A 135,424-nucleotide genomic window follows, 5' to 3' on the forward strand; every position below is an offset into this window, starting at 1 on the left:
TATTTCCAGTATTCCCTACTATACCACAGGACAGCCATGATTTTGTAATTAAATAATGCAGCCACATATATACCTGGGGTTTTTTAATTATCAAAACAAATTGTTATCTGAAGCCTCATGATGGCATTCAAAGGGTTCATCGATCTCCTCTTGAAACATTATTTTCTAAGCACTCCACAACCACAGCAGAAACTGGTGAGAGGCTTGAGCTGCCAGGCTGAATGGGAAGAGAGGTGGGAATTACGATGGGCCTTTAAGATTAAAAAAAAAAAAAAAGAGACCCTCAAAATTAGGGTAAGAACCTCAAAGGCATCAAAGACCCGGGAGCAAAGAAACACAGGGACAGAAAATAGTACAAGCCCTATAATGATCTCTTCAAGTCAGATTCTGAAATTGAAGGAAGGTGGATTGGGAGGTAACTGTATTGCAGCTGCCCACACTTACCCTTTCCAGAAGTAAAAGACTGCAAAACTGACAAGTGAAACTTAAAAATAAATTCACCACTACTTAGCCTTTGGTTTGACCAACCAGCTTTCACATTTAAAAACAACAAACCATTCTAACAAGCTAGGCTAGCTAACAGAAGCTTTCCTTTCAAGGAATTAAAAAAAGCTCTGCCAGCAGGCTACCAGCTCAAAATCATTATATTAGGCAACTATTTTTGCTATATTAATAGCTGTAAATTTAACCTTGGAAGATTAGCTCATGTTCATTATGAGAAAGTTGAACATTTAATATATTTTGGTTTTGTCATCTCTTTGGTGTTTGGATTAGTGTTACTATCACACAGGAAGCTTTTCAAGGACCAATATTCAAGAAGAGCATTTTATTCCAGAAGAACCTGAAATTTCTCTAAAAGCCCTCGATTTATGATTGGGAATATCTTCTCTAGGAATCTGAAGTATTTTTTTGCAGGTCTGCACTTTATTCCCACTAGAAGAGCTCCAATGAAATCACAATCTTTCAAAACTCAACTGAAAGCACACTATCATCCCCTTAAAATTAGTCATGCATTGATATATCCAGTGCCTTTAAATTATTTAATTATAATTCAGAATTTAAATACTGACAACGGATTTGCAAACTGATGCAACGCTAATAAGAGAAAACAGACTCTAACATTCACCAGTATGTTAAATTAACCTTTTCTTACTGATCCAACATACACATAACAGCTGACAGAACAAGCCATGGATACTTCTAAAAACAACAGTCCATTAAAATAATCTAAACCTTACACAGTTCAGTGACAGACAAGTCTAAAAATACCATCATTAAAATCCCAAACACTCATGAGGTTTGTGTGTGTTTCTCACTTTTAAATGTCATTTCTATGGGATACTATCTACGAGGATCTGGTTTCACTTCAGGAGAAAAGGTTGCATAAAAATTTTGGAACCTTAAATATTTATGTATTCAAGGTCAGAAGTTAATCAAAACAATGCCAGCACATACACACAGACTGCTTTTTTCTCCAGTTTCTTCAGAGACAATCCGATTAAAAAAAAAAAAAGGTATTTCAAGTGTCAGAAGATTAGAAAAAGTCCTAATTAAGTTGTTAGAACAGTCAAATGTGAGAACACATTTTCTTGCTTTTACCTGCTGCCATCAAAAGCCACATGAACCAAAAAAACAGCAGCTGTCTAGTTAGCTCCTGCTATTTTCGGTTCAGTCAGCCACTTCCACCTGACAGTGGGAAGGACTGTGGGTTTTTTGCTCATACATTTGCTCATTTTTGGCTTCTATATCCATAAAACAAGTCCTTCTAATGAGTAAATTAGATCAGTCATCATCTGTGCCTTTATTTTCTTTACACCTCCCCTTGCTTTGACAACAAAGACTCCAGAACTTGTGCAGGGCCCCTCTTATGTCAAGAGGACGTAACTGAGGTTTCAGTGTTGTTCCTGTGTCCTACCAAAACCAGTATATGCTCGTCTACTTACAGCAACTGGCTTACTAGCTGTATCAGAGCTTTACAGCATTTAATTCTGAAGAACAAATTTCCTCTCCTGTCCCCATGACATGACAAGATGGAACCGACATTTTAACCACTTGGATATTAGGACAATTTATTTGCAAGTATGAATTGAAATTACTCTGATTTAAACAACACAGCCATATTCCTTATCCCTACATATGAGCTCTGAACCATCTGATTTCTCACAAATTATACCGAAGGCTTTTAGAGCAATTAGTATTCAATCTTCTTTAATTCAGTTTCCCTCTTCTATTGGAATGGGACTTCAATTTTTTATGTCGTATGAATAGTGGGTATATTAAAAATTGTTATACGGCTAATCTTGAAACACTTGAGTTGCTGTATCTTCTTCCCCCCCTCCATAACTTATATCTGCCCCAGCATCCATCATCTTCTAACCCACTATGTGCAAAGATTAATCCAAAAGATACACTCCTAGTATTTTGACTAGAACATCTTGGGTAAGAATGCTATGAGAAGTATATTTCATAATTATTTCAGTAAATATTTTCCCACCCTGAGAGCATTTCATTGAATATTATTAATAACACAGAATATACTCTTCAGAAATACAACAGTATCAAGACTGGTAGGAGCCATATGGCATTCTTTAATGTTTTGATCACTTGTTTGTTTAGGAGTCAGGTTTTTAAAAGTGATTTTATTTAGGGATTTTTTAAATTCTAAAAATAAATGACTGAAAGTGAGAAAACCAACAAAGTGGTATTGTTACTGAAAAATCTACAAAAATCCTTAATAATCTATGGGGCTTTACTTCCACTGACAAAAAAGCCACGCCAGTCAGGGATTGAGTGTGCATCAAATCAAACAGATGGAAAAACAACGTACTTTTAAGTGAGAAGAGACTAGTTATCTCATGGTTATTTTAACCATAGCCTTCAAATACTGTATCCTCACTTCGCAAAAACTTTTTCTGATCCAGAAAGACAGCAGGAGGATAGAAGACAGCACTACTGGCAAGTTTAAAATGAACAACAGCGAATAGGAGGAAGAAAGGTTCAGAGAGTAAACAGAATGGATTTCAGTGTGAATACAAATTTTAACTCGTTTGAGGCAGAACAGAGCACTAAGTTTTGGTAGAGGCCTGTTGAATGTCATTAATCCAGCCAGGACAAGTGAGAACAGAGAGGCTGCAGAGCGGTAACATCACTCAGAAAACCACGAGTAACAGTTCTGAAGCAGTCTTCCCTAAACTCAGGTAAGTAAGTGCACAAACAGACAACAAAGCCCCAACACGCAAATTGGAAGAAACTTCCGCAAAGATACTGAGAAAGCCACGCAAAGGGAAAGGGAAGAGGCGTAGCAAGCGGACAGCACAGCAGACTACGTCACAAGAAAGCACCTGGGTCCTCTGCCATACAAACAAGCTTTTGTCTTCCCACAGGTTTATGTTTCCAAACCACTACAGAACTCAGAACAGGGAACCGAGTCTTTGTTCCCTTATCCCATCACCCCTGACACGGCTACCACTGAAAAAAGACTTCATTAAAATCTGAACTGCCCACTTCCCCCCAGGTCCATGATGCTATTGTACAGGCCCAGGAGTGTAAGTCCCTAGCTCACAGCTGCACAGGAAGCTTGCGGCCGACAAGGCTTTCTCAGACTGGGGATTATTCTGCAAGATCACTTGTGCTCTCAGCCTGTTTATGCACAAGTGCGTGCACTTCTTTTCAGATATAAAGAATATACTTGTTAACCACAAGACTATTCTTCCTTCAAACTTTGCACAGATAGGATTTTTTTTTTTTTTTTACGTAAGTACTAGAGCCTATTATTTTTCCTAAGTTTCCTGATACAATTGGTGCCGCCTGGTTTATATCTATTCCTCCAGTAAGTCAAAATCCACTTTCAAATCCTTACATCTATGACACATCTCTCATCCAGTCATCTTCTGCAAACAGCTACAGCAACTTTCCTCCAAACTTGTACCTTTGAGCAACTATCTGAGGAACAGAGGAAAAAAACCTTTGTCCCAAGGAATTTAGTGATGACAATGCAATGGTCATTTTAATGACTGTAACAAGACTCTTTGGCAGGTAGCTGGAAAGAGGCAAATATGGGTATTCTACATTTAGTTAAGTATCTTCTTGGCATTCTTGCCTTTTTTATTTCTTAAATCGATCCTCATTTACTCTAGCTCTCCTAATAATTAAGAGGATTTCAGGATCAGAAAGGATAAAAAGCTAATCTATTCAAGACAACCTGACATTGCAAGAAGTTCCCTATAGAACAAAGAAAAATTGTAATAAGGAAAATAATAATATAGTATACTAAAAACTCAGCTCTCCGCATGGAGTCACTCTTCCCAAAACCTTGGGAAAAAAACCCCAAAACACCTCAAAACACCTGCTTTGCACTGTATCTCAGAGGGAAAAAAAAAAGGGGGTAGCAAATCCCTAAACCTCTCAGGGAAAATACCACGACACTTACAGCCCAAGGCATTAAAAATTCACTTGCAGACCAACAGAAAGTTAGATTTGGGGTGAAGGAGTACTGCTGTTTCAAATAAAATTTAATTCAGCATATATATTCCATTCACTAGGCTTTGAGAATTAAATTATAATTAAGATTCACAAAGCAGACTCTCAAAAATCAGGGTTTGGATGTATACCGAATGTAAAAAAAAAAAAACACACCCCACAAAAAAAACCCCTATAGGACAGTTCATCAGAAGACAGTGCAAATGATCAAGAGTAGCTTAACCCGTTAAATACCTAGCAAAATCACTGTAGAAGATTTATATTTATACAGTCTCAGAAAACACACTTTAAGAGTAGAATTTCAAAACAGGAATCATTAATTAATCTCTCAACCAACATGCAGCTGTAAGAACGGAGCAGACTAGCTTGCTGTTTGCATTGTGTGGATAACTCAAAGCCAGCCAACACGGCATCACATCTTATTTTACCCCTTTTCAGACTTTCACTGACCAGCAAACTGACTTTGTAGCAAACACATGAAATTTCACATGCAGCTTTCATACAAGCATTTTTAAATCTGGTAATAGAATGAATAAACCTTTAAGTCACTAATTATTGTTTGACTCAGAAGAGGTCTGTGCTAGACAAGTAGACTTAAAAACTATCCATCTTCCAAGGAAAGCTCACCTCACTCATCCCCCAGCTGGTGAAACTGCCAGGAGTGCATCCGTCCTATCGCTCACGCACACTGGCTCCTCCTCAGCCCCCCTTGTCCCATTGATCTAAGCTACAAAACCTTTGGATCAAAGGCTTTCTGCTACAGTATCTGTGCAGCGTCTCTCAGAACTAAGCCCTGCATCCAGCAGGCCTACAAGGCATCACTGTAATAAAACATGAATAATTAGACCATGTTTTCCATTTCCAAGCAAGTCTCACCCCCAAGGAACAGCCTGGTGCTGTTGCCTGTGTCCACGCCAAAAAGACGGAGAATGTTATGCAAACAACTTACATCACGAGAAAGGAGTGCATAGACTTCATTTACTCTTGCATCACATTCCCAAATCTCTCCCAGGTAGGCCAACCTCCAGGCAGAGCCCTTGGGGGGGGGCTGTCCCCTGCCAAGCCATACAGACCAAATCAGGGCAGACTGACCAACCTGCCCCACATCACCGTTCCTTACTCTCTAAAGCTAAGCAGCCCTCCTGTGAGGCCCCAGCATGGACACTTTACTCAAAATTTATAAAATCAGGAATAAATCCCATTCAGTGAATTAACTAGGTGCTGGGAAATATATTTGTTTCAAGTCTGAAGCGAGACATTAGTGTTGTAACATTAACCACCATAATTAGGGTTTTCATGAAGTCAAACCACCTTGTTCTAAAACACTGAACTCTCAAAATTGCTTTATTTTGTGTTGCTTGGCATGCACTTACTTAATGTATTGGTCTATAGGTTTTCTACTTCATTCAATATGCATATAAAACCCCACGTACTTTGACACATTTAGTCAATTAGATTGAAAGACTACAGTACGTCTGAAGTATGTCAAGATCAGGTTTATAATAGGTTTAATGCACTTCATAATAGGTCTGAAGTTGCTAAGCTGATACAATAGCGCTGATATTAACACTAAAGAAGAACACTATCAGATCCTCATCTGTTAAAGAAAAACCATTAAACTCACAACTTAGGACTCCTGCTTTCCAATCATGTTTTCCATCTAATATGTATAAATTAAGATGTCCTAGCAGACCCTGTTTTTTTTAAACACTTTATTTTTAGTCAGTATTAGACACCAATTTTTTAGCCAGTTTTTAATTTACCAACTACATATCTACACCGCCAAGGTTTACGCTTTATTAATGATGGTAAATAACAAATCTGCCTTCAACTACGGACCAGGCCAGTGCCCGAGTCAGAGCCGAAGTACTCCACAAGCACAGCTGCTTCCAGCGCTGGGGAGGGACGCAGGCACCCAGCTGCACCACCAAGTCCAGCAGCAGTAGGAGCAGTGGTCTGTTTCAAAACAGAGAGGCCTGCAGGGACCAGCCACCGCTACTGCAGCCGGATCATGTCACCGGTTCACACTCTCCCACGCTGCTATATAAACTCAGGCCCATTGTGCTGGAGCTGAAGATGAATTTTAGGTTGCGTTTACGTTGCACCCTTGCACCAGCTACATTAGTGATCAACCACAGCTTCTTCGCCTCATCAGCTTTTGCTCACTCCACCTGTTTGAATTTTTTTTTTTTTTTTTGAACTTGCTTAGGATTTTTACTGGGTTTATGACTGCTATTACAAACACCATTCTTAAGAGGAGGATTGCTTTCTTTTCCCTTATTCCCCAGTAGGTTTTCAGAAGATACAAACAACAAAATAAACGTCGCCTTTGTCCACTATTTATATCCAAAGAAACAAATACAAAAAAATAACCAAGCTAGAAACCTAGCATTTTACGATCTTTTTCCTTGGACGCTACTAAATGCAGTGGACAACTAGACCCTATATATCTTAGTAACGTAATAATGTTTTGGGCCAGTTTTTACTGAAATACTTCAGTGTTATGCTCAGACAGCCACTCTCCTCTCCCCTGAACTCCAAGCTTATCAGTCTTCCACACTGCATTTTTCATTAACACAACATTTAAAAAGAGCCTGCTTTTAAAACTTTAGAGCTGCTGACCAAACATGGGTTTTAAACTTCATCTAACTTAGGATCTAACAGGCATCCGTAACACCTATGGTACCTCCAGCACTGATTTCTTAGACAAGCATCGAGTCGTCTTCTTGTTTTAATAAACAGATAAGCAGCTGACAACCTACTTACTAAAAATCATTGTATTTTCAGGATTTAAGGGTTCAGAAACCGAGTGACAGCTCCAGATAACACCACGCCTGGGCGCTGGCAGCAGGGACAACCACGGCGATGCCTGTGCACGGGAGTTCCCGTGGGACACAGCCCAGCCAGCGGCCACCTCAGGGGACCCCGACACTGTCGCCGGTGGTCACGCGGGAGGGCACGGGGCATTTGGCGTTGGATGGCTCAGTCGCACGTACGGTGGTTACGCTTCAAGCACAATGCTGAGCTTCTGGAGTTGAGGGCCGGCATCCTCAGGAGGTCACCGCTTAGCCACAATTAAGGTCAGGGGACGCCAAGAAGAGCGAGGCCAGCGCACACGCGGCCACCCGGCTCAGCTGAGGAGCAGCTGACCGGCTCCAGCGCAGCGCAGCGCAGGCAGGAGACACCTCCGAGAAGGAAAAGCTGAGGAGAGCAGCCGTTGGGAGGGAAGGAGAAGGCTGAGGCAAGGGCCCAACGGCAGCGCCCTGCGCGGCTGCGGGGACAAGGCCCGTCGCCCCCAGCGGGGAGGGAGCTGGAGCCGGTGCCGGGCCGGAGATCGGGGCGGGGGACGGCCTCACCGGCCCGGCGGATGCCCGGCTGCCACCGGCAGCGGCGAGGTGCGCCACAGCCGGCCCGCCGGCCGCCTCGCCCGCCGGCAGCGCCGCGGCGCGGCCCGCAGCGACCCGCAGGTCGGTACCCGCTGGCCCGCGGCCGGGCCCGCCCGCTGCCGGCGCCCCGCGGAGCGCGGCCAGGGGAGGCAGCGGCACCCAGCCGGGGCGGCCTGCCGCGGGCCCGGCCCCCCGCGCAACCGCGGGGCCGCGCTGACTCACCTCGCCCGGGGGCGGCTCCGGGGGGGCGCTCAGCCGGGAGCATCGCAGCCCCCTCCCGCCGCCGCCTCCTGCCGCCGCGGCTGCTGCGGGCGGCGGCTCCGCGCACCCTCCCCCGCCCCCCCCGGCCGGGCCGTGCCGCGCCGCGCCGCGCCGCCGCCGCGCAGGGGCGCTGCGGGGAGGGACGGAGCCGCCCCCCGCCGCGGGGGGGCCGCGCACCCGCCCGCCCGGCGCTGCCTCCGCGCCCCCGGGGGGCCGGCCCGTCCCAGTCCGGCCGGCGACGGCGGCGGGGGTCGTCTCACCTGCGTGCTGCGTTGGGGCTGCGGATGGCGGGTCTGTGGCCACCCTGGGCCGCGGGCTGGACGCCTGGCTTGAAAACAGCGTTTGGGGAGCGTTCGCGGGCCCTAAACAACCAAGTAACATTCGTGGTGCTTCCGGCTCCTCAGAAGTTTCAAACAGGTACTGCAGCATGAAGAATTAAATTATTACCTGTAGTGCCTTCCGCAGCCACTGGCATCGTCCCTTCAGTAACATTCTTTCTAGAATTATATACGAATAAAATTACGTAAACGCTTAACAACAACATAAACGTCCCCCTCCCCGCTGCAGCGATTACTGAGGCAGAAAAGCACGTGCAGGGAGGGTAACTTGCCGAGCAACAGCTGAGCAGTGTTGCACTATCAAAAGGTCAGCCAAAGAAGGGGAATAATCAAGACAGAAAGTGAAAGGCCAGCCTGAGATTTGGGGTGGTTATCAGCCCTGAACTGGGCAGGAGGTAATGAAGTTGTTTGAGGATTAAGCTCAAGCGCTCAATGATCGTGTTCTGTACGCAAGAGCTCAGACTGGGCCATAGTCCAAGCAGAGTCAATAAAGCGAGCAGACGCCACTGGCCATCCCTCTCAGCGGAACAGCACAGGCAGTTCCTGCCCAGGACAGCGATCAGACTGCAGACAACGTTAACTGGGATACCACAGGGCAAATGCGTTACTACCGGTATCTTCTTATTTGTACCTCCCTTTTCTGGGGGAGGATCCCCCTTTCCTCAAGGAAACAAACAAAAAAAATATTGCATTATTTTGCCCAAGGGAAGAAGTTGAGAGAAAACTGCAAGTTTGCATAATTGAGGCAGATGGAGAAGAACGGGGGCACCATGGGCATTTAACCCATTTAATTTGAGTCCTCACTGAAGTGAAAGGGATACCAGTCCCCGCGGAAGGCAATGCTCTCTCAAGGTCGTTCCCCTGCCGCACTAACCGATGGGGTGCGATCTTTGTATACGGATACGAAGGCCATTGAGGACACCATCCGATTAAAAGCTTGCCTACTCCTACAGTAAAGGCCTTTCCTGAAGGAGGCAGGAGACAAAAGCTGAATTTCATAGGAAGACGACCTGAGGCAGGAGAAGGCTTGTTTATCATCTGTCTCTGGAAGGATTTTTAAAGACTCTTCATCTCTGAGAATCTCCCCTACGGCTAATTAACCACAGAGAGAAACCACGTCTGAGGAGACCAGGAGCACAGGCCCCTGTAATCTTGCAGAACTCAGAGAAAGAGAGAGAGAGATAGAGAGAGAACTATTGGCTTACAGAGTGGGCTTTTTATTACAAAATATTACTGTAATAAACCAGATGTCGGCTCCAACCAAAATTACTTAATCTCAATGGAGACTTTTTGGCAAGTTACTACAAATGCTTTTAGGGAGAAAATGTATTTCAAATAGTTTCCAGTCATTGTGAAATGAAAAGGGAAAGCTGATTGTTGTAGTCACAGACTACATTTACTGGAGCCATAAAAGCCATTTTCCCCTCAACTCCGATAACTCAACACTGCAAACACAGGGACCCACCTCCACACGCTAAGAACGTGACCATCTTCTGCAGCTTTGCTTGTATTACCTTTTCTTGGAGCTGCATCTTTGAGGAGTTACACCCTGATCATCCCCCTTCCTTCTACTTGGTTTCTGAAGTGGCAGGGATATTTCCTAAAAAAAAAAAAAAATAAAAAAATTGCTCTCTGAATGGAGGAAATAAGACAAAATCTGTAAGGTTTCTTTGCAGGCTGTTGCATCTCCTGGTACGTGAACAAGAAGTTACAGCTGATGACCAGAATATAGAATATGACCAATACAGAGTAATTTACAATGTTTTCTTCATATATTTATTTATTTATTTTAAATATATAAAACATATAAACGGTTTCTTATTTAACTTAAAAGCCCAGTCTGGTACCTACTGAGTTTGGTCACGTAGCTCAGACTGGGGTCCACTGCCTCCATTCCATAAGGTGAGCATTGTGAAAAACCTTGGCACGGAACAGCATTATTCCAATCTGACAAGCTACTCCACTCTGAGCAGAACGGAACATAATAGGTCTCTGCATGGTTATTTCTTTCAGTGAGGCTCTGTGTAAAGATCTGGATTACAGCCTGTTAGAAATTATTACACTTGCTCAGAGAATTCTTTCTCTGTTCTTTCAGCTATGAAAATGAGGATTAGCAAAAATGGAGAGACTGCTGAACTGCACACAAACTGTCCTAATGTATTTTTATCACAAAAGGCTATATATTTCTAGCCAAAGCAGTGTTCAGAGAAAAGGCAATGTAGTTGTAAGCTACTTAAAGTACCATTTTTTCTATTAAAACAGTTGCTAGTATAAAACATTACAGAAAATAAAAAGCTGAGTCAGGTGTAAAATCCATTGAAATTAATTGAAAGATCTCTTTTCTTGGAGACCTCTGGATCAAGCTCTGAATCACAGTAAAATGTGATATACAGAGAAACTACCAAACAACAATCTTTTTCTCTCAGCTAATGGAGTGACACTAATAAAGATGTACCTGACCACTGGATATTAGAATATTCAGAAATAATGCTTTATAAAATAAATATAATTCATACATATACATGCCATATAATAAACTCTGTACTATAAACCCACACCTGGGTTAAACTTACCCATGAAATGGAAAGAATGCCTGTGGATTTCTGTGGGCTTTTGGTTAAATACATATATTACTTTATAAAAAGATTTCAATTTATGTGTCCTATACCACTTTACCATAGATTATGGTGAGAATACTTGCCAAAAATAGTTACAAATGCCTCACCGCTTAAAAAACAAACAAAGACTTCCATGTCTAAAAGAAAGCCCCAAATAAACCGAAAAATTAAAGCAAAGTAGTTATTTTTAAAAGTAAAATAAAGAAAATTACATACAAATACCTGCTGGAACTGCACATAGCTAACTGTAGTAGATTTTGCTTGAAAAGGACTCAGGGGTGTCAGCTGATTTCAGTGACTTGTTCCTTAGGTTAGAGGAAAAATAAAGCAAATACAGTATAACACACAAAACTTTCATGGAAAAACATCTGGTATGTTATGTTATACGTATGATATATGCACCTTGTGCTTCTGATGTTTTCCCGTAATGGCAAAGGTAAAGTATCTGAGTCCCATCTTATGGAAACAGTTTCTAGGAGCTTAGATTTTAATGTCTAGAAAAACTTCTTGGTTTCTGTCATAAGGTAGAGCTGTACTTTGAAATCAAGAATTTCTGGTTGACAGAAAATATTCTGCTGTCTTTTAGCAGCTTTTAACTCTGAGCCAAAAAAAAGAAAAAGAAAAAATCATTTACATCAGTCAAATTAGAAAGATAAGTTGAAGGTGAGATTTGTGCTGCTAGGACTTGTTCCAGAGTACAATGAAGACAACAGAAAACCTTTCATTTCCATCAGACCTTTAATATACTTTGCGTAACATGAACAAATGACATTTTAGTCAGTCCTTTACTAGGAGAGGCACTGCATTAAGGCAACTACGGCATTCGTTTCTTCCTCTTTAGGAAGCTCTTGATAACACACCAGTTTGTACATATCCCAGTGTAAATCTGGGAAGAAGTTAAGTCATTATGAGGAACAAAGTGGCTTCTCCCTACTGTTTCAAAGACTAAAAGCAACTATATTACCAGTAAGAGAAAAATCCTGACAGAGGAACTGTGAAATAGTCATCCAGTGAATCAGCAAATCACCCACAGCTGCAAGCAATGTTAATGGTAACCGAGGACAAAATATCCACAGCTGGTAAGACAACAGCTACCGTTGCAGTGGCCTGTCTGGTTTGGCAGGGAAATAAAGGATTCTCTTCCTCTGATTTTTAATCTAACACTTTTAGAAGTATTACATTCATTAGCAAAGAGAAGGCAAAGCAATGCACAAAAGCAAATACTAGTTACAGAAACTGTGCTTACTGTGACTATGTTTAATCTGTGTGTATGTATGTACTTTTTCCTACTGGGTAGGCCTCCTCCCCCCCCCCCCCCCCCAAAAGATTTGTGTTTGCATGGTATCTGCTTATACAATAGTCAACTTTCCTCATCCCAAGAACCTTTGAACCCCCTGGCAGGTATCAAATTTGATGTGCGGTGACAGTCTCACAAATACTAAACTCCTACAAGGTTGTGTGACCATCAGTGGCTGGCGAAGGAAAGAAAGACAAGAAAGTGCCCTCCGCTGGAGGAAAGCCCATGGCATGAACTCCATAGTGGGTTCCCATTTGGCCCATGAATCATTGTTCGTGCCCGAGCAGCAGTTAAGTCACCCTGTGAAGAACTGGGGGTCAGGTAATGGAATAGAGGAGGGAACTAGAGGGAACGCAGAAGGGACAGCTGAGTCTTTTAAAGTGGGGGAGACAAGGGAGCGAATTGTAAAAGTGTAATATGCAAACCCATAGGAAATCAAGCTTCGTTAGTTTTGCTGTCCACAGAGCAAATTGTTTACGTTGGGCTGCTGCTAACATTGATGCCATTGAATATGTGCAAAAACATGATGACTTTGATCCTGTCATAAGCTCCACTGCTACAGATTGGAGAGTGGGCAAAGCCCCGCTGACTCTGTAGTCCAGGCAGGAACTGGAGACCATTTATGCAATTTAGCCACTGAACCAGGAATGAATTCTGCATTGGCCTGTCTTCACGGAGGGGGGGAAGCTTAACTGGCTAGAGCTTTGAGATGGACCTTCTCTTGTAGTGGGGTCCCCAGTAAAGACCAAACTTCTAAAACTTAAACAAACAGCCCCCACGTGCATATGCATTTTAATCTAAATAAAAACTAAAAATGTTAAAATAAAAATGCAAAATGACTAGGGCAGACAGAAGAGTTAAAAATATGACATATACACCCACCTCCTCTGCCTACCATGTCCTGGCAGGATAGAATCATAGAATCTTTTAGTTTGGAAAAGACCTTTAAGATCATCAAGTCCAACTGTCAACCTAGCACTGCCAAGTCCACCACTAAACTATGTCCCTAAGGACTACATCTACACGTCTTTTAAATACCTTCAGGGATGGTGACTCAACCACCTTCCTGGGCAGCTTGCTCCAGTGCTTGATAACCCTTTCAGTGAAGAAATTTTTCCTAATATCCAATCTAAACCTCCTCTGGAACAACTTGAGGCCATTTCCTCTTGTCCTATCGCTTGGGAGAAGAGACCAACACCCACCTTGCAACAACCTCCTTTCAGGATCGGTCCTTGCTTCCACACTTAGCTTCAATAACACAAATGTATGCCTTCTACGCTGTATTCTGAGCATACTAAATAACTATTGAGCCTAACATGTTTTAAATAACTGCAGGTATATGACCGAGGGACACCAAACTGACCAGTTCTTTCTGATCCCTGGGAAGTTCCTTCTATCCCTTCTGAGAGCAAGGGGTTGAGCAAATACTGGCATTCAAGCAGGAAATTCTTTTCTATCCTTGTCCTTTACATATGCAAAAAAACGCCTATAGGGTCAGATATCCCTGCTTTCCCAATTACTAGTCAACGACTTGAGGTCAATGGGAATTTGAATTCTCAGCTTTTGGCTAAATTAAGTTTCTGAAAATAGCTTTTAAAGGAAATAAAATAGCACTGCACAGCAAAATATTCCCTGACCAAAACAAATTTTAATTTAGGTTCAGTATTATACATATTGAAAGATTATTCAAGAAAATTACTTCTGATTTTACACAGCATTATATGTCCTCCTCCTTTAATCCAAGGACTAGCTCTCACCATTTATATAGCTAAAAAAAAAATGGTGATAGGTCAAAGCAGTTTTTAACTGAACTGGGTTTTTTTGAATCAGATATAAGTACAGTCTTATCATCTTATCTCCCTGTTTAAATTCAGGTCTTCTACAATGTAGCTTTGTAAACCTAAACCAAGACCAAGGTAGGCATTTTTACTTCGTACATGCAAATGTGATTTTTGATGAAAACTACTTGAGTGACAAAAGCAGTGAAACAATCTTTTGTACTGAGGGACACATTGCACCAAATTCAGGCTAAGGCTAACTGCTGACTTCAGAGGTCTCACATCTAACTCTCTCTAGGGCTGAATTTGCCTCATTATAAATAGGAGCGGTAAATGTCACTTTTCATGTAGAAGGGAGTCACAGTGTTAGTCAAGCCATCTAACCTCTTTCTCCAGAAAGCTGATTGACAGTTTCTATTTTGTATTTCATCTCAGGACCTCCAGTGTAACTGACTGGTTAATCTGTTTTAACTTCTTGGTTAATATGACAACATCCAAGTGATACTAGTGGTTGCATTCAGTTGCAAGGTGAATTTCAAACAGCCCCCCCCCCTCCCTAAAGTGTGAAAACAATGAGCAATTTACTGATGCCCTTCTCAAATTCTTGAGGTGATATTCCTCACTATGAAGACCAAAGGACATTAGTATTTAAGTGTCAGTAGGAGGATTGCCACAGACTTCAGTTACACTGAGATTCAAAGCAGTATCGCTGATCAAAAATGATCATGAAATAAATGGAATATTTTTAGATAAAGAGAAGCACTCATCTATTTAAAATATAAAAAATATATAAAACCTGTTTAGGACAGGTGGTGAACTATGTTGTCAGTCATGCCATGGAATAGTAGTAACAGCTTTAATGTTCTCTGATAATATTAGAGAATAAAGTAATGTTTCCATTTTTGTATTCAGATTTCTTGCTGGAAATAAAAATCATTAGTAACATATAAGAATGTTTTAGATGTTTTCTTTTTAGGGCAATCAGTGCAATGGGAGATGAAGACTTCATGTAATGGTACAAATTGTTTCAGAAATACTGTACACAGCTATTCACCTGTTCCCTACAATATCTCGATAATCACAATGTATTTAAGATAGGACTTAACATACTGTAGTACTCTCAGTGGAAAGCTTCAGAACATCTGTTTATTTCAGAGTCTGAAGTTGAAGATAAAAATAAGACAAACAAAATCTCAGAAGATATTAATAGTTCCATACTTACCGAGCTCATTAATAAATTCATTGGATTCCTCCCCAGCAATGTTTCTTTTCCAAACCTGGAAACTAAATTGTTGACAGTGAAAAAAAACAACATATGTTTAGTTTTCAACAGAATGTTAATTTAGGTTTGAAGAACCTGATTCTGCAGTGTGTATTGGCCTAAACGTCTATTAAAATCAACGGCAGTTGGAGACACACACCAAGCAAAGACCAGGTCCTACATTAGTGGTATGACATTGTATTTGGCAAAGATTGAGAATATATAGCTTATGTCAAGCGTTGCCATGATATAGCTGCTGTGAAACCCAGCCTGGTTTCAAAACAGAAACACAACGCAGAGAAAGTTTTTCCCTTCCATTTAATGCCGTATTTTACCCACAGTTACCAAATCATCTTTCTCATAGTCACTCTAACAGAAACAGTTGGAAGATAAGAAAATGGATCTCAGCTATATATATATGGCTGGAGGAATAACACCACTCCCAGCTATCAGGTTGCAGTGCAGGACGACTACTTGTTCTCCCAAAGTCTGTTTGGAAGTGTCAGCAGGATCTAGATGACCTTACAAAGGGAGTACTCAAACAGAAACAAAGGGATATTAGACTGTTTCCCAGTTTTGATTCTTTTCACTGCCTTGTTGGACAAGGACAGGGTTTCAACCATATGCTAAGACACTTCACTGAAGTTAAGGTGTTCTAGAGGCAAAGTAGAAAAAGGGAGCAAACTTGTTGAATGCTACCAATTCAGAGTACACAAGTACTGCCAGAAAAATTATGCTGTAGAAGTTATACATTCTGATTTAGTGGCTCTACAGTGTATAAAAGATGAATCACCTCTTGTGTTTTAGCCTCACAGTAAGGAATGGCAAGGTGCCGCCTTCTCATGTCATTGAACTGTGAGCTCCCAGAGACGGGGCTGGACATCGCTCTCTGCTTGGCACTGTGAGCACTAGTGCCACCTGATTCCACCTGGCAGTTCCCCACTGCTGCACAAGGAGTAGGGGTTCCTCTGCTGCAGTTAATAAAGCATTTCAAACTGAATACTTCCACCCTCGGAGACATCTGAAATCTCAATCCACCTCTAAATTTTTCAGCTAACCTTTTGCAATATTTCCATTCTCTTTGTCTCTTGCAGATTGTGATCTATTTATAACAGCTCAGCTATTTCTAAACCTCAAGCAGACAGAAAACTGATGCGTCATTGTAAGGATATGCCTTTGAAATGGTTGGGTGGGAAAGGAAAAAAAAAAAAACACAGGAAGGTGAGGAAAGCAGAAAAAATAGTCTTTGTCTATGTAACAGTATTAACATTTCTTACCTTTTTTTCTATGCCATCTCTCATGATTTCCTAAATCAGCACATCAGTTATGAATTCTAAGTACCTATGCTTTTTAAAGTAATTTACTAATTCCTTTTCTTCTTTCCCCTGTTCTATTAATAGTTGAGAAAAGGTCTGTTGCCTGCAGGGTTGGACAATTTTATCTGCTTTTAGGATGTACAACCTAGCTCCCTGAGGATTTCTTATATTGCTACAGTGTGCTCGTAACTGTTTATTGCCAGCAGGTTCAAAACTGTCAAAATACTTATGAGGGGGGGAAAAAAAAAAGAAAGATTTTAAGTGCAAAACCAATTGCAAAGTAAGAAAGAATTCTATTTTAGCATAATATATGGATTTTTTTTCACATGGAGAGAAATTCAGACGTGGATCTCATATGAATTATAGGAAAAAATGCAGTATGGTCTCCTCATTTCAAAAAGAATATATTAGAGTTGGAAAAGGTTCAGAGAAGGATGCTCAAAAGTTTGGAATGACTTCTCTGCCTGGAACAGCTGAGTAGCCTAGTATTCACCAGTTAGGGAAAGAGTCAACTTAGCAGGGATACAGCAGATTTACAAAGTCATGAATTGGAGAAAGCAGGTTAATTTACTCTTTCTTCTCACACATGGATTAGGACACATCAAGTGAAGCTAGCAGGAGACATGTTCAAAGCTTGCAAAGATACTGTGAATGCTAAAAGCTTGCCAAGTTCTAGGGGAGGCTGGACAAACATGGAAGGCATGGAAGAGAAACCTCCAGGTTACTAGGGAAAAAAAAAAAACAAAAACAAAAAAGCCACCACATCCAACTCAGGAGTCCCCTGAGCTGAAAACAGAGCATGAGCCATATTTGCCCTGTTCTTACTTTTCCCCATGCAGCCCCTCAGGACTGTTTTTGGGATGGGAGATGGTGTCCTGGGCTAGACAGTCCTTCAGTCTGACTCAGCATGGTTGTTTTTATGTCTTTTTGTTTCTAAGAGCTGTAATCTTTTGGGGAACAATTAAAAGAGATTAGAATAACAATAAAACAATAGGTCTCAAACATTTTGTACAACAGTATTTTCTCTTCAGTTTTTCAAAATATCATGCATTCTTATAATAAAATGTTTCAAGTAAACACTAGATCTGTTTTTGCAAATCACCTTTGGGCCACTGATGGCTTCATGGACCCTCGAGTTCCCTAGGCCACCATGTAATAAGTGCTACTAACCCTCATGCTTTGCCTTAAACAAGAGCTTATAGATGTACTGCATTAGGAAGGCATTTTTCCTATTCCACAGAGCCACTCTAATGTACTTAAACCAGTAGCATTTCCTACTAGTGCAGGTCCATCAGTATACGAGTGACAGAAGGAAAAGCCAGAGCAAGCTATCAGCAGCTGGCTCCTTCTTGACATCAGTCATATCCAAGTCAGAAAAGCAGTAGTCAAATGTTGCTTGTGTCTGCCATAGCCTTGGCCACTGATAGCAGCAACAGCGGGGAATGTTAAGGAAAGCCTAAGGTCTCAGTTCCTTCTTTCTTTGTAGCATGCGTGCTGAATAATATCACTACAAAGAGTGCAAATGCCATCAGCTCCAAATTGTAGGGGTTTTTTTATTATTCAGGTTGTAGTGGAATAAAAAAGTTAAAACAATTATGCTAAACACTATGGAGGACAATTGTGAATCAGCCCTCCTGATGCCTAAAACCCCTTCAGACAGCACTCTCTGAAGTAAGACTTCTCATCTTGAAAATTCTCCAGTAAGCTGGGTTATTTATAATTTCCTTTGGCAAGAATGAAAACGTGTATGGACATAAATGTACATGACACATAGGCTGCCTGTCTAGCTTCTATGTCTCTCTACTTTCTAAATTAATAATTTAAACATCAACTACCATTCCAAATAGTAATACTGGAGAAGAATTGTAAAGACCCTCAAACTGCAATATATTTTACATTTTGACCCAACAGCACCAAATTTGAAGTAAATGCAGTATCACTAAAATAGAACGCAGTAATTGGTTTACAAAACCTGTCTTATCTTACCCACTTTTAGATTTATTAGCTAAACAAAACTGGTAAACCTTTGGACTTTGAGCTGGGTGAGGGTGATCTCCTTGCAACAACAGTGGCTGAACAAATATACATAGTTTATACACAAAAGGCTCAAAAGGAGGAAACGGGCATTGGAAGGTTGGCTACTAATTAACTCAGGCCTATCTGGGAAACCGAGGCAGAAGGTGAACTAAACTACAGTTTCAGCTCTATAGACTTGAACTTTCATTTAGCTATTTACTGAGCTGAAGCGCTTTAAAAATATGGCTGAGCTATAGTTTTTTATGAGATATATAAATACTGCCCACATTCTACATGTTAGAGAGGTGTGACAGATTAACAGTTCCCCTTCCTGGACAAGAAAGGTGAAGGTTACACAGCATGGGTCACCGAAATCTTTGGCAAAAGGTTTCCAGCTATTTAAGATGAAGTGACATCTTCTAGGGAGGATGTTTTCCTTCACCTTCTAGAAATAACTCCACATATTCCTGAGAGATCTGCTTCTGGTTGCTATTATGCAGTGACAAAGTCACAATCCCTTGTTGTAGTGAGTAATTATGTTACCTACAAGCATTAAGATTGCTTTTTGTGAATAACTAACAACAGCAGACAAGTTACTGTGAAACAAAGAGCTGACTGCTTGAGCAAATACTCTACAAACCTCCTGAAAATGCACACTGGAGTGCCTGATAGAATTTTAGGCTTTTTATTTCTGTAAATACTAGGCTTTTTTTTACTTAAAAAGTGAAGAATGTGGGAAATTCTCAGATAGGTGGGAAATTTCCTCAGAAGAAAAGATAACTGAAATACTCCTGAGAAAAGGAGTGTAGCTGAGTGAGTGCATTTTAATGCAGCATAGATTTGTTTGTCCTGTGGTAAAAAAAAAAATATCCTTGTTTCCTTCTGTAGAGCTGGCTAACAGCTGATAGATGGCAGCATTACCAGCTTGCATGTGAAGCAATGGTCAGATTATATGTTTAGAAAGAAAAAGTATGCATCCTTTCTAACATACATACAAGATCCTGGTTGGATATCTTAACAGTTTACAGAACAGCTTTTCTTTTTTAAAGAAGCGGAAAATATATTCCATGTGTTGATTTGTAAAGCAACACAGAAATTCAAAGCACGTGGTATTTGAATCCTCTTCCTCTGGATTCCATAATCCTGGGTCATTGTGCTATGTGGCATTTTCTGGTATACGCACTGCAAACATATAGATAAACTATACTTACGTTCTAGCTCAATAATAGGAGCTATCATTTGTGCAATGACAAGATGCCATTTGTTATCACTAGTGTATAGCATCTTACTGTTTCAACTGTAAAGTTAATGTTGATACTACAATGAGACAGTAAAGGTTACTTTCTTCACTTTACAGAAGTGAAAACTAAAGCAGAATAGTGAAAAAGCTACAAACTTATTTCTCAATGTCTGTTTCTTCTGACTATTTAAAGACCGTTGCAAATTGTATGTTGCTATTGTAATTAAGATGATGGACAGCTGTACCTGCAAAATTCATCTGTCTCTTACTAGGAAGAAACTAGTTGATGGTGAATGTTCCAAAAGGCTACAGGGATGCTAGTGGTGGCACAGGAAAAGGCATGCACAGTCCAAATGTGTTTCATGATTCTCCTGCTCAGTCGTGGGGAAAAAAATTTCCATTAACATTTCAGATTGAAAATGGATTTTTCTTTTTTTTTTAACATAAAGTCTCTGCTTTCTTGGAAAATTGTTTAACTTTAGCATAAAACAAACAAACGATGTTTCTTCTTGGTGCTGGCCAGAACCTTCTCTTCTTTAATTCTTTTTAGGCTACAAATATCAATAAAATCACTTTTCAAAGTGTCTTAAATTTACAAAATAATGTCCCAGCCTAATTCTACATGGTGCTACGTCTCTAGGCAGAAGCGCAGCCTTTAATTCAAGCAACAGATTTGTGTGCTTTAATATCTTGGCAGGTCCCAGATTGAAACCCTGCTGTTAACTCCTGCCGTTAACCATACAATAAAGCATCTTCTCACTCCTAGAGCCTGAAGAAGTGCTCTTAGCAACAGTTCTGTAAGGTAGTGCCTGCATTTTTCTTGGCAGACAGAGGTGTGTCAAAGTATGACTAAATCACAGTGTTGCATGTTATTTCTGAAATAATTATATATTCCCATACACTGCTCCTAGCAGCATGAACCTCCGTTCCAGCCTGCTATCGCAGAGACAGAGAGAGAGCAAGAGAGAAGGAGGGACTGTCCAGGTCTGGACAGGAGAACCAGTAGCATCATGAAATCCACGGGGCAGATGGAAGATTGAGATTACAGAGAGGAACTAACAATACTAGAGACTATATATTTCCTTGTGAAAAGCTTAGCTCTATATTGTCCCCTGCCATGGCTGCCGCTGCCTTTCTTCACCAAGCAGTATATCCCTGGGGAAGTATATCCACTGAATGAAGGCTCCAGGAACCAAGAACTCTGTCCCTGTCACTTCCATTGCAAGTTTGTTTATGATCCAGGGTGAACATATTTCTTTTTAAAAAAACCCAAACACTTTCCCTTCTGACTTGCTACACATCCTTTCTACCAGGTTAATCATTATACACAGAGCTCGTAGATTGAGTTACACTGAAGCTAGTATTTGCTCACAATTACCCCATATTGGAGGCTGGTAATTTATACTTACAAACAGAATATATCTGCAGCAATGACTGATAAATGCTTATTTTTTTAATAGCTTAAAGGCCTCTATTTATTCTGCTGACCTATTTTTTTCCTCATTTTTTAAGTTCTCCTACCCGCTTTGCTGTCCTTTGCATCATTTATGGCATTAAATGAGCTATCTTTCCCTCGGCAATGTTCTTCAAAGCCATTATTTTATGAACAGTTTTGGTTGCAGTCGAGAATTAAATAAACAAAGAAATTTTGAAAAATATTCTTAATATTGACTTTTAAAATAAAATTTAGGTATTTTCAAGTGAAAATTAATACCTGTGCGAGGTGTCAGATGAGTAACGTGGAAAGATTTGAATACACACACATCCATTTAATAAGATACTGACTGTCACACTGTCAGGCAAACTGCCCTGCTGAAAAGCCTCACTTTAATTTAGAGCAACAAATTCTTAAAACAAACTTCTGAGATGCTCTCTGTACTCATCAAATCTCTGGACTGTCAGAAAGCTACCAATTAGCATCAAAGGCTTTTGTGCTTAATTCACTATGATTTTAACTGAAACAAAATGAGGTAACTAGGTGTTCACTACGATCCATCAGAAGGAACGGTTTGGTACCAGATGGTTGAAGACCAAAGCATGTGACATTCCAGCTGAACAACAGACAAAATAGGCCAACAGGAGTGTTACATACAGGACTGAGCTCCTAAAATAGATTTTTAATGATTCTAAATGTTCGTTTTTTTTTTTTTTTTTACTGCTTCTTGAGCAATATCATTCCACCACAATATATCAGACAAGGAAAATTTCAGGCTAACAGTAGTAGGCAAGATAAGCATACAATCTGCACTTAAAATCTGATGTACGTTCATTGATATAAAAGGTATGAAAAGCACTATCTTTAAAGTTACCTGAACCAATGCTAAGTGCGAGATAGAATTACAAGCAGGCCTATAGTTCTTCAAAATGCTACTGACAAACGAATTACCGCAATGTTTTAAAGTAAATCAGTCAAGTACTATTTGGAGTAAGTACTATCTGAGTTCCTCCTCAGGGTGGGTATGTAATTCCAGTAGATAATAATTATGAGTTATATAAGATTCAGTGGAAGGTTATAAAGATATATTTAAAATATTAATCATCATTCAAAAATAAGACTTTTAACACATCAGGATAATTAGCTCCATTAAGGTTACACCTCCATTGATACTGCTCTAGCTCTTCCTAACATAAGTCCATCAGCTGATCTTTATGTTTTGTCACATGCAAATGTGTTAATTAGGCTTATTCATAACTTCCTTTGTTTCTGAGCTGATCAGCATAAGGAATTATGCCTGCATTTTTGATTCTTACTCTAGGGTAGAATCTTCAGAGCTACAGGAAATAGGCTGGCGGGGGGGAGGCACTGAAGTCAGTGAGCCCAGTTCCTTCCTGCATTGTATCTGTGCAGCCTGGTCTGTGAAATGGGTCTGGCAAAAGTGCTGTGTCTTGACCGGAAGCCTTGTGACAGGATTTCGCACTCCAGTATGCACCCCTTTTCCATGAGGAAAGTTACTTCACAGGGCTGAAACTATTCAAATACCAGGTTTGAGGTTTCTACTCACTAGGAGAAAAATCGCATGCCCTATGCAATATTTAAAAAAAATCTCCTATACTTTGAGATTAAAATTTCATTAATTGCCTGTTATTGCATCTCCTTGAATCGCTACAGACCACATCCTGATATAAGATTCTGCATCAGTAATATATATAGAAAGTCTGATGCTGGTGAGAAATCTAGTCAAAATAAATTTATGGGTAGGGTTTTGAATTGAGAAGAATGCATGTAACTAACTCAAGTTAGGACAAATTTGATTAGGATTACATATTGCAAAACCTGTATTCCAGATAGCTAAGTCAAACCAAGTCAGAACCTGAAAGCTGTTCTGTACCCTTGGTTCTTGGAGCCTATCATAGGTTATTTCTTAGGAAACAGCAGTACCACTTTGCACTCTATACCACTAGTCTTACAAGTCCTGTTTTCCTATACTAGTTTCACTGCTATTTTCATGTAATACAAGCAAAGCACCTCAAATAACATCCTGTTAACATAAATAAGCTTGCATTTAATTCCTTATAGAAGCACAAATTTAGAGGAAATCTTGAATTAACTGATATTCTGGGACAGTGCTATTTCAAGAGGTCCAACAGGGATGGTATTTTGAAATAGAGACCCACACTGTGTGAAAACCACATGCCTTTTTCTCTTCCTACATACAGGCAGCTCAGACTCTCACAGAATCAAGCACATACACCGTAAGCAAAACAAGAGACATGATGACGAAATGGGATGCGATACAAATATTATTTGCTAAGCAGACTACTGAAGTCTTGTAGGCAAGCTTCCCCGAGTGAGGAGTGCTGGCTGCCACTGTACCATTACTTGCACTACCAGGGAAAAAGAAACTCAGTTTCATTCTTTCCAGACCTGGGAAATTCAACCTTAAGAACTAATTGTACACCCAAAGACACCCTCAGCAGTAAGATACCCTTGGGGGATTTTTTTGGTCCAGTAGAAGTAACCGTCCTACCAACAGAAAACCCACTTTCCTCTGGCCCCATTCCCACACACACTCCCTACAGCTATTTCCACCCACGCTACAGCTCTTTTTAACTGTGTTTAAAAAGCTGAGGGAGAGAGAAATGTGCTGCTGCTGCTAGTGCTCCTCCTCCTCAGGTGGGCGGGTTGGTAGCTGGTCAGTTTTCTGCAGCATTTCTCATTGCTGGAAGCGTGGGAGGCCGAGAGCAGGAAGGGAAGGAAACGGTCCTCTTAGGAAGAGGGGCATATCAAAGCAAGTGGGAAGCAAATAGCCCCTTCCCACCTGCACATGTGCAATTATATGCGAATGAAAAACTAACATAATAGATCTGCAAGCAGAGCTTTCCAAGCAGTGGTCCTAAAAGGTATCAAAGAGCTTGGGTCTCAAAGCCAAATTCAGGGGTGACCAGATCTCTAGGTAGACAGCATTTTTCACCCACGAAGAACAGACCCGTGGGGAGGGAAGGGGGAAGGCAAGAGGGCGTTCCTTACAGTTATGGTTTTGTACGTAGGTGGAGGGTGGTTCGAGGGGAGGAATGACAGATTGCTTGTGGCAGCAGGGAAGAAAGATGTAGGAGGGTGTTTGCCCAGGGTCCTGTCTAACCTAGGGGTACTGGCAGGGTGGATGCAGCATGAGTGGTATGTCTAAGCTGGGGTGGTGGGAGGGGAGGAACCCACTGGTGGATGGACCTTGCTTGGGGCCTCTCTGCCAGCCTCCTCAACACGGCGGCGTCTGCAGCAGCACCCAGCCACCCCCACACTTTCCCCGGTGTCCTCTGAGGCCAAAAGAAAATGGAAACTACTTCATTCACACAGTTTCATTATCGATTTGCTTTCAACCTTTTCCAAATGCTTTAGTTCCCCACTGATAAGATGCAAATTAACTGGTAAAAAAAAGGAAAAGGAAAAAAAAAGGTTGTTCCCCCCCCCCCATTTTCTTGTTACAGGAGACATTCACTACTGCATGCTATTAGCTGTGCCCTCATCCCAAATCTATGACTTCAGATGTTATATGGATGCATTATCCGAAAAGTCTCTGACTAAAAGCCCTGGGGAAGGCACTCTGTTCCCATAGGATTAGTCACTTTACAGACAAAAGCAAAAATTTTCTTCTCCATATTACATATGTTTCCTGTGTTTCAGTCCTTCCCGGGGCTGGCCTATTGTTAGAGAGTGAAGAAACAGATCCATTTTCCACTTAATTTTAGTCTACTTCTACTCTCACTGACGTCAGTGGAAGACTCTCCACTGCAGTACTAAGTGTCCATGTTGGAGCAAGGAAATTTGAACCTATGTCATCTCTGGAGGTGTTTTAGAATCTTGTCAACTGAGGCTGGACAAAGAAAAAACAATTTGATGATTGCTTGTCAGTACAGTAATAACCAGTTAGCAGGGATGAACTGGAAATTTTCCCATTCTATTCCTCAAGCCTTCACAGACTCATTTTTCCTTACCTTCATACACTGTAAGGATGTACTTACTACCCACTCTTAGAGAAATTGGGTGCTAGCTGTTAGACCAGCAGAGGAAAAGATTAAATTTACAGCAAGCCTGGACACAGGAGCACGTGACGTGATGAAGTACTTTGTACCATTTATTATCTGGTCTTGGTGAACTACACAGGGAGCTCTCAGAGACAAGTAAGTGAGAGGTACAAATTAATGATTAATTAGGGGTATATAGGTGGCATACAGAACACAGCTGAGCTGTTCTTGGAATCCTTCTTCGGAGCAAGAGCTCCCACATCCTGAAGTTTTATGTTTTGCTGGAAAAGAAACAAAAAAACCCCAGAAACAAAACCCAAAAACATCTGCTCAACTCTAAAGTCCTCCTACAGCATGCAATTTGTTTTCTCTTTCCAAACCTGCTGAAGACACTGCCAGGAAATTTCTCCAAGGGGAGGAATTACAACCTGCCTATCCTTCTGGCTATTGCACTTACAGTCCCCAAGTTCCTGGCTTGGTTACTAGGGGTGCTGCTCACCCCTAGTATATCCAGTCTCCTGCAGCCCTCTTTGCTAATAGTAATATAATCCATAAACTCCCAGGTTAAAGGTAATTTCATTCCACTTATTCTCATGAGACTCCATTATTTTCACTCTTTTTCCTATTTCTACTTATAGAAGTCTTTTATTTACTTTTTAGAAAACATTTTCACTTCAATATTCCACTCTGCAGAAAACGGGGTGTGCAGGAGGACTATTAAAAACCAGGATAATATCTGAGTTATCTTTTGGACTGGCTTTCAGTCACTAAACGGCTGTCTGTGAGGAAATTGCAATTTTCTAACACCTACCATCCGCCCACCCCCCCAAAAACTATAGGTAAATTCAAGCCATCACCAGCATGTTTTAAAATGAAGTAGAATGCTAGGCTCAAAGAAGATGGGTATTCTGTGGCCACCCCTTATTCTTGAAACCAGTTTGGAAAAAAAAACAAAACAGGGGAAAAGAATTTAAACATTCAGCATAAATTCAGTGTCAGCACTGTGGAAAGAAATCAGTAGCTGTTGCAAGACAATGCTTGCTGTTACTTCATTGTTTACAAATAAGCAGGCCCCACTCTCGTTCTAAATCAGACATACAGCTAGAAGACAACAAAGAAAGGGTCTACACCATTATTTATACTGAAGCTGGGGGGAACAGATTAAAATCAGCTTAAGTAAAAGATTAATCAGACCACTAACTTCTATTTTGGAGTCTGGAAACAGACATCCTATGTAATCATGTCACGATCACAGCCTTGCCCATGTGCACCACGTGCAGGTGGACTTTATCAAGAGATTTCCAGGGGTTTCAAACAGCCTCCATCTGCTTTTATCCAAGGTTAGCTTCCACGCACTGATTTCTTCATTTCTACACCACCACTAACAGAAAGATTACCCTACAGAAAGGTTCTGTTCATATTTGCCTGTGAAATGTATAGATTTTCACATAGCATATGAAGTACAAAAACATAATCTGCTTATCAAAATCCCCATAATTTGGTTATGCCTGGATGAGAGATGAAGAGTTATCTCATCTTCAAAAATAATTTAAAAAAAATATCTAAGTAAGGGTTCAGATTTGGCAACTGTGATAAATTGGTGTCATTTAGACTGGTTTAGATTTAATTGCATGGTACTTGCTGTAAAACAGCATATAGGGCTGTATATACTCAAGATGACACTAACAGGCTGCATCTTTGATGATCATATAAACTGTAGGTAAAAGTTCAGATAGTCTGGATTGCCTAATGAATTCTGCAATTAGTTAGTTAGCAGTAGGCAGTTTCCCAATGCCTGCAAAAGTACCTCATGTCCTGTTCTGTTATTTTTTGTTGACAGTGTAGAAGACTGAAAACTGCGACTGCATAATACAGAAGTGTCCTGTGTCTTTTTTTGTGCCCATTTGTTTGATTAAATTTGATTAAAGATTTTTACAGCCAAATTTAATATACCCTGAGAGTTCCTGCAACGGAAACATCAATACAGATGATGCTGTTATAAGCAGGGGCTGAATCATTTCTTGAAATGAAGAGCAAGGTTGCCCTCTGGGGACTTCTCCGGTAGTGCCTCCGAGAGCTGGGATTTTTTGTTCCAGCAAAATAACTTTGCTACAAGGTTTTAAGATTTTTTTTTAAATACAAATGTGAATCAAGACAGCCAGTGCTAAGAACTTGCTACATTTAGAGATGATGAAGCTACATTTCTACTTAATGCACTGTATTGTCACTTAGTCTGTGGTTCATCACACTTTTCAGTATCAGTCTCATGCTGGTATGTATCAGCCTAAAAAAATCTGGTCTGACATAGTCACTGAAACAAAGGTGAATTTAGTATTACAGACTCCTACTATGATGTCCATAAATTCTTAAATGCCTTAATCTTCTATTAAAAAAAAAGCTTTTCCTCACTGCCATTTCCAAGTCTATTTATGCTGAACACATGCTGTGTTGGAGCTCACAGTTCTATCCCTAGCTACTGTCGGGGCAGTAACCATGTTAGCTGCTTAATTCTTGTATTTACCTTCTAGGATAACCAGGTTTTGGTGGGATGTTACATTAGAGCAGCTCCTTAATCCCAGCTCACTAATCTGTGTGTCGGTAGCTAAGAGGGCAGAACAGGTGTGGCAGCAGGTGTAAAGGATGATGAGAAACAGGGAGGTCAGAAATTAAGAAACCAGTTTTACTGCCAAAACCACCACATTGTCAAAATGCAGTTTCAGTCCACAAAGTTCAGCTCTGAAGGTAATCTGCCAATACAGCTTTCTCCACCTTGAGCAGCAACCACCATGGTTTATGTTATTGCTACATACGGTGTCACTTGCTTCACCGAGGAAGGAACAGCCTCACCTCATGTCCTCACACCTCCTGGCCTAATCCAGGCCGTGGAGCAGCACCCCTTCAGCCCAGATTCTGTCAAGGTAAGAAAAACCCTTCATACAGCTACCGAGCAAGGGGCCTACAGCCTTGCTTACAAACCCCATGCCGTCGCCCGGCTGACCTTCTGCCTTTGTTAGTCGCTATGTTGACTGGAAAAGGGCTGTTCAGCGGGGAGCGGGCAGCCGCCTGCCTCTGCCCTCCCGCCCTCAGAGCCGCCCGGGAGCAAAGGGCCCGGCGGAGGCGGCCGCCCCTCAGAGCCGCCCGGGAGCCAGGGGCCCGGCGGAGGCGGCCGCCCCTCAGAGCCGCCCGGGAGCCAGGGGCCCGGCGGAGGCGGCCGCCCCTCAGAGCCGCCCGGGAGCCAGGGGCCCGGCGGAGGCGGCCGCCCCTCAGAGCCGCCCGGGAGCCAGGGGCCCGGCGGAGGCGGCCGCCCCTCAGAGCCGCCCGGGAGCCAGGGGCCCGGCGGAGGCGGCCGCCCCTCAGAGCCGCCCGGGAGCCAGGGGCCCGGCGGAGGCGGCCGCCCCTCAGAGCCGCCCGGGAGCCAGGGGCCCGGCGGAGGCGGCCGCCCCTCAGAGCCGCCCGGGAGCCAGGGGCCCGGCGGAGGCGGCCGCCCCTCAGAGCCGCCCGGGAGCCAGGGGCCCGGCGGAGGCGGCCGCCCCTCAGAGCCGCCCGGGAGCCAGGGGCCCGGCGGAGGCGGCCGCCCCTCAGAGCCGCCCGGGAGCCAGGGGCCCGGCGGAGGCGGCCGCCCCTCAGAGCCGCCCGGGAGCCAGGGGCCCGGCGGAGGCGGCCGCCCCTCAGAGCCGCCCGTTTCGCGGGGCAAGGTGAGGGTGGTTGAAGGGAACGGAGCTCGGCCCACCGACCGCTCCTCCGCGCATGCGCCCTACCCCACCCGCGCCGCCTCACGCCCTGGCGTACCGGTTACCCGATGACGGCGATTGACCGCGCCGGCTGCCGCCATGGCGGCCCGGGTGCTGAGGCCGCTGGCCAGGTAACGGGGAAACGGCGTCGGCCATCCTGAGGCGCGGCGAAGCGTCTCCCGCGCACCCCCCCGAGGGGCTTTAAATGGCGCCGGGCCGGCCGCACCCGCCGCTTTGCGGCTGCCTTGCGGCAGGGAGCGATGAGTCTGGGAAGGCCTCTAATGGAGGGGATTGTAACCCCCTGAACTGGTGTAAAATACAACTTAGGCCTAGATTTGCCAGACCTAGATTAGCTTTCACCACTCTAAAACGAGCATGTACTTAAAAATTATCTTAGGATGCCGGGATGTTAGCATGTTTTGTGCTCTTAAGTAGCTGAAAGATAAAGTTGCTTGTTAATGTTGATGCAAGCCAGGTGTTTGAAGTCCAGCAAGTGCCGCTGTTAACTGGCTTCCTCAACAGAGTACAGTAACAATTAATGAGTAACAGCCTAATTACTTAAATTGAGTGACGTACACAAAACGTCGCAGCATGGGTATCTCCTTTGAGCCTTGTTCGAAGTGTTGCACAAACCCTACATAAACGTACATACACACAAGGACATCAGTGCAGTTTTGGTGTAATGGAAGCTTTGGAAATGTGCAAGTTTTTGACAAAACCATTTTTTAAAAATGCTAGTATTTAAATGTCCAGAAAAAGACTGTAAATCTTTAAAAGACAACACGCTGCTAAGTATCAAACATATCCCCCTAACTCTGTCTTGTTATTTCCAGGTTCTCCTTCTAACTTGAAATTGAACAGATAGACAACATTAGTAGTTGGCACTGGTATCTGCTCTCTGTTTACTAGTAAGCAAAGAGGTTTCCAACTGTTTTGATATTAAAATTGTCCTCTAATTTTACTTGATTTTGAAAAGGAGAATGTAAAACAATTGTGTTCAGAAATTTTTCTGACAAAGCTTTGCTTAATGCAGCAGTCGTATATTTGGGGATTATGTAGCTGGTTTGTGGTTTTAGCTATATTTTTAATACTTCTTTTTCAGGCTGAAGCCATTCAACAGACTGCAAGTAATATTACAACATTTGGTAAGAACAGCATCTTGTTTGACTGAGTTGGAAGCTTTTAGGACTCTTAACTCCCCTGAGGCAGACAGTACATGGAGCTTCTAATGTGTCTGTTCACAGGGGTTCTGAATGCCATCATTTATTGCTCAGGCATAACGTTGCCCACATCTTTGAGCACTTTATTACAAGTTTCTATTATACTGTAAGTTAAAGTTTAAATATTTTGGTCTTGCCTACTTTTACAGTTAGTTTCTGTGTTAGCTTCCATATATTCCTTAAATATCATTCAACTGTGAGTTTGAAATCAGTTGTGAAAATAGTTAAGTGATTTGTTCGGTACTGTTGAAAGTTACTTAAAGTAATGTGTACATTTGGTTTTGCAATGGGAAACTGCTAGTAGGGACACAGGGAACTGTCATTGTTATAATTGTTGCAGGTATTTTCAGAATGTCAAGTTTTAAAGAACCATGGGGTTGTGTTTTGTTGTTTGTCTTTTTTTAAATGAACTCAAATGTCTTTGTCAAAGAGTTTGTGGCTCAAAAGCTTGTCTGAGTGTTTTTACTCTGAAGGACTCAAACATAAAGTGGTTTCAAAAGAACTGTTTAGGAAATGCAAATAAATCTTGAAGTACAGTGTGAAAGCCTTAGCATGCAATTCCAAAATGCATGGTTTTGTGATCTTAAATAGTGCGTTTTGAGAATATATTTCCATAAATACTCTTGTAAGTATTTTACTCAAGGTATCTAACTGATGACATTTACTTTATTTATTTGTTTTTGCATGTACAGAAAATGTCCAAGCATACAGATTCGACAGCTGAAGTGTTGTTGGAAAAGAGAGGAGGTGCAGGAATAATAACTTTGAATAGACCCAAGGCTCTTAATGCACTAAATCTTTCTATGATCCAAAAAATTTATCCACAAATAAAGGTTAGTAGCTCTGCTTCTACCCATCCACTGTACATGTTATCCAAAACCAATTTTAAAATTCAGTCTGACACTTCTTAGTGTACTTATTTAAAGAATGAAAGTCTGTGTGAGTGCATTGGCCAATGAGCTCAGATTTATAGGATGGGAAAGAACAGACACTTTCAAGCAAGTTTGACATGTCTTATCCTCTTTCTAAGAAACAAGCTGTCAAAGTTAAATTTAGCATCTGGATAGATAAGAGATACCCATATTAAAACCAGGACTGAATTAAAAGCAAGCAGCGCTCAGAGTTTATGTTCCTTTTGGCAACACCCAGCTGGTCAGTCGGCATGCATGAATTCAAGCTATACCATGGTGTTGCCTCTTGATGGGCTGCATGTTTTGTGGGGAAGCTGCATGGCTGAAATAAAAGATACAAGTCATTAGGAAGCAAGGTACTGCCTGTGTCATTCCTTAAAGAAGAACTTTATGGATTTATAGGCACTGTCTCTACAAGCTAGTGAAGTAATGTGAAATTTTAAGCATGCAATAGTCCTTTTTAATTTAATGATATTATTTATCATATGCACAAAGTCAAACTTACTAGATACCAGTATTTGTTGAATAGTTGCTCACCTTTTGGTATTTTGGTAGACAGTTGTGTTGCAAATATATACATTCTTTGAAAAACATTCAAAGAAAAAAAATACTTAATCTGTAGTGCTGAGTATCAGGCTTTATTTGAAGCACAACCTTAAAAGGTGGTATAATTTTAAGTACAGTGTCTGATATACAGAAATGTCTTGTCTCTTTTATCTAGGTATGCTTAATTGAATAAGGGATATATAAGCATAGTTTAAGAGGGGGGGGAGAAGGCTTGTAAAAGGCATCTTTTTCTCTTCAGCATCACTGCTGAAGTCTTGTACCAGTGTATTTAATTCAGAAACCCCCCATAGTCTTTGTACCGAGCAAAACATTTATGCACAAATTGATTTGATCCAGTCCTTGATTAGCATTGATTGCAGTAATTTTGACAAAATCTATCAGCAATTTAAATGCTGTTTTCCTTGCCATGCAGCTAAGATTTACACAACTTTCATGATTTGGCCTGAAACATTGTTACTGTATCTTCCATATTCCCAGCTTTCTGCCCTAGCATTGTGTTCCCATTGAGATTTATGTCAGGCCCTGTTTTAGGGAGTGCTGCCTTTCTTCAGAAAATGGGAGCTCTGCATATGTGTTTTTCTGAAATACGTGAGGCAGCTCTGCTGATCTCTGATGTCAAGATTGAAGAGGACACAGGAGTGGCAGAAAGACATTTAGCTCTCAACTTCAGTTTAAGACAAACTATTTTAAGTATGGTTTGATTTGCTTTTTGAAAAAATAAAGCAAGAATTGCAGACAGTATACAGAGGAAGCATTTTTTGCACAGACTTTAATCTTACGTGGAAACATATACTTGTTTTTAGACTTGGGAGCAAGATCCTGAAACTTTTCTCATAATTATAAAGGGAACTGGAGGAAAAGCTTTTTGTGCTGGGGGCGACATCAGAGGTAAGGATTGTAGTCGTTTAAACATTTGGCATACCTTTGCCAGTGACTACTTTGCATTGATTTCCTTTATTTACTGTGACTTAGGTAAATGGAGGCTTGCTACACGACAGTAAGAGAGATTAGTTGTGTTGACTTCTTATAACACCTTGATGTGCAGATGCTATTTAAGTTATTTGTCAGGAGTCAGCTGTCAGAACATTGTATAAAAGAATAAAAAGTAGGGTTTTTTATAAATAGCTGGTAATAGCAGCCAGTCATTCCTGGGAAGAGAGGGTTCTTGCCTCTATCTTTTTTGCAGATTTTCGTTACTGGCAGCTTCTTTACAAGAAATTTGAAGGGTCCTAATAGGTAGCTCTGTTACTACTGGATAATTTGTGTCTGATGATTGAGATGGCTAGATACAGAGCTGACAATGGTGATCAATGTATCTGTGATTATTTTGTAACTGTGAGCTGTAGGAAGTCTCCAAACTGTGCAAATTAACAGTTTTTTTAAATTTTAAGTAAATAAGCAGCACAGGTTATTATTAAATTAAGCCCTGCTCTAATTGGCTTCTCATTTTTAGTATTCAGATTCTTCAGTATAATTAGTTTTAAGTGGCTGTTCTATATGTCGATATGAAATATCACAAACAAGGCTACCAGACATTAGGAGGGGTTCCATAGCATAGAAAATGGACTGCACTCTCACCAGAAGTATGTGACAAAGTCTCCAGCATAATAGAATTGACTCAAATTTGAAACTTTGCATTCATGTTTAAGTTTGAGCAAATTTTCTCAAATAAAATGAAGCAGTTGCTGTTTGATTGCTGAAGGGAAAAAACCTGTTATCATGTGATATTAATTTTTTTATTTGTTACTGTATTTTCTATTAAGCTTATAGTTATCTTTAGAATTTTTATTTCTCTTAAGCTATCACAGATGCAGGAAAAGTTGGAGATAGACTGGCACAAGATTTCTTCAGAGAAGAATATATACTGAACAATGCCATTGGTATGTTTAATAGCAAATTCTGAAGCAGTACATTTTTCGTAATTGTGGCTTTGAATGTAAATTCACTTTCTCTCTTTGCTAATCTATAAAAGACTGCAGTAACATAATAGAAGTAGTATTTTTTTTACCAAGTTCAATACAAGTAGTGTAACATATCTCTTTTTTATACCTTGCATGCAGAATTTGTTTCTTTTGTTTAAGCTATTACGATAGCTACCTTATCCCATCCCATTGTTCTGGGTAGTTATATTTGCGCTATGGATGAATTAAATCTTGGATGCAGACAGTGCAGTTCTGCACTAAGTATCATTGATCTACTTCAAAGAAGACCTGAGATAAAAATAGATGCAAGGAAAATCATTAATATTCAGTCAGAAGGCAGAAGATCAAATTATGTTAAAGCTTTCCATTTAAATAAACTGCATAAAATGAATACTCAAGCTAGGAGTTAACTGCCTTAGTTTACTGCGAAGAACCTAGGAGTATGTGGTCTTAAAATAACTAACAGCAAAGACACTGGGTAAAGTTTACTAGAGTAAAGGATGTTAAGAAAGGATATTAATTCTTTAGGGTGAAAGTCAAGAGTTGAACGTTTTGGTGAGAAGAAATTTCTCCAAACATACTTTAATTTAATAGAGTTTGAGTTTTCAAACATTTTGTCTTCATCAAGAAAAAGAGTTTAAGGTTTCATGTACTGGGGAAAAGCTAGTATTACCATAGCAGTTGGACTAGCTGATTGTTGTAGGTCCCTTCCAACTAACTATTCTAGTCTATTCAAATATTGCAAGGTTACATACTTCAAAAGTTTTTGGTCTTTTAAAAATTATTAGGTTGTTCTATGTCTATAATGCATGTAATTACAAAACCTAGATTTTTTTTTTTTATAACTTTGGTATGATTGTATTCATTTAAGAGTGATATTTCTGCCAAAAAGATTTATTTATATCTTGTATCTTATCTTACAACTTAAAAATACACAGGGGAGCTGCTTTCACAGCACTTCCTATTGGAAAGGCATGCTTCTATAGAAATTTAGTTCAAAGACTAGCATCTGGAGCCTGTGCATTGGGTTATATGTTCATGTAAGAACAAAGTTAAAAAGGCAATTCTGTTATATTTTCTAACTACTAATTTGAAGGATTGAACTGCCTTTTAAAATAGTTCTTTTTTTTAAACAAGGATCTATAGTTGCTGCAGAAAAGCTGGCAGCATGGTTGCAGTGGATACCTGTATCAGCAATCTGAATGAACTTTAAGTCTGATCTGAAAACACTGAATATGAGGTAGCAGTTTCATTCACAGTGAACTTTGGAATCTTTCCATGAATGGTAATTGAAAGCATCAGGTCTTTAGTTTCATGCCTCCTAAAGGCCCCAGCAGATTGATAGATAAAACTGTGGTACTTTAGGATGTTACCATCTCGACCTGCCTGTGCCACATTCAGCATTGTAACGTGCGACAGAGTTGGCAAGACAGAACATGTTTGCATTGCAGTAGTTTGTAGTCACATTTTGGCTGAAACATACCAATGCATCTGGCTTTATAGTAAAGTACTGGAGTGCTGGTACACGTCTGTGCTGTTAATCCAGGCTGTGAGATGGAATGAAAGGGAAACTGTTGTGTTCCAATGTCCTACAAAGCTATTTATAAAAGCCAGATGTGGCTAAATTGTCAGGTACGGACATAGCAAACAACCTGATGTTTGATGCTTGTATAATGTTCTCTTACAACACTCAGAATGCAGTAAGTCAGTAACTGGTGTTTCTTTTCATTGCTTCAGAATTACATTGAAGTACCTTCATTATAAGTTGATACTTTACTGTTTAATTTACCATTTGTTTTCTGTTGCTTTTGCTGAAGTAAGACATGGAGAAATGTGTCATGTATACAGTTACGTCACAAGTCAACTTTTTAGAAAAAAATGTACAGGTTTTTTTTGCATTTCTTACAGGCACTTGCAAGAAGCCATATGTGGCACTTATCGATGGCATTACAATGGGAGGGGTAAGTTAAGTACCTTGGTGTGTTATCTGATATAATTTGTTTTAAGGTAATGTAATTCTCTGTACTTGAGTTGAATGAGGTGCACATATAGCATTTCAAACATTTCAAGTCAAGAACAAACATTGTAATCTGAACCTTTGTCTCTTGCTTGCTGCTCTTCTAGTGCTTCTGCTGTTCTTTGATAGCTAGGTGCAGCTTCTTTCTCTGAGGATCTGGCAATTGAGTTGAGAAAAAGAGCAGAATCCTGTCACTGTAGGAAACAGCCCTCACAAAGGTTTTCAGAATACTGAAGTGTGAGTTTGTAGATCATGCAAGAGCTGAGAAGAATTTTCCACTCAAAGTGTATTAAAAAATAGAACTATATAAAAATACAATTAAAGGACAACTCTTTGAAAAACTGGAAAAATATCATTCTAAGCTATACTTAGAATTATCTCTATTATAATATATTTTTAATATATAATTATATACTATATATAATTTTATATATATATTATATAAATACCAGATATTCATGAGTTCTGTATTTTTCCAACAAATAATCTGGAAATGCATCTACTTTCTCACCTCTGCAGTACTCCTAAAACATGAATTATAAGATCCTGATTTTCCCCCCTCCCCCCAAGGCCGCACCTTATTACTAAAGCAACATGGAGAATACTCCATCACATTGCTAGTTATACTCAGTGCTAATAATTGTTTCAGCAATTGTTGGCTCTAAACACCGTGAGCAGGTAGTTAAAAGGGCAATACCATGCTTTTCTACATGCTAAAATGCTATTCTCTTCAGTTTGATATCTGTTGGTTGTATTTGCATCACAGCAGGGAGTAGAATACAATAATCTTAAGTTATTTTGAACAGTGAGTTTGACAGTGAAGTCCGTCTGCCATATTGTCGCTTAGATTTATGTTGTTTTCATGCATGTCAGTATGATATGGGTGTACAGTCTATTTAAATCAAGTTTGTCAAAGGCAGGATGCAAGAAGTGGAAAACTACATGATCCATCACCTCTCATGACTCTTCCCTTACCATCTTTCTTTGCACACTTCATTTTGTCTATTTTGGTTGTGTTTTTTTCAGCTTGTGATCAAAACATGTGATAGCTCTCTTCTCCTTTGCTTCTCTGCTACCAAGCCCCAAAGATCTCAGCTAGATAACCATTTCCTTCCCTCCCGCCCCCAATCTAGTATACATAAATTGCTTCCAGCATAAAGGAGACTAGTTTTGTAGCTCTACTTGCAAAAAAATGCTTTCATGAAACATAAGGGACCTGAAGATTTGTAGATAAGAGATAGGGAGTCCATTTATTTTATGAAGTTTTGACTAATAGCATGGATAACTATGAAAGAGCAAAACTGCCCAGCAGCTGATGTCTTTTTAGAGGTCCTATAGATTGCTCATTATGATTGTGGCCTAAGCAGGAATAGAATTTTGTCCTTTGAAAGGAAGGTATTTTTTTGGACTGAAAAGAGCATAATGGAGTCAGATGATCCTGCGTTACTAAGATTCTTTATTAGTTCCCTTTCTTTTAAAGAGCTTTTAAAAGACAGTGGTTAGTCTGAAACTTCAGTTGGATAACCAAATTTTAGTATAGGATACCCAGATTTCAGCGGGACCTTGACAGAGTTTAACTGCCATTAGAGTTTGAATGACAGCTTACTTGCTTGTCCTCAGTTTGATGATACTAATAGCAGTTATCTTCATTTGGGGGTAGGGGACTAGATTTTGCTTGAGCAAGTATGCAACCTAACTTAAGGGAACAAGCAGGTAGGTCTCAAGTTCCAGAGTACTTTTAAAAACTTCTTTTTTAACCTTGAGTGCTATTTAATTTGTACTTGTTAATACAGCTGCAGTTTACTCTGAGATAATCTCCTTCCTACAGGAGCACGTGTTTTCATCAACACACTTTTTTTTCTCTTCCCCTCTCTCATTGGCAGTACATGGAAGTATCTACAGATAATTTAACAAAGGAGATCAGTAGTAGTATTTATCAACACTGATATATTTTTTGTATGTGTTTTGTGTTAGTTTTGAGTTGTCTTCTATGCTTTTCCCTTCAACCACCTCCTCTGTCTGTAGGATTTGTTTTGATTCCTCTAAATGGACCAATGCTTATATAGGAAAAGTGCGTTAGCCCCATCTTTCTCCCACCCTATTCTCTCATCATTTTCAGCACTGGAAGCCCTATCACAACTGACCTTAACCATACTTAAGGCTTGCAGCAGCTGTTTTCTATTGTGGTACAAATAGGTTCACTGCAGTGGGATTTTATAGATCAAAACCACTAGAAGAGCGCTTGAACTTGTCATGGTCATATTATTATCTTGTTCTGCTTGCTGTATGGAAGTACTCTGCCCTACTGTAATTACTCACTAAACCTGAATTCATACGAAGGAGTTATTCTATTTGTGGTATAATTACATGCTTTGTTTTAAATCACTCAGATGCTAGGATCTATGTTTTTGACACAATCAGGTCATATTTGATATGCTCAAGATCTGGCTATCTTAGTCCCTACAAGTCAGTGTGAGCTAGAAACATTTGTCACTTAGAAACTACAGTAAATGCCTTTATAAAAAATTTACATTCAAGCCCTTGGCTTTAGAAGCAAGTGGTTTTAGCTTGGGCTTAAAAATCAAGGGACACATCCTAAACACTGCACTTTCACTATAGACCATTTATCGGAGAATGAAAATGCAAGCAATCTCGTCTCAACCTTGCTCAAAAAAGCGGCACTATGCGTATGGAGTGCTCTGTTTTTCTAATTTAAAATAAATTAAAAATCAGACAGCGTATTAGACAGTTATTATGTGCTTAGGTAGTAAAAGTTGCTACTGATGCACAGATACCAGATTTGTGATGGTAAAACTTGGAATTGTATCAAACAAATGAAGTGATTCCACTTCAGCATTGTTGGCTAGAGGCTGGTAGATGGCTTTCTTCAGTGCTTAATTAGCCAACAGATGGGGCTGTGGAGCTTGTTTTCTGTACCTTCTTGTCTATACTACTGTAGTTCATCAAAAATTGATATTCAATATAAATGTATCTTTTCATCATTTTGTAATTATTCAGAGCAGGAGGTTCAAGTGACAGTATGTTTGATGAAGCAAAGATGACTGCATTTTACTAAAAATAGTGAAACAAATTATAAATACCACATTTACAGCTAAAGGGCGTATGCTATTGAAGGGCACACTGGGCGCATACTCTCATATTGCTGAAAACTAGTGTTCAAATTATTTTAGTTGACTCCTATCCATAGATTTTTCTTTCCTTTAAATTAAATACCTGAACCGTAGTCAAGAAATGCAGAGTATTTAAACATATTTTTTTTTTAAATATTATTGTCTGTAAATGCAGTTCTAAACTTGGGCTTCTTGGTTCTAGAAAAGTCCCAATCTTTTCCTGAGTTCTTTGGAGATGAATAGAAGTGTGCTTTATAAGCTCAGTCTAAATGTATGGTTTTAAATAGGGTTTTGGCACAAAATATATTACAGTGTCAGATACACTCTCTAACAGACTAAAAGGATTAATAGAAATGTATTTTAAACATGTTTCAGAGCCAAATAAAGTACACTAGACAGATTTGAGTGGTGGCTTTCAGATGATTGTGCTTAGAATCCAAGGTGAATATTTGACAGCAAAAGAAGAAGAAATACAGGGCATAGATTTTGGAAGTTAATGAATGTGGTCCAGGTCACTGGACTAACTTTATGTAAAGCATACTTAAAACTTCAGTGGCATACTGCCAGAGCAGAAGTATTCATTTTCAGGAGCCAAAAGCCATTGCTTTTAGTTTAGGGAGGAACCTGCAACAGCATGTACAAAGTACCCACTTCCTTAGTATCATGTTCTAGAGCATGCATGATTTAGAAACTTCCTGAACTAGGCTTTATTTCAGAACCACAGTGCTAAATAACCATCAGTAATCATACTCCCCTCTCTATTCATCTAGTATTTTTTGACATTAAGTAGGCTTGATCTTCAGAAACGCCTGTGGCAATTGGTTTCACAGTTGCATTTTGTGCCTTGTGAAAAGCAATTTGCTGCTGTTTCAGGCCTATCATCTAATATTATTGAATGCTTATGTGTTTAATTGTTAATAAGGCAAAAACAGGCCCTAAAATATTTTTTTTTTTTTTTTACTGATGAGTAAAAACTGCTGCTCAAACATAGGAATTCTGGGCTTTGGACACTTAAATACAGGATTTAATCCTTTAGTCTGACCTCTTACACGGTATATTTGCTGAGTTTATTTTAGCAAGTTACAGATTTCTAAAGGTTATGCCATTATGTTACACTTCTTGCTTTAACAATTAATGCTTTGAGTTTTAGGAGGAGAAAACATCTTCCTGTGGGGCAAGTAGATTTTAACTTATATGGTAATATGCAACTTTTTCAGTACAGAAATGGAGTTTGGTAGAGTTGCCAGCTCCCTTAAATCCTTTGCAAAGCCCTATGCTTTGAGTTATTCCGAGAATCTTAGTTTCTAATCTTCATGTTTAGGGATAGTAATAGGAAGATGGAACTTTAATATAGTTGTTCACAATTTAAAGAGATAAAGGTCACCCAACCTTATTTCCATCCCTGAACTCCCTTGGATTCTAGGGCCCAGTTTGTGAGAGCGATAACAGTACACAGTACTGACTGCTTTATTCTCTCCCCAGTAGAGAAGGACCTTGGGTATACGGACTGCGAATACGAGAAGGCAACCTGTTAATTGGGTTTTTGGGTTCATGAGGGGCTTTCCATTAGTTTTGTCAACACACCTAGCAGTACAGTTTTTTTAGGCAAGGGCTTTTACTTAAACTGAGAGTCTACATCCAAGTTACTTCTATAGAGTATCTTTGAGGTGACTATTAGAGAACAGAATTTTTTAAAGTACTGTTTGAGCCTGTGTTAGTCACTCAGGTAGTAACGTCAAATATGTTAAGCTTTAGACTGTACAGAAGTACAGAGCTGAGAGGAGCCTCAGGGTTATTCTTTTGCACTTGAAGTAGGGTTAAATATAGCTAGATGATTACTGAGCAGATTTTCACCTAATGCATTCAGAACTCTCCAACAGTAGGAATTCTGTTTTTTCTATATATTTCACCTGAGTGCTTAGTTATTCTTTCAAGTTAAGATTCCCTAGTGTCCAATTTAAGTCTTTAGTATGTGTAATCAAAATATTCCTGTCTTAGTCACAGCTCTCTAAGACCATTTTGAGATACTTCCATTCCTTGCTCCCAGCCATCTCTCTTTAATAGGGATAAGGATAGTTATTCAGCCTTTACTGTAGATTAAGTCTCTTGGTCTTCCTGCAATCCTTTGGAATCTTTCCAATTTGTGTACTTCAAAGTTCATTGCCAGAGACCAGACAATATTTCAGCTGGAGGACTTACCATCACCAAGTAGAGCAGAATAATTATCCCCCATATATTACACAGATACTCTGTCACAAATAGCTCATAAATAGTAGCCTCTCAAAGCATCAGATGCTAGGAGGCCACCACTTCTAGTTATTCTTGAAGCTATTACTCTTGCCTCTTTTCTCCTTGCATAACATAAATTTCCATCACAGTACATTTCTTTTATTGCTTACCTTTTACCAATTTTTAAATCTTTTTCCTTGAACAGAACTTGTTTGTCAAAGAGTCAATCTTGTAGAGCTACTCTTTTCCTCAAAGACTACAAAGAAAAAAAAAAAAGTACTTATTTTCTCCTTCTCTGCGAAAAAGCAGTGCTCTATCAACTGGTGTTGCCTTTTATAGCTCCACCACATCAATCTCCCTAGGCTTCCCAGGTGCTTTGAGTCTAGGCTGAATAGGTACGCTTCAGCCCTTTGGTGCCTGCTGGTAGAGACTCTGCGCATTGCGTTATTATTTGTATTAAAGTCATGGTTGCTATAAACCCCTGAAAAATGTCTAGGCATTTTTTCCATAGAAAACATGCTTGTAATCTCTGCATTTGATTTTGCTGTCTTAAGTGTAGTTCTTCTCATTTCGTTAGTTTCTATCTGATCTCCAAAGTGAGATGGTTTTGAATTCTGATCTTGCCCTTCAAAGTGTTTGCCTTCCCAAAAAGTAATCTGTAAATTATAGAAGTCCTTGTTATTTCATCATCCAAGCAGATAATGAAAATATCAAATAAAACTTCATTAATGATTGGCTTCTGTATGACTTCGGCTAGGGTGCCCTCTCAGTTTGATTGCAAACTGCTGGTAACTATTCATATAGTTTCAGATGATTGTGCCCTGCATGTCACAGTGATATCATCTAGGCTATTTTCCCTAGTTTGTTTATGAGAGGAAACTATGCTGTGTATGGGGAAGCATCAGAAACATCACTGTTCAAAACATGAAGCTTCTTCAGAATGCTGCTTACTGAGTGACAGCATCATTTTAATCGGGGGTTATGTAGGGGTTCCAGAGAAACGGATGCAGCCCAATTCCTGAACTCCTTCTATTTGTGCATCTGACCGTGCTTTCCTTCTGGACTACAGATTCAGACTTACTGCGTCTTTTTATGTTGCAGTAGAAGACTGAACTGAATAATAAGCTATATGTCTTTTTTGTGTTAGTGCCACTTAATTTTCAGCAAAAGATTCCAGAGGCTGACATTGTTAGAGGAATCTGACTTCCCTTGTAAATCAGGTCTCAGGATCTGATATGTAGGTCTTTTAAGGCAGAAATTTGCTTAGTTGAAGTTTGCATCTTTCCTCTGCAATTATTCTCTGTTGCATCACGTAAAGTCCATTTGTCTTAGTAAAGGTTTAAGAAGAATTTGACTTTTGAGGAAGGATGACATTTTAACCCTCTTCAGGAAGAAGTAGAACACCTCTCTGTTTTAAGCTTTTATTCTGCATTAATCAATAAAGTCTTGTCAAAATTTTAATTAGTAATTTTCTGGAGGGAGTTTGCAGTGTTTTATTTCCATTTTAGTGTGGCATATTTGTGAAAATATTTTATAATTATAAAAGTTTGTTCAGTAAAGCTTTGTATATTTCCAATGTTAACTCTTCATAATAATTTCCCTATGGGGAAAGGCTTGATAGAGATTTAGGACAGATGTGTAATTTTTCTTGGTAGCAAAGTTCTTCAGTAGTTGAAAGTAAATACCTGACATGCAAAATATTAGATTAACTGCAAGTGCTAGTGAAATCAATCAGCAGTTTTTGAAAATAGTTTTAAAAAAAATAAATAGTCCCTTGTGCTTTTGTGTGTGTTTAGGGATGTTTGCTGCCAAAAAATGCATGTTGGCATGTCTCAATAGGAATTGGCCTACTTCGCACGGTTGCTCTGTATGGAAAAAAACATATTCGCTTATTTCTTAGCTGTTTGAGGTTCTTGCATGGAATAAATAGCCGAAAGCTGTGAAGGAGTTTGCTCCAAAGGTATTATATGAAGTTGTCATCTTTTTTCAGGAGTCAGTATTTCTAACAGAAATCATTCGCCATCACAGAAATAAGAAGAATTATGTGAAAAGGCCAGTTCCTAAAATAAAGGAATTTCTTATGAGGAGAGGTGAAGTAAATTTTCAGGAGTATTTTTAGGAGTATTTTTACACATCGCACTGCATGCATGTAATTTAAGCTGTAACACTTTTTTCTAATGCTTATTTTAATAGAAAAAACTTAGAAAAAATCTAAAAAGTTTTCCAATTCAATATAAAAACATCAGCTGCATCTTGCATTTTTCTGAACTACTTAAATTGAAATGTTACTGAGGGGAAGAAGTATTTTGTTTACTTAATATATTAGTTAGTAGCATGTCTGTATATTACCTTATATAACATATTGCCTATATATGAGTGCTCTGACAAATCTGGACCACATTCATCAAAGAAAATGAGGGCTTAGATATACAGTACAAGTTTAAGAGAATTTGCTGAGGCTAGAAATGTAATTTACACTGAATGCTTTCCAACAGCTAAATTAATACGATGTTTTCTTGAACAATGTTAGAGGCTTGCCACAGGTACCTTGAGGATTCTACCAGTATAGTTACAAACGTCTAAACTTACACGATAGGGGGATTTGGTCAACAGTTCTTACTACATTAATATTTCTTATCAAGTAAATTGGTAGTGATGTCATAAGCAGCTTCTGTTATACATTTTAGTTAATAGAATTCCAGTACAGAAAGGAGCTGGAGTTAGCAATAGCTGTCCTTATCCTGTCCCATTTTTATACATATTTGCGTGGCTGTAACTCTTGAGGAATGTTCCTTTCACTACCAACATATATGTAAAATTTCTGGCATACGTCTGCAAACAACATTTTTTTCCTTGTTTCTTCCAAAATATATTTTTAAAAGTGAACATCAATGTTGAATTTAAACTGCATATTTGTAAAATGGAATTATTTGGTTTTTTGGTTGCCTGATGTTCTGTAGTCAGGACCAAAGCAGCATAAGGAAAAACACATCTTTCTTACTGCTGCAGATAAAAACCACAAAATTCTTTATTCCCAGGCTTCATGAGTTAGCCTCTGAGTTACAACTAGCTGGACTGCTGCAGTAGGCGGCAGGAGGAGGAAAGGGGGGGAACGTCTCAAAGATTCAGTGGTCCACAGCCTGAATCTGTGCACTGCCAAAACCAGTTCCCAGTGATGTAAAAGTAGAAGAGAAGGGTCTGCTCTTGCTCGCTGTGCCATTTGTGGGTGTGGACATCTATGCAGACAGAGTCTTTCCTTCTGAGCAACTTGCCTGGCATTGCCAACTTCTCTTGCAGACTAGTGAAACAAAATAATTGCGAACATAACACCTGATGTTTGCTGTTCTTTTCCATAAAAAATATTTAAATAAAAGTTGTGAGCTTGTATCTAAAACCAAAGTTAAAATTTTGTAAACCATTGAATATTGGCATTTCAATATGTTTAGCTCAAGTGACTGAAACCTGAAAGAAGAAGGTGGGAAGTGTAAAGGCAACCAACTGCTTTACTTTATCATGATCTCATTTGAACTATGAGCTGTTAATAGAGAATTCTGCAGAAAAGGAAGCCAGACAAATATTATAGGCAGTAATAATTGCAGCTGCTATGTAAATGTTTGTTAGGTGTCTTCTGATACTCCTCAGGCATATAAAATACAATGGGAGGGGGAGGCTTCCCATTTTCCTCCACATTGTAATATGTCTTCCTGTCTCTTCTTTTTATTTATTTGCTTTTAGGATGTATTCCCAGAAGTTGTGTGCATATAGCCTTTATACTGGGGTGTAGATAGCAGCATTTGAGGCTAACATTCAAAAACTAGGAAACATTAGAATTAACCATATCAGTAAAATCTCACTTTTTTTGCCCACTTGTGATACAATTTTTAATTAGAGGAATGTGCATTCCTAAAGTGCCCAGGTGGAGACTGCTCACAGAACAAACAGCTATTCATTTATTGTTTAATGTGTGGTGCAAATTTTATTGCAAACAATAGAAATTCTGCTTATTAGTTATTAATATACATATCATTGGGTGACTCTAACTGCATATATAAAAGTTCATGAGAAGTTATTATTTTACGTAGCACAGCTCTTCTATACTGTAATGGACATTATTACCCCTTTAGCCCTTTTTTACAGCTAGGGAACTGGAATTTAGAAGTGTCAGTGCTTCTTGGGATTCCTCCTGATTCTTTTTTTTCTTCCTTGTTATAAGTATGTCATGCCTCCTGTCAGTCATCAAGCTCTGAAACTTGAACATCTTTGGCATAAATTAAATTTATGCTCTAAAATCTACCCTGAAGTAAAAGTAATTGTCATACTAAACCTAGATAAGCTGCTTTCCAAATCTCTCTCTTCCTCTCCCCTTCTCTCCCTCCCTCTGGAAACTCATACATGTGTACCAAATAGAAGCTTGTGGACTGTTTTGTTGCCAATGCTTCAAAGCTGAAGGCAGCTTTTACTGTAAAATAGAATACAGATTTTGCAAGTAGATATTTGTTGTACTTTGAAACAAACCTTTGTGAGATTGACTTGTGTACCACTTCGCTTTTGTAATATAGGATGTTGAAAACAACGCTGAGGCAATACTAAGAAAGGATTCACTCTTTGCTGATATTACAGTGTATTTACCATCTGGCACATTGGTCTGCCTGCTAAGCTCCTGCGTATGATCCTAGGGACAAATGGTGCACTTCATTTTGTAGCTAATCAGACTATAATATCAGCAGCTCTTGACATCAACAAAAAAAATCCACTGAATGTTCAATGATTTGCATGTGATGTTATTCCCCAAAGAGCTTATCGTAAAGCACTGTCTTGAAAACAAGTATTTTAAATTATGGTGCAGTAAGATAAAACGCCTCTCCCCTCCCTCTCACAAATCTACAATGACTGAGTTCTTTAATGTACACTATGAAAAGGAATGGATGCCACTATTTTACACCCAGAAAAGGCAGGCAGACTTCCTGAACGTACATTGTACATATGTTGGTATTATACAGTCATACTGCACTTAGTATTTTAGAATGACAGAATGTGTTTGCCTTCCTGCGCAATGCAATGACATATAGATCACATCATAAGGCAAACATCACTTGTCTACTCTGAGACTAAAGTTGAAGTTTTAAGCTGTACTTTATTATTTTTTTCTGAAACCTGTGTATGTTTAAAGGAGGTTTTATTTGTGAATTCATGGAAAGCTTTCCTACCCCTGCACTGTTGACTGTCATTGCAGAGATTTTTCCAGGCTTCTGCATAGATTTGTTCTTTCCATTTAACAGCAGACTCTTTCTTGCTAAAAGTTCCACTATTTTTCTCTAATTCTAGGCCTCCATGTAGATGCCTAGCTTTATATCGAGAGTTATCTTACTATTTCCCTCTCCTTCCCTTTATTATAGATCAAGGAAAAAAGTTCTGAAGAGAATTATCTTTGCCTGCTTCTCCATCCTTTCATGTTTCTGCTAATTTTTCTCATTTCCAGAAGAATATGAATGCTCATTTTCTCAAGTTAGTTTTAATCTGTCTTATACTTCTATAGCATTTTTTCCTGAGAAGTAAAACATCATTATAAAATCCCCTCAATTCACTTCTCTCATCCCAAATAACTGTGCCCCTGTTTCAGTAAAGTTCTGTTGCATGTGCTGGTCTTTAAGAACAAAAAGTGTTTCTTCAGTTCTAAGAAAAAACCTGAAAGCTTAGTTATGTGTTGATGCAAGTTGCTGAAATGGGTTCCCTGCCACTTGCCTGCTTTCCCTTCAGACATTAAGATGTGGTGAGTCAGACATACAGTAGCTACATTTTTAAGTGATAGAGAGAGACAAAGGACAGAGCTTGTCTTCCAGAATTCTAGAAAAATAAAAACCCCACACTTACTATCTTTTTCTGAACATAGAATCATAAAATTGTTTTGGTTGGAAAAGACCCTTAAGATAATCGAGTCCCACTGTAAACCTAACAGTGCCAAGTCCACCACTAAACCATGTCCCTAAGCACCACATCTACATCTCTTTTAAGTACCTCCAGGGATGGTCACTCAACCACTTCCCTGGGCGGCCTGTTCCAGTGCTTGATAACCCTTTCAGTGAAGAAATTTTTCCTGATATCCAATCTAAACCTCCCCTGGTGCAACCTGAGGCCATTTCCTCTTGTCCTGTCACTAGTCACTTGGGAAAAGAGACCGACACCCACCTCACTACAGCCTCCTTTCAGGTAGTTGTAGAGAGTGATAAGGTCTCCCCTCAGCCTCCTCTTCTCCAGACTGAACAACCCCAGTTCCCTCAGCTGTTCCTTATACGACTTGTGCTCCAGACCCCTCACCAGCTTCATCGCCCTTCTCTGGACATGCTCCAGCACCTCAATGTCCTTCTTGTAGTGAGGAGCCCAAAACCAAACACCGTATTCGAGGTGTAGCCTCACCAGTGCTGAGTACAGGGGGACGACACTTCCCCACTCCTGCTGGCCACACTATTTTGGGTACACACATGGCCAATTATGTGTAGGGAAACACTGGGGAACAACATTGGGGAAAAAAGAATGCTTTCAAATTTAACACTAGAAAAAGTTTCACTGGCTAGTAATGAATTACTTTTGCTATAGGCTTTTCAGATCTAAGTCCTCTTACACCTTCTCTTTTCTTTCTGTTGCAGCAGAAGTCTCTGTGTCCATAAAAAGTTCTGCTTCCTCTGACACGAAAGTATTTTTTAGCAGATGTAGCTGATTCTTGTTGCCAGGAAGTTTTGTAGGCTTACTAAATGTGAGCCTTAGAAGGTAATATACAGTAGTGAAAAAGAAACAAGGAAAACATTCTTAATTCTGGAAATAAGTTATTTCAGAAAATTCTGAGTAATCAGAAGCAATTCTTAGTAGAAGTTTTTAAGTTTGCATCATTGGTTGTTGAGCCACAGTGTCTGTAGGCCAGACTGGACCATGAGACCAAACTGTTCAACCTGCTGCTTTTTGCCTTGGAGGATCCAATGTACATGGAAAGGGAGGACATGAAACTGCAGGCACTCAATCCCTGCTGCGGACGCATGCATTTAACTGCCACCACGGCTTCTGTATGGTCCACCAGGTGGGACTGCAACACTAGTATGGGTGCTCACCATCTGAAGACCGGATCAGTCCCTGCAGATTATGCAGGGGAAAAAAATATGGCTGTTGCAGATAACTACCCTAATAAAACCAGTTTGAAATAATTGATAAGTTTTGGCTGGTAGTAGAAAAATCAAAACAGGTCTTTTAAAAATTCAGTCTAAATTCTTTTGATAAAGGACACACATTGTAGTCACATTGGTGCACAGAATGGCCTATGTATTTTTTTTTCCCAGGTTCCACTGTAAGAAGAACCTGACCTAAATGATTACTATTAATGTACTTGGATCAAATTTGTTCAAATAAGTAGGGGTCAGGAGAATAAGTAATGCTGGTAGTTCATCATATCAGATATTCAGAAATTGGGGTTTTTTATTATGTTTGAATCTGTGGTGAAGATACAAGTATACTTTTAAAAACACATGACTGGAATGGGCTGTGTCACTGGTTTGTGCCACAAAGCATCAGAGTATTCATCAAATATTGGTCATTAATCATAGCACAAGCTTTCTTGCATTTTTGGCACTAGGCTGTAAGGAAAATACTTAAAGAGTGAAACATCAGATATTATTACAGATAATACATCTCCAGTCAGCTCGATGTGCTTCTGTACGTCTGTAGAAATTGGGACTGAGAATCTCTAATACATAATCAGTATGTGGAAATTAATATTTTATATTTAAATTATATTACATTAGTATTTTATGTTTTAAAATACCACACTAAATGATTTAAAAGTTCACAAAAAGCACTGTTTTTTAATGATATTTTTTAAATACTTGTATAAAGTTGATTTATATGTCATCAACCAAAGAAAGTGATATTCTTAGTCCAGATTGATCTGTTATGCTGCATTGCTCTGGTTCACTAAGTCATCTTGTCTATTAGTATCTACAGATAAAAATCTATTATACTCTTTGCAGTGGTCCATAACATTAATGATGAACGAAGATTAATTTTGATTCAGTTTAAGATTTGCTGTGTCTGGATGCAGGGAGTAATGCTCTTACCTCAGCCATTTTTGATCTAACATAGCTATAAGCTTCTGCTGCTTCCTGAATCAATTCCACTCACTCACTTTGCCAGTTAATGCTTTTGAAAACATTCTTGCTGCACCTGGGCTATTTTTACACATCTGTATTCAGATATATTTTCCCTTTGCTATGTTATGCTCAGTTTGCTTGTTGATTGCCACTTTTTTTGGTGGTTCTAGCCCTACCAGGAACTGTTTTCCTATGCAGTTAAAAATTAGTATAACCATTGGATGTGAACTGTTACAACAGGACTTTAACTGCAGACAATATTAATATTGGTATTATCATACTTGAACAACTAAACATTCTTTATCAGCCTAGCAAAGATGATACAAGAAATATTCCTGACAGCCTTTTCTGTTTGTATTTCTTTTATTCTGTTGCTTATGCTTTCCTAGGCAGTGATTCCTTTACAGTCTGAGTTAGGTTATTTAGTAAATAGACAAGTGTGATTTATGGTTTTGCTGTGATGCAGATCTACTTTTCCGTATGTGAAGAGATGTTTATGTATGTCATTCAGGAAGAGCGTATTTATTTTGCTCTGAATGGTTTTCTGTTGTGGTGGCCCTCAAATTTCTTAATAACTTCCCTAGATGTCATGAGTTCTCCGATTTACTAATATGGGTCATTCTCAATTTAAGATAATACAGCCTCCCGGCTACAACTTAACTTTTAAGATTTACAGTAGCTGTATTCCATTTCTCCATCTATTAGTAATTTGCACCTTGTTTTTCATTAGAAAAATAAGGTTCTGTATTCATCATGAGGAAAAAAAATGGAAATCAATGATAGATTTTGTACACACAGTCACATAATGACTTTTGAAATATGGCATTGAGTGGGAAATCATGCGTATGGGAAGTAAAATTCAGATACTCTACTGGCTTCTTCAGAAGCTTGTTGATGAATTCTGACCGAACTGCCTATAAATATTATGTGCCTCCTTGAGGTGCGCTGAGTCTAATAGTAGAGTTGTAACACACTGTTTTTAAGATTAATATCTTAATATCCATGTAGTAATAAATTTGTAACCAAACACCTTCATAGCCCATATATCTCCAGTAATACATTGTCAGACCACCATTTCTGCTCTTATCTATGTTTTTGATTAATTCACATATAAACCCTACAGAAAGATTGTTGAAATTGATTACTTGTTAATTTCTTAACTCCTTAATTTCTAGTCTAATTCTTTAAGTATCCTTTACAAAATTCAAACATTCACCTGTCAGTGGAAAAAAAAGTTTCATGCCAGTATTAAGATAAACTATCTGGATTAAAACCCAAGCCTGATTCACCATGGGAATCTATTATCTTGGAAAAGTCTGAAGGAATCACGGAATCATTAAGGTTGGAAAAGAACTGTAAGATCATCAACCATCAACCCAACACCACCATGCCCGCTAAACCATGTCTGACATTAGCTTTAGTATATATTTGAAGATCATGAAAGGTAGGACTCTGACAGCGCTGGATATAGTGTATTTTAATAAAGACATTATAGCATCAAGACTTGTATGTGTAAATGCTGGGACTATCTGGTGAAGTGAACACAGCCCAACTGCAGCTATTTTAATAGTGTGAAGGGCATCCTGTGTAGGATTCTAGCTATGTAAGATTTCAGTTAAATTAAAAAAAAAAATAAATTCACAAAATCCAGAAATGGAGGAGGAATGCATTTAGACTTCTGACTGGAAAAGTTTGTTCTTTACACAGGATACTGTTAAACTAATAAGCATCTGTCCTCTGTATTAGATGGAGAAGGTTAAACGGATACAGTGAGTGGGTTAAAATAACTATTTGGGAAGTTACAAATAAACATACGAAAGCATATCATCACCAGTTTAATAAATTACTGGGGTTTGTACCCTCAAAGCATTAACTCATTTTTTCTCTCCTAATTTTATCTTAATGTTGGGTTATTTTGAAATGGTCTTCAAAGAAGTAAGGACATACTTGCACCATTTTCTTTATAATGGATAAGAAGAAAATATAGTTTTAGTCCTTTAAATATACATTGGAAATTAAGCTCTTATCTATACTCTAAAACTTGAAGGCTATCTAGAAAACAAATCCAATTATGGCTTAGGCACTTGAGAAGGTGAAATCTGATTTAATAACTTCTTTCAAAAGAAAATTACCTCTTTCAACTTTTTATTATTAAAACTCTATAGTTATTGTTATCACTATAAAAAAAGAACAAGCTTGGAAGAGAAGCTCTGTTCATGGAGTTCACACTCTAGTCTTTGTTACTTATTACTCAAGCTGAAAATTTGGCTCCTTATACAAATTTCTGATTGTCTAGAAAATAAGCCAGGAAGAATGCTTTATGATGGATAGTATTTCTATTCTTAGATATAGGATTAGAAAAAAATAATTTCTGCATTAGAAAGAGCAAAATGGGCATTTTTTTTTTTAATTTTGTTATCTTTATAAAAAGGTCATTATTGCTGAACATTCATAAAAATAACAGCAGAAATACTGTGCTTTCTATTGCTGTAGAAAAGGTTTTACCCAATGCAGTCAAAATATGCTGTTATGATATAAAAAAAAGTTGGAAGTGATGAAGTCACATTTTCATTTCATTTAAGAGTTCTAGAGCTGTTTTAGGAGTGAATGTAGCTTTGCATTTGCAAGAGGACTAAATACAGGGCCATTGCCCTTGCTACTGCTCAGATGAGATCTACAGCCTCTGACCAGTCCTCAAGTCAAAGGGCTGAAGGACAGATAAGGGATGAGACATAAGATTGTACCCTATGCAAATAAGATTCAGATATTTGCTCAAATCCCATTTGCCTCCTTGAAATAGCAGTACTTCATGTGTGTAGACTTGGCTTAGTCTCTGGATATAAAGTCAAGCAAGATAACCAGTTACCTTAAGTGTCCATTTCTCAGGAAATTAGACTGGAATCTTAAAAGCTTCATACATCTATAGTAAAACCAGAGACTGGCAGATACTCATTTTACAGAAAAAACTTGAAGATATTTTCAAATTTAGTCATGTATCACCCTAATGGAATAAGCAGTGACAATTAATTTCTTGAATTGTAAAAGAGGGCAGGGAAGAATGCATGAGAATGATGTGAGGAAATTGATGTAATTTTTATTAAATTGACATAACTTTTTAAAATTTTAATGTAAAACCCACCAAAGATCTCTGTAGATCAATGAAATGAAAAGATGTTCTACTCTGTTCTTAAAAGCTTATCAAATACATAATGCTGGTCCAGGCAAGTATCACCCAATTAATCCCACTGGTTTTGAGGGAACATATGAAATATTGTGAAGACATTTGTGAAGACTAGTAGCCTTAGTTGGGTAAAGTGCCATTTTTTCTAGTATCTAAACAATTAGAAATGTTACTTAAAAATCTATTACATCTTCATTAGACACTGACTTCTTTTGGCCAATGATATTTAAGATATCTTAGTTTTAATAGAAAAATTGGATGGATAGGAGGACTAAGCAAAGGGAAATTTAACAGTGAGGAAAGGAGGTAAGCTGAAAGAGCGGAAAGGAAAAGAGAAAATATTTGTATGAAGAAACTTCTTGTGAAATATTCGGTAGGGGATTATGTCTCCAGGTAGGATCTAACACACATTTCCATTGACATGTATCATGTAGATAAGCTTTGAGAAGTGAGACCCCTTCACCTATGTGCTGTGGTTATGCCCAGTAATCCAAATATTCTTGGATTCCTTCAAATATTATTACTAAGTAATAGTAATTTTGTGAGATAACCATTTCTCTTTAAATTTGTCAGTTTGCCTATTGAACATTTCTCTAAATTAAATCAATTTTGTGTGAACTGAAAATATATATTTTTTTGAGGACCTTGCTGCTGCTCACTGCCTAAATCAGAAAATATGTGATAGACAACACCAGGATCTCTTCTGCTCTTGAGGGAGGTGTCCCATCAGGAAGGACTGTTAAAGAAAAGGGCTAGATATTTAGAAATGTGAATTCTGTTTCTGACTTGGAGAACAAAAGTCCCCAGGTTACATAAGTGAGTTTCTAACCACATACTTTGAATTTTAATCAATAATGCTGAAGGCTTTTTCTGCTTAAATTACTTCTGTACTGATAAAGTAGGTAATTATCACATTATAGGAATAGTTAATTATTATTTCTTTTAAAAGTATTTTAATTACAACTTGTATATGACAGTTCATGCGTATTCCAAAAGTATTGGCATTTTATTTGTTGGTGGCTTGAAGTATGTGCAAAAATTATACATGGGGTAACGTTAGCAAAGGGATGTCAACTCCCTTAGTAGCCTAATGGAGAAAATGGGGTCACTCGTTTCTGTTATTGCTGTCACTCATGGGTTTTGAAGTTAATCTCTGTATGACTCATCAATCTTTTAAAGCATAGAATGCTATTTCAGCCAAATCATAAAGGTAATATGGAGCTTTATTAGTGTGTGAACCGTAAAAGGCCTTTTAATATTTTGTTGAGATGTGCATGATAAATCTAATATTAATTGTAGAACAAAGCAAGAGATGTGTTACATAGGATTATGGTTATGATTATTTTTACCCGTAATTTTATAACTGTGTTCTTTGCTTGTGCTCCATGTGTAGGGAGTTGGCCTCTCAGTCCATGGACATTTCCGAGTTGCTACAGAAAAGACACTTTTCGCAATGCCAGAAACAGCCATAGGTAAGTATTTTAACAGCTTATCACATGTTAACATTTTTAAAATTTCAGTGTGTAATCAGGATTATACGTCTTTGACTGAAAGCAGTGGCAGCAGTGAAAGAATTTTAAAAAGGAATTGGAGATGACCGTATATGGAAAGTATTTTCTATTAAGTTAATAGAAACTTATCCATATTCTGGGAGGTTGATCATTGAGGTTCTTAACCTGAGATTTACTCTCTAGACTTACACAAAGGCTATCAGGATACAATTTTTTAAAAATGGAAGTAGATCAGAGGAACTAAGTCTTTGCTACAGATGTAGGCAGATAAAGTCTGAAGATCCCAGTGCAACTATGTCAACCGACTTTACATTTGGAACTCAGTATGAGTCAAACTGGCTGTACTATAAGCTGATCTGCAATGTTAATGAGACAGATGTTGAAATTCCAGCTTTTCTTGTAGATTATTAATGTAGAGCCATTACAGTTGTGTAAGATTGTGTGCAGGCAAGATCACAGTGTCACTGTCTTTTTTTTTTTTAAATAGCAATATGTACCTTGTGTTTTTTCTAATGTTTCATCCTACACCTTCTTTGTCAACTCTGAGATGTACACAAGAAAATGTTGTGTCTCAGAGTTATATGAAGATGGTGGTATGGCTCAAGAAAAGTCGGTCAGATTAAAGAGAACCCTGCTGTGAAATCATTCATGTTTCTCTTCAAGACAATCCTGGCACCAGCAGGGCATCCACATTGAACCAGTTATTGTCTGGCATATATACTCCATTAATGCTTTGATCAATGTTCAAGTCCCTTCTCCCGGCTTACCAACAATGCTTATGAAGAGTGCTCAAAATCTATAACCTATCCTGCATTTCTCTCATACAAAATTTCTAGTTTCCACATCTTTCCAAGGCAAGGCAGCGGAAGGATGATTGCAATTGTTCTTATCTTTATGTCCTCAAGCAGGAAAATGAGGTTGGTCTGTAATACATGGCCCTGTTGAACGCATTTATTCAGAATGGAGAACCTTATCTGGTGGTTAAATAGCTTAAACGGCACCAGACATGGTGCTATTAGGTTCGATCTTGGTTTCACCTTGAAAGTTGGCCCCTCGCTACAAGAAGGACATTGAGGTGCTGGAGCGTGTCCAGAGAAGGGCGACAAAGCTGGTGAGGGGTCTGGAGCACAAGTCTGATGAGGAGCGGCTGAGGGAGCTGGGGTTGTTCAGTCTGGAGAAGAGGATGCTGAGGGGAGACCTCATCGCTCTCTACAACTACCTGAAAGGGGGTTGCAGAGAGGTTGGTGTTGGTCTCTTCTCCCAAGTGACTAGCGACAGGACAAGAGGAAATGGCTTCAAGTTGTGCCAGGGGAGGTTCAGGCTGGATATTAGGAAAAATGTCTTTACGGAGAGAGTGGTGAAACACTGGAACAGGCTGCCCAGGGAGGTGGTGGAGTCACCATCACTGGAGGCGTTCAAAAAAAACATGTAGATATGGCAATGTGGGACATGGTTTAGGGGGCATGGTGGTGTTGGGTTGATGGTTGGACTTGATGATCTTACAGATCTTATCCAACCTTAATGATTCTGTGAATTAGTTGTAAGGAATAGTGACTATTATTTTCTTAAAAGAATTTCCAGAGAGTTATGTAATGTTAAAACTAAGAAATAATGTAAAAAAAAATCAGGACTCAATTCTGAAAAGAGACTAAAAGGTAGAATATTTTGCTTTTGTTGAGAATATTTTAAGTACAATAATGTCATTACAACTAAAGTTAAAATGCATGCTTGTCTAACGACTGGATTTGTGTAGTGCCCCCTGTTAGTAATGCTTAAAAGGTCTAGCATTTTCCATATTTTTAAAGGGTGTCTTACACATATTATCTATTGTTTATTGCTATCCAGCCTGTATGAAACGTTTCACAAGACTTACTCTGAAATTCTTAGAATATTAAATGAGCTGTGAGTGTCAAGTCAAATAAAACGTAATAAATCCCCCAAATATAAGCAAGCTTATTATCATTTTAACTCCTGAAAAAATTCTTAGGGCAATTCCTGCTAGCTGATAAATGTAATTTTTCTGAACAAGTAAGTTTGGGCCCTCCAAATATTTTTCTCTGCTGAAGGAAAACTTAGTAAACTAAGTAGCTCAAACATTAATACAACATGAATTTGATAAACTCCTGAAGTTCGTAATCAGTTGCTGTACAAGAAAACCATTTGAAGGAAACCATTTTTAAAAAAAAAACTAAACAGAGAGGTTCCTTGGCATATAAGATTATTCTAACAATAAAAATAGTTTCTTTGCTTTCTTCTTCAGAGGTAAAGATACGAGTAGTCTCATATTAACAAAACTAGGTACTTTACATACATTTCTTGTGTTGACAAGGACTTATTTAAACAAAAATAGACTGTGAAGACGTGCAAAGGAAAAGCTTAGCACTTGCTTAGGGAAGAAAGTAATTAAAAACCTTTTAGGATCAATTACCAGTAAAACCACTGAAATCTGTTTGGATTTAAGGGCTTAGCTACTTTGATCTCTGTGGTGTATGTTTAAAATGTCTAGCTGTCTAGATATTGTATTAATTGATTTTTTCATATGTTCACTTATTTCAGTAGGCATTACACCTTTTCTGTGAAATATAAACGAAGCATTCATTCAGCTGCTACATTTTCACACAATTATTCTGCATTTATACACCACCAGAAATAAAAGGAAACAGATAGATATGCCACTTTGCAAATAGAAATAAAAGGCAGTTCTAGATTGTAGGAGTTTGAAACTGACATAGATAGGATAAAGCACTGGAAAGCAGCTTAGGTGTAGGAGGGTGTGGAAAAAACACTGATGGGAAGAACAAAACATGAAAGTATATTGTAGGAAGTGGGCTTTAAGGTGATGTTATAAGAATAGTGGACACATTATTGTATATACCTCTAAGTTTTTAGCTTTCTATAAGTCATTTACTAATAAATCTCCAACCACTTCTGCAAGATAAGGTAGGAATGTAGTAGTGGTACCTTTATCTTGTGCTTGGAAACTGCAGTGAGTTTCACACTCGGGATTACAGTGAAGCGTGTTGTGTCCGTCTCGGAGCACAGACTGCAAGTCAGTATTACAGGCATAGGCTTTTAGCTTGGTCAGCCCAGCAGACGTTCAGTTCTTCTCTTGTTTAAGTAGGGATTTGAGAAAAAAAAAAATCAGTAAACACTGTCAAAAAGAAAAAAAAATAAAATCAAGTATATGGAGTATGTTAAGAGAAAACCAGTAGCAAGCAGAAAGATATAAGCGTTATTGAGAGAATAAAGAGGAATATGTAGAACAAGGACAAGAGGAGTAAAATTATAAGAAGGAAGACAGGGGCCTTGAAAAGGATACAATAGAAACTACAGCGGACTATGCTTATGCAACCAAGTGAGTTTAAAGTGGATTAGTTACACCTTCACTAATTCTGTTTGTAAATTCCTTAATAATTAAAGAAACCTTCATTCAGTTTAGTTTTATTCGCCTCTAAAGCAACTTGAGCTAATAAGCTTCACAGTTTATTTAGAACTAATTTCCCTGTGTGTGGCCATGTGGAAGGGCCCTATAGATCCCAATAGGAAGATGGCTTTTCCTCTGAAAACTTACTGGAGCATGGGGAGAATAGTACTTCAGCATCGATATTTTAATTACAGTAAAGGGGAAAAGATTGTTGCTGTTGCAGTCCTGGTGGATGGGGAGAAAAACATAATTGCCTTTTTGCTTTGGAGAGCATTTGTAAGAGAAGTTTCATTTTGAAATGAGGGATTTTTTTGCAGTGGTAGGATATCCAAGGGGAGACGGATGAATAGAAACATAAAACTAAATGTCAGTCTTAGCATCAACATTATAGACGTGATGGCTCAAACTGACAAGGTAAAATGCAGAGTAGACTATATTCAGAATGTGAGTACAGATGAAAAAGAAGGTAAGTGATGAATAGGGGTTAATATTACTTAGGGCTTTTAAAGGGCACCAACAAGACATTCAGCATTTTAGAAGAGCTGTATGTCTTAGCTTGTGGGATGAGGATTAAATCAGTTAATGACAATACGCCCATCAGTGGGAATGGCAATAGAATACTACAACTATAACTGATAGGAAGTGGCTCCTAAAAACAACTTTGTGATGTATTAGAGGCAGCAGAACTAAGGGAGGACCAAGAGGGAACCAGAGGAGAAGCTGAGAGATGGGTGAACACATAAAGCAGCAATGAACTTTAAAGATTAGTGAGAAGAGGAAAACACTGAAGAGAAGTTGTCTGAAAGAAACCTCCCCTTGATTGTGTCCAAGGGGGAAAAATATTCAGGGACCACTAATTTCCCACATCTTAAAATACTTGTAATAGGGTCTTTCTGTAATACATACATTGACTCTTTTGTGACTGAAAGCAATTACTTGTCAGTGAAAAATTACCACCTTCTATCAGAACCCCATTTAAACTCCTTATGTACATCTCAATCTTCCCAGTTAATATCTCTGCTTTGGCAAGTGTTTTCTGAGTTTCTTATTGCTCATTTGTATTCTTTTTAGTTTATTTTCATGTTTCATTTATTCTCTCAAAGTGAAAAAACCAACACCACACCTTTAATTTCTTCAAAAGACTTTCAGTTTCATGAATGCACCAGTGGTGATTATTTCAAAGTAGTAACTGGACACTGCTTCTTTCTATTTTGATTTCTGAGACTGATACAGTTAAGCTTAAGTTTTCTTAAGTTTAAGTATGTTAAAAGTTACAAAAATTGTTTTAATTTATTTTGTAGGTGATTCATGTATATTAGAATACCTACAGAATAAGATAGATACTGACAAAGTGATGATTTTAAATATGTAAACTTTGATAAAAGTAGTTATATATTTTTCAATTACAACTTTTAAAAGTATTTTAAATTTTATTCACAGCTTTGAATTTTAAAAAATTACCCTACTCTGTAGATTTAAAAAAAATATAAATGTAAGACAGTCACTAAACTGAAAAGTTTTATAATTTTTTTTTAAATTGCAGGTTAGTCATAGTCCTGTCAAAGAGCCAGGTATTAGGTCAGCATCTTGTGCCTCCACCTTCAGGAAGACCCTGGCAACATTGTTGATCTGTTAATGAATTCTCAGCCCCAACATTTGTTTAAACTTAGCTGTGCAAGAGGCACTTAATCATTGTCTGGTATTTTTATCGTAATAAAAGGTTTCAGAGAAAAAAGCAGTATCCAGTTTGAGTTTGCACAAATTATTTCACAGTTCTTTCCATCATTTCTGTTTTTTGCTGAGAGCACGCTTGATTCTTCAGGCATCTAAAAACGTCTCAGGTTGTTGGCAAACAGAATGAACACTATTGTCTGGTATATGTTTGTAAATTATGTGCAAGTGGAAAGGGTACAGTTTGGAAGGTATTCAAAGGTTTGCTTTTCGGAAGCGTTTTGATGACAGAGAAATGTCAAACCAAGTCAAGGAGAAAGTTGGGCAAAAGAGCTGTGCCTAAGTCAGGGAGAAGAAAGTGAGACAAGAAGAAATAGCTACTAAGTTACATGCATTATTAGGACAAGTTCTTCTCCCCTTACATTTTTTTTTTTTGTTTTATTACAGGCCTTTTTCCTGACGTAGGTGGAGGATATTTCTTGCCAAGACTATCAGGAAAGATTGGCTATTACCTTGCACTAACAGGATTTAGGCTGAAAGGAAGAGATGTACTAAAAGCTGGCATTGCTACACATTTTGTAGAATCTGAAAAGGTAAGCTGCTAACCAGTGGTAGCAAGGGCACAGCCTACAACCATAATGACAAGTTTGAGTTGTGTAGCACACCAATATACTTTTACCAACTTGAGTGTAAGCAGAGGCGCGATTATATGAGCTGGCCATGCACTGTGAACGGGGATCATAAGATAGCCTCAAGCTGTCATTGTAACACTTGCCAGCTAGTGACAGCTTTGCTTGGAAGAGGGAGCAAATGTTGCTGTCTTCATGATTCTACTGTTGAAGAGCATGATTTACTGAGCATAATAGAAGTTGCTTGAAAAATTGTACAATTTAGACAACAGTGCCTGAAATTAGAGATTATTTATCCAACTGCAAAGTTTTTAATCTAGGTAACACCCTATTAATGTGTTCTTTATCGGTCTCCTTAACAGATATCCTAAACAGATATCCTATTTGTTTCTTACAGTGGATGTAAGAAAGTGTAAAAATTAATATATTTTGTAAAAGTCAGAGTCATAATGTTCCAGTAACTTGCATGGACAGAAGTGAAGGAGAAACTGTGACTTGCTTTCCTTCTCTGTGTAAAGACCCATGACTGTCATTGTGGAGCTGGTTAGATACTATTTTCAGCATAGCACTGTTGCCAGGCTCCTGCTCTTTCCTCTCAAGACTGTTGTAGGCTGGCTTTACCTGCTGCAGCTGTATCACTGCATTGGGGGTCTGCTTGGGAAGCAGAGTTCTTTGCTGATAACTGCAGACATAATTAAATCCTGATAGTTCAAAACTGAAAGGTGAACCCTGGGTCCTTGTATTGATTACTTGGTACATCTTTAAGATCTGTCTGAAAGTTGGGGGGGTGGTAGTGTTTATATATATATACACACTATATAGTACTATTACCATAGCAGTAATAATCCAAGAAGTACATTTTGTTTTACTTACTTTTAATTAAATCTTATTGTTAATAGCTGCCTGCCTTAGAGAAAGACCTGATAGCACTGAAATCTCCTTCAACAGAAAATATTGCAGACTTACTGAACTCTTACCATGTCAAGGTAATCTGATCAGTTATGAAATAAAGCAGAATTGTTAAATACATGTAAATACAAATTATTTTTTATCCATGCTACTGATCATTTGTTTTATGGTTAAAAAATACTGGGTTTCCAAACTCTTTGCGCTCTATAAAATACTGATTTGTAGCACTAATGCCTACAGTGGTCGAAATGAAAATTTAAAAGTCTTTCTTAACTTTTTATTCATTTTGGATACCCCTCAAATTCCTATTGTAATCAGCTTGCTCTCTTTCTATGTGTGTATGTAAGTTTCCAGCCAGTAGCATGATGATGCAGACAATATATTGCTGCTTAATTTTTCCCCTGTTATTCTTGGATTTCTAGCACGCTTTGCAGAAGGCAAAATAGATCACAGAATGGTTTAGGTTGGAAGGGACCTTAAAGGTCGTCTAGTTCCAACCGCCCCTGCCATGGGCAGGAACACCTTTCACTAGACCTGGTTGCTCAAAGCCCCGTCCAACCTGGCCTTGAACACTTCCAGGGTTGGGGCATCCACAACTTCTCTGGGCAACCTGTTCCAGTGCCTCACCACCCTCATGGTGAAGCATTTCTTCCTAATACCTAATCTAAATCTACCCTCTTTCAGCTTAAAGCCATTACCCCTTCTCCTATCACTACATGCCCTTGTAAAAAGGCCCTCTCCAGCTTTCTTTAGGCCCCCTTCAGGTACTGGAAGGCTGCTATAAGGCCTCCCCGGAGCCTTCTCTCCTCCAGGCTGAACAACCCCAACTCTCTCAGCCAGTCCTCATGGTCAGAGGACTGGAGCACCTATTGTATCTTCATGGCCCTCCTCTGGACTCGCTCTAGCAGGTGCATGTCCTTCGTATGTTGGGAACCCCAGAGCAGGATGCAGTACTCCAGGTAGGACCTCACAAGAGCAGAGTAGAGGGTCAGAATCACCTCCCTCGACCTGCTGGTCACACTTCTTTTGATGCAGCCCAGGATACGGTTGGCTTTCTGGGCTGCAAGCACACACTGCCGGCTCATGTTGAACTTCTCGTCAACCAACACCTCCAAGCCCTTCTCCTCAGGGCTGCTCTCAATCCATTCTCTGCCCAGCCTGCATTTGTGCTTGGGATTGCCCTGACACACATGCAGGACCTTACACTTGGCTGTGTTGAACTTTGTGAGGTTCACACTAGCCACTAGCAGACTGGGAGTTGTACATGAAGGCAAGTGCAGTCTGGGGAGTTAGCCTGAAATTCAGGGACTCTGACAAACGCAAACGACAGGGATAGAACTACTGCCCTAGTCCAGAGGCTGCAGAAGTTATAGTGCCAGTTATTAAATGCTGCACTGTTCACTAGGAAGCAGATGTTACATTTCCATCCCAGAAACTTTATCAACCTGAAGAAATACTTTGCTAGCTTGATGCATTTGATGTAAATTTAGTGTTGTTTTGATGCAGAACATCTGCAGACCAGATTTGCAACCTGAATTTAAAGGCTCAAATTGTTCCTTTAATTTATCAAATATTTAATATGTTTGTTAACCTTGAGATAAGACTGTGAATAAGCACAGCAGTTATCAATAGGATAAGTATTAGCAGAATGCAGATAAGTTGTAGGGAAAGCATCTGAGGTCTCAAAGCAGTATTTTTAGGGGGAGAAAGGTGCTGTTTTCCCAGTGGACAAACCCATAATTCTCTGTTGTGATTTTGGAGGTGAATGTAAATGTATTGATAATACATAATTAGTATTTGTATTAGCCCTGTGTAACAATGGGCATGAAAATAAAAGATGTTGGCTTTACATTCAGTTTATCCAGTGGCTATTTTAGCTGTTTTGATGTGCATTGTAATTTTATTTCAAAAGGAAGGACACTTCTGGAGTCAAATCAGGAATCAGGGTATTCAATCAATCTGAGTATTACTCCCCAGTTGTTTGGCTTTAAAATGAGCAGTGTCTACTCTTGTTATTTCTGTTTTGGAATTACTAAGTTTATATATAAATATAAATTAGAAAAATAAATGGGATAAGCTAATTTACATAGTAGTACTGATTATTTTGACAAAATGGAAAGCTATGAAATAGAATTGATTATATGTGGCAGTATACTGCTTTACAAGATGACATTGAATGGAAGCGGAAGCTGTGTTTATTTAGTTATCAGAGCTGAAATGACAGGGAACTTTCCTCAGTTTCAGCTGCTGTTAATGAAACTTCTGCTTATGTCCTAAACCCCTTAATGCCAGAAGATCTGAAACATTTGACAGCCTTTCCACATAAGGCCAACAGATCTTTCACACTATGATGCATTATGAGGTGACATCTTTAACATTCACAAGATAAAGTGACAAGTTCATTTATACACACTGCAAAATTGTAACTCATTAAAAATGTCATAGTCTTATGAATATTAAATGTTAATTTATGATATTATATTTCTGTAACACAAGTCATTGAAATTTTTTAGTACTGATAAGCTTTTCAGTCTAAAATAACCAAGTAAAACATGTGTTTGCTTTTTAAATAGAGCAAAGTTGACCAAGAAAAGGAGTTTGTACTTGATGAACATATGGAGAAGATTAACAGGTATTCAGCAATCTTTCTTCTTTTTTATTTTTTTGGATAGAGAACATGAAGCTAATCCAGTAACAGTATCAGTGTTCCACAGATAAGGTGATAGAAATGACATTCAAGTTAGTCATTTAAACTTGTTTGTCTTTAGGGAGCTTTATCTGAAGCTCCTTAAATAATTCACTCATCAGTACATTAAATACTTGAGCATATTTGCCCGATTCATACAGCATTCTATTAAGCAACTACCCTATGGCACATTAAAATGAACGTTTTCTATAGAAATTGGATGGAGGATTTGTGAGAGTAATTGTTCAGTTGGACAGGAAATGTTACATAGCGCATTTATACTCATTGGTATAAGGCCATTTCTGTGATTGTTTGGAACTTCTATGTATCAGAAAGAGAAGGAGAAATAAGTGAAAGTGGTAAGAAGCAGCTTAAACTCTTGAAGAAGTCTTGAAGTAACTAAGTTTAGAGATGAAAGATGTTGACACCAAACCAGTAGAATGGAGCTGATAGCTAAAGATTTGATGTGTTATAAAAATACAGATAAGACTGATGGTAGTAATTAAAGTTCCTGGATAAATATCAGAGTTTATAAGTGAGGTTTATTGAAATGCTAGAGATTTGTAAAGGAAGAGGAGATACCTGTCAGAGTTACTTAAAACTGAACAACAGGGAACACATTGCTAAGAAAAGCCAGATCAGCTGGTTAAGCTGTTTCTAAATTCTGTGTTACTAGCACTTCATAGGGAAAAGGAAGGCTGAAGCAGTTCATTAATTTATTGACTTTTTTTTTTGTTTTAGTCTTTTCTCAGCAAGTAGTATGGAAGAAATCGTTAAAAAATTAAAGCAAGATGGTTCTCCTTTTGCCATTAAGCAGCTAGAGGTAATGTCTTCTATGTTATTTTTGTTAGAGATTTTAAGTTTGTTCTGTACTTTCTTATCATGGGGCAGACTTTAATCACCTTATTAACATAACTAATAAAATGTAACACCAGTAGGACATTGGACTGAGATCCTCATATTCTCACATATGGTCCTGTGAGATTGTCAGTAGTTCTATTTAGACAAGAATATTCCTTTGTAAAACCACGCGATGTGAATACCATCATATGTTGCATAAAATTGTAATCTAGTAAAAAAAACCAAACTCCCTTTCCCTTTTGTCCTTCCCCCCCCCCAATCAGGGGGTTGTTGGTGACAAAGGTTCCTTTTATAGCTTCTCATTTTATTGCCAAGGGTTGGAATAAAACAATGCCAGAACAATGTTGTTCATTTTCATCCATTCCAGATATCTCATTTGGATAAAGAGCAAGCAATTTATGATCACAAAGTGTTTTTTGATCTTTTTAATGCATTTCTGAGTGTTGGATGTAGTCACAACTCAAAAAATGTACAGTAGTACCACACACAATACAAACTTCAGCCCCAAAAGCAAGAAGCAACTTACATTAATTTATAAGTAATGTGTGGGTTTTTTTTTTTTTCCTTTGAAGTATCTGCATTCAGGTGCCCTGTAAAAGTTTGTCTTGGAGCTATTCAAATATTACTTACAATTGGATAGAACACAAGCATTTCTCCAACAAAAGCTTTGTTTTAACTTTAGTTACAGCTCACAGAAGAAACACCGGTCTTGTAATAAAACAAAACATCCATCATCTTCAGACTTCCATTTGAGCATAATTTTATAATGTAGTATCATTAATATTAGGCATCCTGTCCCAGATATACAGATAGTTTTTTTAGTTTTTAAGTAAAGATTTAACATTTTGTCACTGGAACTCTCAGTTTTTGAGAAAGGAAGTTTTAAAATTATCTTTGTGTCAATCAGTATGCCTAGTCCCTTGCAAGAAGTTTAGTGTATGTACTCCAAAAGCAAAATGGAATGAAAGGGAAAGCTAATTTTTTCCCCACTTGTATTAAAGTTTCATTGAATAAAGTAGCCAAATGAGCTAGTGCCAGAATAATAATTCTGTGTGTTTGTAGACCTGAATTCTACCATAGGCTACCATTCATGGGGTCCCCCAAACTATATAGGCTGTATGATTCAGTTCTTCACTTTTTCCCTATGTTATAGATGGCAGGGAAAGTACTTCTATTAAGGTCTGCTGAGGCAGTTTGATAGCATGTTAATAGCAGTCACTTTTGGTGGCTCTTACTTCTTTATAGTATTGAGTTACAAGGCAGTATTTTATTTGTAGATTTTATAAAGTTTAATATATTTCTGCAGGGATATTACATTGATTAGTTTCGGTGGAGATTGAAAACAATCAGTAATTATTTGCATATAGCTATTCCTAAGTTAATTTCATACAATTTTATGGCACTTAAACATAATCAGACCTAGTGGAACTTTTTAAAATAGCATATAGCCTTTAAAGGGTGCTTTCTTCACAATACAGTTTCTAGTACAAAAGATGCAAGGAATCTGGAAACACTTTGTTACTGAAAGATGTTAACTAGACAGTTTGTTCTGCCATGTTTGCGGTAGTTACCCAAACCCGCTCGACTTCCTTCCTTCATCTGCAGCCTCATAACTCAGATCTCCCCTATTAAAAAAAACGTTCTTGTTCCTTGTTGTTTAGGCAGGTACATTTGTTTCATATTTTTAATGAGGAACTTAAAAAACTATGTCATCTACTTCAGAGTTATGATTTTGTGTAACTGATTTTTTTTTTTTCATTCCAGAAAAAAGGGTCTTTCATTGCTTCTTCGGTTTTCTTATTTCATGTCTTTAATAGGACTTTTTAGCAGCTTTTTTCTTTCATATGATTCATAAATGAATGACTGTCCTTGGAGTTGACAAAAGTTCCTGAACAATTGTCTGTTGTCTGTTCTGTTCAAGAGATGAGACTGTGTTAATATGAGTTGCTTCTGTCCATACAGAAATTTGTGGGGAAAAAACCCCCAAACACCCCACATTATCTAGCAGGTGCAAGGCTTATTAGTGGGAACAAATACATAAGTTTCAGACAATCTTCTAACAGCACATATTCTGTGCTAAGCAGGAGGATTAAGTAAGCTTGTAGGATCAGATACTTAATTTCTTCTGTGAAAGATCCACAGAACTGAAGAAGAAAATGCATTTGTGGGGGGAAAAAAGTTAAGAAGGGATTCAGGTATAAATCTGGCTTTCTCCAGGAAATGCTTGCCAGTTAAACTGGAGGTTTTGTTTTACTAGGGAAGCAGAATTGTAGTTAAACTTAATTGTTAAGCTGGAGGAGGAATGGTAGCTTGCACCCTGGCAGTTGAGCATTTTACACCACCTACAGACAGAGCACTGGCTTGCTGTCATATTGCTCAGAGGACAAGAGTTCAAAGAACTGGTTAGAGCAGGGAGCACCTAGCAAAACCACGACAGTCTGAGGTTATCAGACATTATCCTTGATAGCAGTTTGCTGACTTGTGTGAAGCAAATAATTTTCCTCACCAGTAGTAAGTACCAAGAGTATGTCCACAGATGATAGTTTCCTGTCAATTTGTGAAACCAAGGTTTCACTTTAGTGTCCAGGTACAGGAACAACAGCACATTCAAATGATAAATACAGACTGTAAAGGATTCAGTAACAGCAACGTGTATGCTTATTTTCTTTGTTTCCCTGTATATTTATTATGATATGTGTTAGTAAGTTTATGGAACAAGCCCTAACTGAAAGTCTAATACAAATGCCCTAATTTGGAGGTACACATTGGTACATCCACACTTTGTATGTACAAGATACTTTTTAGTACTAATCAAATGCAACTACTAGTTTTGCTATAATCCAAGTATGCTGTGAGCCATGCTATCCTAGGTATCCTGTTCTATTCAACCTACAGTACTTCTGCTTTTTACTTTCAAAACATGCCTGCTTGGCAGGCTTTCACATATCTGATACTGAAGTGGTTTGCATGGATAAGAATGAAATTGTTAAAATTCTAGTTGAAAATAGCTTGATTTAAATCACATTTTGAACCCAGTTACAGATAGGTAGAAAGCTAAAGTACTAACACGCTTTCTGGACTCATAGTAAAATATTTTTTAAAACCTTTTATTTTATAGTATTACTTTGTTTTCAGGAATTACACGAGCTAAAAAGCTTTAATCTGGGTGACAGAAATACCACTTCTAATTGGATGAAGTAAGCATGCGGGGTCAAAACTTGAAAAGTATCAGATCATAGAATAGTTTGGGTTGGAAGGGACCTTTAAAGTTCATCTAGTCCAACCCCTCTGCAATAAGCAGGGACGTCTTCAATTAGATCAGGTTGCTCAGAGTCCCATATCCAACCTGACCTTGAATGTTTCCAGGGATGGGGCATCTACCACCTCTCTGGGCAACCTGTTCCAGTGTTTCACCACCCTCATCATAAAAAATGTCTTCCTTATATCTAGTCTAAATCTACCCTCTTTTAGCTTAAAACCATTACCCCTTGTCCTATCACACAACAGGCCCTGCTAAAAAGTTTGTCCCCATCTTTCTTAGAAGCCCCCTATAAGTATCGAAAGGCCTTAGTTTTCACATGATGCTTTCTTAGAGCTTTTTTTGGTAGGACAGTGCACCTTCTGAGCACTGATACTTCATTATTTAATAGCCTTTATTGTTACTGAGTGAATTCCAGTGTAGTGTGCAGGACACTGCAGAGACTAAGAATTACAAGACACCTTGTCCAGATCTACAGGTCAGGCTGGGATGCAGACGCTAGCTCCTGAAACTTTAAATGGGTATGCAGCGAGTGGGTGAGATAGATTACAGGAATGAAGCTGGATGGTATCTTGGTAGTGTTGAATTGAAGTACAGAAGCATTCTGAAACCCTGTTAACAGACCAGTAAGAGAGTAATATATCTGTCCTTAACCAGCTTTCCTGTGATGCTTTGGCTAGATACTCATATTTTGTCAAAGCTCATCCAGAACCATTATTTGGTGTGGACAAACAAATGCTTTGGTATCTCAGAAAGTACGTGATGGTTGTCTTCATCTATTGCAAGGGAGGCGATACACTGGGCCTCTGGGAGGTTTTTTTGTTTGTTTTAACTTAAAGAAAGCCTCCCTCAAGGACCCTCAGCAGATCAGGTCAGAAACTTTAATGGGCCTTGGAGACAAAAGATGCAGCCGCTATTCCAGCTGTTACTCTTGTAAGGGACTCCACTGAGTCAGCACCATTTAATTCGGTCACCTTCTGATAGTATCTTACTGGAATTTGGGTCTATTGCAAATTCAGTTTGTAGCACTTAGGATCATTGTGTTGAAATTAAGATGGTCTCAAAGATACTAGAATAGATGTCAAATACTTCTATGAAGACTTCTCTGCATTTTAGTACTCCCCACTTCACAGCCTATCCTGTCTCCTTTTCAGGCTTGTTCCCTAACACTGATCCCCTCCTCCTCTTTATACAGAGAATTTATTTATAGATGCACTGGTGACTCATTTTTCTGCAATTACACCTACCCATTTTCTTTCCTTGTTCCTCTTCCTTCATCTTGATTTATGGCAGTGCCTCCTCCACTTTCAGCCTCATTGATAGGCCAAGATGAGGCAGCTGCTGGATGCACTAGACTAGTTAAGTGCTGTTTTCAGATCTTCCCCATTTCAGTGCTTTCTTTGACCAGGAAGAACTTGCCATTACTGTTTCACCTAGGGAAACAACTGGTTGCACTATGCATACCGTTTAACCTGGTCTGAGCAAAGAGTTTCTAATCTAGATGACAGAATGTGAAACTCAAAGGAGAAAAGGTCCAGTTCAAAGGTAAAGCCATCAAGAGCACATTACAGGAAATAAGGGGTCCAGTTAGGAGTTGCTATCTATCTGAGACCTACGTAGTGATGTAATTAGAGGTATAGCTGTTTTCTTCATCTGCTGAAAGGCAGCTTGTTGTTAGAGAGCTTTACCAGAACTCGGGAAATGTTGACAGTTTGAGTCAGCATTAGTTCTTTCTAAACCACCTTCTCTCTCAAGCGAAGTGGTCAACATGCAAATAACAGAATGACAGAACCAGTGCTTTTAAGGTACAATTGCACAGCTTGTATAGCAATTGCATGTTTTCCAGCTTAACTAGGCAAAATGGGTCACTGCCGTATCAGCTGGTGTCTGGAGAGGGATGAAGAGTAATTGGGAGCCAGAAAAAAAATGTTAATGTTGACGACCTGCCATTTCAGTCTGTGGGTAAGGAGTCTAATGTCTGCAATGAAAATAATGTAAAGAGGCAAATCTTACCATCTGCTGCTTTTCAGTAGTGGTAAAAATGTCCTAATTAATAGGAAATGCCTATTGTACTGTGAATAATACAGAGCTTTTAGTTGGGTTTACAGGGGAAAAAGAGTCTTGTTTAGAGTAAGAACACAAAGATCAGCAACAATAGGATTTAGCTCCTTTCCCCCACAACCCTGAAAGCTTTAAAGCTCAGCTGTTTTCTTAACTAGGTTTTTGTCTTTCTCCCCACCTCCCCCTACTGTTTACTGGCATGTTGTTAACTGAAGGATAGTCATGAGAGCCAGATTTACAGCATTTGTTTGTGTGCCTTAAACAGATCCTGTCTGTTGCATAATATTTATAGCCTGTAGCTCTGTCAAAAGAAGGAAGGCAAGACCTCCAGGCTTCCTATCACGAAAGCAATGTAGGGCTAAATTACTGCAGTATCTGTTGATCCCAGACAAGAAGCCTGGACAAATATGTTTGTTTTCTTTTAATATTTCTTCTCTTCCACAATTTTCTTCTTAGTATATTGTCTAGTCTTTGCAGGTGATCATAAACCAACTACTTAAAGTTTGTGGCTGATCTCACTACTATTACTTTATTACTCTGACTATTGTACCAAATAAAACTTAATGCTGTACAATACTAGTATCAGCTACAATATCAGTAACATCTAAGAGCAATTTAGACTATATATATGATACTCAAAAATGGAGTATAATTGCTTTTAACACTTGCCTTCACTTCTGAAAAGAATCTGTTTGGAACTGGCTTTCAAGCTGCATTAGATTCTCTGGCTAGTAGTAATTTGATCATAAATGATGCGACCTTAGGAGTTTTAGGCTTTCCACAAGTGATAGCATACATCTCAGATTTTGCTGATTAAAAGTTTATGCAAGTAAGTTCATTGAGCCTGACAGCATGGTGGGAAGGAGCAGGAGGAATAGGTATCACATAAGTGAGCTGAGGGAGCAGGGTGCCATCATTTACTTCAAAGTTTAAAATGCAAAAAAGACAGACTTGCAAATGTGTCTAAATTGAAGAGCCTAAAAATAATTGTTAATGTTTTCCCCAGACTATTAGTAAGATGTCACCTACATCCTTAAAGATGACTTTGAGACAGCTCAGAGAAGGAGCTTCCATGAGCTTACAAGATGTACTCACAATGGAATACAGACTGAGCCAAGCATGCATGGTAAGCAAGCAGCTGAGCCCTTTGCCTTTTTCCAGCCACAGAGGGGTAGCGAGTCTATCAGAGGCTAAGTTTTGTATAGATTACATTAAGGGCTCACAATTCGTATGTTTTCATTTTCAGTGTCTTCTTTGGCTTTGTTAGGCTGTCACTTTCTTTTTTCCAGTTCATGTCTTTATATGCAATTTGAAGGAGACTACATTAATGATGGTCAGATGAGAGTGGTAGAGGGCTTTTGTTAAGAAAACTATGATAAAGTTACAATATAGAAAGTTTTGTATTTGGACCATAATTTTAAAACTCTGGTGTTCTTGAACAGATTTCCTATTTAAATTACTTAGTCCTCAGTGCCTCAGTTCCCATCAGCAGGATGGGAATAGTTGCATATCACTGCCTTTCAGGAGTGCTGTGATAAATTTGTTAAAGAAAACAAAGAGATTTTAGTACTATTTGTAGTAAGGGCTGATTACTTGGATAATGTATGAGGAAGTGATCTGTTGATCACAAGTAGAACAGAGTTTCTAACTGAATTGTCTGAATGAATGCCTCCTAAAGCTTCCCTATGGCATCCTTATTAGTTTTGTCACATTTTAAAATGAGATTTTTATGTATCTGATTAAATGATTTGTGATAGTTAAAGTAAATGCTTTAAAAAAAAAATTAGTGAAAATGTACCTATTCTGAGATGATGTAGTGCCTGACAGTATCCTTGCCATATTTTTCCTGAAACTAGTATTGTTGCTCCATTGCTAGTGAAGCATCCTTAGGGATTTAAATGTTACATTTAACTTTATAAAAAATACCTGGATGTTTCCAGGATTCCATTTAACTGCAAAGTGTTCCGAGTATGCAGAATACATCACAATTCCTGAAGACTGGCCTTTCTCTGAAGATTTTCTGATCCATCACACCTGAGCCTCCATCATGCAAAACTCTTTAGAAAAAAATCTATGAAGTGTAACAGAGAGAGGGCTTGCACTGCATAAAAGTTGGCTGATCAACTAACTACAGTTCAACAGACTTACTTTAAAAGAGTTGTGGCTGCATTTAAGCTGGAGGATATAGAGCTCTTTTATAAGTAAGGAGAAAGTAGGACTAGATGAGAACAGTACAAGTGGGATATAACTGAATCTTGAGAACTTGCATTTCAAGCAGAAATGGAATAGGGAAAGATGGGATAAATAGAATCTGTCATGTTACAGCTTTTTTTTTTTTAATTTTTCAGAGAGGCCATGACTTCTATGAAGGGGTTCGAGCAGGTAAGCATGCATAGCCAAAACGTTTCCTCAAACTTAATATGCAAACTCACTGTTGTGTTCCTTCTCTGGAGGTTAAGAAAAGTGCATGCAGCAGCAGCCCAGAGAACACTTCTCAGCTCGCTACAGTTTTAGCTTATTGGACTCCTGTATGGCCAAAATTTATTATTTGTTCTAAAGTGTAGCAGCCATGTTGTTTCCTTTGTGTAATCTCAGTTTCCTAAAGTTATTTATCCACCTGGTAATGGAGCACCATGAAAAGGTTTCACCAGTTCATTGGGAAAGTTCAAAATATATTTAATGCTGACAGCAATGAGTTGTTATGTGTATCATTTGTGTGTCCAGATTTAGTGTTGCCACATAGCTGGTTCAGCCAGCTATAAGATGGTTTAAGTCTAGAAGTCAAGAACAACTATTTGCGTAGAAAATTGCTGGCACAGAGACTACTTTCACCCATGTCCAAAATATCTCTGTATAGAGGTATCTTACTATTAAAAAACTATATATGTAAACTTAATATTAAATAATTCAGCATTTTAAGGCATTGGTCAAGATAGGTAGTGGTAAAAGTAGAGCAGCAGCTCAGCAAGTTCATCTAGGGGACAGACTTAGATTCTGTCCTTGATTCTACTGCTGATTCACTATGCAGTTTGTCAAACCCAATGTCACATCTGTTAGAAACTGTAGTAATTATTTATGTACTATTCAGCACAAGATGAAACAAAGCACAGGCATTTCCTTTTCCATGGAGCTTACAATACAAGACGTGGATGAATAACACTTTGGGGTTGAGGGAACCTGGCTTTTAATTCCCACAGTTATATACTTGAGTATGTATTATCACCTCCTCCTTATTTTTCATATCTGTCTTTATAAAGTAGTTTAAAATCCACTTGAGTAGTGGATATTAGTATGAGTATTCACTATTAGTAATACTGTATTAAAGATAGCCTGAGGTGAGAGATGCAAAGTTTGTTTGTACAGCATACAAAAGGTTTCAGATTTTAGTTAATTAATCTTTAGCACTTATTAGCAGAGTGTCCTTTAAAGAATTTGCCACACGTGTTGAGAAGGACGTGATTTTCATTGTTTTGGTAAGGGGGACAAAGATACCTTGAAAGGAATATTCCTAGGATATATTCTAAATCACCATATAAGCTGCTGAAATATAGTTATTCAGGAAGTCACAAACTCTCAAAGTCTGAGAGTCAGATTAACACCAAACCAAATTCTCACTTGTAATGCACAAGGTCATTAAACCATCTGGATGGGATGCGGTAGAGAACAAAAGCACATCACTTGTCAGTATGGCCAGTAAATTACATAAACTGCTTGTAAAGAAAGAAGCTGCAAGAACAGCAGTTGGGAAGGTTCTCTTTTACATAGGATGATGTAGCAAAAGCTTAACTATATCAGGGGAAGAAAAAAACCCACCAGATACCCAGCTGCACTGAGGGGATTGCTAAGAATAATAATTTGACCTTGAAGCACTTTCGCTCTCTGCTTACTGCATATATCTTGTTCTCAGATTTGTTGTCTTGAAATTGTTTCTCTTGTTTAAGAGTGGTGCAGAACCTGACTCAAGATCATTTTTGTAGTTGGGTCTAATCTCATAAAAATCATTATCCAACAATGTGTTAAGCATCCTTTTTAATAGGAAGTAAGATTATTAAGTACTTAACAGGATCAACCACAGTGATTAAAAATCAAAGTTATAACAATGTTAATTTAGGTATTAGCTTTTTCTTTATTAAAACATTACATTCCAAGCATTTAAGAGCCAGCTGTTGACCCTGTCTACCACAAAAGGCTCTACCACAAAGTAAAGTTAAGATACAATAATCAGTTTTTAGTTTTTGCAGATTGTTTTTCAGCAGCAATGGCCATAGGTTAGGTTTTAATAATGGCTTTTATCTGCTTCAAACCATAATTTTAATAGCAATGCTAGGGAAGTAGTCTGTTTAAAAGCTTTTTAAGCCTGCTTTGACCTGAGGTCAAAATTTCATTTTTCTTTTAGCCAGTTTTCTTTCAACCAGACTGAAAATCTGCTGGCAAACAGTCTTCCCCATTTATGATTCTTGTGATTGGAGCTGCTAAAGAAAAGCCAAAACCCTTACAGCATAAAATACACAGATCATATTTCATCAGCATTTTCCCATATAGTGGTAAATGTGGTCTTTGAACACTTTAGGTATCCATTTTTCACCTTGATTTATAGACTACATAAGTTAAGAAATGCATAGCTCTGGGTAATTTCCAAGAATTTTGTTTTTTAATTCTTGCTGTATAAGAAAAGTGGTCATTTTTGGAGTCGGTGCTCAAACACATCCAGGTGGACTACAATCTCAACAGCCTAAGGGGACAAAAATCTGTTAAATTAGCCTCCTAACTATTTGTGCAGGAATGTACACTTCAAATGGAATTGTAAAGGCTGTCTACATAGTGCTGATCCTGCAAAGATCTTGTTTTTGTGTGGCTTCTGCCCTCTCTCCTGCAGTGCTAGCAGATGCGAGCCTTACCCTGGGCACACAATCCCCCGGCACTCAGTGAGTACATAGAGAGATTTCATTGCAACTAACAGAATTTCAGGTGCTTAGAAATATCAGGGTTTTGACTGTGCTGAATGAAGCTAAGCAATAGAACACTAATTGAAGTCTGGTCAAGTCACTGCTACTGAACATAGGGGTTTTGGATTTTTGTTTTTTTTAAAAAAAACCATAAACCACAAGAACAAATCCTTAACACAGTGTCTATATTCAGTTACTTTTATCTTAATGAACTTCGCTTAGCCTACCTTAGAAGTCTTCAGAATTTTTGTTCTGTTCTTGTAGTCGTTGATATCTCAAGCTGGAGAAACACAAAGTATACAGAAGTTAATGCAGAAAGGGAATATTTTCACAATACTATTAGAAAACAAGTATTTTAACTCATAGAAGATTAAAGATTTCATTGCAGAGACCATTATGATTATTCAGTTTATGCACCAGAATAAAACTGGCCACAGATCCACACAGAAAGATTAACCATTACACAGTAGTGCCATAGAGGGGCAGATTATCAGCAATTACTACTGCATTTCGGGGTTGAAGCTGTAGTACTATACACATGGACTTCCCCCCTGCCTCTTAATTTAAAGCATCTCTAGTTTGTATTGTCTTTTGCAGGCAACAGTTAAGACTATTTTGGCCAGATTGTGAACTTCAACTAAAGCTGAAGAAAATCATTACATAAGTACTACTCTGATGGAATAAATGTAGTTGATTTGGGACAACAATGTATTTTGACCCAAACCAATCAATGGCTTCACATCACAATATTTAAAATTAACTTGTAGGATCGTAACTTTTCAATAAGTTACCCAGTTGAATAACCTAGTAAAATCACTGTTTTACAGCGCATTTCTTTTAAATGAATTGCCTACATGGATTCTACTCTCTGTGGAATTGCAGCTTCTCTCTATATAATGGGTTTCTTTTCAAAATTAGTGTTTATTTGTATCCAAGGAGTCCTTAGTCTTGTATTTGGAGGTAAATGGATGCAGGGCTCTGATTCGCTTTTCTCTTTGGAGATGCAAGCTAAAGAGTTTTGGTGCCTGGATGTCATCAGCTACAGAAATATTACTTAGTACAGTTGTCATTTGAATAGTATTTATTTTCTAGGCATTTTCCAAGTGTTCATTATATAGTTAAAGTTAAAAAGAAGATTTCAAGTCACATTTTTTTTTACCACAAACTGCCATAATGCCTGTCTTTTGATAAGACACAATCTTTAGACAGGCATCCTTTCCACTGAACTTAAAATCCAACTCCTTTGCACATTTCTCATCCTGAATGGTTCTAGTTTAGTCACCAAGAATGAAGTCTGTTTAGAAAGGTATGACCACTTACCAAAAAAGCCAGCTATTTTTCTTCAAAATCTCTAGTCTCTGTCTGTCTTCTGTTGACATGCCTTTAGAACCATCCTACTCTGAAATCTTTGCCAGAAAAAAAGAAAAAACAAACAAATTCTATTCTCAGCAAAGGAACTTGAGAGGTGCTTTCTGCCCGCCCTCCCTTATATGCTGTGGGTGTGTTGGTCAGGAGGTGTCCCAGGACACAGGTGCATCTCCAAATCAGGTGCTGATATCACACATCTGAAGGGAATGTGTGTTGAGGAGGGATGTTGGCTAGTCAGTGCATCCTAGAGAGCCACAGTTACTATAGCTGTTTTTTAAATTATAAACATTTCACATTTTGAATAGCACCTTCATGGGTTTTCTTGGAGCTAGAAAGGTGCTCGGAAAAACGCTCTGGAATTCCATTCATATTGTTCATTTTTACATACAAATAAACTCTCTTTTGTCTTACTATTGTTCGCTAGTGCAGCTGTTCTTGCTGATATGCCTACAACATTCCTGTGATACAAGGAATGCTTTTTGAGAATCAATATTTTCTTGTTACACTTTTACATATGATTCGTTCACTGATGATTTTATCTTCAGTGACATGTATTTCCCAGGATACAGAATAAAGTAAACATACTAAAATTATACAAATCTTCAGAGTTAAAGCTACATAGGTCTGCGGTATCTGTCAGTATTTACAAATAAATATTCTTGATTTTCCCACAAAGATATTCTGCTTTACTCTTTCCTCATTAGTTATTTCATTATTAGTTTACATGATGTGTTTAAATTAGCTTTGGGCATTTAACACCTACTTTGAGTCATCTCCCATACTCTACAGAGTCAGATTTTGCACAGAGAAGTGAAAGCCCTTGTCCAAAAGGACCATCGTGCATACTGTTCCCAGTTTCACAAGAAAAAGCAGAAGACAGGCAAGAGTAGTAGGTCTAACAGAAAGCACTAATTTCAGGTCTGTTTCTTCAAAGCTTGGGCTACTTCTGAAGTGATCCACTGTTCCTTGTATCATCCAGATAAGTCTCTAGACAGGTCACAACTCAGTAATTTTTATTACAGTAGAAATACATATGTTACAAAAACTCTTGTCTTCTCCAGAACATATTGAAGTTTATTTATTTACTGTATTTGTCTGTCTTGATGCAACCTGAAGTCAACTTAATTAGAGAAAGTTTACAAGTAACTTCTGTGTTTTCATACTCCACCTGACAGTGCTGATTGACAAAGACCAATCCCCCAGATGGAAGCCAGCTGCTTTAGAAGAAGTCAGTGATGAATTTGTGGACAATTGTTTTAAGCCATTGGGAAACAACGATCTCAAGTTGTAAAGATCAAGTCTATTGACATCTTATACCTCTGCTTAATTCTATGATATAAAAAATTATAGTAGTGTGATAAAGTTTGCCAAGACTCTTTTAGCTAACCTGAGATCCGTAAGTCTAATTTTCTGCATTCAGGAACATTCTCTTTTGTTATGCTGCCATAATGACAAAATAATCATATCTCTGGTTAGTAAGGGGGAAAATTACTTCAGGGCAAATCATTATTTTTTACTGCTTTACACAATGATTAACATTTAATTTTTTGCATCAACTCTTGGTTTAGGAGGAACCTTTGGGGGAGACAGGATAGTTAAGGGATGTCCTTATAAGCAAGAAGTCAGGAGACCTTTGTGTTCTTGGCTCTGTCACTGATCTGTTAAATTGGGATTGTGCCTCAGATTCTTCTCTATACAATGAAAATAAAATATACTTAAAGCTTTAAAACAGTCAGAGCTACAAAGGAAAATGCAAGACATGCTAAATCCATGGTGTTAAGTAGTCTTTTAAATAAAAGGTCAGACTGACATGTTATTAGGCTAAGAGCAAGAAATTGTTCTATTGATTTAACATGTGGTCAGTATTCAGTCTTGCTATGTGATGTAGACATTGTTTCAAATGTCATAATATTGACAGAGCCTAGAGCACACTCCTGTTTGCTTGTAAAACCAATTTTTTAAAAATGCCATTCAGTTTGATTGAACTGCATAATTAGTTTTTCATTATTTCAAAAATTGCTAGTTTTTCCTGGTCTTACAGCAGTAAAGAAATAACTGTTTCAGACCTTCCTCTGACCACTAAGCAGCACATTTCCTGTTGATGTTAGTGATTGTCTAATGATTTTAGTGGTAGAGGTCAGCCTGGCCCTAATACTGTAAGTGGCCGGAGTTTATCTGTGCCAACTAGTCTGGGGTCCCGTTTGCTTGTGCCCATGAACATCCTGTCTGCCGGGTGGAAAATCTGTGGTAAGTAGGGGGAACACAGCAATATGTACTGAAGATAACGAATAGTGGAAGACATGAAATATCTGCTACTACATGGATTGTATAGTTTTTTAACACAACATATCCTAACAAATGTATTTGTTGGGATCAAAATCTAAATATACATCAAAACATTCTCATCATATGTGCATTAAAGGTTGCTGGATTCTGATAGTAATACGTGAAGCTACATGACATAACCAGAGCTCCTTGATAAAAGTATAATCTTTTGGGAGGGGTAAAATTAATTTTTCTATTGTGTATGCAACACATAGCTACTAATCTTTCTTCAACATTAAGACTGCATGCTTTTTTATGGTTAATCAAATCATATATCAGTATCTCTTCCTACTTGTTCCTACAGTTATAAGCAGGTCACAAATACTGAGACTAAAGGAAGAAAACTTCCATTCAAGTAACAGTCAGTAATCAGCACTGGGGAATCAAAAAGTCAGAGCTACAGCAGAACTGTTACAGAGTTTTCAATATTGGGTGTTTTTTATTACCGACAGTAATGGTCTACAGTGGCTTAAGGCTCCTTCCTTCCTAGAAGCTGTTGCCTGGAAACAAAGTCCAGGAAATTCAGGCATCAAGGTGAACTACTAGAGTGACTTTCAAAGAATCAGAGGTGAGCAAAATGGAGAACAAAATCAAGAAAAAAAAAAAAGGCACCTTGGTCACTGGAATCTTTAAAATAAAATTTTTAAAATTTCAGCTGCCAGTTAATGTTACCATGTACATATTGTTATGAGACAGTCCTTGAGCTTATTTTCAAAAGAAGTTGAGAGATTTCATTAATACCTTTAGGGTATAGGGTAACTTCTGAAAATATGACTTGAATTTCTACCTCATGCTGGTTCTGTAAGAAATGTAAACCTCCCCCCTTATTTCTTAAGATTTTTTATGTTTAAATTCTTAAACAATGGCTATTTTTAATTTATTTTTAAAAATTGGTTCATTCCATTGTTTTTGTACAAAAGGAACAATCTTCAGCGATTATATTTAATGAGAAACACAGTAATCCCCAGGGAGTAGGGATCATGCCTTCTCTGACTGAAAAGGACTTACACCATTTTAGCAAGAGTATACTTACAAATCAATAAACTTTTGACTTGCATGTTCAGTTGCTTCCAAAATTTATGTGAAGAGGAATTATCCCAAACTCATGGTAACAAGATCCTAGCCAATCTGTGCATTTTTATCAAATAAAAGTCGTACACAAGCAGATGGTAAGTTTAATTTTATTTGGTCCACAAGAAAATATTTTCCACAAAAAATACTGCAAAAATATATTGTAGTGTGTTTTATTTGGGAATACTGATGTGTCTTACTCCAGAAATGTCAATTTTACAAAGTTGTGCTGCAGTTAATGTGTTTTGAACCATTATTAGAATATCAACTCAGTCACATCATACCCACTCAGACTATACTTATGTTTCCTGGAGAAAATATAAAGCAAATGTATTTTTAACTCCTAAATAGAAGTAAATGGCTTTGCAGAATGTGCCAGTCCCATACTGGAGTACCTTTATTACACAAAATCAAGTCAAAGAATCAGTGGCGACTTAGCTAGAAAGCCACTCTTAAGTGGCTTTATAAGACTATAGCACAGTTTAGAGTAATCTAATGATAAGTAAACATGTAATTTTATTTAGGTAAAGAATTCTTTATTTTTATTATTATTATGTGTTAGTATTGTGCCTATTAAAAATACAGCAAAACTCTGGAAAGATATCTCCTTTGAGGTCTCTCTATATTGTAGTGTTGAACAGATTTTTTAAAAAATTTTTTTATTAAGGGTAAGTGCATTATTTAATAAGGACAGCATCTTGTAAAAGAGATTATTTCCCTGGTGAGAAGCTGTCCCCCTGTTGTTTGTAAGCTTGTTTGCTTTCCATTTGCTGCATGCTTTCCCTGAAGTGCCAATGTCATAGAAAGCATCATAAACCAGCTGGAATTGCACTTCAGGCCATATTGAAGCTGCTGTAATCTTCAAGCATTAATGAGGGAAGACAAGCTTTGTGGTTGCAGGTAAGCGACTGTTTGGACATAACAAGCAGCCCGTGATTCAGTCACTATCGCATTATGGGTGGCTCTCTGAGCAAACAGTGCAGCCGTCCCACGCACCAGGTGCTCCAAATGGAAGCTCACTGTGATGCATGTTTAATTATACCTACGTAACTTTCTCCTTTCGGGAAATTTTGAGCGTTTATCAGCACAGATGCTATGACTTAACTTTAGGCTATTTTACCTTATAATTCTGCCTGCTGTTGGACTGTGCAGTGGCAGCCTACCAATGAAGCTCCTTTCAAAAGTGCATCTGATACTCTGACTCCAGAAGAGTTCCAGATGCTAAGGCTACATCCAAAGAAAGGATCTGAGACATTGCAACAGCAAACACTGCAACACCTAACTCCCCGTGGCAGCCACCAAGGTATTTGTACAAGTGTCAAGGCAGATACACCTAAATGCTCTCTTAAAGTGAGTGCAGTTTTCTGTCTGCTATTCACCTATCTGGCAAATAATGTCTATGGAGTTGAGGCTTTTTTTTTTTTTAATTACTGTCTTTGGCAGTGTTAACATTCTTGAGCCGAGACTAATGTTACAGAAAGGTTGGCCCTTTTTTTGTAATAAAGCTTTATTTTAGCTATAATAAGAATAGGAATATTTTTAATACTGTGGGTCAGCAATGTCCAATTAACATGTACTGATCTGATCAGTGGTTTGGTTTTGCTTTTTTAATTCACCCTAGTATATGGCATGGAGTTTTTTTAGATGGAGCAAATGTAGGGTATGATCTAACGTTTTACATGCTTTAGAGCTTCAAGGAATATCACTGTTAGCAGTAGAATTTAAATGGACCATAATACCTTCGTCCCACTTTACATATGGCTTCAAAGAAGACTACATTACAATATAAGCAGACTTTGTTCCTTTTTTCAGCAAAAGCCTGAGAACAGTCTTAGTAGCAGGATCTGGTCTGGTCAGTGTGAATTAATGGCAGTTTTGTGCTGTGTTACAAAGACACATTTTTCACCGTTTACTCTTGATACAACCACTTCCCCATATAGGTGAATTTCAAATAACTAAGTTTGTGTCACAGTTTGCAGAACAGCTCAATTCATAGACTGTCTTATGTCTGAGAATAAGCGAAAAATAACGATTGACATGGTCCTTTTTCTGCTTGCTCACCATGGCTTGAAAATCATGCTTTGTATCATTTACTAGAACTACGTGTACCTTTTAAAAATAGTAGCAGTTTTTGCCAGTATGGAAAGCATTTTTCTATAAAATGAAAACATAAAATGGAAAGCACTTTGATCTAGGAAAAAAACCTGCATCTTTTAAACGGGCCATAACAGAAAAAGGAACAAACAAGTGCTAAAAACCCAAGCTCCTACAAGGCATTCACTTTGTATAAAATGTCACCAAAATTGTAGCTTTAAGATGACTATGATTAATTCATCCCTTTCTTGATACCTCAAATGCTAGTTATGACTACAGTAGGTCAGGCTGCAAGTCCTGGAGAAGCAGGGTGCAGTGTGTAGATGCAAGCTAGATAAAATCGGTAAAGAATGTAGCCCTTTAGCTTTGGGCCTAAGGCTTATTCACTAATTCAGTGCACTGCTCGGGCTTTAGGTTTCTGTAGCTCGTATTTGCATCGCCTTACGGTCTTACCAACGGGTAAGCGATGAGCCTACAGAAGCCGAAGGAAGGCATACTGTCCCAAGGGTGTAACTGTAGAGTGAGATTTTAGTGTAATGCAGCCATAGTTCCCATGAAACAAATAGTCCTAAAACATTGTTACACTTTTGAAGGTTCATTACACTAGTGAGCATCACTAGTTTTTGCACACTTATCTGGGTTACAGTAAAAAAAACAAAACCCCCCAAAACCCAGCACCCTAACACAAAAAACCCAACCAAAATCAAAAACCCCAACAGCTTTGGTCTGAACACAGTGATTAGATGTAATTAAACTCTCTTACTGTAGGATTTTAGAGAATAGCCTTCATGCATTTACAGAAGCCAGAGCATCTGTTAATTGTAATGCACTGTTTATAAATATTGTAACCTTTCTCACTGGTTCACTTAAGAATGGAAGTTGAATAGTATCATAATCCATATGGTTCCCTGAATACTGCTTGGTTTTATACAACGCTTCTCATCACCTTCATTATTTTGTGGTTTACAGATTTAGTCAGGTCAAAGAATCAAAGTACAATTTATGACAGCAGTTATCTTTGCTACATGTAGACCTTGGTTTCACTTTAACAAAACACGGACAAATTTACCAAGCATAGAGAGTTCTCTTTTCACCTACAAACAGGCCACTGATTTTTTTATGCAGTACATCATAAAAATAATCCAGGCTTTGTTCTTAAGCATCTTTGGGGCCCCTCTGGCAGTGCTCATACAGTTGCAGGGCAGCCACATTCTTCTCATCCTTTTTTTTTTACACTGATTTCTGATCACATTCGACACATACAAAGACAGAATATACTCAACATGTGGCTGATAACAAATGACACTTGATTAATCGATTCTACTGTAATCCAATTAGTTTCTTAGCAATATAGATTAAAAGGCGAATTTTTTCAGCCTCTCCTTGCAAACGCATTCATATAGTGGCATTATGCTCAAATCACAGCTGATTTTACTTTATTTGCACTAGTACCACATACAAACCGCTTAACAGACAGGACACTCACTGTGAAGACAGTCCTTGCCAGTCAGGGCTCAGGGCACATCACTTTCAATGTAAGGGATGTCGCTATATTTGCTTTCAGTCACTGCCCACTGTTTCACCGCCTGATCAAGGATCTCACGGGAGAGACGGTGTGCATAGTCTAGCACTATAGTACTTGATGGACCTTTCTCATCCACCTTCACTGCTATCAGTGATGATTTCTCCCCTGTGCATCCTTCATTACCTTCCCTGATCCTTTCATCCTGGATAGCATTTGAACCTGGAAAGGCATCCTTGGATTTGATGCATCCCATGGTACATTTGAAATTGCAGCTGCAAAATTCAGTTCAACAGCATGTTTTGATAACCTGGAAGTGTTTTCCTTGTTCGATGCACAGTGTTGCTGCTTCTTGCCAGTGGTTCCAGTTATTTTCAAAGAACAGAACGTCTCCTTTTGTGCTTCTTTACTTCGGAAGAAATCTGTCAAAATAGTGTTTCGTATAAATGTAATAAATAGTTTGCCATTCTCAGTGAGCTCAAAGGAAAGCCAAATTCACTACGGACACTTGTAGAAGCAACTTTAATAAATCTCTGCATGGTGTGTGTAAGATGTTTTTATTAGTAACATCCATCTACTACAAGTAGGCAAAGCTTGACCTGAATTCAAGCTGCCTTTGAATGCAATTCCCAGTATGTGATGTAAGCCATCTAGGAATGTAAAGGTTTTAGGAAAAAAAATAAATAAATCTGTTTCTTCCAAACTGACAATGCAGTGCTATTTTCCTGAATCTGTAAAAAATGCAGTTTAACTTCAGGGACTGCTGCTGCCAGAGAAAATAAAAAACCAAAACCACCTCACAAAAGCACTACACAACCACCACCTAACAAGAGCCTTGTGTCATGGCTGTTGTACACCCTTTGGGCAGGAGTGACACTAATTCTCAGCGTCACTCTGCTGTTGCTCAAGGAGGCCTGAGCATGCAGGCACTAGAAGGTATTCACGAGGAACAAGAGCTGCTTTTCGTTTTTTCCCTGGAGAGGTTAGGAAAAGCATCAGCAGACTGCTGTGTTCAAGGCAGTTCTGGCAGAGCTAGAGCACCTTTCTTACTAAAGCAGGACAACTCTAGATCTAGATAAAGGTCAGTGAGGAACAAAAAAAAAATTGTTCCCCTCATCCTCCCCAGCAGTGACACAAGAAGGAGGAAGGGGTCTGAAGTTCATCCCAAGTCTCCAGAAGCTAGCATTTTCCATGGGACAAATGCCACTTGAAAATGCAAGATGACTTGTTCAGTTTGCAAGAACAAGTGCTATACAAAGTACATGCTGACATGACCTCCAGATCTGGTTCACAAGAATTTCCTAATAGAATTCCCCCCCCCCCCCGCCCTTTTAAACACCTGACAGGGTCCTTTTGTCAAACTCCTCAAGAATCAGAATTCGCCAGCCCCAAATGCTGGTATTCGGTTTTTTTGTTTCTCAGGCTATTTTCTCCATACAGGCAAAGCAGAATCTCATGATACGCCTGACTTTGCTTGGCATGAGCTTACCCAGTTATCAGAGTTAATATGCCAGCCAAAATAAAGACTGTGCTGCTCAGAAACCCACTGTTCCCTACAGCTTCACCCGATGACGTTGTACTAAGGTCAGCCAAAGTTAAAGATTTTTTTGTAAGAAGCCTTTGAAAACATGATCATGGCAAAGATGTTAAGCCTTATTTATTTGCTTCATATACTGGGGGAAACAGGGGTTCCAATCCAGTAACCTGATCACAGGCAAGTATTTGCAGAGGAAATCAATCCCATTTGCAGGCAAATGGTGCTTCACAGGGAGGACAGGACTTCCCCAGTCCAGCAGCTGACTCATGAGAACCAGGTTCATGGTGACAAGCTTCTCTCCTCTTTCTGCTAGTTCATAAAAACAGCACTACCTGTTTAGAAAACAGTAGGACTGACGTGCCAGCACTCCGAAGTGGTGGTTGCTGTTACTGGCAGAAAGTCAGACCTAAAGGGCTTCTGACACCACGAAGTACGTACAAATGATTTCATACCCTTAGCTTTGTATCAGAACATTTCAGCGTTCTAGAGAAATGTTTGTACATCACTTTTTAATAAAATTCAGTGTTTCTTTTGTGCGTAATGACATGCTGCAGCATCTGCCAGTGTATTTTAAGAGTAGGCAGTACAGTTAACAAGCCTGTAACATAAACCCTGCCGCTAGCATTTGTAGTTTTACCCAACACAGAGGAGAGCTAAGCTATCAGTGAGACTTTTATTGTAGTAACATGTTATTAAATGAGTAAAAGGAAGGATTTCCCTTCACTGTCCAAGAAACCACATTTATGCCTACGGAGGTTTATAAAAAAACCATGAGCTTTATACCCATGTCTATCAACTACATGCATTGATGAAACTTAAAACACTTACAGAACATGCTTACAGACCAAAGTCCAAGGAGATGTCTGAAAGCAATTCAGACATCTGAATAATTCAAAACTTTCTAATAGTAATATCTTATGCATGTCTAATTTCAAAATTTGCCATTAATAAAACATTAATAAAGTAATTTCCACTTGCCCTCCCAGACAAATATGTAGCTTGAAGTACCTAATATGGCAAGGAATCACTCATAGCATCTATAACCCAGCATTGCTGATCCCCAAAAGCTGCAGTCTTTATCCAGTCACGGTAATGCACAAGCTTCACTGGGAGGTACACAGGTGTGCTGTCTAATTCCTTCTCACTACACTACTAGTGACAATTACAAGTTTTAGATACCGTGTCCTCCTTAGGCTTAGCCAGAACTGTAAATATTGTAGATTTAAACCTCAGATTCCCCAACCATACAAATGCTCTACACCACAGTTGGTAAAACAACACATTTTATCAGAGTTTCATCCCTGACACTTTATCTAATGACTATTCAGATCTGGATTTTTTATCTAAGTAAGTTTGGAGCCATATTCTTTTATATGTTATCCTGTTTTTGTGCTTTTTAAAGGAGGTCTAAAGGTGAAATGGTAGCCAGCTTTAGTTAGTATTTTATCATTGTTTTAAGCTGTTTCCATCCTGTAACTGGAGATGTCCTTTCCTCTTCTGTTAGGGGACACCAGCAGATGGGCTAGTGTCGAGCAGAAAGGAGAGAAAGTGAGTAGAAGGAGGACAAACATCTCCTAAAGCAGGTAGGGAAAAATTCCCTTGGTCAGCATCTTCCTCTACAGGATTTACCTCTGTCTTTTTATTTGAGCTAAATCAAATGTTTGTCTGACTATCCTATACAGAGGAAGGAACAGACGATAAAACTTCTAGATAGCAAGGCATGCAAGACAACTAAATTGTTCCAAATTGATTACTAGTTGAGCTTAAAAGCAAAGTTATCGACCCTAGTTTAAATTCTTGACTGTTGCTCATGTCATTATTTATAGAGCGCAGTACTTTCCAAGTCACTGCAGTTAAGTTTTATAGTTTGCCCGCTCTACGTGAGTTAATAATTGTTGGAACATAAATGATCGCAAGTGAAGTTGCCCTCAATCTTCTGACTGCTTTCCTGTTTTTCTGACAACCATTGCTTGCACGTACATGGTAAAGCACCATTTAAATCTTCTCTACCTAACTCATCTCCAGAGCGTTAAGTTCTGACAGGGATTTTAACGTCTCTAGCTTTCCTCACAACGCTCACACCCTCAGAGGGGAGAAAAAAAAAAGTTCATTTTACTCCTGGCATGATGTTTCATTCAGTAACTGCACAAGGCAAATTGTCTGATAGGAGTCTGTTTCCTTCCATATCCAAGCTGTAATCTGTTGCCAGTTGTGTTTCAGAAACCACTGCGTAGATGGGTCAAGGCTCAGGCCAAAACCTCTGCAGATGCAGCTCCCCATGTGACAAGCTGCTGTGCTTAGCTGCAGGCAGAGGTTAGGGAGCTGCAATCTGTTCTGTTACACTGCCAACCAGGAGTTAAAGCAGCACCGTCACAAACCTTAACATATCTTCTTTTTTAAAGACCAATTTTACAGTAAGTGAAGTGTTGATTTAATTAATCTTAAAAATAGTTCCTAGTTGTGCTCAATTTCAGTGGACATATGGTCAATATGCTTTTAAATACCTCATTTAACTTCAATACTATAAACACTGTGCATTGTTTTAAGAAGAGTCCTGAAAATAATCGATTCCCTTCCATATCCCTGGAACTGGAAGCTCCTGAGGACAAGTTCAGGTGTTGTTTCACCTATTACTCTATTTACTACACATGCACCCTGTGGTAACGCAAGGAGAGAGACAATATTGAGGGAGATGCACCACATAGCTGAACTCACCTTGCATGAGAGGGCTAAGCAGTCTCTTTGCCAGCCTTGCTAAGTGTTTCCTGCCAAGGGAAGTTCATGTCTAACCACTGAAGGAAAGAAAACAATGGTACAAAGATGCCTGTGATTCGCTATTATACAATATAAAATACAGGAAAAAAAGCATCAATAGCATAACTGCCATTTTATTTAGATAAATAAGACTTTTTAAGGTATTAAAATCATCAATAAGAAATAATTACAAAAGAATAAATGCGAGCTATCCAAAAATAAGAGTTTTGCCTCCCTCTCTGGAATACGTCTTCGTATGATGAAGATGGGCACAAGAGAAAGAGTTTTGCTGTTATGCAACATCTCTAGCTATCACGGGCAAATAAGTTCCTGCTACCACTTCAATGGTTTCCATCCATAAGACCTTAAAAAAAAAAATCTTTGAAGTTCAATGCTATACTGCAAGGAATCAAGTTCTGTCACACTCTCTGTTGTAACAGTTACCGGATTAAAAATAAGTCTTACTTTTCAAAACAGCTTAGAGCAGCTTTGCCCAATTGAACAGACAGTAATTTCTGCTGTGACAGAGCCAGGCTCCTCACTTTCCAAACTTTTAGGTTCAAATATGACTCCTTGTAACCCTCCTGCAGCCAGGGAGGCTTTTATTTTTTCCCTCCGTATCCACGACAGAAGCTCAGTATGCTACTTACCAATAATGTGTCTGCCTTTAACAAGTTGTCCCACTTGTCCCCAGTACAGCACAGACAACTTTACGACTGGGACTCTGCAAAGCATATCAATAAATAAAACTCAGCACTCGTGAAGATATCAAAGTTACACATTATCACAAAGTTAGATGAATCTGTAGTGCTGTCCTTGCAGAAGTCTGCTTGCCTGGTCACCCACGGCATCTGACTTTGCCAAAGGTAAAAGGATGATACAGCACTTAAGAAATCAGATGGAATGGCGGGCTGCAACAATTTATATACGGCGCCTAATCCCGGGCGTACAGTGGGGCCACTGCTTGGGCAAGTATACTATATCCAGGACGCCAACCTCTTCCTGCAGCAAGTCCAGTTAAGGACTATTTCAGCAAGGATATAGGAAGGGTAATACACCAGCATCTGGAGCACCCCATCTTTTGCCTCAGCTTAAAACTTCTCCTGTTTTCCCTTCTCCCTCTCAGAGCTTCTGTTGAGACCTGGACCTTTATCATCCACGTGCATAGGGGAGAACAGCTGGATAATCACAGTGCTGTCATTACCATGGAAACAATAAACATTACCCTTTGTTACAAAGATATTCAAACTAAAGGCAGGTGACCCAACTTGATGTACCAGCATTTAGGCATCCAGACCTCTGAACTGCACCTAATCACATTAAATATTTACGTCCTCCATTGTAATAATGGAGAGAAACAGAAACCCAGAACATCCTCCGTCTGCCTTTCCTCTCCCTAACAAGGTGTTATGTTATTCAGGAGGATACATGATATTACGCCTTTGGATATTCTGCAGTTTTGAACAGAGCAGCGGCACATGAATGGTAGAGGAATGAATCATTCACTTAGCACACAGCATCGCCTCCCATCGCTGCAGGACTCAGAGGCTCCCCATGCAGAGCAGCCCCAGGCAGGGGCTCTCAAAGCAGTCCAATCCACCAGTTTTAATTCCTGCTTCTCCTTAACATCCAGTTTTCTGCAAATCCTACAGAAGAGACTCACTGTAGTAACGTTTATTATGAAGTCTCCTTCTAATCACAGGAAGTTTTAAAAAGCTAGAGTTATTTTAAGACCAGCACGATTCCCAAGATCCAGCTACCTCAGGCAATCACTGAAATACCTAAATACCCTGAAGCAACTCGGGCAACGAAGAGCAAAATCGGAGCCCTCATTCCTCGCAGGGTCATCCTCTCCCTCTCCTGTCGCTTACTGCCAACAAGAGATAAGAGCTACTGATTGGGAAGGGCTGGATGCAGGAACCGCAAACAACTGCTGTGCAGGATTAGCGTGTAAGTGAAAGTCTCCTCGTTATCTGTCTCAGGGTACACGCTGCAATTTCAAAGGCTTGGGTTTTTTTCCCCTCCATGGCCAGAACTGATAAAACTTTTGCAGGCTTCTAAGCCAGTTTGTAACCGAATGGGGAAACACACTCACTTTTCAGAATCAGGCATGACCTCTAGCGTACTTTAAAAGGCTTTTCAATACGAAGACAGTTGATGTGGCAAGCAAAGGTGAAGTACAGCAAGGAACCTTTAGATGAAAATACCAATAGTTCAGAAAACAGCAATGCCAGTAGGTGCAGTCCTCAGCAGCCACAAGGTTAGTTTTCATCCAGGAAAAAAAGCCTTGTTAAAAGTAAAGAACACTGTGTGCTTGGTAGCTGTCTGATTTCATGAAAGCAAAACTATACCCAGTCAGTCTGTCCTGAGATCCCCCCTCCTCCCTCCAGTACAGTGGTTTATTTACCAGAATTGCATGCAGCTCGGACAGCAGCCTGAAAGCAAGAGAAGAGGATGCTGAAAATTTCTTACAGGTTCTGCTCTCTTTTTAACTTAGCTGCTTGTCCAAGCAATTGTACATACTACTGTTTTTGCCAAATTCGGACAGAAATATGTACAATGTATTAATTCTGCTTGATTTTTCAATGCCTGGTGTTTTTTTCCCCAATGTCTCCGAATACAAGTAAGCAGACATTTATCAGTACAGGCCCTCTGCCAGACCACGGAAAAGGGAGAACATTAACTTAACCTACACTCATACAAACAAGAGCGGGATACCTACTGTTGATGAAAGCCTGTGTTCTAGATAACCAGAAGTAGACCAATGGATTTCCTTAGCAAGTGAGGCCTCAGAGCGAGGTTTTAGATGAAACGGCATGAAGAAGATACAGAGCTTCTCAGAAACTCCATCTGCAGAAAGTTTAACCAAGATTTAAAGAACCCGACTGCAGAAATTAGAGAGGAATGCGTTGGTTCAGAGGAAAAGGAAATGGTCATCGAGGAGACCTCAAACTCTCTAAGGATGCAAATATAAAATAGTGCTCAAAACCGGTGAGTGAGCAGAAACAGAATATAAGAAATGCATATAAAGTTTTTCACGTAGATGTACGACTGTTTCCTTGCCCTGCGTAACATGAAAAGATATGGGTTCCACACATCTTTCAGCAAAGCCCGCAGTTCTTGCAATTATCAGCCCAGCCCCTGTATGTATTAGCTGCAAATCCATAGCCAGAAGACGACCCCCACAAACATTTTCCCCGCAGCAGGGGAAAATGCGAGGCATACCACCAAATGGTGTAGAGACACTGGCCAAGTCCCACACTGAGGTTAGACTGCTCTAAAGCATGGCACTGGGTCCAAACGAAGCAGCCCTGTTGGTTTATTACAATGCTGTAACACTGTTTTGAATGAACTAGAGAGGAAACTGGTATTTTCCTACATATACCACAAAACTTCTATCCCAACAAGTCAATCGTGGAGTCACAGCCTACCTGTTAATAGCTCACCTTCAGGAACACAGTAAAACATCAAGCTATTTATACTCGTACTAAAACTTAGGATCTAGCCTTGTTTATAAAGGTGTATTACTGTCCTCCCCAGGTGCCAGCCAGACTGCTGCAGAAGACGAATGGGGATGCACAAGTCTTCACAAGCAAGAAAGCCCCTCCTGCTGTTATCACTGGCTGCTGCCCAGCCTGGGGATCCTGCCAGCGAGAACTGATGAGCAGCAGCAGGTAAAACAGTGGATCAGTATCTCAGTTTGACAGGGTCGTCTTTTATTATAGTACCTGTCACAAGATTCAACTGCGAACATATGGAGCTGCAGATCATAAGGTATGAACGAGGTACATTGCCTTTGTAAGGGCATCACAACGCAAACCAAAGGCCCCACTGGATTAACACAAATGAAAGTTGGAAGGAAGCAGATGGCCAGGATCTGCCCAAGATCAACCAGAGAAGAGTAGAAGAAAAGCAGCACACAACCCTATTCTGTTCCTTGATCTCCCTGTACAGAAGGCAATTGTAAAACTAGGAATCAGAATCAGGAATGCAACAGAAGACCCATTTTTCCACGTCTCACATAGGAACACGCAGGAAAACACAACGCTACGTTTTAAAATCGCAACTACGTTACTAATGATTGGCAGAAATCAGCCGAGAAGCAAGAGAACAAAGTGAGGAGTTAACAAGCAGATGCTCCAGCTCTACAAAAGCTGCCCAGAATTGCAATAAGGAACTGCGTCAGCCTTAAAAAAAAATCACTCTGTCTCACAGCTCTCCCCCAGTATTTGTTTTCTTGAATTTCATCACTCCTAACGTGCCAGCTTGTACTTCTAACGGAGCTGCCGCCTTCGCACCCAAGGAGCGGGACGGCCAGCAGCCAGGCGAGGCAGTGGTGCCCCGCGCAGCCTGGCGGCACCGCCGGCTCTGCCCCCAGGACCCTGCCCACGGAGCCACCTTGACCCTGGAGACACGAGCATTGCAAGGCTCTACCCAACTCCTTGCGTGACGCGTACAAACCAAAGCGATTTCAGTGAAAAAATTTTCTCAGCAGAACATAATGTTCAGAAGAAAACTAATTTGTCTGTACTTGAAGATTAAAAATACCTCGTTGTTAAGACTATAGTATAAATCCCTGTATTTTTCCTTTTTTTAAAAAAACCCTGTATTTAGAAACCTAATTCGGACTCCTACTTCCTGAACTATAAGAAAGCGTGAGTTGTTTCTAAACGTTTTACAATTTTTGCCATGGCTGATCGTACAGTACTAAACCTATACTTTACAACATGCTAGATCAAGGTAACCTGCCTTGTACAGGTTAGTGCTGAAGCTTGGAAAAGGTCCTCGTGGCAGAGTGGGGGCTGACAAGAAACCCTCACACCACCTCAGCCAACGAATACAGTTGTCTCACATCTTCTCCACAGTGGGAATGCAGCTTACAGAGAAACGGCCACGCCGTTTGCCTTCCCGCTCCTCATTGCTCGCATCGCTTTACAGAGCGCTGCCTCTCCTCAGGCGATCCCATGGGTGCCCAACTGGAGCAGCACCGTCGCTTTGCTGCTCAGTTTTGAGGATTTTGCTGCTCGCAACCTCACTGTGAGATGGTGGGAGGAGTAAGGCATCACCGCCGCCTGTCCTGAAAAGCCTCACCTCAAAGCCCAGCTCTTCCTCCTTTCCTCCACAGCATAAGCTCAGGATGCCGACGGCCAGTCCTGCCCACGGCCACTGCTCGCCCCATGGGTCACCACGCACTGCGATGGCTGCGAGGGGACACAGCCCGTCCCTCCCGCAACACAGCGCCAGGCCACCCCAGTCCTCGGGGGACCTAAGCAAGACGAGATGCCAGTGAGAAACCTGCCTGACCTACCAGCACGGTGGGGGTGGTTGAAGTGCAACGAGCATGTTGTAAACGTGATCCCACCAGCACGCCTCCGTCCATGGAGCAGAAACTCCCGCGGCCAGCCAGGTTGGAGAGGGCCGCTCCTTCCTCCAGAGGTGCCCGCAGGATCAGGCCCTCGTCCCACCAACGCCGCCTCCTCCGCGGCCCTGTTCCTAAAGGACAAAGGTGCAAAACCGCCATCGAAGCCCACCTTGACACGGCTTTCGGGAAACCACCCGCAAGCGCGCCCAGAGCAGCCGGCGCGGCGGGGCCCCGGGCGGGCAGGGCCGGGCGCTCCCGCCAGACAACGCCCTGCCTCCGCCCCGCAGCGGCGGCACCGACGGCAGCGGCACCCCCCTCCGCCAACGGCGGCCGGGGCTCCGCCGCCGAGCACCCGCCGCCCCCGCGCCCCGCTCCCCCCGCCGGCACCCCCCGGGCCGCGCTCCCGGCCGCTCGGAGCGGGCAGCCGGCCCGGCCCGGCCGCGCTCGCACAGGTAGCGGCCGGGAGGGGCCCCCACCCGCCGCCGCCGCCGCCGCCGCCGCCGCCGCCACTCACGCCGCTCCGCCGGGCGCTCTCCGCCCTCCCCGCGGCACCGCCGGGGCGGCCGCGGGCTCCCGGCGGCGGCGCTGGTGCTGCCGGGCGGGGCGCGGAGGGGAGGCGCGGCCGCCCCGCCGTGCCCTTCAGCAGCGCCGCGGCCCCAACCTGCCGCCCCGCCCCGCGGCCCCGCAGCGGCACCTGCCGCCCCGCCCGCCGCGCCGCCCCCGCCGGGGCCCCGGGCACCCCCCGGCCCCGCCCGGCCTCCCCCGGCCCCGCCCGGCCTCCCCGCCCGCAGGGCCGGCGGCAGCGGGGCCCGGCCTGCCTCAGCGCCGGGATGGGGCCTGCGGTTTGGAATTGAACGCGAAAAGACGGGAGAAAGGAAGAAAGCATCCCCCACCCAGGAAAGTGGCCTCTCCTTGGCTTCTCCTCCTTTTAAAAGAGGGGAAGCCCCTTCAAAGGACGGAGTTACCCTACCGCGGTCTCGGAAAGGGCACGTTCGCTGCGCCCTTGGATAAAACCCTGACGTGCCCCTGGGTGGGGAACGGTGAAGTGCCGGTGACGCTCAAGTGAAGAAACCCGAGGGAAAGGCGAGGGGTGAGGCCGGGGTGGTGGTTCCATTCCATCCTGCCAGGCTGCACCACAGCGCGGGCACCTACAGGAAAACATTAATTGTACCAAAGCTTCTTAAGAAATGCCCCCACCCTAGAAGACAGCTTCTATAAAGGGCCCGAGCAAACTAAAATAACGCTTTCAATTCTTCCAAAATAAAAGCGATGCTAAAAATGACAAATATTTCTCAAGAGAGGCCCCGAGCAGGGATCCCGGGTAAAGCGTTCCCGCCTTTGGGGAGTCTTGACATCAAAGCTACCGCAAGACGCACAAGAGCACACGGTGGGTCTCGCCTCCCAGAGCCTGCCGTGGGGCTCACGCCTGGCTGGGGCTGGAAAACGGCACCCCAGGAGGTGCAGTGGTCCCCGGTCCTGGTGGCGACAGGCTCCCCGCTTCGGCTCGGGCGGGAGGGACCCTGCTTTCTCCTGCAGCCGCAGGCTAAAAGTCCGGGGTGCTGCAGGGCTCGGCCCTGCCCCCCTGCCCTCGGTGGAGGCAGCGCTCGCTTGAAACGCCTGTGCTGACCTGCGGCTAAGAGCCTTCCCCCGTATTTAGGCATCGGTTTTATTACACGTCGGTTCCTAACGTATTTCCAGTCAGGCATCGGCCAGCCAAGGAATTCATTGCAACGTTACCAAAGCCAAAGAAAACACCATAGTGGTAAGGTTAGTCAAGAAAAACACTATTACCACACTGGTAAGGTTAGTCAAGAGAAACACCATTACAAACGTAGCTGCTACGTCATGGTTAGTCCATTGCACCACCGTTACCGGGTCCCGGAGGGCCTGCGCGGGGCCGGGAGAGCCAGGGGCTGGACAGGCACAGAAAACCACAGGCTGCATCCCTCCGTGACTGGCAAAAGCAAAGCCCTCCTCCCTAGCCCAGGGAGCGGGCAGCCACCCCTCCACACCCAAAATCCAGCAGCTTATGTGGAAGGGCCACTGCCTACGGCTGTCGTGGCCCTTTGACAACAGCACGCAATGTTACATGCGTTACTTGCAAACAGTCCATTATAAGCGTGAATTAAAAATGACGTATTTTACTAATTACTGCCTTCGAGGCCCGGAAAAAGCATTTAGCTGACCAGCGCAGGGTTTGTACGCGCTGCGACTGCTGCAGCATTTCACCTAAGCACTAATGGGAACCACGCTGCCCGTAGAGACCCAAGGGAGAGTTTCTGGGGCTGGGGTAGAAAGAGGGGGGCAAATCTCGACCTTCCCCGCCAGCCTCCCTGCAGCAGCAGTTCCCAGGGCAGGCAACCTCGGGTACCGACATCATCTCCGGTTCCTCACACGTGCGATTTTTAAGAGATGAGTTCCCCAGCCAGCAGTAATCCCCTTGGGAGCTAAGCACGTGTATGCAAGCGTTTGCGGGAGCAGGTTTTAGGAGCTTGACCCAAAGCCTATTAAAGCCGGCGGCACTATATCCTTTGATTTCCAGGAGGTTTGACTTGGGGCCCGCTGACCTGGGTAGATTTCGGTCAGATGTTTTTATTACTCTCTTAGTTCGCCTCTGGGTGGGCAGAGGAGCAAGTCAAGTAAAATCATTGCCCTGAGAATTAAAAGAAGAGGGAGTACTGGAAAGGCATGGGTACCTTGCATTAACACAGTGGTATTATTACAACAGTGATTTTTAAACTATATACAAACAGTTTTAAAATAAGATTTTCATAACTAAGTTATGAATATCTATGTAGCAGTTTATGGCTACTGTGCTCTTCTTTATCCTAGCCTGGTTTCTAACACAAGGCTCCACTTTCAACTTCAGCTTTTAAGTGAGCACAGCTCCCACCGAGCAACTTTGAGGCGTGGGGCAGACATTTCACAGGCTGTCTTCTTCTGCGTGGCATAGGCTGCAAGTACATCACTAGTGCCCAATCTGATCACTGCGTTATATCCCAACAGATAATAACCCTACGGCACTCGTGCACCACTCGCCTCCCCGTGTCACGACCAGACGACAAACCGTTTAGCCTGAGCAGCAGCACTTCAGTGTAAAGCAGGGGAGGACAGGGAGTTAAGGAGAGGGAGGTATGTGCGATGAGAATTTCAAGCCAATATTTATTTCTGGGTGCCAAAATGTATGTAATATTTTATTAGCTGTGGAGTATGCAAGACATCTTATTATGTTTGGCTCAAGCAAAGCATTCAGTCTTTTTAAATGCAGAGCATCCATTTAAAATGAGTACCACCAGCCACAGACCAGGCAGTCGATGAAATATTTAGCTCGTAAAGCATTTCGGTGAGAAAGGCTGGGGCCAGACCCGAGCACTATGATGTTGAAAACCACAATGCCCAAACCTGAGGCACCCCAGCCCCAGCACGGAGGCCTCAGAGGTGCAGCAGTCTCCCAGGGAGCAGGGCTGCGGGGTCCCCAGGGCAGCCTAGCCCCTGTCAGGGTGCAGGAGCCTGTGCTGTGCTTTGAGCGGTTTGGGAGGATACCGGCACCAAAGCCTTTCCTGGGACCCAGTTTCCCAGATCATGCTGCCTTTTGCACCCCTGTCCCTAATTTGAGTGGCTGAAAGCACTTTCCTGTAGGGGTAAGGAAGGCACTCTCCCTCCAGAAGAAATTACTTGGAACAGCTTTTTTGCTTCATTTAGGGCAACGAAGCTGGTGAGGGGTCTGGAACACAAGCCTTTTGAGGAGCAGCTGAGGGAACCGGGGTTCTTCAGTCTGGAGAAGAGGAGGCTGAGGGGAGACCTCATCACTCTCTACAACTACCTGAAAGGAGGTTCTAGGGAGGTGGGTGTTGGTCTCTTCTCCCAAGTGACAGGACAAGAGGAAACGGCCTCAAGTTGCACCGGGGGGGTTAAATTGGATATTAGGAAAAACTTCTTCACTGGAGGGGTTGTCAGACACTAGAACAGGCTGCCCAGGGAGGTGGTTGAGTCACCATCCCTGAAGGTATTTAAAAGACGTGTAGATGTAGTGCTTAGGGACATGATTTAGTGGTGGACTTGGCAGTGCTAGGTTGACAGTTGGACTTGATGATCTTAAGGGTCTTTTCCAACCTAAATGATTCTATTATTCTATTCTACAATTCTATGTCATAAGATCTGATCTTTATTAGTTATTTTTGTTAGTTATTTACTTATGAGAGTTTGCTAGATCTTCCTATGATACAGTCCAAACCCTCCAAAAGCTCAGCGTGCCCTGCTGCATGTGCCCGCGTTCACCCTGGTGCTTGGATGTCCCTAGAGTGATGCAAGCGCTTTCCAATAATAAGGTGCATGCAGCATTTGCAACAGGAGGAAAACGGTGCAAACTGAACCATGGAAGATACCAAATGGTGCTAGCATTGGCACTGCTGGAACGGTAACCGGCTGCCGGACTAGGTGATAGCTATGCTGAAGTTTCAGAGGAACTTAGGTAAGAAATTGCTGAACTACTACTTTTGGTGTAAAATCTGTCACTTACTAACCTCTGTACCACAGGAATGGGACATGGCAGATTTTGAATGAGTTTGTCCGAGAGCAACAGCATAAATGAAATCCCTTTTCTCCTTCCCTCTGATACAATTTCACAGTTCCCGTCCACCCCACTACCAGTCACAGCTTCTCCATGTCTGCAAACCCTTCCCCCTCCAAGCCTTCAATTCCTCCTCTATGTCCCATAAACCCACAATATCCTACGCTCATCTCTGTACTACTCATATCCTCTTCTGCTTGGCAATATCTCAGCTCCCTGTCATTACACCCATGCCCAATTTACAATAACCCCAGCTTTCTTCCACATCTTCTGACCTGTGCTGTGTGGTTGGCCAGGTGGGCAAAAAGCAACACGTGCTCTGGTTTTGACTAGGTGCTGCCCACATGGCCAGTCCACTGGTCCTGCACACTGACAAACGCTGGGCCAGATTCTCCCTGTCTTTCTTTCAGAGAGCAGAGAAAAAAGAGAAATCCCTTTCCCAAGCAGTGCTTAAATTAATTTAGGATGTGGCATTCAAAAAGGGCTACAAACCTCCATGGAGGAGTACTGGATCTGTCCAAATCCAACCGCCAACTCAGTCCCTAGTCATCGGTTGCTGGCTGAACCACTTCATACTTGCTCCTTTTCTCAGCTATTCTTTTTTTTTAAAAATATACATGCTACACCTGTATCAGGGAGAGCTTTATTGAGGCACATATTTCTAATTCAGTTGAAGAGTTAAAGAAGAGAAGCTGCGACAAGTATTCTCTGCCCCAGCAGCTCCCCCCCAGCATGCCCACAGTCACGTGGTGACTTTACAAAATCTATTTATACGTGCAGTAATCCACTAACTGTATGGGTTGGAAAATGTTACGCAGTCTGAAAAGAATCAATATAGAGTCTGAAGAGCTAAAAAATCCCGAAGTTTTCTCATTGACTAAAATCTCCTAATAATCCAAAAGCCTTGAAGTTTTACCCAACATGCTCTAACAGCCTTGCAATAAGGTACTTTGGTAGAGTTTCAAAATCAAAACCATGATGCAAGGGTCTACTTCACTGCAACAACCAGCTTTATAGACTAAATAACTGCCTTTTAAATAAATGCTCTGTTTTCAAAAACTTTGTTGATGGGAAAGTTGTTCCTTTCCTCAGCTGTGGATTTTTCCTCTCTTTTTTACCCAATTGTTGTTTTACTGTGCGTTGCTTTTGTATTCTGCGCACAACTGAGATTTACCAAAACCTTTTCTCAGAGAAATATTTTCTTAAAAATATTTCTTGATGTTTGCAACCACACTGATTAAAAGGAAGGAGAAGTATGATGAGGGTATGCCCAAGCATAGACCACAGAAATCACTCAGCGCTGCCCAGTTTTCAACTCGGTTACTATAAAAGTACACTGCAGTGGCGGCTGCATGCTTGCTCCAAACCTTAGGGCACAACATTGATTTCTAGATCACAATTATTTTTGGAACATCCCATCCTCCTGCTCTCAAAAAAGTTTTTGATAGTTTTTAACTTGAAGTTTAGAATATAAATGTAAACCCTAATTCCACTTTCTTGTATGAAGATATCATGAATATTTAAAATATAACGTTTAACCCATTGCTATTAATTTGATTCCTTTTTTTGTTACTTGGATGTGCATCTACTGCTATATCTCAAAGGAGAAGAACAACACGAACCATCAGTATATTCACTGAACTTTGTGCACATCAATGAATCCTCAGCACTATGTGAGAATAGTTGACTGTTATCGTCAGTCTTCATCATGATCGCAATGAGATATTTGGGGAAAGACCTGTTTTTTTTCAAAAAAATAGGTGAAATACCCCATTTAGCAGCAGAACATGAAGGACGTGCTCAGTTTTACTCATGTACTTACGCTTCAGCATGTGCTGCAGTCTTTCAGTGGATAGGGGCTGAGTTGCAGTAATTCATTTCATCCAGTCACCAACACCTGTGCGAAGACATTTGGAACTATTGAAGCCACCATATTTGCAAAATTTTCTGTGAAGAAACAACATTATTTACTTAGAACGTGTCTAGATACTTACAAATGTGCTAAAAAGTTAATTATGACAATATGTTACGCTATAAAGGCACTCTGCCCAAATAAGATGAGATGTAATGTGTGGGTATTAATTCTTTTCTCACATAGAACAACTATACTTATCAGTAATAAAAAAAAAGAAACCAGAAGAGGAGTTGTAAAATAAATTACATGTTTCTATACAGCCCAAACTTTTAGCCAATTGAATGTATAAATCGTTAGATGTTTTTGTTCAACACGCGGTAGCCATTAATCCAGAAATTAACAGAAAGTTTACAGTGGAAGTCTGTCTAAGGCAATCTCAGGAATCTTTAAAACAAAGTTAATTCACAAAATGGGTCTTGGTTGTTTAATAAAACCTGTAATATTTTCTCAAGAACTTACATCATACTGCATCTCATTGAAATACTGTTAAAAGGACTCCATTGAGAAAATGTGTTGGGATTTTTTGTAGGACAGAGAAGACAATGTTTACGAGAAAACATTAAGTGAGAGAAAGCCTGTGGAAGCTTTTGTCCTCTGTTTTCTGCAAAATGCTTTCCTTATTTCTGCTTTTTAGTCAGAAACCTGACGCCTGTTTGTAATAAATCTCCTCTTGTCCATTCTCCATCAGTTTTGTACATCTCCCGTCTTACACCTTTGTTTAGCAGATTTATCAAGAAACATTAATAAGACAGAGTAAATATCAAAGACTGAAAAACATAGCTATCTAACATAGGTTCCATCTTTTGTAGTGCTGTTACAATACAAAAAGACACTCATCGTAGCCTATATATAGTGAGGTAAAAGCAGGACCAGAGCCTGGCCTAAGGATGTAGAGGAAAAAGACTTTAGGACTGAAGGAGGCCACCATACAGAGTATTAATTCTGTAAGAGAAAGGATAGGATGAACTGACGTCTGGATTATGAGTTACACCAGATGCAAGTGTATCTCTCCTTCCTTCCTTTCAAAAATTGATTGAGACACTTTTGTAATGTAAAGCCTCACTTTATACGCACCACATGCTCTAGAAGTGTAACTCAAAGAAAAATTGTTTTCAATCTAAAAAACCCAAATTACTAAAAATTCAAGACTTTTGTAAGTATCTGGTGACTGATATGAAGTAGTTTCACCATACTGATTCTCCTGGGCTGCTCTAAAGCTCAAAGATTATTATATTATAAAAGCCTAATGCTTGCCTAATGCTCTCGGGGTTTTTCAGGTTTCGTGTCCTGCAGCGGGGAGAGGTGCTGACTCCCTGGGACTCTCCAAATTACCCCCGCTCCCCACAGGCAGCGTAGTCAGTGTCTTCGAGTAAAGGCAGAGCAAAGACACCTGAGGAATTCAGAAGCAGCCAAGAAATCTTTAAAAACAATTCTGAGTATTAATTCTCATTCAAGATGACAGTTTTCCAGAATAGAGGAATTTCCTCCAGCGGGAGGAGGTTGACCATCTCACCTAACGAAGACTCACTGGCGGTGAGCCCTGACCTGGGCTCTGAGCTAACAAGAGTAAACTGTGTTCCCTGGCCTCAAGCCTATGGCTTATCTTGGTCCCGTAACGATGACTAGGGTTATTTCAAAGAAACCTTTCTAAATGATGGCTCCTTCTGTGGTGTACACAGAAGCTGAGCGCTAAATCACCAAAGCAGCACTGCACGTTCATCACGAAGGAAAACCGAAACAGCAGTGATAAATGCTCTCCAGGAGCTTTGGGGAAAGAGACAGCTATGCTTTTTGCTTCTGATTATATATGAAACTGGAGATCATGTTTGGCAGAAGGTTAGCAGTGAGTCTGAACATAAGCTGCCCGTGAAAGGCAGCATGGATACGTGGCTTCAGCCATCCCACTGCCCGGCAGCAGCTCAGCTGCCGTTTGCATACAGCCTGTGCAGTCAGGCACTTACCATCCTTACCCCGTGCACAGCACTAGAAAACATACACCAGGAAAACAGTAAATACCAAATATTATTTACATTTTTGCTAACGAGGCAGAGAAAAATTCCTAATTTATATGCAAGTCTTCTTTTCTTTATTGTATTATCAACATCCAACAGCAGTAAAACACGAAGCAGAGGAGGACATGCCAGCCACAGCACTGCAAACACTAGGCAGGAGCACAGCGAGGAGATTAACCGAACATGAGGCATTAGAATATTGCAAAGAGGATCAAAAGAGATTTGCGACTGAAAAGCCACCCACCAGAATTACAGTCAGCTGATAAGCCGGACAGACAGAAAGCGGGTAAATCTTTTAAATGTAGATCTCTCCTAGAATAAACTCAAACTTTGGGATGTGCACTGCAATATGTCACGTCAGGCTTCCCTGTGACATGAGGCTGCAAGCAACGCCATCTTCTTTCTAAACTGAAAATTATAGCTCTGTGATAGTCAAATAGTACCTGGCAAAAAAGGAAAAATCACATTGAATATGGTCGCTGGCATGCCAGAAACTAAGAGCTCTGAGGACACAGCAAAAAAGCAGTAGCCGTACAAAAATTGCCACACAAAGGGAAATACTACCGAGAAATAAGAGGAATTTAAGGACCCAATCTTCCTATAACACTCCCTTCTCCAAAATGAAAATGACTCCCCGGGGTTCCCAATACAAAAGATACTAAAATATTAAATAGGAAATTGCCTCTAAGCAGGCATAAAGACACACGTCGCTGCAGACGAAGCCGTGGATCAGCAGAGCAGCGACACGCTAAGACCCTGCTCCTCCCAATCTTGCAACATCTGTGGACATTAGCGTACTTAACATGGAGAAGTAGCGTGTTTCAGAGAAGCGTTTTACAAACATCTGTGCCTTCAAATTTTCACACTGAGGTCAACATCATTACGAGCAACAACTAAAGAAGGTTGACAAATACGAAACAGGAGTAACAGGCTTTGCCTTTGCCCTGGGTCTGGCGGGGATGGAGTTAACTTTCTCCATAGCAGCCCGTAGGGTGCTGCAGTTTGGATCTGTGGCTAGGACAGTGTTGATAACTCACCAATATTCTGGCTATTGCCGAGCAGTGCTTGTACAGCGTCAAGGCTTTCTCTCTTTCCTACTCTGCCCCAACAGTGAGGAGGTTTGGAGGGACACGACTAGGAGGGCTGACCTGTGCTGGCCAAAGGGATATCCCACACCCCATGAAGTTGTGCTCACCATACAAGCTCAGAAGGAGGAGGAGGAAGGGGGAACATCTGTGTTTATGGTGTTTGTCTTCCCAAGGAACCACTGGCTGTGCATGCTGAAGCCCTGCTTCCCGGGAAGCAGCTAAACATCTGCCTGCTGATGGGCAGCAGTGAATAAACTCCTCCCCTGCTTTGCTTGCACACCGAGCTTTGGCTTCAGCTGGTAAACTGTCTTCACCTCAATCACGAGCCTCCCCGCCTTCCTTCTGTTCTCTCCAGATCCAGCAGCAGAGGGGAGGGTGTGAGCAGCCAGGTGGGTGTTTGGCTGTTGACCCGGGTCAACCCACCACATTATTTCATCCCAGCTTGCTTTGGAGTAAATCAGCCTGCCCCTAAGAACGGATACGTTCCCTGAAAGGTGCTCTTCATGTGTTTTTACGGACAAGGCTAAAGGTGCTTAATGGGTATGAAACAGAGAGTTTTTCCTAGTACTTGTAGTAACTCCCCAAACCACCTTTGCCTAGAAGATCAGTTTTTCAACCTTGAGAAATTAAGCCGTACAGACGAACTTGTGAAAGGGTGGCCTCTTGCTGCCATGAGAGCAGCTGTAATGTCTCTTGCTATTTTAAAAGCCTGGCCCACTTCTTTCCGTCTTCCTTGAGGGCAGGCATGCATCCCCCCTCACTTTAAGGGATATCTTTTATTTCATTTGTTGTTCAGCTGCCTGCCCAGCACAGGCAGCCCATCCGGGGAGACCACCCCAGACTCACCCTGCGGTGCGGTCTGAACTGGTCAGTGCACTAATGAAGTGGGCAGAAAAACTGGCTCCTTCTGAGCACAGAGCAAATGGATTTTCAAATAGGAAACGAGCCAGAAGATGCTTTAAAAAGAGGCTGGGGTAGAGACTCCCTCAGAGGCTACATTAGGGCAAAGACAGGGCACTGAAGGATACGGATGCTGAGGATGTGCATCCCTCGGGGAGATTTATGGGTGACTGAATCAGAGCTGTTGCTGCTGAAGACTGTTTCATTTCCCTAAATTGCCTTGCTGGCTGAGATCAAACCCTTTGTACTTTCTCTCATACACCAGCATCACCTTTTGCAGCACACACGTCAAATAAATTCCTTTATAAAAGTCACAAAATGGCTTCAACTGTCACTGAAATGAGAAGATAAATTTCAAATTCATTTTCACAAGAACCTAATTTACTGACAAAGAACTGTTATCATGACTACTTCGCATAATAAATATTTTGATACCTACAGATATTATCCAATACCCAAATGATCTAATTATCTCATCTTACCTGAGCTACTATCCAATATTAGATATCCCTTCCGCTGTATCAAGAGGCTTTCAGCGGCATAATCCTAAAATCAGAATTCTCATACACAGTGAAATTTATGACAGTACCTAGATCAAACAGCAAGATGCAATAAAATTTTTTTTGGCGGTCATAAATGGAAATATTATCTATAACCACATAATGGCAAAGAAGAAAACAAGAAAATGGATTTCTTTCACGGTATACATAGGCCCCCATACCCCTAACTTTACAATTTGATTTCAGGAGGAAAAATTAACCTTTAACATGGTACAAGGAATTTCGCCTGGGGGAAAAAAAACCCACAAAACTGTCTTGAGGACATCATGAGCATCGCAGAACAATTCAGTTGAAATAAGTGTTAGTTATGGATGGTCTGTGTAACAGTTACTCTATACTGAGAAATTCAACAGAGCATGAGTACATGTTTCAGGAACCCTTTTTTAGGATATGGTCTAGTGTTCTGCTTTCAAGTCTCAGTTTTCCCAATTTCTAGTTAGTTTTGTGATATCTGTTCCTACCTTAAATATAGCAGTGGAAAGAATATTTTAGTTGGAAGATTGAGTTAGCATAACCTTGCTACACATTTATTTCGTTAAAGCAGAGCTTTGAATAAAAGCTAATTTTGATTGCATGTAGAAAAGTTTTTATGACTGAAAAGACTCAAAATATTTGATCTGATAATATGCATGATTCTAAACAACCCATTGAAGCTTATTATCAGCTACTGCTAAAAAAATTTAAAATTGAGCTGGTATGCCACTAGCATAGGATTTGGTCTAGTGAAGGGTTTGTGGAATAAGCTCTGGGACAGGATAAAGCCAGGATTAAGACCCAGGTTTTAATGGTCAGTGTTAACTGAGATCTTGTGTTCACCTTGGACAAGCAGTGGGTACACTTGTAGTTTTGGGACTGGCAGGGGCTGCTGTGCTAAGCTAGGGCTTGAGCTAGGGGAAAGCCAGGCACTAGAGCAAAAATCAGTGTCCAGAGGCACACTGCCAAAATGCACTGAGAGGTGATGCCTAAGCATTGGCCTACAAATAGGGTTTAGACCGGAAAAAAACCAGGCAAAGTCAAGTTTATAGGGGCCTGCCAAAAAACCCCCAAAGCTACAGATTTTGCCATCGGAAGTTTGATGGTGGTAGTTCCAATCTCCCTCCATTTTACAGTAAGCTTTGGCTTACAAAATTGCACATCCCAGTTGGTATTAAATGATGCTGCCTTTGATCTCTGAGCAGAAATGTACACAAGAAAAAATATCATAAAATAGTGTATGACAATTAAACCTACCTGGCTCAGCCTTTGGCTCTTGTAGAGCACATTTTTCAAGAAGCGTCAGACATCCTGTATCATATCAGTTTGGGACGTAGTCCCAAGTTTCAACAAGCTAACATACACAGATATATAGTTTTGTACATATCTCTATATATATAGTTTTGTACACAAATAATCTACGATGATCTGATAGCTCATAAACCTTAGAGCTGTCTTGCACTTAGTTTCAGCAGAAGAGTATATGGTTAAGTTTTCTGATTTGATCAAGTAGTTACTATAGGAAAGGCAATATAATCTCAGAGAGACAAATGGATCACCAGAGATCCAGTAAGGCCACCCTATCCCAGGTGGTCTGCCAACAACCCTACAGCTTAATATTGGAAATTCACTCCTACTAACTTGAGTAACTTTTCACCCTTCTCCTGGCTCTCCTTTCTTCCCCTCACCCCCAAGTCTGCTTTTTGATGTCTGAATTAAACATTGTCCATCTCGCGCAGTTTGGAGTTCAAGATCCTACTTGTATGCGGCCTGACATCTTACTAGCTGGAAAAATTGAGCCAAATACTGACTCTGTGATGAGAAGCCAACAACTGGATGCAATTTCCACAACAAAACTTGTGTCACTTAGCTCCAAAACAAGCCTGCATTTAGTGAACTAAAGGAGTCGTTCAGTAGCTCGGCCAAAAGCTCACAAACACACACGGTCTGACAAATTCTTTTCAGCCAGCGTCAATCGTACACAGACAGACACACATTTCAAGCCTCAGTTCTTCTGAATCAGAGAGGATGAATCAGGATGAATGGTTTCAGCCAAACCAGAATATTTAGTATTTTTATCTGTCTCATCTATGCACAGCATCACATACTATCAGTAATTAAATAACTGCTTAATGTCTGCAACCTGTACCGCTTGCCATCTCCTTACCTTGCTGCCTGTATATGCTTACAGAGGTCTCATCAGGGCAGTATCTTGGAAAATCATAGATTTTGTTTTCACAACTATCCTCCAAGTAGAAAATTATATTTCCTTTTTAACAGTGGAGAAATGAGGGACAATGAGGGGGAATGGGTGGGGAAGTTTGGAAAATGTGCAGGCTTAACGTGTGCATGCAGTAAAGGGCTGTGCAGAGAGCGCTGAACTGGCTCTGAACGAGCTGGGGCATAGCGCTGGGCACACGTAATTATGTTGTGCTGTATGGCTCTGCGTTGCACTGGCAGTACGGGTGTGTCAACTCATTTGGAGTTGGCTCTGGTGTCTTAACATTGCTTTGTGGGGTGCAGGCATGCCCAGAAACCGGGCAGGCAGATAGCTGCTTGTATCGATAGAAAGAGTAAGGTCTCTATTTAACAATTAGTCCTCTTACTGGTATTGGGACTGGATGGGAAATACTAAATTGATTTGTCCAAGGTCACCCAAACAACCTGGAGAGCAGACCCAGAAAACTGCTCCTTCAGTTTGTCATAGTCGCTCGTTAGAGCAAGATTTCATATACCAAAGAGATTAATTCATATTTGCATAAGCGAGTGACAGAGTTATCATTGATTTCAGCAGAGCCAAGACCCAAGTTTTAAGATTTTGAATAGCCTTTCCTCATTGCCCAAAACGACTCTTTGAGCTTTACCAGTCACGTTTTTCTATGCTGAAAGAAAGATCCCAGGCCACTACAACTTGTTTACAGCTTGTAAACAACTTGCTACTCAATTTACTATTGGCATTATTTTAATTCATAAAAGGTTTTGTAAGATTTTTTTTTCCAAAAGTCTTTAGACAGAATCGATTTAAAATATGCTAGATAGAAACCTACTGTAAGTACAAATAACTTTGAATGAAGATGGATCTGTTGAATTTACTTCCAAGATTCCCTGCACACTTACTATTCAAGCACTCTATTTCAAACATACTGACAGCAATGATAAATAAATGACTTGTGTTAGCGAATATAATGTATTATTTCATGGATATCTCACACACACACTGTTATCACATCATACGGTCATGATATTTGCTTGATGTTCGTGTAACAACACAGTTAAAAGAACGTTCATCACCTTTTTATTAAGGTGAGGAAAAAAATGAGAAACATCTCCCACTTGGAAGATGCTTCTTTGGAAATAATTTATCTCTTCTATCATCTTACAAGAGTAGCCTGTGAGCCACGTTAATCATCTTAGAATGAAATTTATAACAACGTATGGAAGACTCGCTTCACTATTATTAGAAGTTGCAAGTTTCGTGTGTGTTTTTCAACTAATTTAAGGTTCACTTCTGCTTTGAACATTATACCTCAAGTAGTAAGTGCTATAACAGGTCATTTGCATTCAGGAAATTATTTTTGGAAGAAGCTCCTGCATGATGCCAAAGGGCAAAGGCCATTGGAATTTAAAGTCAGGAATTGACTTCTCTTAGGGTTTGATCCACACAGCCTTTGGAAGTCCGTATGATCTTTTAAATCAGTTTCAAAGTATTTGGATAACGCTGCCTTGGGAATATTTTGTCTTTAGTGATATTTTGCCAGGTTTTCTTAGTATTTACTTATGGCTCTGGGTATGTGCTTGTTAGAGAATGGAATTGCACACAAGTTTTCATCTCTTCAACAAGCACTGTGACTATTTTGAATCTTTGTTATGCTTCAAATTTAGTATCGTTATTTCATCCTTTCAAAGAAGAAGAGTACTTCATGCCATAAACTCTCTGCATTTGACTCTGTCAGTATTATAGGTGTGAATAAAGTATTTTGTCAAAAAATGCTTGCATCTCTTTGGATATTGATACAGCTTTTTTGTTCTCCCTAGCAGAAAACTACAAGTAAGATTTTGATTAATTTTTTTCACCCTATGGATTTCATGGTATTCAAAATGTTTACATGGGCATGTTGATGTACATCGCAAGTCACCACAATAGTATCCATATCCCACCCTCCTCCCCAAAGTCAAGACCCCAAAGACTCAGTGCTACAGCAGACAGGAGAAGTCATTTTGGAAGATTCTCAGCCACTTCTCAAAGTCATCACTGAGTGTTAGTCAAGTGAACAAAATCTGTTTATTTAAGCTCTGAAACATTTTTTCTCTTTTTCTTTAAATATACTTCTGCTGCTCCTACGCTCATGCATACAGCAGATGGAAACTAAATTTATTCTAACTTAGTTCCTGAAGTCTTAGCTACACAGCAGGCAATATCATAGGCAATATTAAGTATAAACAGCACTGGATAGTAGTAAAAATAATGGTAGTTTATATTGATTTTTACCTTGTAAGGAAAGGTAGATTTAAGATCTCAGATAGAAAAATCAAAGTCTATGTGATACAATCTCACCTTTGAGAAATGTTGGGTTCTTATTCCCTGTTAAATTACATTTGAGGGATGTCACTGATAAAGTATTTAGTATTGTAATTGTCACCCCAGTAAACTTAAGTACAGTATGTAAAACTATTACATGGTTTTAAAAAACTTAATAACACATTGTTTAGGCAAATTTAACCTGTGCAAATTTCTTTTTAGATGCAAGAAACATCCATGTCATGGAAGTAGACAGAACCACCCAAAGCAGAACAATTTAGCGTTGCTTTTAAGAGCCGCAGTTCTCATGAGGTTTGACCACAGCTAAACTGGAAGTGCTTCAGGGAAAAATACTTTCATTCTGCCTTCCAGTCAAACAGATGTATAGAGAAAACCGTTCAGTTGGGATTACTGAATACGCAGTCAGCCAGAAGGAAGAACTGAATTACTTGCAAAGCTTACAGGGTTTTATGTTCAATTTTATTTTTTAATTATTATTGTTTAAAGAGACTGCCACTGTGAATAGCTCAATTATACTTCTGTTCAACGTGCAGGTGTTTTTTGTAACTTACAAATACTGGTGTGCAGAGTGGGTAAATATAAGACAACTATAGTTTATCTACGGCTGCATAATCAATATGTTACCTTGCCTGAAATACTGTAGACATTTGCAGAATATTGTCGTTTACTCCATCCTAAAACGAACTCCTCACGGAGTAACCCTAGAGAAGGGAAACAAAAATGATACAGGGCTGAAACACTAATATTGAAAAAGTGGAGCTATTTACTATAGAAAAGAAAGAACATGATAAATTATCTAAAGTTACGGATGGAACAGAGGAGGCAGATAAGAAATTGCTGTTTTCTATTGCTCATAGAAAAAGTACAATAGACCATATAATGGGAAGGAAAGGAAGGAAATTCCATAATGATAAAAAGAGAATTCTCTTTACCTAATACATAATCAGCCCACAGGAGATGCTACCATTATATATATAATGCATTCAGAACACCTAGATTTACCGTAATGCGCACCTTAAAGCTTGTAAAGGATTTCTGATCTCATGCTTTGATGCTGAAGCCAGTCCTTAGCAGAGGTCAAGGTGGAGAGCTGTGAGGTGGCAGATTATTTTGCAGGCTTACTGAGCTTTTTTGAGGATTATACACTTTCCTAATGCCTGTGATTCTGGGAAAGAAAAGGAATTTTACAGCAGACTTGAAGGACCTAGTTATATGTTAAATACATGCATGTTATCTCTGATTTCACAGCGTCAACCAAAATTGGTGGATTATTAATTAAACAGCAGAAAACATAAAAGGAGATATTTCATAGAACATGCAGCTTAATGACAGTTTCAATGGAAAACAAAAGAAATCGGTGAAAACCGGAGGAGAGAACGGAAAGACAAGAGGGGGAACAGGGACTCAAGAAGTGGAGTTTGCGTTCCCTGTAGCCGTGTTTCCCTTTACACCTCTGGGTATAATCACGTGAATGTGGTGAAAAAGATGCCCATAAATAATATGGAAGTAGCTATAAATAAGCACAGAAATACAAATTAACTGAATGTTAATGCTTAGGATGCTGAATGGCTGGATTAGATCAAAGAATATAACCCTGAGAGTCAACAATGAAATATGTAAAAGATATTTGCATTATTTCTTTACAAAAGCATAGAAAGGTTACCAGGCTTGTTTGAATTAGAACAAAAACAACCTGAATTCTTGGGTCCTGACTGGTTTTGTCATACAGATGCAAAACCTGCTCTGGAGGCGTGCGGCTCCTCTGCCACTCATGAGAATTGTACTGAACTCCATCAGCTTTCTTATTGATTGCTGCTTGTTAACCAGTTTTATGTTTTATTGTGGTTCTCTATCCGAACACCCGCTCTTCCTCTAATCTTTTGTAGTATGCCAAAAGAGGTTTTCCAAAAAAACCCCAAACCAAACCCCCAAACCCACACTATTTTATAACGGCAGCTGCTGCTACGGAAATTTGTGAACAGAGTATCCAGATGCAAACTGCGATGGATGTTTTGCCTTTGCTGTGGGAGACAAACGAACCAGTGTAGATAAGATAAACCCAATTCAGTTCTTCAGCCACGTCTCAAAACCAACCTTCACCATCAGCTGAGACGAGGCAGCGTCAGTGCATTTGGGCAAGCTGGTTCCAGCTCCTCGCCTTTCCCCTGCCTTTGGCACCCGCTTTGTAATTGCAGGGAAGAAAAAAGGCGAGGGAAGTTGCTCCCAAGGCAAAGCTCCGATACGTACCTTGTCCCAAGAGGAAATCTGACCTCCCCCAAATTAAAGCTTAAATAACACACTTCAGGCTCAGTCCCTTGCTGGAAGATTGAGAAATATTTGTTTACCATCACCACAGTCTGCAGGTGGGAGAAGAGGAGCCGCCGTTCCTGTGCTCAGTAGCTATTACTTCGGAAACCAGGGAGCTGTGTGTTCTTGTGGTGTCTACTTTTGCATTGAATTAAAAACTCTACAGGGACCACGTTGTGAGAAAGCTGAAGTGACAGAACACTGCTGTAGCACCGACCGATTTTTCTCTTTCTGTATGGAAGGAGGAGAAGTTTGGCCAGGCCATTACGACCCTAAAGCAGGTGTTCCTCCTTGTGCCAGGAGATCCTTCCGCGCGTTTCTAGTAAGTGCGCTATTGCCCTTCCTTCCAGCGCAAGCATCCACTCCGTCACGCTTGGGTCCCAGTGACCAATGCCTTGAAGTTACCTTCCTAATAGAGAAGATTAGAAAAGAAAAATCGAATCCTGTGCTGTGCAATGGCTGATGCTATAAGGAGCCTGTGAGTTTGTACCTGGGCTGCACTGTCCCGTTTCACTCTGGGCTGACACAGCTTGAGACCGTTCAAGGAGCTTCTTGAAACACCGAGCATCTTGCTTGCTAGAGCTTTCCAAGGTGTTACGCAAATAACATCCTTTTAAAACATGCTTGTTTATGTGTTCACTCACAGTAAAGGCTGCAAAATTGGCTATTGGTTTTCTTCTTTTTGTTGCACTTCAGTAGCGCTGAATGGCTGAAAGAAAACTAAATTTAACCCTATATAGTAGTGCTCAGATAATGAGCTGTTATTTTGTTTTATGATTAACAGATCAGATTATTAATTTATATCAATATCAGCTGACACCAAATCTTAGCCTGAAGTGCAAGAAGACGTGTCTATCACTAAATAATTAGCATTTCTAAGTACAACATTCTTCCTGTATGAACGACAGGTAGACATTTTGTGCAATTCCAAATATATGCTGAAATAAATAATTCCTCCTTATTATTATTTTGATAGACCTCATTTCTCATAAGAAATGTATACCATTCATTATACAGCACAGTTCTGGAAAGTATTTAGTGACATTATAGTCTTCCTAGCTAATGCCTAATTGATTGACGTGAGGGAAGGGATATACAGAAAGCCAATCTCTTTTATTAAGCCAACCAGCGTAATAAGAAAAAAATGAGCAAATTTTTGGGCAGACAACCTGCTCTTTTGGTTGAACGTCTAATTAAAAAATATATATATATGTACACCCCCCATAACTACATAAATACAAACATTTTTAACACAGTTCAGGATCTAGCTAAGCGATTTCTCTCTACCAAATTATTAGTGGGTTATTAAAATTTACCACACTGTTTTCTCAGAATTATTGATATAAATTGTTAGACTACATCAATCAAACTTTAGAATTAGCAAAGCAGCCAACTGCACAATTCTAGTCAATAGTTATTAATTCACTTTCCTTTGTTCTAGAGACTTCAGACAAAATGACAAAATACTTCAATTTCTTAACATTGAGCTACTTTAATAATTTGTAGAAAGCATACCAAAGTAATTTGATATACTCAATTTTATTTCCATTTTGCATTGCATTCCTAATTGTATCATCCATCTCTTTTAATCAATATGCGCTAGGAAGCCTTAAAGGTTTGGTCAAACTATCACATTTTTAATTCATCATAAGCTTGGCTTTTGTATGCAGCAAGACACTTTTTTCCTTACTGATTAAAACTGCAGAAACAGTCATGAACTACTGCCTGAAGTTCCTCAGATTTGTGTACTCAAAATATCCTGGTACAAGTTCACTTGACATAAAAAAAGCTTTGTGTAGTTATCACAAAGTCAGTAGCATACAAATAACTCTGTATCTATTAATCTAGGTATCCTAGGAATATTTTTCTATTAACTCTTCCAGATCTACTCACTAAAAGCCATTCTCTAGCCTTCATTAATAGCAGTATGCCTATTCCAGCTAGCATTATGCCAGTATGCCTTAAAACTAAACTCTGAAGCAACATCCACTGTAATATTTCAGATCTATTATATGAATTATGTTTTGCAAGCATCCTTTCAATTATTTGCATAGCCAATAAAGAATATGAAATCTTTACATCATTTCCATGAGTGTAGGGCATATATCGGTTGATACAGCGATAGTCAGGCTCTTTGCTACAAGACTATGAAGAGTTAACTCCTAAGTGGTTTTATGTATCTGGAGAATGATAGAGGGAGTTTGAAAGTCTGTTGCTGAAGGTAAAAAAACCCAAACAGTCAATTCCTTTGTGGTTTATCCTTGTTTCTCATCAACCAGTCGGCTGATGCTGCCAATTAGCAGGCTGATGGGAGAGAAAAGCTTGCAAGTCCCAAGAAAAAAACAAAACCCAAACTCGTAAATTTTTAAAGCATCAGCCTTTAAATTGTGAGGAATTGGAAGTGTCTGCCAAAGGAGCCGAGACAATTCCCCACGAGGAAAGGGCAGCAGAGCTAATGCTTTAGCCAGCATAGGCCACTTTCCTTCAGTTGATGCTCTTCTGTGATGCTTCATAATGGAGCTCATAAACATGAAACATCTTTACTACATCGTCAGGGAGCAAACAACAAATAAGGAAAGATATAAAAAAGGAGAGGGAGTAAAAGCTGTGTTTCTTCTTCCCTTGGATGCCCCAACACCTTTGAACAGTCGCGCTAGTTATGTGAAAATCTTCCAAAGGTACCTCATTTACTACAAAACTTACCATTTATGTTCTTCTACTCCAAACGAGAATCAAAATCAAGGAGTTTTACTCAGTCTCTGATCTGCTCTTTGTCTTCTAAAACCCTAAAGCAGCTTATATGATTTCCTGTCTCTGCATTATTTTGTACAGGGTTTTTCACAGATACCACCTGATTCTTTGGGGTCTTACTTTAATAGAAGCAGCTTCACCAGAAGCTACGTCCTTTTGCACCTGCTTTTTGCCATTATACACTTTCATTATTAAATGACTTTGAAAGCTTTAATATGTTATATTTTGTCATCAAAAATTACCTCTTTTGTTTTTTTCCCCAACGGGTTTTTGAGAATTTACCTATCCAGCATTTTTAACACTGGCATTAAATCAGGTAACCTAGTTCTAAGCTGTTGATTAAACAACTCCTTTGCTGATGAGTATGCAGATTCAAAGGCCTTTTTGGATGATTATGGCTCTGAAATGTTTTTTGATTCCTTTGAGGATGTTACCACTGCTTTCCATTCCATTGTAGGGGCTTTTGCCTCAAATTAGCCTGTCTAAAACTGACCGTAGATCAGCACGTGGCAGAAAGGAAAGGAGAAGCTGTACCATAATTTCACCTCACTCTTTCTGCTTGCTTGGAGCAACGACAGGAGATCAACTAACTTCGGGCAAGAATTGTGATCCATGTATTCCTAAATGAGCTTTGTAAGCAGGAAAAATCATTACCCTCCATCAGTCCTGTGTTGCTATAAGCTATAAACCAGCACCTTGTAAAGGCCAAAGTTGATATTACTGCTCTTTACCATGTTTTCATTACTGAACATTTTTGAAAGAAGTTTCATGGGCAAAATTATGTTGTTACATTTCTCATCGCCTCCCTTTCTACCGGTACGTATTGTAAACAATCTGCTGCTCTCAGTCTGAAAGATAATCTCCCTTTTTGTTTCAGGTTTAAAGTACATTCCCAAAAACTTCCAAATAATTTAGCACGACAAAAACTTCTTATGCTTACACGGAGTAGACAATATTTAGAGTATTTACAAGAAATGTATTACAACTTCTGGAGCCATTTTGATTTTTGAAATATTTGTGTTTATAACCCTTAAGCGTGGTTCTGAACAGTATATATAAAAACCTAAGACTAGCACCTTTGCAGTGAGTGCAGAAATCAATGCATGGGGTGAGTATGGTTGACCGATCCCAGTAGGTACGGCAGCAACCAGGAGAGAACACTGCTGTACATTATGGATATCTATTTAATTGTGAAATAATTACACTATGTTATTATCAGAAGTATTACAGTGTGACTGATTATGTCCCGCTTTAAAAGGAGTTCAGTAAATGTGTTGCCACTGCAGGTGCACACTGCTGAAATGATGTGCCAGACTTGCAGTCCCAGAAGTTTTATTTTAACCATTAGAATTTTAACCATTAGAATTCAATGTATTTATGAATTCGCTGTCCCAAATGCTAAGAGTTTTAGAAGATTTCACTTCAAAGCCAGCTCCTCTGCTTACAAAAATCCGAAGAGGGGAAAAAAAAAAAGCTATTCTTACCTCTGTATACCATTATAATGCTGTGATTTTACTTACCACTTATAGACAAGAGGGTACCAGGTGTTACAGGTTGTTCCAATTCAGCCTGTATCTATATTCAGTAGAGGCAAAATCACGGAGTGGGACCAAAGCAAAGGAGGCACACAGGACATAGGGAGGGCAGCAAAGGGATAGTTTGAGGTGAGGAGCCAAATCTATCCCACATACAGCTATCTTCTGATCAAAAAAGTTGATTACTTCTGTCCGCTACGGCACTGGGCAGAGTCAAATTCACTGCATTTAGCAAAACTGGATTTTTCCGGTTTTGTCAAGAATATCTGTTAGCTTTTAATCCGCCATGTATTTAAAAAAAAAAGAAGGGGGGGGGGAAAAAAGAAGGAGGAAAAAGAGAGTCTTCAGCGCTCTGGCCCTCATTTCCCAGTGGATGCCGTTCCCGAACAACCCAGCAGAGGACAGGCCACTCATACCAAATCATGGACCTGCGGGGCCGAAAATCCCCTTCAAAGACTTGTACCTTAGAGAAAATACAAGCATTCTTGTCGCTAGTAATACCAAGACAAAGTATTTTGGTATTTCAAGCTTCGATTGTGCAAATGCAGAAGTGAAACCTCTCCAAGTAGAGTAGCAGCTCGTTAGAGGAAATCAAGCTTTCCCATCAGCGATGCAGTGGCCGATGCAGCTATTTTAAAAGACATTGAAGATGAATGTCAGGATGAATGTCAGAAATTCTGGGTAAAAGCATAAAAGCTACAACTTTAAAGAAAAGATAGCATCCTGTAGCAAGGGTAGAGCCTTTAGAGTTAAACAGGTATTTAACAGGGCTGTTTTATAAAATTTATTATAAGACTGGTAATTAAACGCCATAGCGAAGGCTGCAGAATAAAATGCTGAACAGAAAAACTGGCAGCTTTTACTATAATTGCATCCTTCCTTAAATGTTTTTAATGAGCCTAATGAGAATATATTTCCCTGTCTGTTTCTAAAGTTCATTTCCATCAGTATATGTGATTTGTTCTGGAGCAACGTGAATTAACAAGTATTGGGATATGTAGGAGAGAAAAAAGCGACGGGGCACTTTTGGCCCATTCCACAGGTACAGTTACGCACGGCAGCACAAAAGCTGTAGTCAAGAAGGAGATGGCCAGAAGGGCAAGAGTAAGCCAGCAGCTGAAGGGGACCCCGTATGACTTCCCTGAAAGCCTACATTCAGCAGCATCTCTTGGGCAACTAAGAGGTGCAGCAAGGAGTGAAATTGCCACAGCACCAGTTTGCCACCAGTTTTACCTCTTTCTCCCATTTTATCCATTGCATGCTTACATACCACGGCTCACGAGAAGCTGCTTAGCAGGTAGGACTCGCTACTGTCTCCCATAGCTCCTGAGTTGAGGAAATCATCCGCCAGACAGAGTGACGTTTTGTCCTGGTACTCAAACTGCAGACACAGACCCAAGTACGCCTTTGGGGAGACCACTCAAAATCCCAAATCCCTGAACATCATGGTTGTCCTGGGAAAACAACCTGAGAACAGGGGTTGAGAAGGAGTTGTGGCATACCCCACACCCAGATGCCAGTGTACCAGGGCATCCGTACCCTGCACCACGCGTGCTCTTCTCCCGTGTGAAACATGCTCCCTGATACCTGGAACTCAAAACTGGTGAAAACAAGATGAACTTATTTCTTTTTCGGTAAGTCAAAGGAATTAAATGTCCATACCATCAAAATAAAGAAATAAAGCTGACTTCCAGAAGCTGATACAGCACAATGTTTAGAAGGTTATATATGACTACTTTTGTAGGGGGGGAAAAAAAAAAAAGTATAGCATAGGACAAACTGTTTAGGGGATTTGTTACAGAGCAAGAATACATACTAATTACAGATTTCATATTTTAGTTCATGGTAATAAGTTTAATTTTAAAAGCGGTTACTTCTGCCTTATAGTAGCTGCAGCTTTAGTTTACATAACGTGATTGGGACAATGTTTTCATACGCTTTTTGTTACTGCAAAATTTCTTTCTAGGTGTTTTATAGATATGACCTTATTCCTGCTTTGAGGTTCAAAGTAATGCATTTATCTTGCGATTCAGGTGGCTTAAGAGCAAACACCTGGTGAGTTAAGACAGCTGGGCTCATAGTTAAGTAAAACCCTAACTCCATTGCATTTAATTATATCTCTGAATTTTTCTATTCAAATTTAACTGTTGCAACCACAATTACTTCACAAACATTATTCCAAGCTTGTTGCAGCTAAGTGAGAGAGGAATCTGGTCCAAAAATATTTAAAATGGAATTTTCTATCCATTTCAATATGCTATTCTAGAAATTAGGCTTTGTGCTGACAAAAGTGAGAGAAAAGGTGACTTGAAGAGTATCTTCTCCTCAGTGGCTCAGGAGGAATGTTATATCTTCCTTATAAGAGAAACCAGGGAGGGAAGCCAGCTGGTTCCGAGGTAGGACCTGACATCAACGTAAACAGCAATCACAGATTTACAGTGCATTTCACACCTCCTGATTTTTTCTTCAATTTCTACCTTCTGAGGTGAATCAGTTAGGGGAACTATTTCATTTAACCTGACAGCAGAAAGAAGAGGGAATGTCCGGTGCTGCAGGCTGTAAGGACGTGTTTGGAAATCTAGCTTACAACAGGCTGAAGTCGTCTGATTTCTGGCAGGGTTACAACCCATGTCCCTCTCCTTCCCTGCCATGAGAGCAGCTCCTCCGTACCCCTGGAACTCTCCCTTTTCTCAGAAACGTCCTGGTTCCCTTCCACGTCCACTTGGTCCACCTCCAAACCGAGCTCAAATCCCATCCTGCTCCCTATCTATTTTTTCTGGCGCGCTGGCCCGGCACGGGATGACACACTGAGGATGGTCCAGAGCTATCAGCGTGCTGACTAACGACGGAGGAGCACAAGCTGATTGGCTAATCAGAGGCTGCCAAAAAGGATGGGTAATGGTTGGGCTCTGTTTGCCTTCTCCTCAGGGAGGGCATTAGTAATCTCCTTTTCCTCTACACAGTCACTGTTTTTCCATAAAACTTGCAGTAACAGAGTGTCTTTGAAATCTTTGTGTCAGTCAAATTTGTTGGGGGTGGGTTTGGTTTTTTTTCCTTCTTTTTGTTTTAGGCTTTCCAACAAGTACAAAAGCTCCTGGTGGAAGGGAGACAGGAGAGGAGAAGTTGACAGGTAGACAGATGTGTGCCTTTTTCCTTTAGAAAGGAACATTCTTACGTTGCTTGATTTTGGGGGCCTGAGCCATGATCTTTGAATAGTTAGGACTGGGAATACTATTCACTGTTGGCAGGCACGGCGGGTAGAATGACACAAATCCCAAAGATAATATTAAAACGCCATAAAGTTCAGTAAGATGTGCATTTCATTTTTAACTCTTCTTTAGTTTTACTGGTGGTAATGTGTTGGCTTTTTTTTTTTTTTTAAATTATTTTTTGCCAAATAAATTTTTGGAACAACTTTTATCTGGTCGCTTCATCACTTACTTTTCTCACATCTGTCACCTACTTCTGTAGTCATCACTTTCCAAAAACTCTACAATGAAAGTCAGAGAGAAAACCAATTTGCATATTGCAGTATTATTAAAAAAATCAGATCCTTCAATAGCTCCTGATCGAGCGCAACTGTTTAAGCTCTCTTCCAAATTCTTGCAGTCTCATAGAAAAGAAACAGATGGCAACAACAAAAGATGAAGAGAAAGGTATCCTACTGACAGCCTAGAATTATTCAGAGTATGTGGATATGAAGTGCATTTTATGAGGGAAATATTGGAAAAAATATTGCTCTTGGTTACACAGCTGCTGGCGAAATCTGGGGCACTTTTGTCATCCTTGGTCGGTAGTCCCTATGCCACCACTCCAGCTGCTCTTGCTGCCTCCTACTTCTAAACAGCGAGCAGAGGCGTGGAGCTCAGCAGGATCTGTTTGCCACCACGTGTCACCTCGGTGGCTGAGAGCAAGCTCAGCTCTTGCTCGGAGCTCGCTGGGGTTTCAGGCATACAAGAGAGGACTTTGGTCCTGCAGTCACAAACAAATGCTAAAGGGGCCCTTCTTTTGCAGATCAATGGAATCACTGCGGATGATTGGAAAAAAAAAAAAAAAAAAAAAAAATTGAAGCTCTGCATGCTCATGGCAAGCCACAGTCAGAGTGGGAAGACCTTGAAGGAGAAGGAGCAGGCCAGGTACCAGCGTGGCCGCTGAGCACCGCCCGGGCAAGCTGCTGCAGAGCACATTCGAAGAGGAGTCACGGTGCCGGAGGCATCAATTTGCTGAGCACTTCTCTTGTCCCCTCTCCAACATGAATGGCTTACAGCCACCATCTGCCAGAGCATTTAATTACTCTGATATTAATGATTGCATCATTATTTCCACCTCTTTAGTGATGGATCATTGTTCTCTTTAAAACTCTTTCTACTGTGAAACCTGTCCAGGATTCCACTTGGGGGTAGATTCCTTTTTATACTCAACTGGTTACATCATTCTGGTTTAAAATAAAAAATAATTAAAAAAAGTCTTATTATGACATTCACTGTCATAATAGCAAACAAACAAACAACCCCCAACCTAACTCCCTCCCCCCTCCCCGTTCATCAACAGGGTCAGTGCTTTTCAGAAAGGTTCTTACTGTGAATCATCCTATGCATCTTCCATAAAAACACATTTCCAGCACTTGAAATGCACTAATAGACATGGCAGGCAGTCTCCACTGCAAACTTGGATCTATCCTGACTTCTGGTTCCAGTGAACCGTGAGCCCATTTATGTTACCACATGTGGAGAGTAGCTGCATCGCTATCTTGTGTAAAAAGCAAATGCTCAGCAGCTAAGACGTCAAACTGCTTGCTTTAAAAATGGATTTTGGCTGAAATCAGAATATCAGGGTCTGACCCTAAAGCCACAGGCCTGGAATGTGCGAGCGTGATACATCTATCGCTTGCATCAACTTTACACCAGGGTAGGACAATCAATTTCAATTGAATACTCATCATTTACGTCACTGGTCATGAGCTGAATATTAGGCTCAGTTTTGTGCTATGCAGTGAATTTGCATGCCCTGGAGAGGTGATATAAAATAATATGAATGACCAGGCAGAAAAAAGCTCTTTTAAAGTTCTGTCACACATCTTTCTACATACCAACATTTTTCCTACGTGAACATATGCAAAACCAACACTGTTTGCCACATTTTTAGGTGTACTTGGAATGGAAGAAGAAGAGGAACTCATTGAGAAACCGACAGTTCAGTCCTAACTTAGATAGGCAAAACTTTGGCATATTGCATGAAATTCCAGGATTTCTGTTTGCTGTAATATACAGATTCCAAATATACACAATATATAGAAATTCCGGGATTTTGGCTCGCTGTAATACACAGCTTATGCTGAACAGCAGCCCCCCAGCCCCCCACCTTCCCAACTAAGCGTGAATTCCATAATTCTTGCTAACAGCACATCAAATGTGAACTACATTGCTGTAAGAACTTTATAAGACATAACCTGTAAGTATAAAATCACATCTAGATACATCACTTATGCAGAAAGCATATTAAAACTGTAATGTATATAGAGAACTTACAAATACTTGAGTAGAAAGCAAAAGAAAGCACAGAGTGGTATCATTTTAATTGGCCTGATACAGAGACATTTTGAACAGAAATAAAAGATGGCATGGAAAAAGAAGATATACTCACAGTAGAGATTTAAATGTTTTAAGTCTTTTAATACTTTCACTACTTTTTAATACTTTCACTACAAGCAATCTTGATTATTTCTGGGTAATATTAGAGTTAGTAGCTAAAATATTCCTTAAAAATACCTTTGCTACTAAATATCTCTCAATATTTAATTTCCTGCCCAGGATTCTGCTGACCTAGTGATAGTAGGAAGAAGAGACAGACTCATTTTTCATAATTGACTGTTAATTCAGTAAAGGATTTGTTCTGCTGATTTCGATCTATACTAAAGGGACAAACAGATAAGATATGCATTTACATAGAGTCATATATGCACAAAATCTTTATTACTGCTTTAGCTAGTACCTAGCAGGAAAACCCATTAAGGTTTTCTGAATTATGAACTGCTCAATATATTTTAATTGTTGAACAACGTAAACTAGCACTGTTTGCAATGCATTTCTAAAGTATTTTTTCCCTGCCTGCTAACAGTAATCCCCTGGGATTTTCTATTAAATAGCACAAACTTTCGAGTCAAAAAAACTGGTAGAAGCCTAAAGCAAGTTTAGAGAGAGGTCTGTCTTGATTCATAGTACAAGTACACGGTTGGTATATATTTAAGAATGACAGTGCTGTCTTTCAGTACTGCTGCCCACAATGCTTGGAAATATATCCTTGCAGTATGCGAAGACATATCCTCTACGAAGCGCCCAGATAAATCAGTTCACCCTTGGCTGTAACTAAATGCTGTCTAGTGACTTGTGATCGACAGGGCTTTACCCTCTGACAGCCAGATTCATTGTTGGGACAGCAACCAATCGTCGGGTTTGACGACACGAGCCTAATCAAAGTTGGAGTATAAAAAGCCCCCTTGGAATATATAAGGTAGACCAGTGTGGCAAGCTGTCTCTCAGATTGCATTCGCTTTCACGGATCTGTTTAGTACTAAAAGGAAAAGGGAAAGGGGAAGGGAAAGGGAAAAAAAAAAAAAAGGGGGAAAGGAAAAAAGCTGCACTGAATGTGAGACCATGCAAAAGCTAGTGATCTATGTTTATATTTACCTGTTCATGCTGATTTCAGTTGATCCGGTGGCTCTTGATGACAGTAGTCAGCCCACAGAGAACGCTGAAAAAGACGGACTGTGCAATGCTTGTACGTGGAGACAGAATACAAAATCTTCCAGAATAGAAGCCATAAAAATTCAAATCCTCAGCAAACTGCGTCTGGAACAAGCTCCTAACATTAGCAGGGATGTTATTAAACAACTTTTACCCAAAGCTCCTCCACTACAGGAACTGATTGATCAGTATGACGTCCAGAGAGACGACAGTAGCGATGGCTCTTTGGAAGACGATGACTATCATGCCACCACCGAAACGATTATCACAATGCCTACGGAGTGTAAGTAACCCTGCTGCTTTCGCCTCCCACCGCTCCTCCGAGAGAGTTGTCTCCCTGCTGTAGAGCCACGCAACTCCTCCTCGGGCTCTCCCAACAGGCTGCTGGCTGGAGTCTGCTAGAGGGAGGGAGGAGAGCGTTATTTCTAAAGAATTTGAGCCAGGTTCAGATGACCGTGTTGCGATCCTTTGTTTTACTGTTCGGTTTTCGGCTCCTTATAACGTCTATGCCCTGTAGCACTTAGGATTTGCCCATTGCCTTAGAAAGCAAAGGGAGATCTGCAGTTTAGTTGACTTCGTTATCTGCTGTACTCAGGGCATTTCCTATCACAAACGTAAAGTACGAGTGCAGATAACGAGATAACTGTATTTTTCTGAGGGAGGTTTCACTGGCCGGTATTTTTAGGAGCAATAGAAATCAGCAGAAATACAGCTTAGAGCACTAGACCTACCTAACTGCAACACGTTATAGCAAGTGCAAGTATAGAGTTAAATTCTTGCTTCTTTGCTGATCCCATAAACTAGCACCACCCACCTCCGAGTTAAAACTATATCTTTAAAGCAAATATGTGTGTAACAGATTTAAATGTTAAAATGTCCATGCTATAGCAATCAGCTCCAGTAGTCGTGCCAAGGAAGAATGAAGGCATTTACTGAATGAGCAGATTCTGAGTTATCTTCTGAGTGCTAAACATCTGCTATGGCTCCTATCAAGTATCTTTTGCATGGCTAATACTATAGTATCTTATGTTCTTCATCAGCTAAAGTATTTGGCTATGGCAGCTGGTTTTTTAAATAACACTTATGAATATGATGTCAAAAAGGAAAAAGATGACAAGACATATAAGGCATGTGAACAGTTACAGATATCGTTACAATACACATGCTAGCATAGTATCAGCTGCTCTAGCCAGCTAAAAATGTACACATCGATGGCAAAGTAACATTATCTGTAACATTTTTCAACTTATTCTTGATTAATAAGATGTGTACTTAATAGCAATATATTGCTGCAGCCTTATCACAAAGTTAAGCTCTGCCAGCAGTTTTGTTCCAGCCTATTACGTCCAAGGCTTTATAACTATTTTTAATTAAACTGTTATATAATTACAATGACTGAAGAAGAGTCATTGTCCTTCATTGATCTGAGTTGATTTCCTTCTTTTTATAAAAAGCCCTTGAGCTATTTTAAATGCACTAAAGAGACCGGTATCTTAAGTGGTAAGATTTATGAATGTCAAAGCCCTCCACCACTTAAGATTAGTATTACCCATTTTATCCTGGCATGGAAAGATATTGCCATGACTAGGTATGACAGCTGCATCGTAGGCTACAGGAAGGAGGAACGCTGCCCTGCACGTGACTTTCCTATAATATTGTTCAAATGAAAACAAAATGATCCTTAGATTAATACTCTTAATTATTTGTTTTCCATTCAGAAAAGAAATTAAAGCGCTCGTGTAGTTTGCCCATGGCTGTCTCTGTTTGTGCAATGTGTAGCACACTGAGGCTATTTAGTAAATTAGAAATAGCTGGATCACCATGTACATTTTGAGTCAGCTTATGCAAAGTTGCTATTCTGCATGCTTTAGGAAGGTCCTCAGGAGACGACTAGCAGAAGCGAGTTGGTAGTAGTCACTGTGAAGTGGAATAAGCTGTGCCCTCTCCCCAGGTAGTTTTTGTGTGGGAAAGAGGCTTTTTTGCAGTTGTACAGGTCAGCCCACAGCACTGGTGCCACTGGTCGGAGCCCCGAGCACGCCGAGGACCGCAAAGGTCCTCCACAGCGCACGTCTTCTCGTGATTGCCCATCGTTTCCGAGTTTCAGCCGAGCACACCTCCACTCTGCCTAGCCTGCGTAGCACAAGGCACCAACTAGAGTTATTTAGAAAATGGTTAGCCAAACCTCATTTTAGCCCGTCTACAAAACAATCTTCGGTTCCTTGTCACATGATGTTACTTTTAGGTGACAGCATAAGGATTTTGTTGACATCCATTAAAATTGCTGTAGAGCATAAACTGCAGGAAATTAATTAAGTTAAATCCACTTTGTTACTGATGATACTGTTTATAGCATATTGTAAGACTTCCTGCACGGTCTGGAAAAAAAATAAATCGGGTTTATATATGCATATTTCTTTTTGTTCCCTGTTCAGTAATCTGTTCTTTCCATTCATTTATAGCTGATTTTCTTGTACAAATGGAGGGAAAACCAAAATGTTGCTTCTTTAAGTTTAGCTCTAAAATACAATATAACAAAGTAGTAAAGGCACAATTGTGGATATACTTGAGGCAAGTCCAAAAACCTACAACAGTGTTTGTGCAGATCCTGAGACTTATTAAACCCATGAAAGACGGTACAAGATATACTGGAATTCGATCTTTGAAACTTGACATGAACCCAGGCACTGGTATTTGGCAGAGTATTGATGTGAAGACAGTGTTGCAAAACTGGCTCAAACAGCCTGAATCCAATTTAGGCATCGAAATAAAAGCTTTTGATGAGAATGGACGCGATCTTGCTGTAACTTTCCCAGGACCAGGTGAAGATGGATTGGTAAGTTTATTTAGAAAAATCCCATTTAAATATCTTGCATTTTATTGGAAAGCATTTCAGTTGTGTTTTAAGGATAAAGTGGAAGCATTGTTTAGGGAATGGAAGATACAAGTTCTGTACAGCCAATTCTTTCGTTCTTTGCTCTCTGATCATGTCAAAATCAATAGCATTCCTGTGCCTCCGTTTCCCTCTTCGAAAAATTGAGACAAATTGCAGTACTTCAGTAAGATGTTGAGAGGCATTAACTGGAAAATGTTTTGGTAATTATTGATGGATAGTCCTATCAAAAGTAATGTTGTTTTCAAATTTGAGAGCAAATACTGTTTAATAAGCAGTAAAGCTAAAAAGAATAGTCATTGGATTATTTCATTGGTAGGAAAGCTGCCTCTGGTAGAGCTGAGAAAGTTTTTGCATTCAAACTGTGAGGGAGTTTCTCCCTATTCTGTATGCATATATTTTTCTATCAACAACAACAAGAATTATCTATGTTTATGAATGTGAGAACAGATCTTCATAATGTTGTGTACCTTTCAGTATGTGATAGAGTGCACCATTCCACCTATTAGAAATGTTTGAACAGAGAAATTCTGCTTGATAAAATAAATGGGTCATAATGATGAGAAAGAGCATAAAATAAACTATCTGGTTCCTTTTTGTAAGTATAGATGAACAAATTACATCTGTGTATGAGTTAAGTGTATGAGTTAAACTACAGCAATTTCCTTGTTATTTGTTTCTGCAAATCACTAATCCTTTACAACCTATAAAAATTCGTGAAGTTATCACAGCTGAAACAATCACAACCATTTTGAATAAAGTATAAAGAATATTATTTTACTTTTACTTCTATGCAGTAGATTAATCTGTTTATCATAGAACCCTTTAGGTTGGAAAAGACCTTTAAGATCATTGAGTCCAACTGTATTTATGTAGCTATGTAATGTTTAACTTCATAGCAGCATAATGCAATTAAAAGAACTTAAAAGGAAAAAAGCTGTGATATCTTAATTGTTGATCCAGTATAGATGTGGATCTCCCACACTTGAAAAGGCCAGCTGGGTATCACGATAAGGCACGTCCTCACCCCCTCCATCCATTCAAATACCCAACGCTGTGTTTTCACACATGTGGATAACCTGTGGTTATCATCATCTGTAAAAACAAACCGATTCAGCAGCGGGGCAGGGTTAGATGCACGGCTGATAACGGGAAAGGAAATTTCTCTTCCCTCCAGCTCCTCTCCGGCAGCTCCCAGTACAGGGATGCTCCTCTCACCAAGCCCCTCCCATATCACTTAGCTGCTGGAGGAGCATCTCCAGCAGCTGGACAACTTGCAGCTGTAAAGGCGGGTATCTTGGAAGGGACAAATCCACGTAAAAAGTTAGCTGGGCTGTTATTTACACCTAAGGAACGGTCTTCCTTCATGGGACAGCCTGGCCAATGCCAAACCGACACGTGGGGCTGAAATCAGTGCACGGAAGGGAAGAAACTTCAGGAACTTTTTCAAGCTCGTGATTGTGAAGGTTGCAATTTCTTTCTGTTCTCAGTTGGTGATTGTGGAAACACACCTTTGGTAGAAAGCGTGTGGCTCAGAGATCTGCCAGAAGTACATTCCTGGCCACAGGGCTCCTTCAGAGGTCAAAATATTAGCTGCTCCTCCAAATTCAGTATGGCAAATTCAGCCCTCTGGCAGAGGGGAAAGCTGTGAAGTATAAGTAACCTGTACCAGCAGGTGAAACACTCGTTTCTACTGCCATTGTAGTCATTCAAGAACGATAGCAATTATGGAGTGATTTTTCTTCTCCTTGGTCTGGACAAGAAGCCTTCCTTGATATCCAGAAAACCTGAACTGAGTATGACTTTAATGGAGGGAATTTCAGAAGGACTCACAGAAGGGAGACCAACACCAGTCAGTCCTATCCTTGAAAAGTTTTTGGAGTTCTTTCTTTCCTTTTGGGAGTTCTTCCATAGAAAAAAAAAAAAAAAAAGTAGCTCTTACTATGGGGTTTAAATCAAACACACAAAACCCACATCAGAAGTAAAAATCCATCATCCTCCAGATTTCTGAAACCTTGTAGCAGTTAACAGAAACGATGCTAGCACTGAGATGGTGGTGATTTCAGAAAGAGGTACTCAGAAATTCAAGTTCTTTATAGAGAAACAGCAGGAAAATGCTGGTCCTCAGCATGAAAAAGAGGAATAATCCTTGAGCAGAGATCAACCGTAGCAGAGATTTGCAGGAGGGCAAAGTGCTGTTTGCAAACATTATTTGAGGATGTTAATTTGACACATCTGTCTGAGACATTATCCATTTGCATGTTTTTACTGAACTTAGGTTTAACCTCAGTAATGCTTCCGCTTCCTTCTCCTCTTCTCACAGAACCCATTTTTAGAGGTCAGAGTTACAGACACACCAAAACGGTCCCGCAGAGATTTTGGCCTCGACTGCGACGAGCACTCGACAGAATCCCGATGTTGTCGCTACCCGCTGACAGTGGATTTTGAAGCTTTCGGATGGGACTGGATTATCGCACCCAAAAGATACAAAGCCAATTACTGCTCTGGAGAATGCGAATTTGTGTTTTTACAAAAATACCCGCACACTCACCTGGTACACCAAGCAAACCCCAGAGGTTCGGCAGGCCCTTGCTGCACGCCCACCAAGATGTCCCCCATAAACATGCTGTACTTCAACGGGAAAGAACAAATAATATACGGCAAGATACCGGCCATGGTTGTAGACCGCTGCGGGTGCTCATGAGATCGTCGTGAGATCCACCACTTCCTAAGTTGTGGAAGCTACCAAAAAAAAAAAAAAGTTATACCCCCTCACCAGTCTTTGAAACTGTGAAGTTACGTATATAGGCATTGCCGACATCCTACATGCTGTATGATAGGCTATCGTACAGATTTAATGCAGCACCAGCTACAGAACGTGAACTAAAGGACAATATAGTTACCTAACGGCTGGCTTTGAGCTACAATCAAAATCAACAGATTTAGCACGTGAAGTTCTCACATTGCGAGGGAATCAATATTCAGTCATTCAGACGCAAACTTATACGCAGGTTTCAATACAGGTTGGTAAATCAAAAGCAAGTTCCTTCTCATCTGAGGACGGAAGGAGCGGGCTTTTAAGTCCATTTCTTCACAGCTTCACTTAGTATTGTATTTACAGGAAAATATATACTGGTAACATATACACCACTACACAATACCACCAGAATCATCCTTAAACACTTGAATATATAGTGCAGAATTGTGAAATGTATCAGATGAAATTCCACATAAATGGACAAATCCTGAACTTAGGGATGGCATAGTGTATTTAGCGTGTTTCCATTCCTTCTTCTCATTAGTATGTTAGTAATCAATGGCAATGGTGCTACGTAAGCAGGCTGAGTAAACAGAGAGGTAGTTATCTAAGTGAAAGAATTTAGAATAACAACGAATTTGCCCTATCCTCAGGTACACTATTCAACATTCGCAACAAATAGGTATTTTTGAAATGAAAGGGAATAGTTTTCTAGACGTAGTAAAACAAAAGGCAGCAGAGAAGTCTAACATTCAAATCGTAATCCCACAAGATAACCTGCCTTTGCAACATTACCGTTTGCACTACGATAAACCAATGCAAATCAGTTGGTTGCTACAGATATTGTTTAAAAAACCACTTTGATATAACTGACTTGTGTAATATGTATGCATCAATATTTTGTAAATAAATGTTTATTTTTTAATCACTGTTGGTATATGTTCATTGCAAGAAAAGAATGACTTTAACCTGTACTTTAGTTTAATAAACAAAACCCAATATTCTCTTCATAATATAATTTCCTGGATTTTAACACAAATAATATGTAGGAACAATGCAACAAAGTAAACCATATGTTGAGAATTATACTACATTTTATATGTTTTTTACATTGGTATGAGCCATCTGTGATAAATGATGGGTGTTGACATGTTTATAAGGTTCTTTGAGTTACTGTTTTTATGGTCATTTTGATCCACAACTGAATTTCCATACTTTGAATGTTATGTCCATAAATAATGATGATACCACAAAAGATTGCTATTAAATGCATTTTATTATATTTAAAAGTTTGCAGCAAAGTATTATCTTATTTGAGTAAACATAGTACACAGATTTCCACACAAATTCTGTACATTTTCCTTATGATAAAAAATTGTTAATTGAAATTAAAAAAAAAAAATCTATTTACTATAAAGTCCATTTCATTTCACATGTGAAATACAACTGATAAAACAGGCATTTGTTTAACAGGCACTGTTAAAACGCCTTCGTGTTAGTATGATACACATTTTTGTTATATTCCAGAATTCAGTTTCCTTTGTGTAAAACCACCTTAAAATTGCAAAAATGCTTGATTTTCTTTCCCTTCTCCTTTTATACATTTTCTGCCTAGGTGGTAAATATTTTGTATTGAGTTTTCTACTTTTTTTATTTGTATGTAAGGACATTAAAATTTAAAGTTTGAGCCATGAGGTTTGAAACTTAAAAGCACACAGATTTTCTACAATTTCTTTTGAACTATTAGGACTTCTGCTAAAGCTGTGTCCGAGCATCAAGCAGATGTTAGGCTTCTCCCGATGTAGTTCATCAGAGCGGGTCTCTGGGGCCCTTAAATACGCTTTCAATTTAGTTTCCCACAAAACACAATCATTGAGTAAATAAAAGATAATTTAAAAACGCTTGGAATACAAAGCCTCGGTGAAGCCACAAGAAGTCAATTGCACAACGCAATTCCTTCTTCTCCAAACCCCAAGGTTACAGAATTAAGGGAGAAGTCCCAGGTTCGTTGAAGTTAACAGCAGAACTTCTGCTGGCTTGAAGGGAGACCAGTGTTTTGCCCTTTGACTTTTAACTCACAACATTCAGGCACTAGATAGTCCCTGCTCATTTGAGCTATCAATAGTATCTCTCTGCGCGAGGCATACCAAAAGCCTCATGGACTGTTCGGAGGCTTCAAATCGACTTAGTTTGTATACTGTGTAGTTAGACCTTCACTAGCTTTAATTGAGTCAGTTCGTATAGCAACAGCTGCAGAGATGTGGCAGCACGCGTTTTGGAGCTGAGAGCAAACAGAACATATTCCCAGTCCGCACCGAAGTCCTGATACAACACCTGCACGATTGTTTTCACTCACGATAGCTAAACTAAAGCTAATGCGAATAGTTACCCCCATATAAGTGACATAACTGGCTGCCTAGTAATAACTGCACCCTGCAGAAATGCAGTGCACAAGCGATGGAATTTTTTTTGCTGGTGTCAGTGAAAACAAAAATAAACTAAAACCAAGAAAAGAAACAATACGAATTCCCAAAAGCATCTACTCCAACCAGCATTCCATCTTGACATTCAGATACGTTTTATTCCATGAAAATTTTAGGCAGTATATGTCCTTCATATTTTGCCAAACTTGGAATTGTTGTAGAGCAGTCCTGGCTCCCATGTTTTTAATGTTGGCCTCACATACAAGTGGCTACTCAAGGCACATGCACTGTGCTTTGATCCTGTTGATTTTAGCTGCTGACTGATTTGTAATTAATGTGTTTATTGCCAATCAATTTGAGATGTAAATAATTAATTTAGTTCTTATGGGCACATCCTTATACTTCCAAGGCTCAGGTCCCAGAGACTTCAGCAGCATCCATGAGTGCTTTATGTGTCAAGAACTCAAATCTCACCGTTAAGCTGGGTACCCAGAAAGCCAGAAATATGCAACAAGAGATAATTTCTGAGAAACAAACAGCCTCGTTTCCTTGCCTGGCATCTTAAGCACCCCATAGGAACAACACAGGTAGAATCCAGCTTTCCAAGGCAGTGTTCAAGCGCCCCAAGATGCACGTGCACACCTGCAACGGGGCAGCCCCTCATCCTGATTTTGCTTCAGCTCTTCCTCTTGGCTCTGCCGCCCAGCTCCTCCCCTCCCAACACGCGCCAGTCTCTTTGCCAGCGCTGTTCTACCCCCGCATCTTACCCAGTTCCAGTACACCCTGGTTGAAGTAGCGCTTCCCCTCCCATTTTTCACAGCATCTCCCATCCCACCCCAGCTCCATCCCCAGCTCACAGCAGACTCCACGCTCTGCCCCACGGCCCCTTTCGCAGGGGGAGCACCCCCCTGCAGTATTGCCCTCCGGCCCGTTAACCGCATCCAAAGCATCCTGCTTCTGCTGAACACTGTGCTTTGCTGGGGGGGGGGGCGGGGGGCACCTTCCAATATGCTCAAATGGAGCCTTTGGAGAGTTTAACAGCCAACACAGAAGTCATCACCACTAAGGGTATGTGAACCACAATTTTTCACAGATGTACTAAATATGAGCAGATTTCAAAGGAACAACTAAAGGCCAAATCCATTCATAGTTTTAGGTAGCTTCTCCTCAATTCTGTAGAGTCTAGGTTTGGTTTTTGTGGTTGTTCATTGGTGTTTGGGGTTTTTTTGGGTGGTTTCTTTTTTAATCACAGAGGTTATTGAATTGACTCATTCTTGGATGTGGATGAGCTCTTTTGGCTAAAAGTCTTAAAAAAGAAATCAGCCTGAGACTAGGCTTGGACAGTTCAGTCTAGGCAGTTACATTTTGTTAAAGTTACAGCAAGACAAAGCAGGGTATTATAATGTGAAGTACTGGACAGACAAACTTAATAACCAAATGATCCCACCTCCGCTTATAAATTTAGTGATTAATAATTCAAAAAAGTTAGGAAATAGTAGGTTATGGAAGGCACTAACAAGAAGCTTTACATGCCAAGTTTATTTCAAAACAACACTGTACCTACGTAATTCAGCAAAAACGTCATGAAGAACCTTAGTTATCTGTTTTAACTGACCCAAGTTAGCCGTGTGCTTGCACTTTAGCTTCATCCCAACAATGTTATCTACAACACATAGATATTTATACATTGATTTAATACCAAGTCACGTGGCAAAGAACCACTCAGTAAATTACTAATGCACCTGCATCTGGTTCTTTATGCAATCTTCTCCTGCAAGCAGTAAGACCGTAACTCTCCCTTGAAATGCAATGTGTAGCATGTTTGAATCCATAAAAATAAGATGTTAACAAGCTCTGGAAACACTGAAGTGCCAATTCTCTCTCCTGTTTAGTTTACAAAAGCCCTGATGAGATCCAAAGGAAGACGTTAGGGCTACAGGCCAACTTCTGCATTTGAACAGTAAAGAAGTACAGCTCTGTTCACTCTTGGCTATTTCTAAATAATCACAAAGTAAGTGATAGTGCCAGCATCTCTAAAGCAATCTTGTGGGGGAAAAAGCAATGGAGAAGTGCAAACGTTCATTCAACAGTAAACTACTGCAATTAATTACCAGGTGTATTGATAAATTAAGCAGAATCATTCTCTTTGGTGGTTGAACGGGGTGAACTTGAAGTATGAAGAACTACTAGAGTGGGTATTCTACTGTCTGTTTTTCGGTACTCCAGAAGTATAGACGACAGCAAGCCTTGAACCCCTCTGTAGATGAGATGTCAAGATCAGCAATGAGCTTTGCAGCATTTTGGGTGTAAATCTTTCACCAGCCTGGGCTGCTAAGGCTTTCTGAGGCTACAGGAAAGACTGTTCCTTTTCTTCAGAAGTGGGCATAATTCACACTAAGCATGCTTTCAAAATAGTACTTTCCAGAGAAAATAAAATAGCTTAGTGGCTACGAGTCAGCCTGTGATGCATCAGTTCTTAACCTAGAGGCTATCTGCGCTCTAAATCTAATTATGCATCCAAAGTAACCAGTGACCCTAAAAGCTATTACCTTTTCTCCCTATAGAAATGTCTTTCACTTACAAGTCAATAACCAAGTTTCATTTCAAACCTGTTGCTCTTCCACTGGATTTATCATACCACCTTGAGTCCATAAAAGCAAAGCCAATCCCTCTTCAAGAGCTGAAAGGATTCAGCTTGAATGAATCCTGCCTGTGAAAAGGCAGAGGGACAAGCCCTGGCTCAGCACTAGCTTTTCTGTTACTCCTGATGAATGCTGTATGACCTTTGGGTGAGACCTGGTTAGGCAGGAAAGCGTAATAATGCCTATTTTTGGCAGGAAATGCACCTTATGTTCCATGTTTCACCATTAAAATTAACAAGAGCCCTTAAAGATTATGATGGTATAGGAAGAGCATCCTGGAAAGCATTACAGAGGCATTACTTGGTAGACAGCTTCCACAAAACTTAGAAAAGGCAGTTTGTGAAGTGTAACATGTTTATGGTAAACTAGTCATGTGCAAAGGATGGCCTGCTTCTACATATTTCAAGGAACTGAGCATAACATAAAACCTGAAAGTTAAAGGAGTTAAATGATTTGACGCGATGTAACCAAGACAGTAAGAAAGATTTTATCTTCTCAAATCCAGGATGATACTGGAGGCATTTGCCTAAACTTTGACTTCCTCTGCCATAAGAATGCTTAAACTGAAAAGCCTGGAAAAGGCTTGTTCTTTGCCAAGATTAAAAGATGTGTTAAAGTAATTCTAACTTAATCATAATCTGTTGCATCATAATCTGAATATGCAGCAATCCAAAATACAATTACGGATGACTTGACTAATAGCTTGCAGTTAAGATTATTTGATTCATGGACTTTTTCTGCAGAAATACAGTCAATTTTTTTCCCCCCTCATTAGTTTTTCACCTCGGAAAGGAGCAATTACCTTCCCAAACAAGCAATAGTATTAGGGAGATAGCACTGCGAATTCACTGCCATAAAGCACTCTGAAATAACGCTCTTTCTTAAGCATCATACACAACAGCACGCAGAGCAAAGACTTTATGCTATAGCATCTGCATCTTTGAAGGAGAGGTTTATTCTGCTTTTAGCCGAGCAGCAATCTGCTCCCCTGCTAGCATTTTCCTCGTCATTTTTCACATTGTTATTCATCGAGTTTGGTAATGCTGACATATGAAACAGCAAAACTGAACACCTGGCTGTCACGCATTATAGCATCAGGTTGCAGCTTCGCCTCGCGCACGGCGCCAGGTGGTCGCAGCAGCAGAGGAGCGGGAGGCACGTCAAACACATGCCTTCAGGCTGAGCTCAGCTGCCTACTGTATGCTGCTGTCATGTGGGATAGCACAGCCTAGGTGCTAGTCCAGGGGAAGAAAAAAAGAAAAAGCCCGTTCCTTCACTGTTATAGGTGACTCCTACCACAATACGCTGAAGCTTCACCTCACCAGCTGGCCAGAGGTTTCTGTTCAGCTGCACTGCTCACCCATCGCAGCGTGGAACAACAAATCCCATAGGATTCCAGTAACAACCATTGTATGCCCAGGGGTACCAAAAAGCATGGGTTATGCCAATTAACATCAGCATAACTTTATCATCATTATTTTCCTTCTAGACGGGAATTATTCTAAGAGCAGAGTAAAACTGGGCTTTTCCCTAATGCAGAAGCTTTCCTCTAAAGTCACATCACAACATGTAGCCACAGCATCAGAATGTTGTACACCGACCTGCAGTCAGATCTCATGGATTCGAGTCCTCACAACGCTATGTATCAACAGTTGCCAAAAAACTCGATAAATCAAACTAATCAAGCATATTTAGTCTGGTTTTGTTTGTTTTTTCTCCAGAGGGAGTTCTTACCTGGCACCCACTCAGGCAGAACATCACCTCTAGAGTGATGCTATTTTCCTAGGGAGACAGAAAATACAGCTGCCCAAAATACTCTCTTTTGAGGCCACCGTGTTGTCTCTGAAATATTCTCAGGCTACTTGCCTCACCTTTTATTCGTTAGCTTTTACGTATAACTTGTGGCCTTCTCATCTATTAATCTACTCCTTTGTACCAATGTCTTTACTTCAGTTTTCGAGTATCTTATTGAAACTGGAAACATTATTAAGGCATCCTCAAAGATTTCTCTTCTGATTTCTAAGAGCATGTAACCCTTCTTGCTCCCACACAACTGTCTCAACTTTCCTTATCAACCAGCTCAGGTCTAGACTCAGGCTCTAGTTGCCACAAAATAACAGTCGCCTTTGGGCTTACTATCATCTTAGGTTTCTTTGCTTGTCAAAAATTTTATCTGCTACTAAAACTCTCTTTTTCCCCTCTTTTTTTTTTTTTTTTAAAAGCTCCCTCTTTGTTCATGGAAACATTCATAGTAAAGTTAAAAAAGTGCACATAAATTTTCAGATTCCAAGGAAAAAAGTATTCAGAAAAAACACTAGATTTTTAGTGCTTTATCCACATTAAAAGCTTCTGAAGGGATTCATTTACTTATTCATGTTTAAAAATAGCAGTCTTAGGAACACTGGGGAAAAAAAAGAAGTATTTTTTCATCTTAACCATTGGTGAACAAGATATTTATTGGTGACTTTTTTCTTACATATTCTGTCATCATATGTAATGAGCAATAGTGAATTACTTTTTACTGGTTCTTATTTCAGAACACAAGTTTTAGGCAGCAAGATACCAGTCGAGTAAGAGATCCTACACAGACCTGCACCTTTTACTTCTGGCGACAGTGATACTCCTCTTACCTTACTTTTGTCCGTGTACTTGCGTTAAGACCCCTGGCCTTTACAAAACGCTTCAGAAATCTGTGGCTGTCCGTGACTGCCCACTTCTTTAAATCTCCCACCTCAATTGTACAAGATCCCATTTGACTAGAATTGCATTAATTGTTACTACCACATAATCATAGATGACAGTCAGTCCTCTTTTTTTCCATTTTTGAGTGGATCTCAAAACAAATTATGCCTACAGAAGGCACAACACAGTCCTCAGAATCTGTTGTTTGGATTAGATATGGCTAAACTTCAGATCTTTAGCTGAAAAAGAACCAAAAATTGGTTCCACAAATTCTTCTCGACTGTTGTTAAGAAGGAGCTTAGTTAGAACAAAACGCGATTACTCGGTTTTGGCCATGCAGCCTTCACGAAGCGCTTCCAGATCCGCTCCCACGGACCCCGATTCTGGTTTTGAAGCCAATTGTTCCTTGGCAGCGTTGCCATGGATCTCACTCAGAGATTTAGCAACACCTTCTCCACCAGCTTACAGCAAACACCGTCGTCTCCAGTACACCCACAGCTTGCTTATACTGCAATTTGTAAGTTACCCATACTGAGTCCTGCCCATGACAGTGACAGGAAGGGTGTGATGCTGTGTCAGCTGAGATTGAGCTCTTCTAACTGTACCCGATACTGTATTTTCACAATAAAAAGTTAAAGCTTCTTGTAAGTAGAA

At 39.9% G+C, this 135,424-nt stretch overlaps 2 protein-coding genes and 1 long non-coding RNA gene across 3 annotated transcripts; 2 read left to right on the forward strand and 1 right to left on the reverse strand.

The window, feature by feature from the left end:
• Window positions 1–29,259: 29,259 nt before the first annotated feature.
• HIBCH (3-hydroxyisobutyryl-CoA hydrolase) lies at window positions 29,260–81,270 on the forward strand. Its single transcript, XM_059820182.1, has 14 exons — window positions 29,260–29,312; window positions 30,284–30,326; window positions 31,094–31,234; window positions 32,683–32,767; window positions 33,679–33,759; window positions 35,710–35,762; window positions 53,885–53,963; window positions 59,545–59,690; window positions 60,626–60,712; window positions 63,209–63,267; window positions 64,063–64,144; window positions 70,509–70,628; window positions 71,851–71,884; window positions 76,992–81,270. Exons 1-14 carry the CDS (start codon window positions 29,281–29,283, stop codon window positions 77,105–77,107), a joined length of 1,158 nt encoding a protein of 385 aa, XP_059676165.1. The 5' UTR covers window positions 29,260–29,280; the 3' UTR covers window positions 77,108–81,270.
• Window positions 81,271–83,095: 1,825 nt separating this feature from the next.
• Window positions 83,096–92,570, reverse strand: LOC132317382 (uncharacterized). The gene is made up of 4 exons (XR_009484072.1): window positions 92,428–92,570; window positions 87,770–87,843; window positions 87,081–87,157; window positions 83,096–83,250 (listed from the first exon to the last, which is right to left on the reverse strand). It is a non-coding gene; the product is annotated as an uncharacterized LOC132317382 (long non-coding RNA).
• A 28,714-nt stretch (window positions 92,571–121,284) lies between these two features.
• MSTN (myostatin) lies at window positions 121,285–128,273 on the forward strand. The gene is made up of 3 exons (XM_009810379.2): window positions 121,285–121,658; window positions 123,835–124,208; window positions 126,589–128,273. Exons 1-3 carry the CDS (start codon window positions 121,286–121,288, stop codon window positions 126,967–126,969), a joined length of 1,128 nt encoding a protein of 375 aa, XP_009808681.1. The 5' UTR covers window position 121,285; the 3' UTR covers window positions 126,970–128,273.
• The last annotated feature ends 7,151 nt before the right edge of the window (window positions 128,274–135,424 follow it).

Source organism: Gavia stellata, chromosome 8 (genome assembly GCF_030936135.1).
Source record: "Gavia stellata isolate bGavSte3 chromosome 8, bGavSte3.hap2, whole genome shotgun sequence".
NCBI lineage: Eukaryota > Metazoa > Chordata > Aves > Gaviiformes > Gaviidae > Gavia > Gavia stellata.

What these genes read in the sequence shown, in the direction of transcription:
- MSTN (XM_009810379.2), top strand. Translation starts at nt 121,286, where the DNA reads ATGCAAAAGCTAGTGATCTATGTTTATATTTACCTGTTCATGCTGATT. An exon ending in TATCACAATGCCTACGGAGT is followed by an intron (nt 121,659 to 123,834) that starts GTAAGTAACCCT and finishes ATTCATTTATAG; the next exon opens with CTGATTTTCTTGTACAAATG. An exon ending in GACCAGGTGAAGATGGATTG is followed by an intron (nt 124,209 to 126,588) that starts GTAAGTTTATTT and finishes CTCTTCTCACAG; the next exon opens with AACCCATTTTTAGAGGTCAG.
- HIBCH (XM_059820182.1), top strand. Translation starts at nt 29,281, where the DNA reads ATGGCGGCCCGGGTGCTGAGGCCGCTGGCCAG. An exon ending in TATACTGAACAATGCCATTG is followed by an intron (nt 33,760 to 35,709) that starts GTATGTTTAATA and finishes CATTTCTTACAG; the next exon opens with GCACTTGCAAGAAGCCATAT. An exon ending in AATGCCAGAAACAGCCATAG is followed by an intron (nt 53,964 to 59,544) that starts GTAAGTATTTTA and finishes GTTTTATTACAG; the next exon opens with GCCTTTTTCCTGACGTAGGT.